The sequence below is a fragment of the Esox lucius genome, chromosome 22, assembly GCF_011004845.1.
Source record: "Esox lucius isolate fEsoLuc1 chromosome 22, fEsoLuc1.pri, whole genome shotgun sequence".
NCBI classification, from domain to species: domain Eukaryota; kingdom Metazoa; phylum Chordata; class Actinopteri; order Esociformes; family Esocidae; genus Esox; species Esox lucius.
In genome coordinates, this window is record NC_047590.1 from 19,472,159 (window position 1) to 19,594,500 (window position 122,342).

General features: G+C 42.7%; 1 protein-coding gene across 4 annotated transcripts; it reads right to left on the reverse strand.

The window, feature by feature from the left end:
• Nucleotides 1-31,715: 31,715 nt before the first annotated feature.
• On the reverse strand, nt 31,716-99,835 carry LOC105005782 (neuropilin-2). 4 transcript variants are annotated; one of them, XM_010863950.3, is made up of 17 exons: nt 99,151-99,835; nt 91,193-91,370; nt 82,927-83,108; nt 76,704-76,934; nt 75,136-75,291; nt 74,298-74,467; nt 73,237-73,392; nt 65,433-65,577; nt 63,964-64,313; nt 63,604-63,748; nt 56,870-56,938; nt 56,561-56,716; nt 50,102-50,367; nt 49,734-49,830; nt 47,706-47,738; nt 34,404-34,463; nt 31,716-34,224 (listed from the first exon to the last, which is right to left on the reverse strand). In XM_010863950.3, the coding sequence occupies exons 1-17, from the start codon at nt 99,221-99,223 to the stop codon at nt 33,908-33,910; spliced, it is 2,784 nt and encodes a 927-aa protein (XP_010862252.1). In that variant the 5' UTR covers nt 99,224-99,835; the 3' UTR covers nt 31,716-33,907. The 4 variants fall into 4 exon arrangements, with proteins under 4 accessions (XP_010862252.1, XP_028972316.2, XP_028972315.2 ...); XM_029116483.2 differs by lacking the exons at nt 31,716-34,224; nt 34,404-34,463 and adding an exon at nt 37,418-39,086 and having other exon boundaries at nt 56,561-56,713; XM_029116482.2 differs by lacking the exons at nt 31,716-34,224; nt 34,404-34,463 and adding an exon at nt 37,418-39,086.
• Nucleotides 99,836-122,342: the final 22,507 nt, after the last annotated feature.

Sequence of the window (122,342 nt, forward strand, 5' to 3'; positions counted from 1 at the left end):
GCTCATGATCTCCCAAACACCCACAGAAATGAAAAACCCTTTGCAAAACATTCTGTCTGATCGAAACAATGCCTGAGGAGGGGAATGTAACCAATACATTTACCTTGGAGGGATGGAAATAATGTGGCCTCCAATGCAATCACAATCCAGCTAACATTGGCACTAACAATGTTAGAATGAGCAAGGTTGCGCAAAGTGAATCTAGGTGGTGTTCATCATAACAATCGTACTAAAATAAAGCCCTCTTCCTTTTCCGTCATAACCCAAAAAGGCTGTAATAATTACCTGCACTTTCAATGGGACTACTTGTTAAAACCCTTCCTTCAAAGGCAATTCACAGTCAATTAATTAACACCAATCATAAAGTGGATGTGATTGAGCTGTGTGAAACCTTGCTTAAGCCTGGTGATTTGACTGCCCTAAATCAGTCCTTTCCTCATGGTTACAATAGTGACCATATCTTCTTTGCCTCCCGCAAAGGGGAGATGTTGCTAATAGTTACAAAACCAAATAGCAATTTTTACTCAAATTATGTTTCTGTCTTTAGTGGTTTTGGTCATGAAAGTTATTTAGGCTCTATTTACAGGCCCACTGGGTAACAGCTTTCCTCAATGAGTTCCCAGAATTGTTATTGGACCTTTCAGTAATGGCAGATACACTTACGTCCGGAAATATTTGGACACTTACGCAATTTTCATAATTTTGTCTCTGTAAACCACCATAATGGATTTTAAATGAAACAATCAAGATGCAATTGAAGCAAGTGAAATGCATGCTCGATCGGGTTGAGATCAGGTGATTGACTCAGCCATTGCAGAATATTCCACTTCTTTGCCTTATAAAACTCAAAAAACTCAACTGGGTTGCTTTCGCAGTATTTTTTGGATCACTGTCCATCTGTAAAGTGAAGTGCTGTCCAATCAACTTAGCTGAATTTGGCTGAATCTGAGCAGACAATATATCCCTATACACTTCAGAATTAATCTGTCTGCTTCTGTCATATCATCAATAAAAACGAGTGACCCAGTGCCCCTTGAAGCCATGCATGACCATGCCATCACACTGCCTCCATCGTGTTTTACAGATGATGTGGTATGCTTCGGATCATGAGCAGTTTCAAGCCTTCTCCATACTTTTTTTGAATCTGGTACAGGTTGATCTTAGTTTCATCTGTCCAAAGAATGCTGTTTCAGAACTGGGCTGGATTTTATAGATGTTTTTTGGCAAAGTTTAATCTGGCCTTTCTGTTCTTGAGGCTTATGAAGGGTTTGCACATGTGGTCAACCCTCTGTATTTGCTCTCGTGAAGTCTCCTCTTCATGGTAGACTTGGATAATGATATGCCTACCTCCTGTTCTTCCCTTGACTGGATGTTGTGAAAGGTTTTTTCTTTACTATGGAAAGGATCCTATGATCATTCACCACTGTTGTCTTCCGTGGACATCCAGGCCAGTGGACATCCAGGCCAGTGGACATCCAGGCCAGTGGACATCCAGGCCATAGCCCCGGATCTATTAATCTATAATGTCGCTAGCGTGTACATTGGAATTTTACGAATGTACATTCAAAACCCTGTACTTTCTGTCCCGGGTGGGGCAGGTGGGTGGGCTAAGCCCCGATTGTATTGTGATCCTAGCGACGCCTCTGATCTAGGCCTTTTTGTGTTGCAGAGTTCACCAGTGCATTATTGTTTTCTCAGAATGTACCAAACTGTTGATTTGGCCACTCCTAATGTTCCTGCTGTCTCTCCAATGCATGTGTTTTTGCAGCCTAAGGATGGCCTGTGTCACTTGCATTGAGAGCTCCTTTGACTGCATGTTGTGGGTTCACAGCAGCAGCTTCTAAATGTGAATGCCACACCTAGAATCAACTCCAGACCTTTTACCTGCTTAATTGATGAAGAAATATCAAAGAAATAGCCCACACCTGCCCATGAAACAGCCTTTGAGTCAACTGTCCAATTACTTTTGGTCCCTTGAAAAAGAGGGGGCTACATATAATTGAGCTGTAGTTCCTAAACCCTCCCTCCCATTTGGATGTGAATACCTCAAATTAAAGCTGTGAGACTGCACTTTAAGCCCATATTCATTATTTAGCTGTATCTTGAATATATTTTGGTAAACAGACAAAATAACAGAACTTGTGTCACTAGACACATTTTTCTTTACCTTATTGTACATTTAAATTTCTGGCAACTTCAGTATTCACATGGACAAGTTCAATGACGCTCTCAAAAAGGTTTTTAGAGTCATAATTGACTCAGTGGGTTTTGCCCAACATGTTTCAGGATCTAGGCAAGACCACAATCAATTGGAATGGATATGTAAGCAGGAGTACAGTCATAATCCCCCCCAAAATTGGAGGGATCTCTGCGTTACCATCAACCCTGATCTCTATTCTGATTAACTTATAAAATATATTTTAAAAAAGTTTTTTTCAAACACCCAACTGTAAATTGAAATTGACAAAATTGGTTTAAGGACTATATCATAGTGGACTAGTAGTGCCAGTTTGATTCAGCTTTTATCAAAGTCAATAGCAAACAGCTGTGTCAGTTTCCTCTGAGCACCGAAGCCTGGCTTTCAGAATGGATGACATGGAATATGGGGAGCCGTTTGTACAATGTTGCATGTTCTATAATCCTGCTCAGTTTTTACACATTTAACATTGCCAAATGTAAAAAAATGCCTTACAATTTTCAACTGTCACTTTTTTCAAACATTTAGAGGGAAATTCATGTACATTCATGTAATAACTTTTCCAAGAGTGTTCTGCAGTAATGCAAAATTATAAAATAATATCTTAAATGTAAATGTTAAGTGTAAATGGTAAATCGAATGTAAATGTTAATTGTAAATGTTAAATGTAAATGTAAATGAGACTACTCAGGCCTGTTCAATGAAAAACAAACATCAGAAGTGGATATGCTCTCAGAATGTCAGCTAGAATGAAATTGCAGGCCTTTATTATATCCTTTAATATATTACATCATGTTTAGCTTTGGCCTTCAAATATTTCTCTCCATTTAAGATGTGTGGGTATCAGTTATCCCAATTAGGAGAAATGTGATTTGACTAAAGCAAGGTGAATTGTTTAAATTGTCATGCATTTACCATGAAATACAGTATGCCCTTATTAAGGATGAAAGATTGTTTCTCTTTTTTTAACAAAAAAGCTGAAAACGGAGTCAGAACAACACTCCTTCCCACTAGGCCTGTAATGTGATTTTCAGCTTAAAGAGGGCACTTTCAGTTTAACAGTTTCTGCCTGATTGTTTTTAGAGCACTGGAGAAACATGAGCATAATCCAGTTCCTCATCACTCAATTGTACAAGCTTTGTTCTTGAGATGTTGTGCTCACTCATGAGTTTGTATAGAGTTAGTCTGGAAATGCAGAGGAGGGAAGCCGCTTCTTTAGAAATGTAGTTCTGGTGTCCATCCTAGAATAATACAATTGAGAGATTTTATTTACAAGGTTACATTAATCTAATACAGTGGACACTTAGGACACAATACAAATTTGACTTGTGGCTGTAATAGTTACAGATGATTGTGCATTCTAAAGTTTTTCAGATCTGGGTAACCAATCTATTGCCCAGCATTATTTAAGAACTTAGCGATCTGTGATAGAAGACTTCAATTTCATGTTTGACTCACATTATGATCAAGACCCCCACCCCTATTCCAAAATAGGACTACTAACATGTCTTTAGTTTAGGTATTAGCTAGACAATGGTAGCTAAAACTGCACATGATATTAGCTACAAATTAGCCATTGTTAATTAAAATATTAAACTCATAATTTCAGAACTTACAGAGGGCAGTGGTGTAGTGGCTGTTTCGTCATTGTGCCTTGTGTAGTTCAATCCTGAAGATTGTTTATCTTGGTCTCATCAGACCACAGGACATAGTTCCAGTAATCCATGTCCTTAGTCTGCTTGTCTTCAGAAAACAGTTTGGGGGCTTTCTTGTGCATAATTTTTAGAAGAGGCTTCCTTCTGGGACTACAGCCATGCAGACCAATTTGAATCAGTGTGCAGTGTATGGTCTGAGTACTGACAGGCTGACCCCCCACCCCTTCAACCTCTGCAGCAATGCTGGCTGCACTCATACGTCTATTTCCCAAAGACAACCTCTGGATATGACGATGAGAACGTGCACTCAACTTATTTGGTCGACCATGGCGAGGCCTGTTCTGAGTTGAACCTGTCCTGTTAAACCACTGTGTGGTCTTGGCCACAATGCTGCAGCTCAGTTTCAGGGTCTTGGCAATCTACGTATAGCCTAGGCCATCTTTATGTAGAGCAACAATTCATTTTTTCAGATCCTCTTTGCCATGAGGTGCCGTGTTGACCTTCCAGTGACCAGTATAAGGGAGTGTGAGAACGATAACACCAAATTTAACACACCTGCTCCCCATTCACACCTGATACCTTGTAACAGTAACGAGTCACATGACTCGGGGAGGGAAAATGGCTAATTGCGCCCAATTTGGACATTTTCACTTAGGGGTATACTCAATTTTGTTGCCAGCGGTTTAGACATTAATGGCTGTGTGTTGAATTATTTTGAGGGACAGCAAATTTACACTGTTAAACAAGCTGTACACTCACTACTTTACATTGTAGCAAAGTGTCATTTCTTCAGTGTTGTCACATGAAAAGATATACTCAAATATTTACAAAAATATAAGGGGTGTACTCACTTTTGTGAGATACTGTAACAATGGCCAATGGAAACCAAAATCACCACCTGATTGAGGGCTGGATTCACACACCGTAAATCAAAGTCAACAATTGAAATCACAGGCTGTTCCAGCTTGCGTGAATTTTCTCACGACAACTCATAATGTGACTCAGTAGTGTGTATGACCCCCACGTGCCTGTTTGCACAACAGAAAAAATCGAGGCATGCTCCTTATGAGACGGTGGACGGTGTCCTGGGGGATCTCCTCTCAGACCTGGATCAGGGCATCATTGAGCTCCTGGACAGACTGTGGCGCTACTTGGCGGCATCTGATGCTGCGTTACATAACGTCCCAGAGGTTCTCAGTTGAATTCAGGTCTGGGGAACGTGAGGGCCAGTCAATGGCATCAATGCCTTCATTTTTCTAGGAACTGCCTACACACACTGGCCACAGACGATGGGTCTGAGGATTTCATCCCGATACATAACAGCAACCAGGGTAGCATGTTGGCTAGCACATGGAGGTCTGTGTGACCCTACAAGGATAATCCTTCCCCTCACTGACCCACTACCAAACCGGTCATGCTGGATGATGTTGCAGGCAGCACAACCTTCACCATGGCGACTCCAGACTCCTTCACATCTGTCCCATGTGCTCAGTGAGCATCCTGATCCTCCTCGCACAAAAGAGCAGATACCGGTCCTGCTACTGGTTTGATGCCCTTCAACGGGCCTGTCCAGTTCTCCTTGTGTTACGGCCCGTCTCCTGATATATCCTCAGTGCTCTTGAGACTACACTGAGAGACTAAGGAAACCTTCTTGCGACGACATATATGGATGTGCCATCCTAGAGGAGCTGGATTACTTGTGCGACCTGAATGGGCTGCAGGTACCGCCTCATGCTACCAGTAGTGACAAGGACACTAGCAAAACGCAAAACTAGAGAAGAATCACTCAGTAAGGATAAGGAGATAGCAATTGTCTCTGGTCACCACCTGCAAAACCATTCCCTTTTGGGGATTGTCTTGCTGTTGCCTCTCCAGTGCACCTGTTATCGCTTTCATTTGAACCAACACAGATGACATTGATTCACAATCCCCTAAGCTTCCTAACTGGACAGATTGATATCCCTGAGGTTTTCATTGACTTGACTTGGTGTTATATTGTGATGATTATGTTCCCTTAATTCTTTTGAGCAGTGTAGTGGCATCTCTCTATGTTGTTGGTTGTAATGTAGTTTAGTTGTGTCTCCCTTTGTGGTTGGTTGTAATGTATCTTTGTTTCTACTGTGCTGTTGTCATGTGTCTTATGTCTGTTGTCTTTCTCTTTTTATTCATTCCTGATACCCATTCCCTACAGGAGGATTGGGTATCACCGTTTTAGCTACCGCTGTGTGGTGTTTAAATATATACAAAAAGTTTTAAATTGTCTTTACAATGTAACATGTTCCATCTGAATGTTAGATGTGTAACCTTACATGGAGCAACTTGAATGGCAATATTAACATTTTAGGCAACGTCATCTCTTGTAATAATTGTTTTGACTTAAATTGACTTGCATATATTAAAAGACTAAGATGTTGTTTTAATTTAAACTTCCGTGTTGATCTGTCTTTTTATTGGTCTAGACAACCAGCCACATTTGATGTTGCATGATGGTTCAGCAAGTTATTTCAATTTAGATTTTCTGTTTGGTTTTTCCTATGAATTGGTTCCTAGTTCACACCTAAACAACCAGGTGAGGGTAGGAACTAACCAATTAGTAACCTAATTAGTCAATGAAGTACAAGGAGAGAGTGAAAGCCTGCAGACACACAGCCCTCCGTGGATTAGTTTGGACAAATGCCCGTGGTAACGACAGAGTAGTAACGACTGCAAATCCGAAGTAGTCAACAACTACAACGACATAAACTTACAGGAAATGCAATAACAAATGCACATTGTAACGACAAAACAGACGACAATGCAGACGACATGCAAACCTACATCGACCATTTGAACAAAAACATAGACATAACAGTGGACATATTTTTGTGTTAACCTCATATATTTTATACATCTATGGATTGCACCAGGTGCTATTGCAACATCTGGCCAATAGATGGCAATATCTGTGTGGTATTTAAATATTTTTTCTGAATTAAAACTCAAATATATATACTAACAGTTTTAAATTGTCTTTACAATGTTACATGTTCCAGCTGAATGTTAGATGTGTAACCTTACACTGAGCAACTTGAATGACAATATTAACATTTTAGGCAACGTCATTTCTTGTAATAATTGTTTTGACTTAAATTGACTTGCATATATTAAAAGACTGACATGTTGTTGTAATTGAAACTTCAGTGTTGATCTGTCTTTTTATTGGTCTAGTTAACCAGCCACATTTGATGTTGCATGATGGTTCAGCAGGTTATTTCAATTAATCATTGCCAACTAAAACATGTTTTTTGGAGTTATAGAATTTTAGCAAACCTGACTAAATTTTTTTAGACTACAGAATTAGAGAACTTTATAAATGGTGATTTTTCAATGTAGGATGCTTTTTCTAGGTTTAGAATACTTATGGAGTGGGAAGGGGGTGTGTACAGCTTTTATCCATGACAATATGTCTTAATTAAAAACTACCTTTAAAATGTGTTTTCTAGTTGATGTTAAATTTGTGTGGGATGGGGGTCATTTCACAGGCACCAGGGTTGTGTATGTTTGATTGTGTGTGTGTGTGTGTGTGTGTGTGTCTGTCTGTGTGTGTGTGTGTGTAATGATCATTAATGCAAAGAGACTAAACTAATTAAGTTTAGCTCTATGACACATACTAGTAGAAATAGAGTAGAATCAACAAAAGTTAAGAACATACTGTAACAAATCTTTTAAATTGTTAAAAAAAAACGCGTTCAGTAAATCCAAAGATGTGTAGCACATTTCACGTGATCAAAAAGTGAATGTGGTCGGCTGATGGACTATTTAGGAGTCGACAATGATTTAAACCAGGGGTGTCCAAACCATTCCATGGAGGGCCGTGTGTCTGCGGGTGTTTGGTTTTTCCTATGAATTGGTTCCCAGTTCACACCTACACAACCAGGTGAGGGTAGAAACTAACCAATTAGTAACCTAATTAATCAATCAAGTACAAGGAGAGAGTGAAAACCTGCAGACACACAGCCCTCCGTGGAATTGTTTGGACAAATGCCCGTGGTAACGACAGAGTAGTAACAACCGCAAATCCGAAGTAGTCAACAATTACAACGACATAAACTTACAGGAAATGCAATAACAAATGCACATTGTAACGACAAAACAGACGACAATGCAGACGACATGCAAACCTACATCGACCATTTGAACAAAAACATAGACATAACAGTGGAAATATTTTTGGCTTAACCTCATATATTTTATACACCAGGTGCTATTGCAACATCTGGTCAATAGATGGCAATATGTACAAAGAAATTACTTTGAGTCCAAATAAGTAGTCCGTTGCTCTATGAACATGTTTTCTACATATAAAGGATTTATTTTCTCGTTTTCTGTCATTCCTATCAAATTGAATGATAGGAACTTCAATGTATTTAAATTATAATCTCACAACCGATGTGGTCTAAAAATCCACACCTGTCCAGCAGAGGCTTTTTATAAAAATATGCGTAGAATAATGTGTTGAGATTGTAATAACTTCCCTAACACTTGAACTAACACAGCTGGTAAAACTAAGCAACCTTGCAATAATTTGCTTCTCAAATGTAATGAATTGCCTGAAAGCAACAACAGTATTTGAATAGGAAACCTAGACCAATATTTCCTCTCTTCATGATCTTATTGACTGTAATAAAAATAACATTATTCGGCAAATAGGTCCAGAAATATTCTAGTATTTATATTCTCATTACAATAGTGGCAATGATATGAAACTGGCTGACATTATTGCTGCGTCATTTCGGCCAGATGTTTGAATCCTGGCTGTAGCATACCAACACCTGGGGGTTAAGCATAGCATGATTCCTTATGTTAGGACGGAAACCTGGAATCTCAATCATCATTGTGAAGCTGGGGAAATGTTTAACTCTCAAGCACCGTGTACCAGTTGAGCCCTAAACCTGGTTGAGAAGAGTGTGAGAAGAATCAGAACGGCTTGGTGAAACACGCTTGAAGGGAACATGTCTCCATCTTCAACAATCCCATACCTATTGTGGTACGACAAGGCAAGGCACTGTAAATTAGGAAATTTGGAGGGGGAAAAACTGGGGATAAAACGCCCTAATGTGAACATGAAACCATTGTTTTCCTCCTGACTAATATTTATACATATTTACTCACAAAATATTTACATTCAACAGGTTATAGGCAGTAGTAAGCAGAAACGTTTACCACGGACAACCTTTTTTTAGTTATGTTAACTAACCCAATTATTCAAAAGCTGCCAAAATCTTGTGAGGTATTATTTTCAAGAATCTGGGTTTATATACATCACCAGTGTAACGGTCCCTGCCTGAGGGGACCGTTCCACTTCGTGTTTTCTGTTTGTCCTTGTCCTTGTATGGTCTTTCCTGTTCTTGTTTCAGTTAATCGATATATTCATTTCACCTGTGTTTAGCCCCCACCTGTTTCTGTTCTCCTCGTTTGTCTCTGTATTTAGTTCAGCCATTTTCTCCCTGTCGCTGTTGGTCATTGTGCTTGTGTGCCACTCCTGAACGTTATTAAAAGGAAACGCAAACTTCTGCGCCTGCCTCCGTCTCCATTTATGAAGCATGACAACCAGTCAAATTTTTAAAAGAATGAAATTACATTTCCTACTGTAAATTTGTCCTCCAGTTTCATTAGGTGTGTCTTGTTAAAAGTTATTTGGTGGAATTTCTTTCTGTCCTAATGCATTAGGGTGGGTATACAGATGGTGACAAGTTAGGGTGGGTATACAGAAGACTATCATCATGTCTGTACTGAAGTGGTACATATTATGGCAAGAACAGCTTAAAAAAGCATTGATTGTGCCAAGAAACAATCAAAATGGAGGAGGTGTGATGGTGTTGGGGTGCTTTGCTGGAGACACTGTGATATATTTCGAATTGAATGCGAACTAAAACAGCACGGCTACCTAGAATTTGGCAGTTTGTCCAACCAGCCTCACAACCACAGACCACTTGTTACCACAACAACCTAGGACCTCATCCGTTTTCTTCACTGAATAGTTTCTGCACAAACTGTCAGAAACAGTCACAGGGAAGCTCATCCATGTGCTTGTAGTCTTCACCAGGGTCTTGACCTTACTGCAGTTTGTTTTGCAACATCAACTTCAGTGGGTGACCTTTAGCACGCTGGCACGCGGGACAAGTGTACTAATCATGGATGAACCCAGTTTTCTGAGCAGATGGCAGACAGCATGTTTGACGTCATGTAGAGAAATGATTTTCTTAGGTAAACATTATGTACAGATTCTCCCATGTTGACGGTACAGTTACATTATGGGTAGGCAATGAACACAATTGCATTTTATTCACAACAGTTTGAATGCACAGAAATACATTGTCAAGATCCTGCCATTCAACGCTGCTACAAACAGATGTTTCACCAAGACACTGCACAGCCCCATGATGCAAGGATCTGTACACAACTCCTGGAAACTGAAGTCCCAGTTCTTCCATGGCTTGCATGCTTACCAGACGTGGCTCCCATTATGCATGTTTGGAATGATTTGAATCAACATACACGTCTGTGTGTTTCAGTTCATGCAAATATCCAGAGACCTCCGACTCACTGAAGAGGTGTAGGAAAACAATCCACAGGCCACAATCAAAACAGCCTGATTAATTCTTTAAGAAGTAGATTGTATCTGGTGTGTCCACCTTTTGCCTCGCAGCATGAGGCAAATGATGGACCCAACAGATATTGACAGGGCCCTAAGGTCTTTGGTCTTTGTATTCCCAGTCTTTATTTTAATTGACTGATTGGTAACACTAAATTATCCACTCAGTAATATTTTATGTAACCATCTACTAACCCTAAACTTAACCTTTATCCTAACCTTAACTCTTACCCTAAACCATATTCTAAACCTAAAACGAACAATATCCTTAGCAAGCACTTGCATTTAAACTGTTTGTTTGTTGAAAGATTGTTGATAATATTACTAGCAAAAGAACACTTACAGATGGAAATTGGAACCCACAAAATAAAGTGTAAGTGACTGATTTGATGTAATTCAGTAACATCTTTAAAATAGTTGAATATTGGCTTTATATTTCTATTCAGTCTATATATACACTGCTCAAAAAAATTAAGAGAACAGTTAAATCACTAACAAAATATATTAAAGATCAAAATCTTTACATTGTGTAATTCGTTGAGAAAAAAATGACGTAACAACGGTCAATGGAAACCAAAATCACCAACCGATTGAGGGCTGGATTCAAACTTACACAGAAAACCTAAGTAAACAATGCAAACCACAGACTGTTCCAACATGAATTTCATCAAGACAACTCATAATGGGACTCAGTAGTGTGTATGACCCCAACGTGCCTGTATGCACTCCTGACAACGTCTGGGCATGCTCCTGATGAGATAGTGGATGGTGTCCTGGGGGATCTCCTCTCAGACCTGGATCAGGGCATCATTGAGCTCCTGGATAGTCTGTGGCGCTACTTGGTGGCATCGAATGCACCAATATCTAATGTCCCAGAGGTTCTCAATTGGATTCAGGTTTGAGGAACGTGAGGGCCATTCAATGGCATCAATGCCTTCATCATCCAGGAAGTGCCTACACACTCTGCCTACACACTCATCATCCAGGAAGTGCCTACATACTCTGCCTACACACTCATCAACTAGGAAGTGCTTACACAATCTGCCTACACACTCATCATGCAGGAAATGCCTACACACTCTGCCTACACACTCATCATCCAGGAAGTGCCTACACACTCTGCCTACACACTCATCATCCAGGAAGTGCCTACACACTCTGCCTACACACTCATCATCCAGGAAGTGCCTACACACTCATCATCCAGGAAGTGCCTACACATCCAGGAAGTGCCTACACACATGAGGCCGGGCATTGTCCTGCACCAGGAGGAACCCAGGGCTCACTGCACCAGCGTAAGGTCTGACGATGGGTCTGAGGATTTAATCCCAGCAGTGTACAGTCACTGTACTGTTGGCTAGCACGTGGAGGTCTGTGCGACTCCACCACCTGCAAAACCGTTCCCTTTTTGGGGGTTGTCTTGCTGTTGCCTCTCCAGTGCACCTGTTGTCACTTTCATATGCACCAAAACAGGTGACATTGATTCACAATTGTTTATGCTTCCTAACCTTACCGTTCTCCTGTGTGCGTGTAGAGAGGGCCAGAGGGATGTAAGGTTTGTCCTGCATTTATTCTGCAATCAAAATTGTCAGGTATTTTTTATTCTGTATTAATCTATATGTATTTCAAATAACATTGTCACCCTGGCAGTACTTCTGTCAGACATCAGAGGTGTATGTGATGAGACAGAGATAATGTGAACCACGTCTCTGATGATAACTATTTGACTAGGGGCAGAACAGCCAACAATTTGATGTTCTTGATGGGGGTTCCTTCTCACATTGATTAACTCCATAATGGTTGAGTTCACTGATGAAAATAGTGGCAAGGCAGTTGCTGACAATTCCCAGTGTATGATAGGACATCTACTTTACTCTATGTCAGGATTCTGTGGGAAACTGGTCTGTTGTCTTCTTTTAGTCTTCCCCAACCGCAAATGCTTCTCCGCTTCTGATTTGACAACCAAACAAGAATCCTTTTCCACAATCTTGTAAAATGCTTCATTTTTACCATCTGCTCCAATTTCACAGATGCTTTTGACAGCATGGATGATTCCAATCAGAAGAGCTGGTGGAATGTTCAGCTTTGACAGAAACCATTCCACATGCTGTCTTAGCGTAGGTGCTGTGACAAACCACTGGCCTAAATTAGATTTCATCTCAGTTATCTTATGCCTCAACGTGGTAATACTGGGGACCCTGAAATATTAAAACCAATAACTTATGTGTTTCTCTGCAATGCTTGGAGCCTGGTGTCAGCAATGAGAGAGCAGAGTGCAGTGGTAAAAGGGGGATGAAATATCTCAAATTGCAAAGTTGAAACTATTGCATCAAGTCTGTTTCCACTGTTTAATGTATAATATGATGTTCAAATCGGAGGCAGAGAGCTGATTAAAAAATAATCAAAAATAATGCTTGACTTGACTGCCAATGTCAGTGTTTTCGGGGAGAGGGGTGTAGGTATTATCAGGTATGGGCACGCTAACACAGTTACAACCATCCATGTGTTATTTAAAAGGTTGTATCAAGCATTTTCTCACAGGTTTACTTAAGTAGGGACTATAATCAATATCAAAGATACGCTGTTCTACACAGAAGACTTATATAGCGACATATAAAAAGCTGGCAAGGGAGAGTGGGATGGGCAGACAGTAAAATCTCTGGCTAGAATGTGTTTTCTTGCAATACATGCAGAGTAAGTTCCCCAAAGGTAGACAGTAACGTATTAGATTAGGCTAATAATCCCCAACTCCAGTCCTTCAGGACCATCAACAGAAGGGCATTAAGCCAAATTATTAAAATATACTCTGGCCACTTCATTAGGTACACCTGCTTGTTACCACAAACAGCTGACCTCCCGGGGTTTTCCCCACAGTTCAGTCTCTGCAGTTTGTAGACTCTGGGGCGATAAACATAAAACATCCTCGAGGCAGCAGTTCTACTGGCGAAATGACTTGTTAATAAGAGAGGTATGAAGACAATGGCCAGACAAGCTGAAAGAAATGACACATCTCTGAAGGCACAACGTGTTGCACCTTACAGCATATGGTCTACAGCAGAGGTGTCAAACCGGTTCCACGGAGGGCCGAGTGTTTTCACTCCCAGCTTGTACTTGATTGATTAATTAGGTCACTAACTGGTTAGTTTCTACCCTCACCTGGTTGTTTACATCTGAACTGGGAACCAATTTATAGGAAATCCCAAAACCTGCAGACACCCGGCCCTCCATGGAACCCTTTTGACACCCCTGGTCTACGGGCAACAGTCTGCTAAGAACAGGAAGATGTTATGGAGGCTTAAATCCCTAACACTGACTGGATTTATGCAGAAAAATAAACGTATTGTTCTGATAGGTAGGCAATGGCTGGCTAGTAACTAATCGTTTTTGTTTCAAAGTATTCAGAGAACCTGTCAGAATGATGTTCATCCCCCTGGGTCTGCTGGCGGCCTGTCCTGCATATACCCCCTATGGCTACACCTCTGCTGTTTTTCCGGTGATAATAGCTTTGTGCCTGCGCACCTGCTTCAACACCACATTTGGTAAAGAACCTGCCGTTTCATGCTCTCTTCTTAGGTAGGGTAATGTTTTTGCAAGGCTTTTATTGCCAGTGAGAATCAGAGGAAGACACGGAGGTGAAAGGTGGAGATGGGGATTGAACCCCGGTCTTCCGGCGGGGCGCCGGGTGAACCACCACAGCTTGACACGATTCATGCCTCTTTGTAATCCCCATGGGGACATCCAAGCGCAGAGCGCACGCGTGCCGTCGAAAACGTCCCGGTCAACCGAGTAATGTGGTAAGAATTTGAACAGCTTGGCCAGATGGGCATCAGAGGACACACCTCTTTCTTTGACCGTCCTGTATGCGTTGTGGGAGTGTCGTGACAAGGTAAGTCCACAATCGTGAATTGGACAGTTCGATCGATGTGTCATTATGTCCAGCTGGTTTCTGTTTATCTTAGCTACCTGCTTCCAGTGTGTGCTGGCATCTATTAGCGTGAGCCAGCTATCATTCTTGTCGGCAATGGACAATCTAATGTCGAATTGACACATCTAGTTAACTAGTAAGGCAACCATGGCAACTATGTTATTGGGATGATGTGTATCATTTCAGTAGCCTTTCATAGATGTTTCGTTACTTCTGGATTTTGAGGCGAGAGTTTTGGATGAGGATTACTCGGAAAGGCAGTTGTAGAAACTAGGCAAGGGTTTTCTGTGTCAATAGGCAAGGACAGGAGGTGGGCAGGCAAGGTTCAGTACACATAAATAGCAATAGCAGTAGACATACAAGGAATGGGCAGAGTTCAGGTCAAGGCACACAGAGGTTGGTGCACTGAATAGCAAGGACTGATTGGGACATGATAAATACTGCCAGGCAAGAACAGAGAATCCATAAGACAAACTGACAACCAGAACAGACAATGGATACAGGTTATAAAGGGACAGGTGATTGGTTATAAAGGGACAGGTGGTGGGTTATAAAGGACAGGTGTTGGGTTAATGGGAGACACCTGTTGGGGTGGAACACAGTGCAATACAGGTGTATGGAATAACAGGGGAGGAAGGTAATCAGGGCGGGACATTTTTACATATTGAAAAAAGAAAATAGGCTTAATATTTTAGAGAATGGAGGAGGCCTTATCCCGAAGAGGACGTCAGAAAATATTGACATTTTCAGGAAGAGGGCCACGCTTAAAGCACTATTGCCCATCACCAGGATCCCACTTTCAATTCAGCTTTGAATTGAGGGACAAAGAAGACTGGAGTTGAAATCAAAAGGCAGCTGTCACATCCGAGCTTCTTAAAAAGAACCCGAATAAAGGAAAGAAAAAGGGAGACTAGTGCTGTCCATCGCTGAGCGCGCGTAAGTAGGAATCGAAAAGGGAAATCTTATCATTTGGCCTACTCACAATGGGTCTGGAGAGTTGCTAATCGGCTTCATCTCCCCGGTCTTTTGTGCAAGTGGAAATGGACCCTCTGTCAGGCAGCTGCCTCTCACACGTCCCTTTGTTCTCATTCACTAAGATGGCTGCTATGGCCTGTCTGTCACTGGCTGCTCTCCAAATGGCACACTATGCCCTAGTATAGTGCCCTTCTCAGCAACCCGGGTAACAATAACGCACCAAACAGAGAAAAGGTTACTGTTTAGGACGCGCACGCAAACACACACAGCTCATCTCTCCCGCTCATTGTGGGGCCTCACTAAATTTCGCTGCTGCACTTTAGGATTATAAGGTCTTGTAAAATAGCTTTTTTAGCCACATCTTTTATATTCTTTCATTCCTTTCCCTTTTCTCCTCCATTCCTTTGTTGTGTGTCAAGTCTGAAGCAGGTCAACTGACTGACCTTTAGCGCTTGCCTTATACAGTGGGTGTAGATGCTCCGCCCCATGACGTCAATGAAAAGGTAAATAAGGAATGGGGTCAAATTTTAGGATCTCAGAAATAGCATGGGTTAGGAACCACATCTGCGGCAAGCTTTTATAAATCGACCCAGTTTGGAAATAATATACGTTTGTTTTCCACTTCTTACATTTGTTTTCCGTTTCTCTCTTTCAATAAATTGAGTACGTCTCTGTCATGTCTTTTCTGATCTGTGTTGTGCTCCGGCGAAGAGACAAGCCACTCTGCCAATGTCAGCTCAGTTTCATCATATTGAACAAGAGTTTCTTGTCAAACCCGCTTTGATCATGTCAGTCACTACTGTTAGGTCAGTGTAGTATCTCGCTTTTACCACAACATCCTGTCTAAAAATAGGCTGCAATTGTTTGTCATTTTATTAGACAGGAGAGAAAGTGCAGGAATAAGAAGACTAAAGTGTACCGTTGGCAGGGTGTCGGAATGGGAATCACAGACACTGGTGTGTGTTCTGTGTTGCGGACACTTTACTCTTCGACCAATGTGTTACTCATGTCCACTTGCTGAGGAGGCAAAGGCTACAGGGATGAGATCTTAGAAAAACGAGTACTGGATGGGGTGAAGTAGAGAGAGGTGAACACGGGAAGACAAAGGACTACAGGGGAATAAGATCTTTCAGTCAGTCAGGCTGTCACTAACAATGATAGGCACTCTGTCACCACCAAACCATTCCCCAACTCCTCAGGAAGAAGAGGATAAAAGGGATGGGTGTAGATGTAGAAATAGAAGAGAGTTAGAAAAGGAGATTTAACTAAACAGAGGAGAGAAAGCAAAAGGTGGTACAGTACAGCTTATGTTGATGAGGTATGCTTACCGGAGATTAGAGTACCTCAAGGCTGGTGATGAAGACAGCCAAGCACATCACTGGGGCCCTGCCCCAGACCATTTATATGAAACAATGTAAAACAAAAACATGCAGCATAATCAAGAAGCTCTCACCCCAGCCACACCCAGTTCATTTGCCTACTGTAGGTTAAACGGGACCAGTAAATGTATTTCTTCAATAATTAAGCAGTCGCTGTTATCCACAATGACTTACCAGTCTCTGCAATCTGGGCACCATGCTCTACGTTCTGAGCTATACCGAATTATAGGCTCTCCTATTATTCCATGCAGAATTTTTGATGGGAAGCGTCAGTGAACCATTGTCTTCCTTTTCCGTTCGGATTCCAGACTGAGCTGAGCCACTTCAATTGAGTTGAGCTTAAGCCTATTTAAATGTAGGGCTCAACCAGAGTCTAAGGTTATTTGGGGTCTGAATCAGGTTCTCATCTAGGATTTGTCTTGATTTTACTCCACTCTTGGTTTTGTCTATCCCTACAATTCCATGCCCTGCTGCTGAAAAACATCCCATTACATGATGGCTCAAGGTCAGGATGATGTCGGCAGGGTCAAGGTGAGGATGATGTCGGCAGGGTCAAGGTGAGGATGATGACATTTATTCTAAAACTAAGTTATAGTAAATCTATAACTTAGTGGGCACAAGTCCAACCATACTTTTGATGAACTAATGTCAGTTCTACCTGCTACTTCAGAAAACAGACAGAAAAGTGTGAACACTGCCACTGCCTTTTGCAAACTGGATGGTCTGGTAGTCAGAGGCTTAGATACACCAGTCTTTCACTTGCGCTGTCTGCCATTGCTTGTTTGAGTAGCCAGAATCTTGTTCACCCAAATTCGCGGAAAGTCTGGTGAACGGCCTGGGGATGAGGTTAGTGAGAGATTATTGCACGACATAATGAAACCCATTGAGAGGGAGGACGCTTCTTTTCCATTTCCCCACAGATGCTGGTGCGCCATCTGCTGGAAAATAAAAATTCTGCATTTAAGGAAGCACTTTTGTATATAGCGAAAACATTTATTGTGAGGAAATGTTGTGGAACGCTAATATTCCAATATTACTGCAGATATACTATGGAATTTTTATTACATTACTCTGTAAAACATTTTACAAAATGCCCCTTTAAAGCCCTTTCTAATATGAACCATAGAGGTCAAAGTTCATTCAGAGAATGTGTGCTAGATAGCTATGAATTTTAACTTTCCACTGATATATGGTTAAAGAGCTGTAAAGCTTTTATAAAAATAACATTATTTGTCGTATATGATAAAATTCCAATGGTAAAAGGATTGGGATGGAGGAATGAACTGTGAAAAGAAAGCGGCCGTTGATACACATTTTCATGAGACGTTTGGCCAACCCCCTTGACTCAAGGGCCAATAGTAAATGTGCAATAAAGGTATAGATGTATGGTGAGTTCCTTGGAACTCATGGCTTGATTTATTTGCTCTGATGTCACTGTGTGACCTTAAAGACGTGTGTACCTTTCTAAATAACGTCTGATCAATTGAATCTGTGAATTCCAATCAACTTTAAGAGAACATCTCAAGGATTTTAAAAGGACAACGGACACATCTGAGCATAATATGGAGTGTCATGGCAAAGGGTCTGAATACTCATGCGCACGTGATTTATTATTATTTATTTTTTCAATTCATTGGCACAAATGTTTTAAAAACATGCTTTTCACTTTTTTGTTATGTGTCCTGGGTGTAGATTGATGGCAAAACATGTAGTTAATTATAAAGTCAATAACACAACAAAATGTGGAGAAATTGAAGTAGACTGCATTTTCTGAAGGCATTGCATGCAGCCTGGAACAATGTACTGTATATAGAATTGGAGCAACACTAAATTTGGTGTTGCAGGGGGCCACAATGACAAAAAAAATTGTATATTTAGCTTGCAGCCAATGTCTTATCCTTCAGATACAACTGGAACGCTGGTATCATCTCATAATCCACCTGGATGCAAACTGCAAGATAAAAACCAAAGTGACCACAAGGGGTCACAATAGGAAATATAAGTAACATTTCCAGAATATGTTTACATTTAAGGAATTCAAGCATTTGCATCCAGAGTGACTTACAGTAGTACTTTCAGTTTTCAGTAATTTAATATAGATTCTAATACATTATTTTTCTCTTAAAATGGCTCGGACACTGACTTTGGCTTGATGTGCCTATTACTTTAATTTCAATCATTAAGTGCTCCTATCTTTTTATAGATACGCCCTACACAATCTTGTAACAGTTTGGAATACAGCCCAATGCTTTTATCCAAAGCAATTTATAGTAGTCCGTTAAATGACAGTAGACTGTTAATAGATTTTCGTATGGTTGACGCCAGGGGGAACTGAACCTGCGCATTGCAAGCCCCGACACTCCACCAACTGAGCCACACAATTCACAGTCCTCAAAGCGAACCTTGGCGCTCCTAAATGTTCTACGCATTTATAGCCTCGATCATGGTGACTACAAATGATGAACTACTACAAGGACCTCGGGATCTGTTAAATGGAGTTGAAGAGGTTGAGATCTGGCACCCAGGGAGAGCTCGTAGGAGGGTTATGAGAGCGGGTTTTACTACCTGGCCTGGGAGGCAGCTGGAGAAAACGGCCTAATATTGAAAAGAGCCACGATTACCCTCAAGACAGGCTGCGATGGATAAGGTGTTTGTGCGTTACTGAGAGGGGATAGCCATCCATCATGTCTGTGTGTGATTGTACGTAGGTAATGCAATCCTCCTCTGGGTGTCTGTCTTCAGGTTTGGTGGTGATGGGGAGGCCTTTGGTAGTGCAGATGGATACAGAACAGACAGGCAGGCATATGTGTGTTTGGCAAGGCTTGTGCAAGTGTTTGGCAAGGGGCAGTGTGTGTGTGTGTGTGTGTCTGTATTCATTTGGCAGGAGGTAGCATGTGGGTGTGCGTAGGCAAAAACGCCAGGTCAGATCATCGGGAGACGAAGGGCTCTTAGATTGCTTGTTGTTTATTCAGGACGTTCGGGAAACCTCTCCTATTTGTTGATACCAGATGAGTCCAGCTGCTGGCATATTCTGCTAGTGGAGATGTTTCACGTTACGGTACCACACAAATATACATGGAATCATATGAATACAGATCAAGTTAGTGCTCATATTTTGTCCGGGGGGGGGGGGGTTATATTGTTGAAGTTAAAAGTGAAAGATGTCTGCGGGTGAAGTGAACACTCATAAAAGGTTAGGTTTAGGCCTTGGGGTTAGGTACTCAGTGTATCAACACATGCAGAAAAAGGCAGCAAATACATTCTAAAAATAAAACCATCCATTCATCATCCACAGTGCTCTAACAAACCGGCAGTCTGTTTAAGTCTAATAACATTTAGCATTGTCCCTAGCGATAAACAGATACTTTCCCCACCTAAACCTGACCTTAAATTAAGCCAAAACGTAAAAAGTCAACACAATGGAAGAGGCTCTTGTGTTTCCATTTCATTCATATAAATTTCTTCAACACTAAAAATGACCTCTCTATGCCTTCTTGGATCCTACCTTGCAGGTATCGTTGTCCCTAAGATCAGCGAACTCAACTCCTGACCTGCATACGCCCTTCCCACACGGAGGTCAGGTATGTTCTGTCTCATTCCCAAACTCCTCGAACAGTGAAGCCAGGACCTGCTTTATATGGTGCAGAGAGATAGAATCTCCCCCACAGGTACCATTGGTTGTGTGTTTAGACTCTAGAGTATAGTTCAAGTGTACCTACAATGCTATTTGCAATCATAAGTATACTTAATTAGGAAACAATTGGATATGTCTAATCACACTGAAGTGTACTTCTTTATATACTTCAATACTATTAAATCCTTAATATTTTAACACCCTTTAGTGTACTAAAGTACAAAATACGAACAAAATAATACATTTTAAGTACTTCAAAAACAAAAGCATGAGGACGTATCACCATGTTTCATGTAGATTTAAGTGAGTTTCGGTACTGATAAGATACACACACCAATCATATCTGCCCAGAAACCCTTTTTTTCCCAAACCCCCCAAAAAAGCATATTTCATATGATTCGTATTCGTATAGATACTTTTTTTAATGCTAAATACTTCCTTGCCCAGACTCAGCCCAGCAGGAGAGCAGAGTGTACAGTAAAGTGGTTTGCTTCCTAGTCTGGCGTACAGTGGGGAATTAACTGTTGTTTCCACTTCAATATAAAAATCACCTTGAAAAGTTCAAAGACCCATTGATGTTTCAAAACAATATGCAGATATTTAACTGTAGGAACATCTGGAAAAAGAATCTTTTGAAGAGTTAGTACATTCTGGGCACACATAGTTTCAATGTGATTCCAATGGTTATGCCTGAGGCACCAATGACTTCTATTCTTATCTTCAATTTTTACATTGTCATGCCAACAGTTGTTGTTCTCATTGCAAGTGAATGTTCTGACCAATATCCAAATAACAGTAATAGTAATCTGTCTAGCCAAAGTCTAAAATAAGCCCTTACTGCAACCCATTTCCAGTTCCAGATCATGGCTTTGCCTCAACGCAGCAACCCGTTGGTTGATTCAGAAGAGGCAAAGATGCCCTCCCAGAACGTCTCGTCAAGCTGTTCTGTTTTTTTTTCACACTGCCAGCTCAACTCGGAAGTATTCCCCAGCAAATACACTATTGGAGCAGCGATTGGGTCTTTCAGCCAACTGACCTACAACAAACAGTTGGTAGAGCTCGATGAGAAAAGCCATCCACTGTATAGATGTGGGTGAAAACACTGACAACATTGCAGTTTCTTCAAATATTTCATAATTGTCTGTAAAAGTTTTGGGTATCCACAACTCTTTATTTCAATGTTAATACTCCCAAACCTTTATTTTTGATTCAGAACCTAATATACATACCTGCGTGAAGTTGGCCCCCCCACCAACGCAAAACGTCGTCAAACTATGCTCGTTCGTTTATGCTCCGTTTGTGCTGGTTTGTGCTGTAAAAAGTTTTGTTTGTGCTGCTTCCGTTTTTTAGATATTAACATAATATTTTTAGGTCAATCTGAGGTCAACCAGCCCCCCCACATTCTCCAAATTCACCCAAAATAGTCTCAATCGTTTGTGCTTCGTTTGTGCTGGTTTGTGCCGGTAAAAGTTTTGTTTGTGCCGCGTTGAGTTTTAAAATATCAGAAATGTAATCAAATTAATATTTAGGCCTATAGGCTACAAACAATTAAGGCTCACTGAATAAAATAGATAAATCAATGGTCACAAGATCAAAAATAGTCAGACAGCTCTGTATTTTGGTTTGTAGTTAGTCAGTAGCCTATAGCCTATGAGCATTTTATTTCGGTTTTGTCTATTCAATCTCTAAAATGTTAGATGCTTATAAAGATGATTTAATAGAACATCATGCAATTTCTTATCAGGTTTTTTGTAGTCCTGTAGTGTTTAATAAAAACGTAATGTTTTTCTTTTATTAGGCCTATGTCACTCTTATCTTCTGCTACTCTGTGAGCAAAATGGATTTGTGCGCGTGTGCCATCAAGTCGTAGTTTAAATGTAACTTCAGCATTTTTGGGCAAGAAAACAGCTAAACTATCCTCGAGGTGAGCACACTTTTAAAATAGAATTGACGAAGACGTTCTGTCATCACATAATTTGTTCAATAAACAATTATCCTCACTTCAGTGTCTTGTGATTGTATTTTATTTTTACGAGTCTCATCTGCTACACTCCACTGGGCAAGTGACTCTTCCATTCAAGAATGCTCTTGTATAAAATTGTGTAGAGTTAGTGGAGAAAAGGTCGATATAAATAAACTACAAAAGTCATTACTAATCCAAATTTCTGAACAATGTAAGTATACCTTGTTTTAAAACTGTCTGTTACAATACTAGTAGCTGCAAGAATATTGTACAACATTCAAGAGAGCTAACCTTGTTATTGAACAGAAACCTCAATAATAACACTTCTATTACTAATTTAGCTATGAAATGCTATTTACAGTTGCACAACGTTTCATTTTAGTATTAAAAAACAACCATGGGTGCAACTGTATTTAACATTTCATAGCTAAATTAGTGATAGTGTTAGCAATGAATTTTCAGTTCAATAAAAAATGACAATCTAGGGGTGAACATTACCATATTGGTCCTAATATAAGATATATTATCCATCTACATTATCCTTACTATATTATATGATATTTATATTGAGACCAATACAGTAATATATTAAAACAAAGTTATGCTGTACATGATATTTTTTGTAATCAGAATAATTGAGGGTAATTATGTTTTGCTTATGCCAGATGCCCAAGAAACCAGCAGTCGACAGGGATTCCATTTTCACTGTCTTGTGTTCATCAAAAGAGGCACAAACCAGCACAAACGAAGCACAAACGAACGAGATTATTTTGGGTGAATTTGGAGAATGTGGGGGGGCTGGTGACATCATCGTCTATAATTCAATGTCTAATATTTTAAAACCCAAAGCAGCACAAACGAAACTTTTACAGGCACAAACCAGCACAAACGAAGCACAAACGATCGAGACTATTTTGGGTGAATTTGGAGAATGTGGGGGGGCTGGTTGACCTCAGATTGACCTAAAAATATTATTGTAATATCTAAAATACCGAAGCAGCACAAACTAAACTTTTTACAGCACAAACCAGCACAAACGTAGCACAAACGAACAAGACTATTTTGGGTGAATTTGGAGCTGGTGACGTCATCGTCTATAATTCAATGTTGAATATTTTTAAACCCAACGCAGCACAAACGAAACTTTTACCGGCACAAACCAGCACAAACGTAGCACAAACGATCGAGACTATTTTGGGTGAATTTGGAGAATGTGGGGGGGCTGGTTGACCTCAGATTGACCTAAAAATATTATGTTAATATCTAAAAAACAGAAGCAGCACAAACGAAACTTTTTACAGCACAAACCAGCACAAACGGAGCACAAACAAACGAGCATAGTTTCAACGTTTTGCGTTGGTGGGGGGGCCAACTTCACGTAGGTAATATACTGTATCCTTTTAATTCAGAATATAAACAGAAATGGCATTGACATGGCATTATTGACACCCTAGGCTTATAATTTGATAGCGCTGTCTTTGGTCAACATAACTCTAATAAAGCATTTCCTATATTCTTGGATGAGCTTCATGTACCTCTACTAGCAGTTTGGCCCACTCGCCTTGCGCACTGCTTCAGTTTACCTAGATTTGAAAGGTGCCTTTTTTAAATTGATGTTTTTAAATCTCTACACAGGTTTTCAATGACACTTAGGTATGGACTAATTGCTGGCCACTAAAGAACTGTTCAGTATTTGGTCTTTTACTGTTCCTGGGTGTTCTTAGTGTAATTGGGGTCATTTGCCCTCATTCATGAAGCCTTCTCGGAAAAGATCTCAGATCCGAACGTTGGAACGACTTCTCTAAGTGTGACTCACGAAACTGTCGCACCAGGTCGAAATGAGCATAGATGTCATCGCAGATTGATAAATCGGATAAAGCCGTGGACGCGAGAATGAGCTGCACCTGTCCTTGTTTACATATGACACACCCTTAATTTATGCAGGTGTGGCGATCAGCAATCTATGAATTGACAGCTTTCAACATAAATTATTGCCTGAAACAGCTAATTAACCATTTGTCATTCTCCATGACAAAATCAGTGCAGTTACAGAACACTTTCACGTCTCTGGCCAGAGCCGAAGTCCTTTAAAGGAGCAAGCACTGCCATCATTCAGGTAACTGCTTGACCCAGAACCACTTGTTTAGTGTTTAGATATATTATCCATCTACTAAACAAGTGGTTCGACCATTACTATTCTATGAATAGTAATGGGACAGCACTTTGGACATTATCACATTACCTTGACGACGCTGAAACATGTTGCACACTATTGTGGCTTTTGGACTTTTATACTTTCTTTGCGGCCAAGGCACTTAAAAGACTTACTGCCGGACTTAGATGTCTTGCAGGCTCTTGCCCTACAGAGTGGACGAGAGATAATTCAATAACAATCTATGTTTGTCAATAATGTACTATTTTTGGTAAAACAGCATTGTTAAACAAAAACTAAAAGAAATAGTTGAATAAACTATGTGTGTAATAAGGTGATTTCAGTCCTCGGATTTCCTGTGTTCTATGTGCCATCTTAAATCCTTGTTCATGTAGTGTAGTTTACTGTTCTTCTTTCTTCTAAGGCGGGTTTGCTGGGATTTTCCTCTCGCTTCCGGGCTTCCCCTGGTAACCCGTGTGTCTCACGTCACAACGCTATGAACAGGGCTCAAAATATCTGCGAGAGAGCCCTTGCGCTCTTGACGATTTGTCAGGGGGACAGCCCTAAGCCCTCACAGACTTAGCGAGAACGTGCTTCAAAGTCTGTGAGTGTGGACTTCGAGATTGGGCCATGATTGACGAATACCAGCTCTGTCAGTGAAATGATCATACGGTCATTTTAAGATAACATTTGATCTCACGCACGTTTCATGAATAAGTACCATCGTCTTGCTGGAAGACCCATGACCTTCAGCAGAGACCCATCTTTCTGACACTGGGTTCGACATTGGGCTCCTGATTTAATGATTGTATTCTCCTGGATTCATGATGCCTGCATATGTTTAAAGCACCTAGTGCCAGATGAGGCTAAGCAAACCTAAAAAAGAAAATCACTGAAACTCATCTGGGGAAGGTGTTCTTTTCACTGAAGGCTTATTTTTGTTTTCTATGAACAGAGTGTGCTTTACCAACAAGCTCTAATTTGGTCTCATCTGTGCACAGAAGATTCTCCCAAATGGATTGTGGTCTGCTCAGGTATGTTATGGCAAATTGCAGTCAGGTGTTCCCTCAGCAGTTATCTCAGCATATCTCTCGCTCAGCAGTGGTAGAAGACCCTCCTCCTGGGTCTTCTACCATACAACCCTCTTTAATTGAATTGGCAACAGATGGTGTTACATTAAAAACTCTCATACATCATGTCTGAAGGTCAGCGTGAACCTGTGTGGCAGTTGACTGCGGTGCTTTCTCCACCATTCAAACAATCTTTTGCTTGGATCTCCCATCAGATTTTCTCTTGTCGCCACATCCATGGAGGTTGGCTGGAATGCCGTGGGCCTTAAACGTCTTGATAACATTACATACGGTGGAAACAGGAACATCAGGGTCTCTGGAGACGGACCTGTAGCCTTGAGATCCTTGTCTATGCCTTGTTCAACAGCAAACTAAATAAATACATGAGGTGGATACCACATAATTTGGCCATGACTGTACGTACCCACCTCCCCTGACAGCTCTGAGATAATCGAAACTCCCCTCTACAGGATCCAATGGAAGCGTCTGAACTGCTGTCTGCAATGAAGTAGCTTTACCGGGAGGTAGAGACTTAAACCACTGTGCCACCAGGGAGCCCCCTAACCTTACATAGCAGGCGTGGAAGAAACGCATTGAACTACATCCCACACATACGAGTCCTGATGTTGACAAGAAAAATAAACTATGCAGGTTTGGGTTGCTAACTTCCAGAAGTGGAGGTTGCGTTGCGGCCTCTCTGTAATTTCCCCACAAAAACTGGAGCATGCGCCTTTTGGAGACCCTGCGGAGAGAACCATAACCGTAACCATATTTTTAATAATTCAAAGGTTAGATATTTATCTGGTTACTTGTTGGCATTCCGAGTCTTTTTGGTGAGACAGCTCTTGTGAGTTTGTTCACCTGGAAGAACCCGCTCATTTGGGTCCCGATTGGTTCTTAGTTTGAGATGCTAAAATAAATTGCCCCAGAACAATGATCAAAGTGCAAAACAAGTAGGTTAGAAGAGTGTGAAATTGACATTTAAAAAGTTTACATTTTCCCTGTCCTAATGATTATATTGCCAAATATTTGTACTTTACTGAACAATACCACTATTGGAAAATGTATGCGCTATCCCCATTACTTATTCTTTTGGCAGAGATACGCAATCTTTAGTAAAAAACTTGGTAAAAAACATGTCACAAATTGTTGTTTTTGCTAAAAAAGGTAAATCATGGAGCCAAATGAACGTCTCCTTTCACCGATGCGATTCGGTTCCCAAAGTTCACCAATAGATCTTTTGAAAAGGAGCTGTTCGCAAACAACCCATCACTAACCTTTATAGTCTTCCCCCAGTAGCAAGTACTGGTAGAATATCTACCCATCCAAAATACAAGATAGTGCAAATGCACGTGAATGCACGTGGGCACACATATACACAAAGAATGCCCTGAGACAACCTCTCTCACACACACACACACACACACACACACACACACACGCCTGACGTCTGTGTTTCCTCTTCAAGTTTGTTTGCAATACAGGGCAGGTGGCGGTGAGCTCAGTGGGTTCCTCCCCCGGGGATTCACCAAAATAAGCCCAGGATAAAGCCTTTTTAAACAGTTTTCAATAAGAAAGACCGGATATTGTCGAATTACATGATATTTGGAGAGATATATTCTGAGGCGTTTGTTGTTTCAGTGTATTCATGGGAAGTGTAGGGCTGTCTCTTTGTGAGCGGCCGGGTTATGAGAGGAAAGCGTTTTTTGTCTGGCTTGATTATTCTAAAGAGAACTGTTTACGGCTAGTGTCCTCCTGTCCCACGGCTGCTTTGTCTAAGTCCCAAATGGCACTGTAATGCACAATCTTTCCCCTGGCCCAGATGGCAGGGAGCCACTGGGGATTGAGGTATTGGTTCAATTCAATCAAACCTCCATTGCATTACTTAGAGTAGCAATATTTCCCTTGGTTAAATAGACCGCCAGACTGGTCTTGGGTACTATACAATAACCTACGACTAAAAACAGATGTTGGACTAGACCTTTGCTATGTTTTCTACTCTTTTCCATCTACCTTAGTCAAATCTTTAGTTCTTCCTCACAATGTCTTCTACCTATCCTAAACCCCAGTTCTCGCTGGATGTGAGTGTGTGCCAAGGTCATGGGTCTTACCACACTGCGCCTCGAGATTCCTGTCTTCTCTATCTGAGCATCATCGTGCTAAAACAATACCACGCAGGAATATTCCTGGAATTTGCTAAGCTAAATTAACATTCCAACCACCTTCCATAACATTCACACAAACACTTCCTCATGGAACGTTTGACATTAAGACCTCCTTCAGCAGTGATGGAAATATGTTTTGATTTAATTGTGTGTGAGTGAGAGACAGTTTCTCACAGCGTGTACATGCCTGTATGTGTTTATGTGAAGCTCCATTTGAGCACATGTGTGTTACAGGCAGTCCCCAAGCCGCTGAGAGGGGTTGTAGTAAATCCTCTCTCTCCTGGGTGACGTTACCTAGAGCAGTAACCGCACAGAACTATCAGTCAACAGAAAGGGGTGAGAGTGGAGAGGGATATCATCGCAGTCATTAGGTACAACACACACACTGTCAAGCTCTGTGAACATACTGCCTAAAAGGCATGGGAAATGGCACCTACCGTCAGCCAAACCCCTGCCCACTGAAGGGAGTAAAAATTAACAAAACAAACCACAGGTCAACAAGATTCATACATTAATGGGGAAAATACAATACCCAACCCACAGCAGCACCTTCCATGAAGAATATATGCTATACTTAAATACAATGTACCTTTTGAGTACTTCATTAAAATGTGTCCCGTTATCAGTGGATGTATGACAGGATTCTGTAAATAATTTAGATTGGGTAAATAATTTGTGGAAGAAAAGGGCAAATTCAGATTATTTATGGGCAGACTTGGGAGGCTCAAAGGTTGTTTTCAGAACAAAATTGACAATTATTCTGAAACAGATGGGCCTTGAAGTGCTATTGAATTTGATTATCTCTTCAGTGGAGTCTGTAATGAAAGAGGAATGATTTGAGAAGGGAATTATGTGAAGGCCATTTGAATTATTATTCACAAAACAAAAGACAGAAATCTGTGCTGCCACATAAGAGAAACAAAAGAAAGCTCTTGAGAACAATCGGGCTGAATGATGGTCTCTGTTCCGTTCAGCGCATTTAGTTGCTTAGCCTGAGTCATTTTATTAAGGGGTAAAGGATTTCATTGTTACATAATTGGTTCCTGCTTCTCAATATGAAATATGTCACTTTGTTTTTGATTCATATTGACACAGTCCCTTGTAAATGCTTAGATTATAATTTGGTCAAATTGCTGTGGTCTAATGTGTTAGTCTTATTAAGTATTGTGTGTGGTGAGGCCTAAGAAAGGTTTGACAACTGTTTTGATGCATTGAACCGTTTTTCTTCCCAAAATGGTTCCCACAACGGCTGTCAAGACAGACCATTGGTTCGGTTAACACTTCTGTGATTATAAACTCTCTGTTCAATCCCAAAATGATCTATTGCAACCACAGCCGTCTGATAACATGCGCTGTACATCAGTTTTACAACCTGATTGTGTAATGGGCTGGTGTGAAGTATTTTCTGTGGTTTCAGTAGGACTGAGAACAGAAACACATTGAGCTGGTTAAACTTTGTTCAAAGGCGAATGATTGTAATCCATATTCTAAGCTGTAGTTTGTTTAAAGTGGGTCCAATGCTTGACTACCTTGAGAAATTACCATTTATTTTCTGTTTACCATTATTTTGCTCGGTAAATTAAACTAGAACACATTATCATTTACCGCACTGGCCTGGGAGCAATTAGGTTTAACTGCCTTGGCAGCTAAGAGGTTCGAACAATACTTCAATTGTTGAAGATGCCTATTTTGAGTACTCTTAAACATATCTATTTGTTACTATTTGGTTGTGTCCTAAAAAGAATAACTACACTAAAACATGGAACAAGTATAAACTAACTCCCTCCAGGTTCTTGAAGGGCGAATTATTCTCACAAAGTTTGTGTATACCAAGTTAATTTCCTTCATGGTGACCTTGGTGACAAGGGATCAAAGCCAAGTCATATGTCCATAATGGCACCCTATGTCCCTATATAGTGCCCTACCTTCAACATTAGCCCACATGATTATGGCCAGAAGTAAGGCACGACTGAGGGAATTGATTTGGAACACTTCCGCCTTGAGACTTAGTTTTACATCACAGAGATATTTTCAAATTCTGATATTTCCTCCATTTGTTTGCACTGTTGAACTGTTGGCAGGATGGCACAGGAGAGACAGGGATGTGACTGTGCCCACTTCCCAGGGTGCCTTGTGGGCCGGGGTGTAGCTCACTGGCAAGAAGAGGTTGTGTGTCTGTGGATGCTGTATGATGTGGAATCATATCTACTGGTTTTTTTTGTGCTTCTCTGTGGTCCGCTCCTCCTTATCTCTGATGGCGAGATGGGACTTGAGTTCCAATCCAGCTTTCTCAGACTGACAATATAGGTTATCTGATTGATTCAGTCAATCCCAGAGAAAATCAATTTAACCGTTTACCCATTCCAACAAACACAGCCCAAGCCAGCCGCAACACACTGGAAAATCTTAATTATCCTAATACACCAACAGCCACCAAAACAAGCCCACAGATGACACGGCTTTCCTCTCTTTCCTCTCTTTCCTCAATCAATATACAACTAATTGATTGGACCCAGCTCTTACACCGACATACTGATTACAGAATGAAGGACGAGCTTCATGTTCACTACTGGGCGCTATCTTTATCTCAGTGGCGTCACAGTGGAGATTAATTAGCAGCGTGTTGGATACATTTCCTGTTGCGATCCTCAAACGGGGCCTCTCTCACTCTGGCCATATCGGTTTACAGAGACGCCAGTCCAATGCTTTGAAGGGCGGTCTGGCCAGGGATAACGTTAGACGCCCCTCTGATGTCAGGAAAGAAAAAATACCCTGTGGAGTATTCTATTTACAACTGATAAAGAGGAAGAACAACATTCGGCTAACAAAAAGTTGTGGAATCATTCGAGTTGTAAAAATACTGCTCCCCGCACGGAACAATGACAATCTGGCTCCTTTGGTAATTTCCTGTTGACGGTTCGGTCATGGTTTGTGTCTGGCACACTTGCTTGTTTCTGTTGGGATCAATCAAAGCACTTACCTAGGTAGCATATGGCGGTGCGCTCCTCTGTTGGTTCGCGTGTTGTGTTTTTGGAATGTAATTGGGTCGTTATCTCGCACCACGGAGCGTGCTTACAGTGGCGCACCCACTTTGACTGGGTAACATGTGTAGCAGCTCCGATTCACTGGTTGTAGAGCAGTTAATGTTCCACCGAAAGTAGCATACTCAAAGACGAGCCACGCTTCCCAAAGGTATAGCTAACTAATTAATTAAATGCCAAGGTACGTTTTAATTGTTGTAATTTTAGCACACCCAGCAAACATTACGTTCCAGCTACTTCATTAGTCTCATTTCTGCATGCTGGGTTATAGCAGTTAATTGACTTCGACCTTTTTGGTGTGTAGCCTTTCAAGGTATTTCTTTGCAAAGTATGCAATTATACTGAACAGTTCCTTTAAATTCAATACGGCCGTTTTATTTAGTGTGACCTCGTCCACCAAAGAAATCCCTTAGTTTCTGTTAGCGTTTAGGAACGATGGCTGACATGGCCAAACCAAACCCTGTGTAGATGTCGAGCCATGTAAACAGAGGAAGCAGAGTAAAGTGTGTGTGTGTGTGTGTGTGTGTGTGTGAGAAAGAGAGTGTGGGCACTTCAAAGCTTTGATGTCGGGAGCTCCTAAACGAGGGCGACTAGAGGTCCAGGCTAATGGGACGCCATGGAGAGATGAGAGAGAAACTGTCTGGCTGATAGTGTGTGTGTGTGTGTGTGTGTGTGTGAGAGAGTAGGCCTGTATTAGTTTTCATGTTTGTTTTTGAAAACCAGTGTGACCTACCACTAGTTTGTGTGAATACATCTGCTGGCTGCTTGTTAGAGTATGTTAGTGTGTGCATGGCTTGGGATATACAATGCACTGAATGTGCATGTGTTTGAAAAAGCCCAAGTTACCTCATTAGCCTGATTCTAACCACCCCATTATCTTATACCGATTCACACACACAAAAAAAACAATGGGTGATGACCAATACTCTCTGTATGGTATAAATGCTTTATTAAATAATCATAATAACAATCAGAACAATCATAAAAAGAACATTTCTGTACAAAGCCCCCAAGCAACAATTAGGTCCAACCAATGTCACTGTAGTTTGCTCCTCATGAGCTTTAGCCCCTCTCTTGCCTAAAGGGGGGTATTCAGACCTCTGGCCCAGGTCAAACCGGGTCACTGTTTTGTATCTGTGATTTGATATGGACTCCAAAGGCAAGCAGGATTGCGAAAGCTCCAAGGCACTTGGAAACGAGCCAATGGGGTCCAGTGATGGGAGCCTCTGGGAAGGGAGTGGGAAAGTGAAGGGGAGATTTGGAACCCCCCTCCCCCAGCGACCTGGGCCTTTGGGCCAGCACTCGTCCGGGTCCAGTCCGGTGTGCACAGCCCCACACGTGCTCAGCGTCGCATCAGAATGAGCGGGATTCACTGTCCTGTGTGTGTTAGTGTGCACGTGCATGCTCTGTATGTGATGGTGTGACTGGTGCGTTTGTGAGTAAATCTGACACACTGCGGAAATATTTTAGAGTTCCCCTTCCATAACCTCATAAGGACAGTATTGTGTGTGTGTGTGTGTGTGTGAGTGTAAATCCTTCAGTTTTACCTCTCCCAAAAAACCTGGGTCCTGTTAAAACTCCAGATTCGGTGTGATAATGCAAAATGGAGTCATTGTGAATCAAAGAGCAGAAAATGTCAAATGAGGAGAGAATGACTGAAGAATCATGACACATCGAGACCAGAGTGGTCTCTACTTGCGAGGAAATGATGTTCTTTCATTGGTGTTTCCTCCACCAATCAGTAACTTAAGGCTCAGATGTGTATCTATTGTCCAGTCAATGGTCCAAAATTGATTTGGAAAAAAAGGAAATTCTCCCAATGGGTGGATATAGAATGTAGTGCTCGGTTGATTCATTTTTCGTTAATCCTCTTCTCTCAGTTCTCATTTTTAAATGTCTATTCAGTCTCTGCCTGCATTTCCCAGCAATCCATAGGTTGCACTGTCCAAAACAGTCTTTCCTGTAACCTTTTACTTCACCTAGACATAGTTTACAGCAAACATGACCTTTGACCTTCTCTTTGATACAACCTACTAGCAACAGTTCTCTGCAACTAATTCTAAAAACTCTTCATGTATAAAACAGAACATTTTCGGAACCCCCCTCTTTCCCCTGGTTCCGTGTTATTTTCTTTATTAGCATTTGCATGCTGGCAACGGGCCGAAACAAGAAAGAAAACAGAAAGATTTAAACAAGAAAAGGACAGACTCCAAAGACGGCGCAGTGTCTAAAAATACCACAGACTTGTCAGAAAACGGGGTGGAGGACTGAGCCTGATGTGTCACAGAGATGCAGGAGTCTAACTGAGCAAAAACGCTTGGTAAAAGAATTCACTCTGCTAGGATCTAGGCCACCATGTCCACGTGACAGTGAAACACACTTCCTAAGCATTCCACGATCATCTGCCTAATGCGTTGTCTTTATCAGTGAGTTTAGTTTACCATCTCCTCTGTTTGAAAACTAGACCTTTAGAAAACTATGATGCATTCATTTGAGTTCTTTACTGTTTTGGGGAATAAGCAGGTATTTGCAACTTGATATGTGTTGATATTTGATTTAAACCCCCTTGGCAATAGAACAGTTCGCTATAGGGAAACCCCAAGTTCTTTGCTCACTAATTCTGCTCCAGACGACCCCACCCTGGAAAGAATCACAGAGTGATAAGGTAAAAAACTGTCACATGATCACCACATCCACACTGTTTTTAAAGTAATCAGACCTTATCTAACAGTGACCTCACCCTGTTTCAGACCTACCATCACCAATCACAATCCCAAACAAAATAAGGTTCAGGTGAGCAGCAGTTGGGTAGGAGATGCAATGGTCGCTCTGTTTCAATAGGCTAGAAGCGGTTGTCACTCTTGTTCTTTTTTGTAAACCAATGACTGGTTTGCAGGGTGGGACTTTTCAGCTGGAAGAGGTCAGATGGATGATCATGTGACTGAAATTCCCCTAAAAAATTGGCCATCCCTCCAAAAATCCTTCTATCTGGCAGGTGTAATCCTTCAGCTCAGAAAGAAAGTTCCTGGTATGAGCAAACCAAAGAAAACAAAGGAGATGATAATCTCCTCAAAATGGCCGCCTCTCTCCTTTCCTCTTCCCCTCTCCTCTTTCTCCTCATGCCTCGGTGCAGCAGCGCTGCTGGTTGAGCTTCACCTTGTGCTTAAGGCCGTCGTACAGCTCAAAGTTGTAGTTCTCCAGCGTGGTGGAGCTACGTGATGACAGGCCGCTGTAGGAGCACGTGCAGTAGAGCAGGAGTCCGGCGCACACGGCGCCCAGGACCACCCCGAGGGAGGACATGACGATGATGGTGACCAGGATGGGGTCCAGCGTATACAGCCACGAGTTGTCTTTCTCAGCCGAAGAGGAGACACGTGTCACAGGCGGCCCAGTGGTGGGGGCGACTGTGCTCCACTCATCGGGGAAAACCCAACCTGGTCGAAAAAGGTGGAGAGGATGAGGGAGAGACAGACGTACAGGACAAAAAGAGGAACAAAGACAGATGTACGGGACAACAAGGAAAGAAAAGCATGATTATAGATAAATGTCTTAAATCAAGTCACATTTTGACATTGAGATTGTAGCTGTAAGGCTCTGGATGGAACCAACTTACCTTCATCTAACTGGCCCCTGCCATTGAAAAGTCTCCCTTCTCCAAGTTTTCTTCTAATATCTACGAGAGAGAAAAATAAAGTTTATAAAATAAGGTGTTAGCTTATCATTGCTCTATAAAAAAAATTATCTCCAAAACAGAACATAAAAAAAGGGTTTACATTAAAAATGAACACATTTTAGGATTAAAATGGAATTTGTCCTTTTTCCATAGTTTCCTGGAGCAATAAAAGTCTCTGACTCCATTAAGGGCAGTTACTGCTTTCAATAAATGGAAAAAAGTAAAAATTGGCAAACACTGAGGTACAAGGTTCTCACCAGACAGTGACTTTATGCAATATCTTAAGTGGTCTGTGGTATGTCCATTCTCATTGCAATTACCTTAACAGGTTTGGATCTGCAAGTCTAATGGAACATATATACATACATAACGATAGCATTCTGTACAGACACACACGACAATGTAGAAAAATATCACTTTATTATCACAGATCATACTATATCGATTACGTTCATGTGACTATTTAAAACACACTGTCACCATAGCATATAAAGAGGTGCAAAGTATCAGCAAACATCAACACCACCATTATCATCGAAATACAGATTATATGTCAAGCTCAGAACACACAAGAAAATAATCAAACCGTTCCCTTCAGGCTATATTTTAGAGCCTAGATACTGATTAGATGAGTAGAGTTCCAAGACATGCTGGATTAACCATTGCAGACGTGTACGCATAACAGCTCCATCTGCAAACTATCAATGCTTGCATCATATTCACTCTGCTGTCAGGATTAATGTTTACACAATGCACATTATTTCTCCTTGTTTCTAGGTGAGGATTTAGTTAGGTAGGCTACTGCAGAGGTTAGTTTAAGCCTGACCTCGGGAAGGTTAGTTTTACTGTAGAAATGGCATGTCTCCGGGCTGTATTTTTTAAATGTATTTAACCAGGTTAGCCCCACTGAGATAAAAGATCTCTTCTAAGAGGAACCCTGGACATGTATGCTACAATAAGTGAACGCTGCACAGTGTGTGGATGATATTAGACTTTTTTTCAGAGCCAGGCAAAAATCACGTATCAAAGTTAATATCATCATGGATACAAACAGTAAATGCTAATAGAAGAACAGCTCAGCAAACAAAAATGCTGCTAGTCCATGTCATGCCTGTTTGTTGTTTGATGTAACTGAGTTGACTCAGTTAGCCAGCCTGCATGGCAACCACAGACAACCGCTCTATTTACAAAGAAACAGTTTGCATTCAAACCAAGTTTACCCTGCTTTCCACTCGCACTACTGCTTTATTTTCCTTTTTGGTCCAACAGCTTCAAACAGCTGTAAAAACTATATTTATGTCAATATATTTCACTGCAATTCAGACACAATGATTCCCTATTCTGCCTTTCCCCCCCCACATGAACAGAAATTCTGGGAACTGTTCAAATTTTGGCAACCAGGAAAAATGTTTCTATTCTAATCAGTGGCAACATGAAAAAACTCCAACAGCTTTCTTTCCAGAATGAAGCTTCTAGGTGAATACTGTATGCATTTACTTATCAAAATTTAAAATATACAATGAAACTGTATTTTAAATGTATTAAACATAACACGAAAGCAATATGGCACGCAAGCCAGTGCTGTATCACTGTTAAATTGTATATACACCCGCAGCTAATTTACTGCATTCATGACATTTCCTGCTTCCCTTATTGCATCATTATACACCAGTTCCATACGTGTCAGCACTACGACGAGTGATGAAAAGGGCCTAGGCCTTCCGAAACCCAACCCAATGTTGTTTCTGAAACTTCAGTTGTGTGTGCAACACTTGGCATTTGTAGGGAGGTGGGAGCAAGTGCTTGACCAGAACACCACCTTAACTGGAGCCATCAACGAGACAAGAAGCATTAATATCTCCCAAGGCAGGTGCTGTTAGCTGCTGGTGTGGGTGTGTGCGTTAGACAGTGCCTGTGTGTTTCTGTGTGTGTGTGTCAAGAGAGAAAAGTGCTTACCCCAGCCTTAATAAATGTTATCCCTCCATTACCTAATTAGAGTTATTAAGAGCTTGAAGTGGAGCTACATTGAGGTGGACAGAGTGGAGGGGCCCAACCCCCAGTTGATTTGAAAGCACATTGCGACAGGGTGCCAAAAAACTGCATCCCTCACGGAAAAGTACAGCTGGAGTGGCTGATGCACATACGCACTCATCCCACTCAATGGATGACTTCGCGGCACTCTTCAAGGCCCCCATACAGTGGCTTCCATAGAAATGTTCTATTTAATTCAGCAGAGGCATCGCTCTAACCTGTAGACAAGAGTTTGTCCTACTTAAAGGGACATTTTGAGAGGCAGCTAGATCCCTCAGAGTGATGTGGACGTCCAGGTTGGTCACTTGAACGTCATCGCTAGGGGGTGCCCTCGAGATGGATGTTTAGCAGGACGGACGCAGGACCCCTGTCATAATCAAATTATGACAGGGGCTATAATCCAATGACAAAACTTATCTTTTCTATGATTGTTCTAGAATTCAGGCTAGGCTGCACTATTTTCTACGAATAGGGGAAGTGTTTTTATATTTTGTTTTAGGCCAAAATAACACTGAGGTATTAAGATTTGTTACGTATGATGCTGTGTTTTTATTATTGCTGTCAAACTATTAAAATAATAGGCTAATTAGACTAGAATAAATAGGCTAAAATGTGGCTAGAATGTGGTTCATGTGAGGGCCTGGAAACAATTAGCTTTTCTAATAGGTGTTTAGCCACAACCAAATACCTATATGTTCATTAAATGATTCCTCAATTCAACCAAAAGCAATAAGGGAGGTTACTTAAATAGGCATAAGGGAGGCAAGGTAGACAGAGATGTTTATCCACAAAGATTAAAGAGGAGATATCTGTAATTAATGCACGGCAGGAAAGCTGTTGATTCTGCTATTATATTTTTGTGGAAATGTGACAACATTAATGTTTAGACTAGCAACATAAAATAAGCATAACGTACCATGCTAAATGTTCTTGTAGCATCTTTATTTTTTGTTAAATCGCATGCGTTAATGCTTTAACAGCCCTAGTTTCTATATTATACACATAGTACAATAAAACCCCAGCAGAGGTGGGTGAAAATATGTGAGGTATGGGCTCTTTCATTTTACTTTGTAACTATCACTTGAAGCTCTAAACTTTGTTACTATACAGGGAAAACACATGAATTGAAATATAAACTGTTTGTCAAGCCTCTTTATATTTAATTATTTCCCACTGTTGTTATATCAAAATAATTAATAGTAATATTTCTACTTCAAAATACGAGTCTCACAAAAATATTTAGATGTTTAAAATAAAAATTAGAAATTCTACCAAAACAATAATGGCATTGTAAGTAATACAAATGAATAGAAAATAATTGTAAACAAATAAATGTACATTTTTTGTTTTCATTCAATGTATATTTTGAAGTCCATTTAAATGTAGTCTGCTGTACAGGGTCGTTTTTAGGTTTTGAAGAGACAGGGGGCTTAGCCCAGACCAAGACAACCCAGAACAGCTAAAAGCAGTACTGACAAATGTCATTATTTGGAAAAACACTTTATTTCATTTCAGCAACAACTCATGTATCTACCCTTTTTGTTGTCTGTCTTTGTGTCTTTCCTGGTGTTTCCATTATATTTAACTATTTGTTGTCTGTCTCCATCATATTTTACTATTTGTTATGTCTGTCTTTGTGCCTTCCCTGGTGTCATATGTCTGTCTCTCCCGTTGTCTCCATCATATTTTACTCTTTCTTATAGTCTGTCTAGTTGTGTCTCTCCTGGTGTCTCCATACATTACTATTTGTTATGTCTGTCTTTGTTTCTTTCCTGGAGTCCTATGTCTCTCTGTATTTCCTCCAAGTCTCCAACATATTTTACTCTTTGTTATGTCTATTAGTGTCTCTCCCGGTGTCTTCATTATATTGCATATTTTACTATTTGTTATGTCTGTCTTTGTGTATTTCCTGGTGGCTCTATCATATTTTATTATTTGTTATGTCTATTTGTTTCGTTCCTGGTGTCTCCATCATATCCTACTTTTGCTGTCTGTCTATTTGTGTCGTTCCTGGTGTCTCCATCATAGCCTACTGTTGCTGTCTGTCTTGTTTCTGAGTTGCCTCTTTTGGAGGGGCCCTGCGGGGTTGCCTATTTTTTTCATTACTGGTGTCTTCATCATATCCTACTTTTGCTGTCTGTATATACGTGTCGTTCCTGGTGTCTCCTTCATATCCTACTTCTGCTGTCTGTATATACGTGTCGTTCCTGGTGTCTCCTTCATATCCTACTTTTGCTGTCTGTATATACGTGTCGTTCCTGGTGTCTCCTTCATATCCTACTTCTGCTGTCTGTATATATGTGTCGTTCCTGGTGTCTCCATCATATCCTACTTCTGCTGTCTGTATATACGTGTCGTTCCTGGTGTCTCCATCATATCCTACTTCTGCTGTCTGTATATATGTGTCGTTCCTGGTGTCTCCATCATATCCTACTTTTGCTGTCTGTATATTTGTGTCATTCCTGGTGTCTCCATCATAGCCTACTGTTGCTGTCTGTCTTGTTTCTGAGTTGCCTCTTTTTGAGGGGCCCTGCGGAGTTGCCTCTTTTGTATCAGCCTTGCTGTTTTCGTCTTTAGTTATTCCTGGCTTATCTGCAAGGTAGAAAATTAGAGTTGCAACATGTCAGTAGGTACCATATACGGATAAAAGCAGTTATTCTGGAGCTTCTTATTTGAATTTAAGTTCATATACACATGATAAAGCTATATGCAGAGACCAGGGAACAAAGTAAAATGTTTATGACTTTGCATATTATGAAATATTAAGCAGGTTTAAGCAAGTGACAGCTCATTGCAGCTCTATGAACACATTTTTGTTACTAAAAGGACACTATTACAACAAAACTTTCTAATCATGTGCAATGTATACACACTAACCAAGCAGTAGCATATTCTAGTTCTAGCTAGGTCATTTATAATTTCAGTTATTAAGTTGTTAACTTTGTGTTCAACAATCTCCTGTACAGATTGCAAAAAAATGCTTACTTTTTTGTAAACGCCAACACTGCGGGGTTGATAGATGTTATAAACTAAGCTTCAGGTCACAATGGGGTACTGCCACAAAAACGCTTAGTCATAGCCAGGTTAGCAAAGGTTTGTTATCTAACTTGCTATAGAAATTAAACTCATCAAATAGACTCAATGAAAGAAAACATTTGTTTGCTCATCCATTTTCTTCATATATTGCTGAACTGCTAACTAATCCTTAACACTCAACAGTTTAATAACAATATTGTTGGCCTCTAAAGATATTTGTTATGCTGAAACCTAAGGTTAGCTTGAAGCTTTTAACCACCAACCACTTCACAAACCTGTGGCAGCTAACCCCGTTTCTATTGGCACTGTACACTTTGAGTTTCTGGCATCGTCTTTAACTCATCCACTGCTACTGCTTCCTGTTCTAAATGCTTGCATGAACCTTCTTACTTTCTAAAGAAGTTACAAATATAAATTTCTTTACCTGCTTCGTACTATGCTGCTACTACTCTGACTGACAAACTCTGACTGACACTTGATGGATGTTAGGCTACTGAGCGAAAATGAGACATTCACGAGCCAGTCTGGCAGGTGCTTTGGAGGTGAGGAATAGGATGAGGGAGAATCGTGCGAAATAAGCAGTCCATTCACAGCATCATAAGGCAAGCAAGCAGACGCCTGTTAAATATTGCGCAGTTCAGCTGGCCCGCGATTAGATAAATGTTGTTGCCTTTACTGGATTCAAACCTGGGTCTCCCACGGGAAAGGCGGTGTATTTAACCATCACTCCAGACATTATGCCAAATGTCGGTATAGCGTCTCGACATTAGATGATTTTGTCAAGCATTAACATCACGCCAAGTTTGAATATTTAAATATCAATATAGGTGATGATAACTGTCTTTTTTGTCAGAAAACCCTCCTCTTTTACTGCGCAAGGGGTTGTGATGTACTGTTTATTACCCCAAAAAGCATGCATGGATGCGTACTTTGAAAACCCACCAGAAATAGTCGGATTATAACCGTAAGTCAGCCAGTCACTCACTCACTCAGTAAGAGACATTTGCTGTTTTTGGCCCATCTCCGCTTACGCGGTTTGATAAAAACAACAGACAATTATTTTCTAATTAGGAAGACAACGACATGCAGTGCGTCTAGCCGTATATTCAGATTCAGAATACTTTATTAATCCCAAAGGGAATAGTTTAGTTCAAAAATGTAAATTGTCATTGTGATAGTGTGCTTTGTGTGCAGTCGTGGAGTAGCGGATTCGCTGCTCCAAACTTATCCACATAAAACACTTTAATGAAAAACTAAAGGAATTAAAAAACAGCAGTGGTGGTTTTATCAAGTTTTACCTGGGGTGGCAGAAGGGTGGCATGAGGTTCCAACTAGGGGGATAGAAGTTATATCCCTCAAACAAATTATAATTGTATTTAAACTTCTTTTCCTGCATTCTAGGGATTGTTTTATGCATTTGAATCACATAATAACTACCTAGTCCTATTTATTTCAAAAAGACGTTTAAGCAACTATTAAAGCTAATATTTATATATTTTTTCACACATGCTATAAAAACTCAACATTTACAGCATTTAGTTTTGTTTGCCAGAACACTTTTATTTAGGCTTACTTAGCCTACATGATTGATGAGATAAGCAAGCAGGCTATGAGCTGTAGCTAGGCTATAGGCTAGCTATGAACAATCAACCATTGCTGATGAAGATTTCTATTTAATACACACGATTTTGTCATTTAACATTTACGATTTGTTGTGACCATTAAGTTATTGACTTGATTAACGTTAGCTAGCTATCGAGTTTAGCTACTTAGCATCATCCTTACCAGTTACCACAGAGCGGGAAACGACCACATATGCGAGATATACAGTATGGTCGTAGTTATCATGAATGGCAGTAATATCCTTTACTTTCCACTGCTTCAGGGACAATGACCCATAAGTAGGCTAGGCTAACGTTACTTTGTGTTTGTAGGAGTTGAACTTGTTAATGTAGCTAGTACTCATTTGAAAACACCTTACCTGTCAGTAGCAGCACAGCAGCATCAGTGGACTACGCAAGGACTGAGATGAAATAGCAGCGACATCGATTTTTTTTCTTTAATCCAGAGGGCATGGGGAATTCTAAACTGGTGAGTAAAGAAATTTAGACCAACTATGGAGATACATCATGAACATGTAACACCAATTTCTTTAAATATTAATTGCCTTCAAATAGGGTGGCAACTGAGGGGGGCAAGGCCTTTTTTGTGGGCCCCTTGCCACCCCTTGCTGCTGCACTTGAAAGACAGAAGCTGATAACCAAATGGTTATCAAAGGTGTCATAACAGGGTGTTATTTTATCTTTTCACAAGTGTTTATTATCAATTGATAAGGCACTCTGTTTGTCCAATATATTAACGTAGTTACTCGTTTAAATAGATACTGTCATGGGGTTTTATTGTACTTTTATGTATAAAAAAACATAATGTGTGACAAATCTTACAGCTTAAAATAGGAAATGCAGACTTCTTTAGTTAGCCAAAAGATTGCTCTCCGTCCTGATGGTACCCACCGCCAGCAACACAACATCACCCATCGCCCACACATCCTGCGCAACATCAGCAATTGCAAATCCGTCCTGCTCAACGTCCCGTGCAACACCACCCATTGCCCATTCCTCCTGCTTAACAACCCGCTCAACATCACTCGTCCATCCAGCTCAACATCCCGTTCAACATCACTCATCACCCATCAATCCTGCTCAACATCCACTGGAGTGCTCCCCGTAGTGAGGACGTCCAAGTGACTGTACTGGATGTCCACGTCATGCTGAGTTATATAACCCCTACTGGACATTTTACTGCAGACTTTAATGTTCAGATGGGCTCAGTCTTGGGAATAGGTCTTATGGTGAAATTAGTTCACCTCACAGGCCATCTGTTGTGATTGGAAAAGGTAAGCACCATCATTTACTGATATTATTTGGTGCTTATTTTTTCCATTAATCTGTGGCTGAGGCATCTCATGCTGATATTAGTCTACTTTTGATGCTAGAAAATAAAAAATGTCAGACATAATTTATGGTTAAAGGGGCAGGTATTACGTTGAACTACAACTGGAGGTAAAACATCACTCACATTACCCCTTTAAGAGTCATCCGAATCTCAGAGCAGTACAAAACAACTTAAATACCTTGGACCACAATTTATATGTGCTACCTTGGACCACAATTTCAGGCAGTTTTCCACTTCTCTTAGCAGTTGCTCTTTACATGCTTTGTAGGTTTGTTTTTGCACTGAATGTTCTAATAAGGAATGAGTCCTGGCATCCATCTAAAGGCATTAAGAAGCCTGGTTTATTGTCTGTAAGTGGTTTTCATAAAGTTTTGGATTGTTTTCAACTAAGAGCACACGGAAAGAAGAGAAACAAAATAATTGCTTCAGGCTGTTTTGAATGTGGCATAGAGTTGGATAGTAACCTCACTTGCCACAAAGCCTGTTTTGGCATGGATGACGCCATTTGTGAGATCTCATATGGATTCAGGTCAGATCACAGATTTCCATCGAGGTCAGCAGGAAGGATACACCAACAAATTGTTGTCTTATAACACTGACGACAATCAGATGTGCAATAATAATTCATATCACAGTTGAGGTGTTTTTCAGGATAAGCTGTTTACGTGCATTTAATATCCCACTCATGAGTTTCCCTGAAGAGAATTTCTATTTCAAAATCATAGGTTAAACAAAACTGTGACAGTGACTGTACAGTAGTAGGCACCTCTCACTACACCCAGCTTTGCCTCCTCAATTGGTTCAAAAAAGTCAAAAAGTCAGAAAGCAAAGCCATTCTGCTTATTCCATTTTTTGTTTCTTTACTTTTTTTCTCCTCAATTTTGTGATATTCAACTTGTGATTATGACAGCAACCCCCAGTAGACTCGATACAGTCAATGTCGATGCTTGTGTCCAAGTTCCAATGCCGGCCTGGTTCTTATCACGCTGGTTGCTCAACCACGAAGCCTACATCGGAATCTTTATGCAACCTGGCTGTCAAACTTGATTGAGGAATTGCTAAAGTGTGATGAGTGATGGTAACCATATTCTATTTATTTTTTTATATATATATATCTTTCTGGCATGGTGTTATGGTATTATGTGACAGCAAAGTGAGGAAAGATAGATGAAAGAGTTATACTGAAACCCAGTGATTGTGTTCCATATCACATGACCACCCTGGGCAAGGCTGGGCAAATTTGTGCCATTCTAAGCTAAACACCCAGGCACTATAGGTTTGCTGTGACCAAGATTTGAAGGCCTGGCCACAATGGGGCAGTTGTACTGCGAGGCAGTGAAATATCTAGAATCATAATGGGATACTGGCAGAGATGGGCAGTGTTTGTGTATTTGAAATATGTTTTTTATATACTTTTAAGAGGGCTTTAAATTCTCCAGACTTTAACTACAGTGATGTGTTTTACAGGATACTCTAGATAGCTAGATTACGAAATATTTTACAACATTCCTGATTATAATGTGATCTTGTTTTAGCGGTGGAACTCATTAGAATAATATAACCCAGCATGCATTGCAAATATTTATTTTTACATTTTGGTGTTTTTGTATTCAGAGGAATTCACATTCAATGCAGTAAACTAAACTAGATTATCTCCCATATTTGACAAGATAACTGTTAGCAAGAATGTTGTTGAGGTTAAGATGATTCTTGCACATTTATATTCATGTTAAAAATATAAAATACTGTTATTTTAATGAAACATAAAACTTTCTAAATTAAATGTTGATACATACATAGGTTTTTGGGGTATTCTGCAATTGTATTGCAATTTAATATTTTACTCTGTGCCCATCTCTGGATATTGGTGTGCACGTAAACATGGAACATGTGGCTTTTACTTGGTTCTTTTTTTTTTTTCAGTTTGACAACAAGGAACGAGAGACATTGGTGGCAGGTGTTGATTGAAAGGGAGTGAATCTCTGTCGTCAATCTAACCAACGAAATGAAACCATGTGGGAATGAGCATTAATTGTGATTGTGCTGACATTTTAGGGAGTTAGGGAAAGGGCTCGTATTGCATTAAAAGCATAATGTTGGGTTTCTGGCATGGAACTACTAAAATATTATTATTGTACTGTGTGAAGGAGATCGATTCCGCACATGAACAAGCATGACAAAAAAACATCTACTTTACATTAGAACATGCTTTTTTGCATGGCAAGAACAATAATCTTTGTCTTATTCTGGAAATCACCTGGCCCACTGACAATACCAATACAATAAAAAAAAAAAAAACTTCTTTACAGTGTCTTTAACATTTGCAACACAGACATGTTAGCAGCTTATCCTGAAGCACTATCTTTATAATGAAATGACTGCCAAGGAGGATGTGGCTCTGTCTCATTTTCCGTCTTGAGTTTTTCCGGAAGAGCTTTTAGTAGGACTGCCTCTCTCTTGGGTCTTTTTCTGTTTGTGGTCAGGCAATGCTGATTCACATGGCTGAACCGATACACCCACACCGGCCTGGAAGGTTAGCTTAGACAGAGTATGTCCACGCTGGGGTGATTCAAAGAGGCCGAGCGGGAACTGGAACTAGCTGTCCTGTAAGGCTGGAGGGTGGTTTGGAAACAGTTGGAAACAATCCCCTAGCATAGTTCACTAGCTCTCTCTATCTGACTCATCTCAAAGTGGGCAAAGCCAACCACCGACTCCCTCATAAAAATGGCGTCCGAAACTGCACCCATGGTCAGTAAACTGGAAAAGTCATAGATCATTTGCCCCCGAACTTCCACTGCTGATAAAAGCAGGACCGGAAAAGAAAATATCACTCTTTGGAACCCTCCTGATCCTTGTTTCCTGCTGCAGGGTTACCACCCATTGTGACATCAAAAAGAGGAGTGGTTCGGCATCAACCCCTTCCTCTTCCTTTCAGCAGAGGGCATGTGATTGGTGGCCGTAGTTGTTGAGCCTCACAGTGAGCACGGGCTCCGTCCCAGGAGCGGCCGATACTGGGTTACTGTCCGAGCACTGGGAGTAATGAAAGTACTGGGATTGGCTGTGGTAGGCGACTGAGAGTTGACTCTTCTTCACCGCCAGCCGCCGCCTACGGCAACAGAGAACCTGGACCAAGATGGCTGCTGCCAGAAGAAGAAGAGCACCCGCGGCCGCCACCAGGTAGTACCAGTGGGTGGGTATGGGTGGCAGCGCCAACGTGTCTACAGTGGGCTCACTCCCTTCAGGAACACCTCCCCCTGGTGGAGAAATAAGGAATAGTTTGGCTCTGTGGGGGGGGGGGGGGGGGGGTAAGGGGGGGTAGCAGGGGTGAGGGAGAGAAGGCAAGCAAGGCACATCCAACGGGCAGGAATTCTTTTAGTGCATATTTTTTTCTTCACGTGTCATTCTTCTCCCCTGTGGTTTTTCATCACATCAACAGCAGGCGTAAGAGATCATAGGCATGCAGAAGCATGCTGGCTCAAAACCAAATAACGTCTTCATCACAGGTAATGGCCAAAACAAATCAAATGCATCCTTTTTGGGGGGATCTTATGATTGAAGCTCGGATTTCAGTCGATGGTGAGCGAGGTGATTTTCACACCAAGAGTGGAAATAGCACGGTTAGGGATTTGCGATTAGTCGGTGAAGTTGAACTGATCCTACACTCCAAATGAAGCTCTCATTTAATAACTTGGTGTGAAAAAAAGGGTGGGATAATTAGCTTGGCACACACGCACGCCTCACACACACAAGCGCACACAATCAGAGGGCCGAGACGTCTGAACAATGTTCAGTACTGATCAACTTAACAACGATATGTTAAGCTTGAATGCAGTAGAACCGAAAGATGTTTCGAGCCCTCTGGTATACTTCTGATTGAAATGGGTTTGGTCAAGATACAAGGTGTGAAAATAGTTGGCTTGTTGTGTATCTGATTAAAAAAAAGTATGTTATTGTAATGTTATGTATTTAAGGTCGAGTGGGTAAAAATGTGGATAACAACAAGTGTTCGCCCATTGAGGAGCCAATACTCCCTGTTGGTACAGGATGTTCCAAAATCATAAGACTTCACAGAGCCTACATGAGAATGTTCCCGGATCGTTCTCTCATTAATTTGGAGATGGCACTGGAATTTTGGTTTTGGCAGGTTCTTGAGTCGACACACGTTGCCCTGTTCTGTCCTAATCTCTGTTTCGGTTGCTTCCTTGGCCAGTTCTTTCCTCTTCAAACTCCAAAAAATTCTCAGTAGTGAGCCCCAAAACAGTTCCTCTAATCCTCTGAACCTCTGAAACATTTTGGGCAGAACTACCTTCCAAGACATGTGCTCTCCAATTTATACAAGTCTGGTATGTGAAACTAAACCCAATATAAGCACTCAAAACCACTGACATAACAGCGGTTAGCTGAGAAGCTAAGAACTGTAGCTAAGCTAAGACAAATTTACCAAAATCAGCAGCTCAAAGGCCAGAAAAAGAGATATAGGCACAGGGAATTAGAAGGAGATAGATATAGACAGAGAGAATTGGAGAGACACAGAGAGAGCTGAGAACCACTCTTGAGTACTTGACCATGTCACATAATTACTGAGTGAAATGGTGCATTCACCTGCCACTCCTCTGTGCACACGCTCATTAGAAAGACCTGAGAGTAGGAGAGTGACACGAGCGATGCAGCCCAGTCACTCTATCTGATTACTTTTTGCTGAACAGAGTGTTGTGTGTGTGTGTGTGTGTGTGTGTGAGTCACGGTGGAGGAAAAAAGTGCATACACATCACACAAATTCCCAAGCTCTTATCTTATTGGAACCAGCAGCCAGAAACACTATATCAAGCAATAACATCAATCCCCTATAGCTCGCCCAATATTTTTCCAGGAGGCAGTTATTTAAAACCATGGATGTCAAAGCAATAGGCAGAATTTCTCTGCAATAAACCGGGTTTGGCTGGAATCGTTGGGCTCGGGTGTCAGTTGATGGTTTTTGGGTGCTTATGATGCCTTCGGGAATCGTTTGTCAACACGGCAGCATTGATCAAGCAGCGAACGCGGCTCTCGCACACCCACAGGCCATTTTTTACTGGCAAAACTGGGCCGGCCACATAGGTGCCATCAAGCAAAGCTCCCATGAGCCAAAGCTGTATTGCAGAGCAGCGAGCAGGAAGCAGAAAAACATTCAAGTAGCATGTGACGTCATTGCACTAATTGTCTGAAAAGTGGCAAACTCACCTGTTATGTCGGTAGGCATGGCAACAAAGGGTTCTGTCAGGGGAACAAGAGCAAAAGACCACAGCTTAAAATATAAACAACTGTATGTATATTGAGTGCATTCATTACACATGGGTCGTGCCAGGAATCGATCCTGGCATTGCAATGACTATGTACGCTTTTCCTACTTAGCTACATATTTAATATATTTAATATGGTGGTTTGAACCCTGAATGCTGATTGGCTGTAAGCCATTATATATCAGACTGCACACCTTGTGTATGACAAAACATTATTTTCTAATTGCTTTGGTAAAAGGTTTATAATAGCAAGAAGGCGCTGAGGGTTTTGTGGTACATCGCGGCTAAGGATTGTATCAAGGCAGTTGTGTTGCACTGTGCAAAAAAACAACCCTTAGTGTCTAAAAACAACTTGTAACTATATTAGCCATAGACCACACCTCCTTTTGCCTTACTGATACATTTGAACTTACATTAGCTTAGAAATACACTTCTATTTCTATAACTACATAATCATTCTATTATAACCTGAAAAGTCTGCTAGGAAAGCAAAAATGTCAGTTTGAACTGACTGAATAACATTTCTGATGACACCAAAGTCACCACAAAGCCAGCTGACGATTTTCTTAGTAATGTAATTGAAAAGAAACAGAATAAATAGGCATGGGGGTATGTATGTCATCAAGTATGCTCTTGTGGTAGAATGCAATGTCAAAGAGTGTGTTATTTTCAGTCGGGCGACTGGGGATAGTGACTGTGTGAAGTTCGAGTCATTGAAAGTTGTTTATCGGTGGAGTCCAGTTGAGCTGGGGAAGCTTGCTGCCTGGCTGACTGACTCCACACACACAACGTTCAGTCTGATTGAGTTGGAATGGCAACAAAAAGAACAGGGCCCGCAGAGAGGGGTGACTTGGGAAGCTGGGCTTTTTTGGCGCTAACACCAATGTGCCGTGAACAAACTCGACTGCGCTGGTTGATAAGAGTACTCCCAGCATGCCTTGGGAATGAGGAAGATGGAAGGGGGGGTGGGCACCTTCGCGTTAGTTGACGGGGTGGGGGGGGGGGGGTTCATCTTTCGTCTCAGAACCACAGTACTGCACTCACAATCACTGCCCAACGCTAGGGCCCGATGTTCAGACTTGGAAGTCAAACTCTATGACGGCAGGTTTTTGGCATGGAACCGGCGGGCTGTGATCTGTCGAAGACCTACTCCTAAATCCCCCTGCTCTGGCTAGATTAAGAAGCCGAGCTCCCTCCCTCTCGCTCTCACACACACACACACCCACACACCCACACACACACACACACACACACACACACACACAGGCACACACAGACACGCGCCTGAGCTATTTCTTGGGAAACTGTCTGCCTAGTAATTCCCTTTGACGGCTCTGGAAAGCTCTGTTTACAAATACGAGAGGAAGAGAAGAAGAAGGAATCTAATGAAACATAGATTAGTATCGCCGGGGCCCACAAGGCCTTTATGGCCTACTTTCTATTCTTCCTTTCTTCCTTCCTTTCTTATTTTCTTTTCATTGGTGCAGGGAGTACACTCGTTTTCTCCTTTCATCTTGTCACTGCGGCTTTGAGAAGTCGGCCGGTCCCCAAGACTCTGCTGAGGGAACTGTGGGTGTGTGTGGGTGTGTGTGTTCGGTGATGGGGGGTGTTTAGAGCATGACCGGAGTGACAGTTTGGGGACCCCAGGGGTAGAGAAGGGAAGGAGACTATAGAAAAGGAATGGATGGTGGAAAGAGATAGAAAGAGGAAGAAAGAGGTGGAAAGACATACGGGGGGGGGGGGTGTTGGGAGATATATATATATATATATATACACACTATACAGAGTGAGTCAGGAAGGGGGGTTGTTGAGTGGAGTGGTGGCTGACAGAGTACGATACCTGGGGAGCTTGGGTTGGGTGTGTGTGTGTCTGTGCACGTTTGTATATGAGAACATGCTAGTGCACGTGTGTGAGTGACTACATGCTTTCGCTTGTGCGCGCACGTGTTCCCACGGTCGGCAGACTTACGTGTGCATTCCTCCAGAGGCGTGCCCGTACTCATGTGGATGTTGTCGATCCTGATGTGGCCCTTGGTGCCGTGGTCAAAGAAGCCTTCGATAACCACCTGACAATTGAGAGGAGGAGGAAGAGGGGGAAAAGGTAGACGCAAATTAACTAGATGCAAAGTCTTACACACAGAATCACAGTTCTCTAGGGCACATATTTTCCTTGTTTTTCACCTTGTGTGCTCGGGATTTGAACCCGTGTCCTTTCGGGGACGTGTCCTATGTTCTAACCAAAAATCGACCATAACTATTACTGTCACCACACTGCAACTCTTTTCAGGCTTTTCTAAGCAAAGGAAGCGTGAAGGAGGCGTGCCTACGCCGGAATACCTGATACTCCTTGGGTGATCGGGGCAGGATGGTGCGGCCCTCCTTCCAGACAGAGTCCTGGTCCCCGCGGAGCGCCCAGAGTAGGGTCTCTTCACGGTGGGCGTCGCGGAGCAGGACCCTCAGTGTGCCCCGGGCCTCTCCCCACAGCTGGTAGGAGAAGAGCAGGCAGAGAGGACCGGTGTCGGACACCACCGCTGGGCTCAGGATCCTGGCCGGCTGCTGCTCCGTCTTGGCGTTGGCCTCGATGTACAGGTAGCTGTTTGGGTCTACGTTTGGGAAGGGAAATGATTGGTGGGGAAAGAGGGGAAGGGTTAAGGCGCATATGTGCATGTACCTATGTATAAACGCATGGCCCCCGGATGACATCACATACATGTTTACACACACGCTCATGTTCACTCGCACGAGAAATAAAAAAACAACTACAAGGTCATACTTACATAAGCAGAGGGATGACACATATGAAAATATTTTCAACAACAGAACAAGGTCAGGTACGTTAAGGCCAACCGCTAAGGGAAGGTCACTAATTAAGAGCCAGCCTGAGGCAGCCATTCCCATTGGTATTCAGGTGGGCCACTTACACAATAGCAATTGTTTCAGACACACACACACACACACACACTCCTGAGGTTGTCCATGGAAGAGGATGTTTAGTTACTGAATTGGACCGGGTACACTCTGTGGTGTTGGACCTGTCGGGGAGGATGCCGTTTTGTGGCCTGCATTCTTCTGAGATAAGTGGATCCTATTGTCCAGGGCCAACACTCTGCTGATAAGATCATCTGTGCTTTTTTGCTGTGTGTTACAGTGTTTAAGTGAGGTGTGTGTATGTTGTATATGCCATCTATGCTCCCTTTGCTTAAGAAACAATACTTCCAAACTAACACCCATCATCGTAAGCAATTAACGCCAATTGCGAAAGAATCAGTCAGATCCTTTAATTTGTTTGGTGTTGAGTTTTTCTTTTTATTTCATAAAAAAATCCTGCCAAATGTATTCTTCTCCTTGTACTTATTCACAGAATGAGGTTCTGGGATAAGACTGTTCTGACTGAATATAATATAATTTTTTCATAAACCATAAAATCTACATGAAAACCATGGATTTCATGGTTTTAAATACTATACTATTATTAGCATATACTCTGTAACCAGGCAACGGTGTAAACTGTAAACAGTGCAGTTGTTTAGTAATGAAAAGCACTATATCAGATGTATACATTATTAATGTCTGATTAAACAATCAATCGTCAAAAGACGATTAAAACTGTAACCTAAAAAAAAATTATTATTCGTAAAATCTCCAAGATCTGAGCCTGTTTGGTCCTCTCCACCTCTCTGCTCTGGATAGGTTACCTGCAATGTGTTGAAGATAGTTCCCATATTGGCATTTATGACTGATTGGAAACTGAGTTATCATTCTTTTCATTCATTCATCAGGTAACAGTACAAAATAATCAGTTATTGTTGTTGACAGAACTCAATATTTTCTTTAGTTATATTAAAGCGTAACTCTACCCTTAGAAGGAGAGCAATAAAAAAAAAATCACAATATGTCCCTTGTAATATTTCTTTTTCACTAAAAGTGTAACTAACTTGAAAACTTCAAATGTTAATTTGTGTTTGATGTAAAATGCTTTTAGTACACTAACTTTCAAAGGATTGGGGGTCAGTTTGAAATGTCCTTGTTTTTGAAAGAACATTTTTATTTTGGTGTCATGTCATCAAAGAGCCCTGGTCAAAAGTAGTGTACACTAAAGGGAAACAGTATTTTATAACTTCAATCATTTCAAGACACTTCAACAATGTACCTGTCACAATACTTCCAATTACTTTTCTTCATTAGCTGTACCACATTTCAGATAATAATCGACTCTCTCCATTATCTGAGCCAGTTTGGACCCCTCCACCTGATTCCTCTAGAACAGTTCACCTTCAATGTGTTGAGTAGTGTTCCCAAGGATGTTCTGTGTTCATGGCTGACCAGTCAGATGAATGGAGGACCTAACACATCTGGAGTGGATCCCTCCCAGAACCAGGTTTGTTTGGCCTAACTGTTAATGTTTAGTCTGAAATGGCAACGTAGATGCTATAGAGTGTGCAACGGGATACTTTGATTTAGAAGGGGATTATAATTTCTTTATTTATTTACAGGGACAATGGCAAAATGTACTTTGGAGTACACCTCCCTCTGCATGACAGAACCAGCCCAACACAGCTCCAGCCACCATCCAGACAAACTCATGCTATGGACAAGATGACTTCATGGACTGGACAGAGGGCCCCCAGAAGGATAATAACAAAATCAGCAGGTACGACCAAGACAACCGTCTGGCTCCGGCCATCAAAAGCTGCTACTTTATCAGAATAATGTTAAATGTTGGCCATCTAGCCAGAATCCAGGCAACCATGAACCAGACACCAATGTCCAACAGCCAAACAGCAACATCCACTGAGACAAATGTTGGCAACTTGAGGAAAAGAAGACTTCACCAGCACTACATCCCAAAGAGGAGGAGGATGTAGATTTCTTTCCTCCAAATGTAGGGACTGTCAAAATACCTTGTCCAACACACAGATCGATCTGTAGGACACAGCAAAAGCTGTGGAAGTAAAACTATTACTATTCCAAATAGATAAATATTGGCCTCCTTATTGGCATGTATCTTTGTTTGGAGTTCAGAATTCTTTTGTATTCTTCATGTGGTTACTATACAACCTTAGCACTTTGAGATTCATTCTGTAATGAAAAACTACAAAATGTAAATTAATTATTATTAATAATAATATTATATTTTGTTGTGAAGGGAACTCAATTGTTATTTTATTTATATTAAAGGTTAAGGCTACCTGTATGTGGACAGCAGTTAGCACCCATAATATAGATTCAGATAACTCCCTTGTAATTCTATTTGTCAATGTCTGGAAATTATAATTAACTTTAATCTAGAAAACAACTAGAAATGAGAGTTTGTGTGTGTCAGTGAGAATATGCTTTTTGTACATTTAAAAGTGCGTATTATATTGGGCTGTGTTTGTGTGTGGCCCCTTTAACAGCCTGTCTAACAGATCACACAGTAGAATATCTGTAGGGGAAGAGGGCTTCCAAGATGACAACCATCTTTTGCTCTTCATAAACCCTGACTAGTGTGTGTCACATCAGCGTGTGACAGGGTCTCCCTTGGCCCTATCCAACACTGTGTGTATCTGTGTATATCTTATCTATATTTGACGGTGGTTACATTTTCACATCACCATCCCTTACTTTTATAACAAACTATGAAGGTTCAGAATTAAGTAATAGACTATTTTGGCTTTTTAGTTGAAGCTAGTCTATAACATGGAGTCACAGACATCAATTATGATGCTGATGTCATTTCATCAGAGCCCTGGATATAAGTAGTGTACGCTAAAGGGAAGCAGTATTTTATAACTTCAATCATTTCAAGACACTTCAACAATGTACCTGTCACAATACTTCCAATTACTTTTCTTCATTAGCTGTACCACATTTCAGAAAATAATCGACTCTCTCCATTATCTGAGCCAGTTTGGACCCCTCCACCTGATTCCTCTAGACCAGTTCACCTTCAATGTGTTGAGTAGCATTCCCAAGGATGTTCTGTGTTCATGGCTGACCAGTCAGATGAATGGAGGACCTCCCACATCTGGACTGGATCCCTCCCAGAACCAGGTTTGTTTGGCCTAACTGTTAATGTGTAGTCTGAAATGGCAACGTAGATGCTATAGAGTAGACAACAGGATTTGATTTAGAAGGGTATTATAATTTCTTTCTTTATTTACAGGGACAATGGCAAAATGTACTTTGGAGTACACCTCCCTCTGCATGACAGAACCAGCCCAACACAGCTCCAGCCACCATCCAGACAAACTCATGCTATGGACAAGATCAGGACGACTTCATGGACTGGACAGAGGGCCCCCAGAAGGATAACAACAACAACATCGGTCTACGGCAGAATAAATACCCCTGTCATCAGGATGAGCAACCTATGGATATTGATGTTGTGGACAACAATCAATCAACATTAACTAGCAAAAACACAAGTCCGGCCAAGCCAATCAGCAGGTACGACCAAGACAACCGTCTGGCTCCGGCCATCAAAAGCTGCTACTTGTTTATCAGAATAAAGTAAAATGTTGGCCATCCAGCCAGAATCCAGGCAACCACGAACCAGACACCAATGTCCAACAGCCCAACAGCAACATCCACTTACACAAGTGTTGGCAACTTGAGGAAAAGAAGACTTCACCAGCACTACATCCCAAAGAGGAGGAGGATGTAGATTTCTTTCCTCCAAATGTAGGGACTGTCAAAATACCTTGTCCAACACACAGATCGATCTGTAGGACACAGCAAAAGCTGTCGCAGTAAAACTATTACTATTCCAAATAGATAAATATTGGCCTCCTTATTGGCATGTATCTTTGATTGGAATGAGTTCAGAATTCTTTTGTATTCTTCATGTGGTTACTATGCAACCTTACTTTATTATGATATTTTGTTGTGAAAGGAACTCAATTGATATTTAATTTATATGAAAGGTTAAGGCTACATGTATGTGGACAGCAGTTAGCACCCATAATATAGATTCAGATAACTCCCTTGTAATTCCATTTGTCAATGAATTTGTCTGGAAATTATAACCAACTTTTATCGAGAAAACAACTAGAAATAAGAATTTGTGTTTGTGAGGGAGAGAGGATGCTTTTTGTACATTTAGAAGTGTGATTTATATTGGGCTGTGTTTATGTGTGGCCCCTTTAACAACCTGTCTAACAGATCACACAGTAGAATATCTGTAGGGGAAGAGGGCTTCTTCCAAGATGACAGCGACCCTCTGCTCTTAAGCCCTGACTGTGTGTGTCACATCAGACAGCGTGTGACAGGGTCTCCCTCGGCCCTTTCCAACACTGTATGCGTGTGTGTGTGTACATCAAATGGCACTGTCTATGTGTGTGCACGTGCGCGTGCGCATCTTCGTTCGACTAAAAACATTCCCACTTTATCAAACCAACCTTATTAATGTGTTAACCCCCCCCACACACACACACCTCGGGTGAACGCAGTGTCTCTGAACGCTACCCCATCGTTCTGCAGCTTATTCTGCAGACAGCCCATAATTGTGAACCCCCCCCCCCCGCCCCGTTACAATGCAACTGCGGTATTAATCCATTCTCTCAGCAGGCTCCTGCAGCGAGCGACGACAACGAGTGCTCGGTCTACAAACACGGGCCTTGTTACCGATGACAACCGCCACAGGTTGCTAACGCGCTGGATCGACCGCCGTCGCATCTTCACGTTTCAGTGAGAGAGAGATCAAAAGGTTAGTGGGTTCGGGTTTTCTAGGTCACGAGACGCTGAGAGAGAGGGGGAGAGGGGGGTGGGAGGAGTCAGGAGATGAGAGGCTAACAGGACGATTCGATTGGACGTTTTGGCTACGACTGCAACCCACAACCCAGGCATTACCCAACCGAAAGCCCAGGTGACATCAGAGATTCCAAAGCACAAGAGACCAAAACCTCCCCCCTTAAATTCCTCACAGCTGCAGCAGCAACTTGTTAAATCTTTCCCATTTGGAATATTTCAGAACCAATGAATTTTAAAACAAGGCTTGAATAACCATCCATTTAACCCTCCGTGGCAGATTTCCGATTGGTGCCCTGTTCCCTTTTTCATAGTGCACTACTTCTGAACAGGGCCCATACAACCAGCTCACAGCCCTGGTCATAAGTAGTTCACGATAAAGGCAGTAGGGTGCCATTCATACCACAATCAGAGTAAAGAAATCCTCAAAGAAAAATTCTAAACCGCTCAAATCTTTTATTAATATGCCAAAAGCTTCACTCTTTTTTTGATCCGGGGTTATGTATAAAGGGAAATGAATTATTGTTTCTTCAAGGAGGCTCTAAGTAAATGGAAGTTTATTTAAGGGGCCAAAGATTTGCCTGCAAGGTAATCGTGGGGGTGGGGGGGGCACAACTGGGAAAATGTTTTGTCTTGTTTTTTTCCTGAAATCTTCTCCTGCTGTAGTTGATTAGTTCAACTGGGTTTGAACTTTTACTGCCCAGTGTGCTGACAGAACGTTCTGTTAGCTTCACAGCATTGTAGTGCAGTCACGTGAAGCTGAGCGGTAGAGTTCAGAGGATGTTAAATTGGCCACACATTATTAGTGTATACGTGTGTGTGTGTGTGTGTGTGTGTAAGACTTTTCCAATGTGTTTGCACACCAAGTCACAAAATGGGGCTGGAGCTCAAATCGACAATCCAGATGTGTACAAACACCAGACAAAAGTGCAACCGTCAACTGAGCAAAAGAACATCTCTTAAGCTCAAGTGGCTAGCTAACCTCTTTCTTTCACCACTGTCTCCACCATTTCCTGTGCTAATAATGGGGTGGGGAGCCCTAGCCGTGCTATGTCCTGGGAGACTCACCGGCAGGAGGCAGAGAGAGGTCCACGCTGGGGTTCTGGGCCGGAGCTCTGGAATTGCTGTGGAGGAACCAGTGCAGTGGGGCGCTGGGGTCGTGGGTCCAGCCACACAAACCTTGCTCAAAATCACAGACACTGCCCCCAGAAGATGAGCTGGCTACTAAAGGCAAGGGCAGGGATAGGGCGAGAAGGAGAGAAGGAGAAGAGGAAAAACTTTCAAAAATCAAGAAACACATACAAATAAAAAACTACCGGGCAGACTTTCCCTAGCTACGACAGATTCAAAGAATGCCTATGGGTTACAAACAGTCACCTGTTGCTGGCCTCTGGGCGGTGCTACTCTCCATTGGAGGCGTGGTCGTGACGGCCAGCGTGCTGGTTTCTATGGAGACACATACAGACTGTCACTTATATCCAACATGTTATATACTGTAGAGGTCACGGAAGAAATCTCTGTCCGATCAGTTGGTTTAACAGTGGACACTAATGGGAAAAGGATGGCTGAAGATATAGGTAAGTTTTTGGTTGTTTTCAGATTTTTTGATCAATGGTGAAGGTTTGCGCCGTGATGGATAAAGCAATCATTAAAAATAACAGTAGTTCAGAAGGACATTCCCAGTTATGCGGTATCTGAAGGATAGGTCATCAATTCAACGATTACTGTAACGCTGAAGGATGGAAGCAGGACACAAGCGCATGGAGAATGGAGGATTTTCAATAACAAAACCAAAACATGATGAAACAAACTAAAATACAGGACAGGAACAAACAGAACGATGTTACATATGGGTAAACCAAAGCAAAGACTGACAGGATACAATGGGGAAGCAGTTTATTTTGAGAGTCCAAATTTCCATCTGTTCTATAGATAGTAATGATAGTAATGATAGTAACACTATCATCAAGCTTTCAACCAACTTAAAAAAAACTGTTGATAAACAACTGCTTGCTTAGGTTAAGGTTAGGTTAGGTTTAGAATAAAGGTTAGGGTAAGGGGTAAGGTTAGGGATAGAATAAAGGTTAGGATATAGGTAAAGGTTAGGGTTAGTAGATAATTATAGATAGTCAGAAGAGAATCTGTAGAGCATCTACAGGCAGACTTTTGGAACTCTCAAAATATTATGTTACCAATTCAACTTCACTGCTAAGTAAATGAACGTTTCTGACTTAATCTCAATAGCTTCCAATCTCTGCTTCCCGAAAACGAATGCTAACGAGCACCTAAAATAGAGTTGAATTGCAGTAATGATGTGAGATAACCTCCCCTCTCTCCCACCATCCCTCCCTCCTTCTCATCCTCTCTACATGAAGAGGTGACGAGCCGAGCCAGGCGGTGATGGCACCGGACGTGCAGTAATGTTATGTCTTTTAACCCAGGCGCCTCCCACCCTCTCTGGGTCTCTCAAGCCAGACGTCCTGCCTCCCTCTCTGGACCTGCACTGTCTCCACCTCCATAAACAGCTCCGTCAGACCAGTGGCCAGGGCCAAAGCAAGGAGCAGACATCACTGGCTCCATGTGATGGATGAGCCTAGCTAGTCCCCCTCCCTACACTTAGGAATGGACTCTATCTCATACACACACACACACACACACACACACACACACACACAGCTGTGACACAGACCTAACAGCAGCACACGGGCCAGAAACTGCATAAGGAATGTTATCAAATCAGAATGGCTGCGTTATTGGGACCAGATGGGACAACCCCTGTTTTGCTATGCAACGACTCAGAGAAAGGTCTGGATCATGTCTGCTTTCTAACCACATCTAACCAGGACACTAATTATATTATCAAACACCCCTGGCTGCCTGTTTCTCATCTTGGGACAATTTTTTCAGTCGCAACGTCCCCACATATTTGTACAATCAATATATAAGGATGAATACACGCACTGGAAGTAATCACTTTAGTAGGTTAAGTGGGGGATATTGTTTAACATTGCTAACACGTAGTGACGTAGTCACTAAACGGAAGAAACTGTGAAGCAGAATTGTAAGTCACAAAATTGGGAGGGGAGAGCAAAAATGTGTAAACCACGTAAAACATTTACAGAGATTTTGGGATTTTTCTCACAGTGTATGAAGGATGCCACTACAGACACATTTTTCTCCAAACATTCTTAATTTCTCTAAGACATAATTTATAGGTGGTATGGCATGTTTAGAGAAACACAGCAGACACACCCAAACATCTGAATATCAAAACCAGTCCAGCATCAGACACACCCAAACATCTGAATATCAAGACCGCCAGTCCAGAATCAGACACACCCAAACATCTGAATATCAAGACCAGTCCAGCATCAGACACACCCAAACATCTGAATATCAAGACCAGTCCAGGATTAGACACACCCAAACATCTGAATATCAAGACCAGTCCAGCATCAGACACACCCAAACATCTGAATATCAAGACCAGTCCAGCGTTTGGTCCATCTGTAGTCGAACAGCAAAGCTGGTATCTATGATACATACAGTTAGGTCCAGAAATAACTGGACACTGACACAAAATATATTCAAGTTACAGTTAAACAAAGAACATTGTATTAAAGTGCAGTCTCCCAGCTTTAATTTGAGGATATTCACATCCAAATTAATGGAAGGATTTAGGAATAACAGCTCTTAATATGTAGCACCCTCTTTTTCAAGGGACCTAAATTAATTGGACAATTGACTCAAAAGCTGTTCCATGGACAGGCGTAGGCTATTCCTTCATTATTTCTTCATCAATGAAGCAGGTAAAAGGTCTAGTTGATTTCAGGTGTGGCATTCGAATTTGGAGGCAGTTGCTGTGAACCCACAACATGCGGTCAAAGGAGCTCTCAATGCAAGTGAAACAGGCCATCCTTAGGCTGCAAAAAAAAATATAAAAATTATTTTTACATTAGGAGTGGCCAAATCAAGAGTTTGGTTCATTCTGAGAACAAAAGAACGCACAAAAAGGCCTGGACGCCCAAAGACGACAACAGCGGTGGATGATCGTAGGATCCTTTCCATGGTAAAGAAGAAGTGAAGAACACTCTCCAGGAGGTAGGCATATAATTATTCAAGTGTACCATCAAGAGAAGACTTCATGAGAGCAAATACAGAAAGTTCACCACAAGGTGCAAACCATTCATAAGCCCAGATTAGACTTTGCCAAAAAACTTCTAAAAAAGCCAGCCCAGTTCTGAAACAAATTTTTTTGGACAGATGAGACTAAGATCAACCTGTCCTAAAATGATGGTCAGAAAAAAGGAGAAGGCTAGGAACGGCTCATGATGTTAAGTATACCACATAATCTGTAAAACAAGGTGGAGGCAGTGTGATGGCATGGGCATGCATGGCTTCCAATGGCACTGGGTAACTAGTGTTTATTGATGAAGTGACAGAAGCAGCCGGATTAATCAGATTCAGCTAAATTCTGCAAAGATGATTGGACGGCGCTTCACGTTATGGATGGACAATGACCCAAAACACACTACAAAATCAAAACAAAAACTTATTTTAAGGCAAATAAGTGGAATATTCTGCAATGGTCGAGTCAACCCGATCTCAAACCGATCGAGCATGCATTTCACTTTCTGAAGACAAAACGTAAGGCAGAAAGACCCAGGAACAAACAACAACTGAAGACAGCTGCAGTAAAGGCCTGGCAAAGCATCACAAAGGAGGAAACCCAGTGTTTGGTGATGTCCATGCATTCCAGACTTCAAGCAGTCATTGCCTGCAAAGTATTCTCGACAAAGTATTAAAAATAAATATTTTATTTATGATAGTGTTAATTTGTCCAATTACATTTAAGCCCCTGAAATAAGGTTCCTGTGTATGAAAACGGTTGCAATTCCTAAACGTTTTGTACAACATTTTTGTTTAATCCCATGAATTAAAGCTGAAAGTCTGCACTTCAATTGCATCTCGGTTGTTTCATTTCAAATCCATTATGGTGGCGTACAGAGCCATAATTATGAAAATTGTGTCAGTGTCCAAATATTTCTGGACCTAACTGTAGTTGCAATGTAGCAATGCAATGAAGCTTCTTGGACATGGCTAGCGCTGTTAGCGACACTGAAGAAAATAAACATTTCAGGAAGTAACTCATAGTAACTTAGTAACATAGTAACTCACAAGCAGGAAGATGGAAATGAATCCTGCTGTGATTAAAACAATTCCCTCTGAGACCATGGTTGTCCAAATATGGACCCGATGGTCGATTGATCGTTTACATCTAGCAGTGTGACAACCTCCTGTGAGGAGACAAATGAAATGGATGAAACAAACACAGCCGGATGTCTGGAGATGTGGAGGAACACCCCTATACGCTTCTACATAAAAGGACAGCACTCAGCTTGTGGTCTCTGACATTAGCGCAATGCTAATCTGACATTAGCCTGATGCTAATCTGACATTAGACTCCGTAACAAATTTCACATCCAAGCCCTTTCTTTTATCCTCTTTTCTTCCCACTCTCTCGGTTCTGTGTGTGTTCTGTTATTTCATCCCTGTAGTTCAACCTTTCTTCTTCTAGACTCGCTAGTGCGAGACTGTCCTAATTACGGATGGCCAACAGATGCCTCACACACAGGAACGTGTGGACAAGCACAGCCATACACAATATTCCACCAAAGATTCCTCTAGAACACTGGATCTACGCGCTTTCAAAGGTCAGGCCTTGTCACGGTGTAAACTGCTATACCCTTTGTGGGGTTTGACAATGGTGTGTGTATGTGTGAGATAGAGGTGTCAGGGTGTAACGCGAGAGGCAAGTAGCCGTGACCTGCCAGCCTCTCCCTGAGTCCTCTACCTGAGTCCTCTCCCTGAGTTCTCTCCCTGAGTTCTCTCCCTGAGTCCTCTACCTGAGTCCTCTACCTGAGTCCTCTCCCTGAGTCCTCTACCTAAGTCCTCTCCCTGAGTGCAAAGCTGCAGAGCCTCTCCGAGAGGCCTCCGTTATACAGTGTCAATGTGACTTCCTGCAGGTGTGGGAGGCCTCCTGGTGCAGGAGGGCATCCTGCTGGAGCAAAGATCTGACCGAGGCTTTCTCATTCAGGGAATCGGTTCCCTCATGCAGGGACAGCCTCCATCGACATGAAGGATCTAGGACCAGGTCCATTTTATTCATTTAATTATATTACATTTGGATCTCATAGTTCTCCCCCTTCTGGACAACAGCCATCACTCTCTCCAAACAATCTGACTCAGCAAAATATGAGAAGGAAGAAAAAAGACTTCAATTATGTAAAGAGCCTTTCTGTAATTCTCTGCCTGGCAGCAAACACAAACAGACACACGCACAGACGCATACACAGACACACACACAAACAGACCGCACACTCCTCAGGATGCCAGAGTGCATGCTGGGAAAACATGTTTCCCCACCCAAGTGAAGACTGGCCAAATGACCCCACTTTGCCAGATTTACCATAGATTAAACACACACTCATGGACGTGGTTCTATGTGTATCAGAGGTTTCGTGTGTGAGACACTGAGGTGTGTGCGTGAGGGCATGAGCAAGTGTGCACGCTTGCTCGTGTATTCGCATCCGCGTGAGAGTGTTTGTGTGTGTTTGTTCCAAAGTGCCAGGAACGGACAGTGGAGCACACAGAGGGGGAGTGAGAGATGATAAGAAACAGAAGAGGAGCAAAGAACAAAAACATTGACAGACCCACGCAATAAGCTTGGGAAACAGAGAGAGAAGAAAAGACAGGACCATGTGTGGGACTTAATAGAAGGGGGGGGGGGGAGCAGGCCAGAGAAAGAGAGTTACGGGAAACATTTGAGGTAGAGAGAGGGGGGAGAGAGAAGGAAAGAGACGGAGGGGAGGAGAGGGGAAGAATTAAAAGTGAGGAAAAAAGGGGTACACAAGATGTCCTGTCCTCACAGCTCTGTTACCAGGCAGCACCCTCCAATCTTACGGGAACTACAATGTTGTGTTATACCACTTCAGTCTTTCTGGGATCTCCTGCACGGCCAATTCAGAGAAACCTGTGACACAATGCGTGGGGACAGGGCTCTTTGTCCTGTTCTCAATGCCTTTTACACACTGCAGGGTAAACACCGGGGGGCTTGCTGGAGCTTTGAGGCAATAGAGGCTGCGGAAGGACTGCGGGTTTAAATCCCTATCCTACCAGGAGAATCGTTTCTTTTTAAGTGTGTAGTGGCCACAAGGGGCAGCAGAGGAAATGGTTGGGCTGACAGGGCGATGTAGGAGGGGTTGCACCACCTAACTCAATCTACTGGTTTAGGATGGTGTGTGGTTATGTGTGTTGAGACTTCAGCTTAGATATCCTGTATAGTCCCACTAAGAGTCAAAGCAGAGTGTTTGTTTGTACAATAAGGGTTTTTGAGTGTTTGGGCCTGCGTGTGACAGGTGGAGCTGACGTGAGTATGTGTAGGTGTTTAGCGCAGCCGTCCTCTGGGAGCAGCGAGACCAGTGTATCCAGATGCTCTGACTACCACGCACACATCTGGACAGCAGACCACCCCAGCAAAGGTTGGGTGTGCAAGTGCATGTGTGGGTGTGCACACTCATGAACGCTGTGTTTCCCTCGGGACAGATTCCTCAAAAGCCCTTTCTCCTGTCCATCTCTAAATGAACCTTCCCATACCCCTCATTTTTCAACTCCCACATTCTCATCCAGTGGACACGCCCACCACTGACTGTAAAAAAATAAAAAGAATGAAAGAAAGGGACAACGCTAACGGTGACATCACCCAATGGTTTCCAGTGGCAAGCCTTACTGATTTGAGGAGCAGGAAGTGTCATCTTGCGGGCTAGTTTATTGTTGGCTATCACTGTAACTGGAGCAAGAAGTTGCTGAACAGCCAATAGATGTAGTTTGTTGACAGTATGACTGATTGATAGAGAATCAATATCGGGACAGCCAACATAAAGTGCCACCGTCAAATTATTGAGACAGTTAAGAATTGACCAAGCTGATGTTGCTTGAAGGGGAAAAACTATTTCTATAGGTCTGATAGGGGTTCAAACAGCAGCCTTTGGCAGGAGAGAGTATACAAAAACAGATGGTGTCGTTCCACAGACCTGGCGTTGCGATCTTACCTGGCAGGTCACAGCCGAGTATTTCGGCTCTCATCCCGATCCCGGCAGGAGACCACCTCTCTGGGTAGATCCTGATGAACTGGGCCGTGGTCTCCTCAAAACGGCGTAGCTCCGGGGTATCGTAGTGAGTGTTCCCCTCAAATATCTGCAGCATACAGAAAACATGAGCAAATCTTATTGAGCGACACCGTCTTGATCAGAACTTTGGTACTAAAAGGTGCTGTGGTAACAAAAATATGAATACACAGTGGAGACGGATTTGAACACAGTAGGCCGGCTGGCGTGGAAACAGACTGGCGTGGAAACTTGACACTAACGGTCCCCCATCCATCAGCTTTATTCCCTCCCCCTGACACCCACCTTGGGTAGGCTGGTCTTGGGGTCCATGATGAACCCCCAGTCCTTCCCGTCCAGGCTGTGAGCCACACGGTACTTCCGCACAAAAGCCCTGTTGTCCGTGTTGCTTGTCCCCTCCCCGCCCCTCGCCCCCTGGGTAATGACCCCCCGGACCGTCTTGGTGACCCCCAGGTCCACTTGGAGCCACTCCTCGCCTGCCAGGGGCTGAGGGGGGCCGGGGAACCAGCCTGAGCGGCTTGCCACCAGGCGGGCGTTCCCGGGCGACCACAGCATGTCCCGGGCCGATGACGCAGAGATCTGGGCGTCCGGGAGGAGGCCCGAAAGGAGGCCCTGCATCTCAGAACAAGGAGCGTCTGAAGAGGAGGAGAGATGAGGGGGAGATTTACAATGTAAAATGCCCCTTTATTGGGATGATATTACACAAAAAAACATTACAAACCCCCATTTTACCCCACAACATATAAATAATAGTATTTGATGGGGAGACAAAACAGGAGGCAGAGAAGATTCATACCTAGTTATCTAATGATGAACTTACTCAGAGGCAGATATGTCAACATGTATGGGTGGAGTTACAGGACATGATAGACGAGGAGACGTGGGAGAAAGAGAGATGCAACTAGGAGAGGGCGGAAGGAAACAGGGAGACACGGAATGAAGGGGGGAAATGAATGAGACATAAAGAGGAGAGAGAAGGAACAGAGCTTCAGTAGAGTTGACGCTTTATGAAAGTTTCATGCTGTTATGTCACAGCGCAAGCTAAAGAGTTCAATTATGGATAAATGGCGATGGGAAAGCGCGTGTGTGTGTGTGTGTGTATGTGTGTGTGTGGCGGTGGGGGTTTGACGCGAGGTCATCAGCTTTGTCTTCACGACTGCATTGTGCGTACCTGAACTGTGCCAGTCAACCTAACATTCAGCCTGGGAGTACCAGGTAACTAGTGGCACTGTGTTTCTCTCTCTCTCTCTCTCTCTCCATCTCTCTCTCCTCATCTCTCTCTTTCTCTCCATTCGTCTTTTCTCTCCGAATCACAGTTCAAGACAAGTGAACAAGCGTATAATAAATGATTGATTGGGACATTTTCTCTTGACATCTTCCTCAGAGAGGTGGTTGAGGTTAAAAGCAGAAAGGACTTGATATCCTGACGTGAGGGGAAGATGCCATGACGGAGAACGGAGAAGATAAAGAGAGAAGAATTCGGAGGCTGACAGAGAGGGAGAGAGAAAGGGGGAGAGAATGAGAGAAAAAAAGGAGACTGAGGGTTAAAAAGCCAGAACAGAGAATATAATTAGAGCCAGGGACTGGTATGAGGGAGAGTAGCAGGAAAGGCCGAAAGCAAGGAGGGAGAAGCGAGTGATTACAGAAGCGCTAACTGAGAAACTTTTATTAGGCTAACGCTCTGGTTGCTTTGTGTGTTGCTAGTCCGTGTCGGGTTAATTGTGTAACGTAAAGGATCAACCCCACGCACATACCTGTGATCTGGCAGCCATAGAGTTCAAAACGCAGGGCGATGCCGTTCTTCCATGTCTGAGGTCGGATCCGCACGAAGCGGGCCAGGACAGGCTGGGGCACGCGGTTCAGCACCACCTCGGAGGGGTCCGTGTTAGCATGGAAAATCTGGAGAACGCAGGGAGAGTGACATAGATGGACAACCGGTTAGCCACACACAAACTGAATGGAGCGATTCGTCTTCAACTCATTGCTTATATTTGGTAAATCATGGCGCTTGCAAACTCTGGATAGTGTGTTTCATTTCAATAATCACCTGTTTTATTAATGTACACATGCATGACTGTAAGTCTTTTTAGATAAGAGCATGTTGAAGTGTGTGGAACCAGGACAGTTAAAAACAGGGGACGTCGTCTGCCCATAGGAATGTCAATCTTCCGACTGCGTTGAAATACTATTTTTACTGTGCAGTGGAGCAAGTTAGAGGAAATGTTTCTTCTGGTATATTTTAAGCTTGCACTCTTCCCCATCTCTCTTTCTCAAACACAACACACACACATCGATCATCCGCAGCGAGAGTACCGCTTCGCTTCACACATACAGAGACCCGGCTAAGCACAGACAACCCAAACACAGATCCAATGACAACCGCGCAGCTGTCTGCCTGTGTCTGTGGGGCAGAAGGTGAGGGCTGGTAGGGGTTTGACGGGTAGTTACACAAACACACACACACACACACACAATGCCCACACACACACACACACACACACACACTACCTGTCTAGAGAGTCAAAACAGCGAATATAGCTCTGTGAGACTTGGCATGGCAAGGTCAGACAGGATTGAGTGTTCTGTAGGAGTAACAGAAGGTCACGACAGGGGAATGCTTCCCGTGGCACCCGCCCCCACACATCCGTCCCCATCCCCATCCTGACACCTCCCTTTCATTCTTGACCCCTCGGGGAGTGAGGCTAGAGGTCAGAGGGAAAAATTACTATAAGACAGGAGCCCCATCTGCTTAAGGAAAAGACACAGACAGACAGACACAGACCTGATAGACAGTTACAGACTAGACAGATAGACACAGACAGACAGAGAATGACCAAACAGACAGACAAAGACCAGATAGACAGATCAACAAACAAAGAACAAACACACAAAGAAACAGGAAGAGAACAATCCAAGACAAAACGGACTGACAAATAGACAGACAGAAACCTCCAAAGCCAGTTGGGAGGAACCAGCGTTGAGAGACATCTCACCTCATCGTCTATCAAGTTATCCGGTCTGAGGGACTTCCTCCACCCAAACCCGGTAAACCACACCTCAATAACATCCCTCTCTCTGTCTCTCTAAACTCCCTCTCCCCTCTCTGTCCCTCACCACTTCTTCCTCTGAAGAGAGGCTTACAGGCAGTCAGAAACAGGACATGATAACACACACACCCCGAGAGACAAACAAGCTTCCTTAAACACACTCCAAATGACAGTTAGAATGGTGAATTTATGGTTGTAGAATAGAAGAGAGACTGAGAGGAAGGAAGAGCCTTGAGCACTGTGGTCGGTCCAAACAGCGCCCTAACACCTAGGTAGCACACTACTGATGACATGGACCCATTGGGGTGCAGAGAGTTCCGCTGAGGATTCAGACCCTGTAGAAACAGATCGTGTCCTGAGATGCACCACACTGTCAGTCCGACCACAGACGCTGCCGAAGCTGGACGTTTTAACTGACCGATTTTATTGGCCGTCTAGCGATACAGTACATCCGGTTCTTGTTAAAAGAAATGTTCCTACTCGTTAGTCCTCTAAGTCAGTGTTTCCCAATCCCGGTCCTGGGGAACACAAGCGGAGCACGTTTTTGTCCTAGCACGTACCTGATTCAAATGAAAGACTTGATGATAGGCTGATTACATCCATTAAGTGTGTAGCAGGTAGGGCAAGAATAGAAACGCGCACCGCTTGGGGTCCCCAGGACCGGGATTGGGATGTAGGCGTATAATGAAGTCCTTCGGATGCAGATTTCTCGCTTTTCTCGTCTCTTTTGTATCTGGGTCTATGGGTCTTTCCTCCGCGCTCCGTGTGTGTGTGTGTTTATTTAACCTCCATGGTCCAATGCCACAGAACTGTCTACAGTGTCAACATAGGGGCTTGACAGATGTCTCTGTCAGATCAATAGAGAGATAATGTAACTGGCTTTTAACGTCCCAAAACACCATTTACCATGAACTTTAAACCACAATACATTTTACAACAAATTACTTTTTCCAAGGAAAGTCATTACGATGAAATGTTGTTATGTGATTATGATGTTTTTTTTCTTTATAGGTGGAATCTCTACATTAGTATTTATGTGTCTTGACAAATTCTAAATACATTTTTGCCAACACCCAAAAATACTTTTTGAAGGTCCAATTCACACACTTATCAAGAAAACATCCCTGGTGGTCCCCACTACCTCTGACCTAGTGGACTCAACAAACATGAGACATTCCTAGTAAATTATGTCTCACTGTTGGAGTATGCCTCTTGCTATCAACACATTCAATTAAAGAAACAACTTGATATTATTTTAAATGGTACAACAATTGGATTTAATGTAGCACATTTAAAACAAATACTTTCAGACGTCTACTAGAGTAGATTTTTACCGGTTTTACTTGAGTCAATTTCAGTGAAGGTATCTTTTACTTGTACTCAAGTACTTTTACTTGAAAGAAGTGAGAGATGATTGTAGACAGAGTGAGATAAAGAATAGAAAGCTCAGTTTCATCATCCTTCCCCTTGTCACATCCTGACCCCTGACCTCCCAAACATCCCTCTCAGTAGAGCCAAAGTTAAGATACCTGGACATCTAAGTTTTAACTGTGTTTGCTCTTGTCTGTTTATGTCAATGAATGTATATGCTCTAGTGTTTCTGTATGTGAGGACACGGGTCGGATCACCGTTGCCGTGGCAGGCCGTGGGTGTCAATCAGCCAGTCCCCTGGCCGACTCCTCTAATCTGCCTGACGACGGGGGTGACCGGTCAAACTCCGCCCCCTACTCAGCACCCTGGGCGAAGAGGGCTAAATAATTTACGGCGTCGTGTTGTGTCTGCTCATGTGGCGGGTCATGAAATTATAACGATCTCCACCCCCCAAAAACAGACCCCCTAACCCAGTCCTCCATCCCTCCTGCTTTCACTTGACGGTCAGATGCCTGGAGGGGAAGGACACCGGCGGGACACCGGCACGGTGTGTATTTAACTATTGATGCCCCCCCACGTCACCACTAAAGAGACTGTGTGTGCGTGTGGGGAGGTGGTGTCAGACTGGACTTTTAAAGTAAGCCCCCCCTGACAACCCCCCGCCTCAGAAACTTAACTGACAACAAGGTGGACAGGATACAGCGAATAACAAATGGAATACTCTAAGCTAACGTGGGAATTCGTTCGGGCTACTAGAGTCAAGAGAACATCTCCTTTAGAGAGAGAGATTGAGAGATATTGGGAGAGACAGAAAGAGAGGCAAAGCAAAAGAGTAAGCACTTAATTTCCAAAGTAAGCTTTGTCAATAATGGACATTGTTAAGTCATGCTAATAAGGAAATTTGATTTGAATTATGAGATGGAGAGACAGAGCTCTACTCAGCCAGAGATAATCCATTTACTCACTCTCCCCCACTCTTTTCCTCTATCCATCCATCTCCTCCCCAGTCTTTCCTTCTCTCCTCCATCTCTCTCCCTCTTTCCCCCCTCTCTCTTGGTCTTCCCCTCCAAATCCATCTTCTCTCCCTCTCTTTCGTTCTATCTGTTCATTTGGCAGTTTTGGCTGGGTTTCCCCTTGAAGCTGATGGCACCACAGGGAGAAGTGGCCAGGCTCTGCCAATACATTATTCTCTCTGTCTGTCTGTCTGTCTCTCTCTCTCCATCCATCCCCTCCTCATTCCTTCCCCTCCCTCGCTTGCTCCATATGAAGATGTTGACAGTAGGAACTGGTTCCAACTGGCTGCCCTCCACTAGTGGCTTGAAGAGGGGGCCTTTGGGGCTGTGGTAAGAGTGTGAGTGTGTGTGTGTGTGTGTGGGGGGGGGATGCTGTACAGCACTCATTTCAAATGGTCTCCCACCCCCTCACTCTGTTGTTTTTGTCAATGTCTTCCATTCCGCCCCACTTCCTTCATTCTCTCTCTTCTCAAACCGTACCAGTTGGTGTGTGCGCGCGTCGGAGTGAGACACGTCCGATTGCTGTGCGTATGTTTTGCATGTGCGTCTCGGCGTGCATGTGTGTGAGTCTGACACTGCTACTGTGTCTGACTGAGAGGCCGTAACCGCGTGGTTGGTTTTCCTCCCGGTTAGAGTGACAGATTTAGCTCACTAAGACAATGCATTTCCGCGGCACACGTCTGTTCATTATGTGGGCTAATGTGATTCCACCCATTCTGGCATAATGTGAGTGAGAGACAGAGAACGCATGCATGTGCGCGTATGTCTTTCCGTCTGAGAGTGTGTGTGTGTGTGTGTTTGTTCTACGCGCGTATATGTTTTGTGCGTGAACGCGACAGAGCCTTGTAAATTAACGAGGCGCGTGCGTGTTTGAGTGGCGTGATGCCGATGTAACGGGTCACACACACGGACGAAGAAAACAACGGGCACAGATGGAAATATTTTCTCTAGTGCCATTTCTGCCATATTCACAGGCAGGGTGTAGTCACTGGAAAGGTGGAGGCAGAGAGGCGTAAAACTGAATTTGCCCAATGAGAAAGGCTCATTTTGCTAAACACTTTGCTACAGCTAGCGCTAATGAATGTTCCCTGGCGTGACACCTCAGATCCGCTCTCCGAAAGCTGCTGATGTTTCCAGCCTTCTGTCGCCGTTACGGAACAATGACTTAAGAACCCCCGCTGCTGTCTCTGAGTCTAGGCACCCTGCCCACGCAAGCACACACACACACACACACTCACACAACAGACAGTTAGGAAGCCAATCCCTGCAATTACGGTCAGCTCATACCTGACAAGACAGAAAGTGCCTGTGTGGTGTCCACTCCACCCCATTCTGCTGGAAACTCTCAAATGACAATCGGTAGGGTAAATCCCTCCCCTTTCATTGCCATTCCCCCCTATCGTGTTCCCTGGTTTAAATGCTTTCATTATCTCTCCGGGCTTAGGTTCTCAAAGCCAGGCTAAATCTTCTGCTGTCTGTCTGTCTGTCTACACGCCACCTTAGTTGGATTAAAAGGTCTAAGCCCTTAATTGTTTTTAAGATTGGTCACACAATGGATCATTTAGAAACTCGATTTTTTATTATCAAGGATGTACAAGGTGTACAAGACTCGGATGGCCATAGCCAATTGCGCGGCCCTTCAATGGACCCCTGGTTCTTAGATGGGGCTTGTGATGTTTTTATTTATGTTCTGACCCCTTTTGGCCTGAGCGGCCCCCAAATTCCCTTGTGCCACAACGAACGCATTTAGCTAACCTTCAGATGGATTTTGAAGCTTGTGTGGGTCAGAGCAAAACCACCACTGACACTTGGCCGTTCCCTCACTAAATGTTAGTTTATAACTTTTACTGTGTTGGTGGCAAGACAACTTTAGGAAAAACTTGCATAAATAAATTCAATGTCGTACTGCCTGTGAAAGTCAAAGCTGAAAAACAAACACGCTTGTAACAGACTAGCTTTTAGCTCAAACGGATGGGTTAAGCAAAGGATTTGTCTTCATGGGTTCCTCTTACCCAGTTTAAACACAGCATTTCCCAAGCCGCATGCAATTCAGGACATGAATGGCTAAGAAGAGCCTGATGGGAAGTCTAAAAACAGAAACAGTACAATGGACAATATGAAGACCATCTTTGATATCTTGTCATGTATGAGGTTTAAGAACAAGTGTTACGTTTGTCATTTTCACTTAAAAATGTCAGACTTGATTTGCCCTGAGGAGAACTATTTATAATCTGCATAGTAACATCTGCATGTCTTGGTGCTGCTAGATTATTTTCCTGATGTAGCAAACTGTCTTTTGGATGCTAAATGTAGATTGTATGCATCCAAATGAGGTCAACTGAGAGTACATTTAAAGAGCTGGTTAGAAATAACAAAATAAACACGGGGATGTTTTCACAACGTACTAACCCTGTCTTCATGAGGGTTGGGGTTTGTCTTTGTGTGTACCTGACCTAAGTTGTAATTTTTCCCCAACAAATGTTGGGAGACTCCATATATGTATTCTTTTAGCAAGGCTTTTATTGACAGTGAGAATTGTAGGAAACTTGGTGGTGAAGGGCAGAGACGGGAACTGAACCCAGGTCTCTGATGAGGAGCTGTATATGTCCATGGAGCTGGGAATGCTACTCTAGGATCACAGCTTTGCAACAGTCATTTCAAAAAGTGTTCTCTGGAACCCTGCCAATCTTAGATTTTTTTTTAAATAAATGTTTGAGACGTTTAGCAGCTGTTACAGTAGTCACTTCAAACATTTTTATACTTTATTTAATACTGGCCCCATGTGAAAATTGACACCCACAACTCGTGGGCGCCACAAACTAACAAATGAGCAACGCAGGAAAACAGACCTCATTTTGAACTCTGTTAGGGCCCTGGTCTGGCATATGCGTGTGTCGGTATGTACCCATATGTTCCAGAGATTATCAGACAGACCTACGCATGTCCCCTTCTTAATAAAACACGTCTCCCATTCGCAACGGACCTCCAGTCCGGTGCCTCGAGGTCAGGGATCGTGGGTGTGTTGTTGGCGGGGAGAATACAGCTGTTGAGATTCCAAATATCATTCTAAACCCATTTCCCCATCGTTTCCTTAAAATAATCACTTTACAGACAGAGTATGGCCCCCGCCATCACCACCCAAAGCAATCAGTACACCAGACAGGCAGGGGCCATTTATGTAGGAGGGGGTTTAAAAAAGCAGATTAATCTTCTCTTTTTTACAGTCTACTGGGGCATTAACATATATATGTAGGTCGGAGGTCACGCTTACATAGAGAATGTGTATTACGTTCACTGGCATTTCTTTTACTGTATGGCTTCTGAACGGGATATAACTCTTGCACCTATTGATGTCCATTGAGGGGTTAAAGCAACCATAAACCCACACACATGTACGCACACACACCCTGATAGACACACACCTCTTCCCCATATTAGGTGTGTTTACAACCTCAGGTGTGTGTGTGAAGAGGATGATGAATAGGGGAGATAGATAAGGGCACACAGAGGACTCTATTGTTCATGTTTGACAGGTTTCTACCTCCATTTTCATCCCTCCCTCTGTCCCTCCTTCCTCACTTTATCAGGAAGACACTTCCTTGGCTAGGGTCATGACTCATGTCAATACGCATTCCCAACAAGAATCGCAGAGGAATTCCTAGTTTTTCCCAGTCATTTGCAGTGAATCATCAACATATAATTGACAGGGAATTTGGACATTGGCCTTGATAGCTTAGATATAGTTAGAAAATTAGCAATGCTTTTGTTATCTACATTAGATATATCTTTAAGAAAAAAGGTCAACCAAACACAGTGTACTCACAGTGGTTTGTTATTCATTCATTAAATCCAACATGACCTATGTGGAAATTACATCTACATTTTGGTCAATTAAATGCGTAGAAAGAGATGCGCTTATTCAGAGGAAATAAAAAATGTCATCGCAACCAAATTCACTTCATGTTGTTTTCTCAAGCAGTTACACTGGCTAGTTTTGTGGCAAGAGAACCAATCCACAACTAACAAAAGATTTTCAGCTCCGCGTCAGGGTTGAACGTTAGGGGTCTATGTTTCGGGTTCCACACCTGGGTTCTAGGTTTCAGTTTATAAGTCGGTTTCTCAATTACCTTGTGGTTCTTGCCATAGCGATAGGTCATCCAGTCCTCTCCATTGGTGCTGACCTCCAGCTTGAAGGTGTTCACATAGTAGGACTTCTGGGTTTCCTTGGAAACGGCCCCCTGGGTGGAGATACCTGTCAGGACTTTAAGGAAGTGGAGGTCCACCTGGGAGGGATGAGTAGGTTGGGGGGAGAGAGACAGAAAGACGAGACGGGGGAGCAATTGATTACAAACAACTAATTAGATGCATTTTACAATGACAAAACATACATTTCTTTTTAACCAAGAAGCACACACACAAAACAACTATAATTAATCTACAGAGCACAACTCAATTCAATTGTAATCTTTTCCTTTTCATTCTCCACTCTAATGCACTCCTATCCCTCACACACACCAAACATTTGTAAAGTGGAGCCATTGGTACGACAGGGCTGGGAAACGACTACTCTGCTCCTGCTCTTCTTGGAGTCATAAACTCTCATAAATAGAGCCAGACACCCCAGTCAGGTTTAGAGCTTGGTCTATCTGTCACAGCGGCAGCGGGGAGTGCTCCCAGGCGGCCCCCCGGGCCTGTTGCTGAGATAGGGGGATTATCAAAGGAGAGGGGGATGGCGGAAGAATGAATCAATGGCACACTCTTCCACTGTTAACAGAGCATTCCAGCAGAGAACCACCCTCATCTATCAAGTGATATGATAGTTGGCATCACGTAAAAGTTCCCTCTATGTGAGTGTGTGTGTTGTGTTGTGTGTCTGTCTTTCTCCCTCGCCCTCTGTCTCTCTCACCGTGTTGCTCTGTCTGAATCTCTCTCTCTTTTACCCACTCACTCGCTCCCTCTCTCTCCCGTGCTTGCCGTCTGTTACCCTCACTCTCGCAGTCATTTAACTGAAGGGCTTTATTGGCATGGGAAACATTTGTTTACATTCCCCAAGCAAGTGGAAATCAGAAAGGAATAGACAAAAGTAAAAAAAAAAAAAAAAAAAGGAATGTTGAACTATTCGACATGTTTCATAAGGATGAAGCCATTTCCCCCTCTCTGTCTCTGGGACTGTGTTTCTCCGTCTGACCTGGATGTATTCTTTGTTGCTGTCCTCGCTGGGAGTCCAGGCGTTGTCTTCGTTGTTCAGCCTGGCCTGGTGAGGGGACCAGCGGCCATCGTAGAAGGAGGACGAGGCCGAGATCTGGTCGTCTGAGATCTTTCCGGACTCCAGACCAAACGCTGTACTGCAGTGGAATGCTGGAGAGGAGGGATCATTTAGGGGAACGAAGGATGATTTGGAGGAGGGGGGGATCATTTAGGGGAAGGGAGGATGATTTAGAGGAGGGGGGATCATTTAGGGAAAGGAAGGATGATTTGGAGGAGGGGGGATCATTTAGGGGAAGGAAGGATGATTTGGAGGAGGGGGGATCATTTAGGGGAAGGAAGGATGATTTGGAGGAAGGGGGGATCATTTAGGAGAAGGAAGGATGATTTGGAGGAGGGAGGATGATTTGGAGGAGGTGGAGATTGGGGGGAAACGAGGGAGAGGTTGGGGCAGAGAGGGGGAAAGAGAAAGATAGAGAACAAGAGGGGGAGAGAGAAAGAGACCGAAAGAAAGATAGTAACAGACAGAAAACAAGGGGCGTGTGAGAAAGAGAAAGGAAAAAAGACAATAGAACATATTGAGACTGGCAAGGATGCAGGAGCAAATCACATAGAGATCCCTGCAACCGACTAAATCTGACAGACAGAATGCAGCACGGAGCATGTCAATAAAGCACACGATGAGGGATGTGAAGAAGGAAATTAAGAAAGAGAAGGGAATGAACAGATAAAAAGGAAAACTGGAATATGAAATGTGGGTTACAGGGTGAGAGTAAGACAAAAGAGAGAGACAGAGGGCGAGATATGAGCGGGCTACTCACTATCGCTGATCTCCTTGTGGGTCATGTTATAGCGGGCGGAGAAGCCATCCTTGGCCACCGCCATGTCCGTGTGGAAAGACAGAGAGAGGAGGCCAGACGATGACTTGATCTCAGGAGGAATCTTAGTTCCACAGTACCGGCCAATCAGAGGGCCCACTGGAAACGAAAACACACATTATGGGGTTTTCGGTCTTTAATATAACATACCATTTACATTTTTTATAGCATGTTCAGACAGATTTATTACACATGTTTAAGAACATGAAATGCATAACCAGCATCAGGAAATTCTACGGAAAATGAGAAAACGTCCATCATGAGGGCTCTTTCCATATCTAGGAGTTCTATGGAAGCAATCAATTGGAAAAAAACTGAAGGTCTTTGTCTCAGCGCAAGTCACTCCACCTTGAGATGTTAAGGATTTAGACCCACTGCGGAGAAGATTTAAGATTACACATAGCTCTCACAACATCTTCTCAATCCCACCCAACCCCCAAGGATTACACAAGCACACACGCTGTTCCTACAGATTTCCCAAAATCAGCTTTCCATTTCCTTTGTTCAGGATCTCAGGACTTTTTACGGTTTCTACTGTCCTTGACGGCATTTGACAGAGTTCCATTTCAATTCAGTCCAACACAGGGTTCGCATTCGTGTTCAGAGCAATTCTCCCACCGCATAAAACATCTTCTTTCATTTGAATTTTTTATGAATCTACTCTAATCTCTGGTCACAGAGCATTAACAGAACTGACTGTGACCATTTGAAATTTAAAACGCTGAAACCAAGTGAGAGTAAAAAATCCTCCCCCACACTAATCTACCAACATCTCAATCCTCGCCCCTGCGGCTGATATCAAACTCTTTGATAACGTTCTTGGAAGCTTTCTCCAGCTTGTGTAGTCTTTCCCCTCATTTTCCTGATCTCTGCTGATAGCGCCACTAGTGCCAAGCTATACGCGCCGCCAAGACAACCAATGCCCATTACGCCCTGCATTCTCACTATCCGCCCTGCTATACAGATCTGGGATCAGCTTCTCTTCCCCCCAAATCCTAACCATAACCATTAAAAAGGGAAATAGAAAACAGACTTAGGATCAGTGTCTATGAGCAACCAAATTGCAAATTCGCAAACAGGAAGGAAGTGCTTTGGGATAAGGTCAGAGTGAAGCGAGGGGGAAGTGGGGGCAATGTGGGCCTGATGAAGGGTGTTTCGACCGAATGGGGAACGGGTCATGGGAAAGTCCTAGTTCATAGTTAAGTCACAACATAACAACCCCAGCTGATGAAAGACTAGTCACCGGGCTAGTTCCTGGATTGTCATGAGGACAAAGCCAGCCGGAAAAGCTCCATTAAGGTAATGTAGACGCAGTGTTTGGGTTGTAATTCACGCAAGTTCCTGACAGCGGCAGAAGACCAACATCAAAGCCAGGACCTACCACTCCCAGGACCTTACATTTATTTTGATTTTGTATTTGATGAATCTTGGAGATTCTGTTTGTAATGAAAGCGCTATATAGAAAAAAACATGATCAGGATGAAATATTATTACACAGCGTTTGGACTCACCCTGGGGAAGTCCGTCCCAAACGTCCAACCAATCGTACTTGCAATCACCCTCTCCTGACAGCAGCGGGTCATTCTCCAGGTCAAATGTCAGGAAAGTCAGGGTTACGTCCATGTGGGCCGGAGTTATGATGATGTAGGAACATTCAAGGTTGTGGGGGTACTTGTCAGGGAAGCCAGGGGACTCGATCACTCCGGAAGGACTGGTGAAATTCCGGAAACAGAATTCCGATCCTTTGGGAACACATAAGGGACACAGACATGTGAAATGGGAAAACTGAAAAGCTGTACTTGCTTTACCACTATAATTGCAATAGAAAAGAATTGACGGCAAGGCAGTATAACTGAATCCTTTTGCAGTTCATGATGCAATAAACATTAATAAACACATGTGCTGCACACATTTACAGAGCCACACACACACACAATCAAATCCACAAAAATAAATGTGTCACCGTTAGTCCCCACCTGGCACAACACTGAATTCACATACCGGCTTCAGAAAAAGAAAAGCAACAAACAGGAGCAAACCCGCTATGCGGTGCATTGTGTGGGCAGGCCATTGGCTATGCAGATGGATGCGGCCTGGGCGGCTAACCTTGAGCTCTCGACAGATGTGACACCCATATAAACTTCCCATCAACCACAGCTCTCTACTGGGTCGGGGGGCCTGAGTCACCGGTGTTTATAGAAGTGCGCATGAATGATTTGTGTCGTACACGTCGCTCTCTTCCTCTCTTGTTGTATTCGGAGCCCCGGTCATAAATCTGTGTGCTTTACAGTATACTGAATTCACCGACACATGCTCGCACTCGTAAAGTGTGCCCTCGGAAAGAGAGCTCGACACAAAGCTCGGCCCTGACCCGTCTTTGAGGTGTAGTCAATGAGGAGCGTTCAGAGAACACTCTAGAACAGCCAGAGGAGCATTCAGAAGGATGAAATCATCCATCGCTCGATACACATGGTTCAAGAAAAAGTCCACTCACTATCTGGAAGAGTGTCCGTTACCTGATTGAATGGAAATGCACTAGATAAACGTAGCATTCCTCACACAGCTTCTGAAGGTCCCTCGAGATAGGACCACCCGGGGTGTGACGTAACCTGGTACGACCGTACTTCGACCGCATGTGGTAGACCCTAACCGGCGTCACAGGAGTGGCGTGTTTTTCACGCTGTTCCTGTGTGTTTTCCCCATGTGTGTCTCCCCGACAGGTATTTGCGTGTGCGTGCGTGCGTGCGTGCGTGCGTGCGTGTTTGAGACTGACAGTGTATATCCTGTGCCACCAGTGTGTCTCAGCAGGTGAGCGGGGGCCTCTCAGGGGTCAGTCAGCCCCTCTCAGCAAACGAGTTGACAGTAACAGCGTGATGGCCGTCCAAACTAGTCGCTAGGCCTGTCTTTTACAGACGTCCCGGGGGCGGGACCGCCTCCGACCGCAGGAAGAGATTAAAACCTGCTCGCCACCGCACACACAGCCCAGACAGTCTGATAAACAGACAGACACAGATAAACAGACAGGTACAGAAACACAGGATGGACAGGTCCGACCGAATTACGGGTGTTTGTTTGTCAGAGGGTGAGCGAATGACAGTTCGTATGAGAGCGCGTGACAATTCGTGCAGAAGAACACAGCATCCCCACGTCCGTTTGGTTTGTGAATGAAAGTGGGCTTCCGTGCGTGCACGTGTGTGTGTGTGCGTGTGTTATGCGAAATGTGAGAGTGTGTGTTCAACGTGGGACATGCTGGCCCCCTGGCTTGGTTTTTCTTTACTCAATACTGGGTCAGGGTTCTCCGGGCTCCCATCCAGGCTAAATAGAGAGGGCTTCAATCACACAATGCATTTTAACAATAATCCATTACGAGTGTGTGTCTGTGTGTGTTCCCACCCGTCTGGCATGCAAGTTCACACCGGCATGCGCCAAATACGCGTATTTGTGCCGTGTGTTGTGTGAGAGGCCGGGCGTATGCATGAGTAGCCGCACTTTTGTTAGCGCTCATTACTTCAAGTGTGTGAGCATGCCAAAAACAAGCCCTCCCTCTCCGCACACTCTCCTTCCCGCTCGTGCGTACATGCGCGGCCGACCCCGGCAGCCACTCGACTACCGCACGCATTTCACCACGAGCGGCCATTTGGCGAGAGCTGTCAACCGAAAGGGGAGTTGAGGAGACGGGTGAGAGAGGGAGGGGCCGGGTTGCTGGGTAGAAATGCGCTGGTGCTTTCCGCTCGAGTGCCTGACGGAGTAGTCTCGGCACGTGTTGTGTCGGGGAATCCTCCCCCCACCCCCCGCCCGCTCACCCTCCACCCCCAGACGCGACGCGTACAGTCTGTTAAATTCACCCTCCTCCTCCTCGTCTTCTGTCTCCCTTTACTGAGGTGGCTCACGCTGTGGCACTTCACCTCCACGTTTGTGCAGGTCTGCTGCACACCCCGACCTCTTTGACTCTTTCTCACTTGAACTCCCTCTCACCCTCTCTTTTACTCTCTCTTTCACTCTGTTTTGTAGCCTAACCTCGCTAGAGATTTGTCTAAACACCCTTGTAGCGTCTGGAGGGCCAGAGAAGCACAGTGGACTCGGATAAATACAACAACACAATAACGACATAATCAACAACAGGAACAACCAAGAGATGGAAAAACCCCATTGCGAGCGTGCCACAGCCCGGTCCGTTTAGACAAAGCCTTCTCTCAAATCAGAGCACAAGACTAAAGCTGGGCTGTATCAGTTACAGCTCTGAGCATAAACTTCCTCCGCGCATAATCAGAAATGTGCTGTGCCTTTTGCTCTACACTGTGGTTCAGATGAGTCTGAGTAAAAGCTGTGCTGCGTGGGTTTTTGCCTGTGTTTCTTTATGTCTGTGTGTCCTGGTTGATAGTTGGTGTTTTACTGAGGTTAAGTGGTTCTTTTGTGGTGTTGTTGGTGTTGTGGACAGGTTGAACGTGATTTTTGGGGTGTGGATTAAACCAGCATGTTAAGGGTTTTTATTTCAATTTGAATACATGTGTACATCTACTTACTTTAGATGGGTCAAAGACTTAAGGTCAACTGTAAAGAAAAAATCTCCTTGAACGGGGAGGCGGTAGAGGTGAAAGGTCAATTTCTGGAATGGGGTGACCTCCAAGCCAGTAAATCTGGTTAAGCCAGGCTACATTCCATCACATTCTGATGGTGACCCCGTAGATTGGCTCAATGAAGGATCGGCCGGACGACCACCACAAAAGCTCCCGACCCCAGAGGGTACCGGGGAAAGACCAATCCCAATTGGCTCTCGCCGCCCCCCGCTGCCCCCACCTCCAGTGGCAGAGGCCAGAGGGGACGGCTTGGCGGGAAATCTTCCAGCAGTAGCCACGGTAACAGCATCATGGTAATAGAGTCACGTGACTGTGGCGGGGTTGCTATGAGGGGTTAGCTCGCCAGCGTGTGAGGAAAGTAGGACACAACAATACGAGGAGTGGGCGAGGGTGGTAGCCACTATGTGGTTAGCCTCGGGGCTAGTGGGGGGGGGGGGGGTTGTTTTAGGGGCACATGCTCACTTGGGGGATATGATGAGGCATCACAGCAGAAAGGGATTAGGGAATACAGTTAAGGGTGAAAGGTCAAATATCTCATTTGTGTTCAGTATTGCCGTCCCAATACCTGTAGTGGAGGAAGGGTTAGGACCTACATCTACATCTATATATATATACATATATTTGGTGGTTATGTGAAGATTAGAATTAGGATTATGTGTTACACCTTAACACATAATCCTAATTCTAACCTTCACATAACCAGCATTCAATAACAAACAGTCCAGTGTCCCTGGACCTGCCCAATACAAAACTACCTTTAAAACGTTTTTCTGTTGTTTACCACAATGAACACCATCGGGAACCCTAGCCAAAGCAGGATGGAAAAGCCAGGCTCTGATGGAGGACAAGCCCGCGCCAGACCTCCAAGCTGTGTGTTGACCTAAGATCCCATCTCTGGAGGAGCAAACCCCTTCAACACACACAGTGATAAACAAGCACACACACAACGCACGTGTAGCAATCGAAAATGACACACTCCTACACATCCCTCCTGCACAAACAACTGTAAGTAAACAACAGCTCTCACACTGTGGGTGGGTGGGGGGGGGGGCATGTTTGTGCCAGGCAGTATCCCTGGGTTCCCTGAGAACTCGTAAACGACCGCGGCCTGTGGAAATGTTTGTCTCAGGCTTGACACATTCAAACAAACAACGAGGATTCGAGAGGACGCGAGAATAAAAGACGAAACATATGCTCACTCACACAGGAACACACGCACACACTTACTTCCTACCCATACATACATAAGAATCATAACCACACTGTAACCGCCCACAAACACATCTTATATAAGTACATGGGTGCACACCTACACACACATTCAATTGTATTTGCACCCCAAATGCATAGCAGGCTCTTGTTAAAACCATGGCAACAGGATATCCTTCCATTTCATTACTGTGTTTTTGAGAGAGAGAGAGTGGGTGAGTAAAATAACATATACTGTATAATATTAGCCTTATGATCTCACAATAATATCATCAGGGGTAGTGCTGGTGGCCTTGGTAACAGAGCTAAATGGTAAAAAAAAAAAAAAAAAAGATTTGACATGAGAAAGCGAAAACTTAATAAGAAAACTTTTTTTCCTTCACTACTTTGCCTGGACCAGGTCAGTTGCACCCAATCTCTGTGTACGGAATCAAAATGGCATAGCTCACTAACGAGCCATAGAGATGGATAGAAAACGAACCATTAACGTCTTTCAACATAAAGATGGATAGAGAACTCAACATTAATGCTTTCATCAAAAAAGATGGATAGAAACCCCAACATTAATGCTTTAATCATAGAGGTGAATAGAAAACTCAACAGTAATGCTTTCATCATAGAGGTGGATAGAAAACTTAACATAAACGTCTTTCATCATAGCTATTTAGCACTCTGTGAGACTTCCAACACGTTAAAAGTTAAGGAATGATCACACCACAGGATTTACCAGGGACTTCTGCTTGTGATGTATAAAAGAAAAATTTGGCCACAGCGAGACAGACACAGAGGCACCTGTCTGAGTCTATGGTATCATATCGCTCAGCACCGCAAAATAGCGCACTGCTGCAATCTAGAATGCTAACCCTTCAGCTACTCCGTATGCGTTGCGTTGTGTCGCCATTCAGCGTTGTGTCGCCATTCAGCGTTGTGTGAATGTGATGTACTACCTGTTACACCAGAAACCAACCAAAAGCTACTTTTCTTCACATAATCTCAATTCATAATTCGACAATCGAACATTGCCCATTCTAGAGCTTGGGAGCAGACAGTATAGCAGTTTTAATTGATTACAAAGGAAGTGTTCCCTCGCTGGCAGATGGCGCAGCGTGACGCCAATTGCCATGGCGCAGCTCAGATCTGTTGCTCGAATGCACCGCCCCCACAATCACCGTTATACTTAAATCCCAGGCCATCCTCATCAAGCACCCTACCTTCTCAATAATCACCTCCTGAGTGCCTCCTGGGACGCCTCCCTCTCACCCCGCCTCCCCCAACAAACCCCTTCCTCCTTCTGTTGCGAACGGATCCCAGGCCAATTTAGGATGCATTCCTGAGATGCTGTTCTGGCAGGATGAAAAGAGTTAAGGGCCTTTTCCCTTTTCCTGTAAAAAAAAAATGTTTATTTTCCTTCCAAGTCTCTCTTGAAGTTAATTGGTCTGGGAGTGTCGGGTGTGAGCGAGGTTGTGAGGTGAGATTGTGTGTGCGCGCGTACACGATTGACGTTAAGGTGAAGGTCAACATACAGGTCGTTTGCCCCGAAGCATCCATAACTAAAACTCAGTCAACCATTCGTGTTTCACTAGGCTCGTTAGCCAGCTTGGGGAATGACTGTCGAGAGCCACTGGAGAGACTTTGGCCATTGTGGTTTTAACCCCCAAAAATCATTACCATGTCCTTAGATCACATTACATTGTTTGATGGCAGCCATACCAGTGCTTCATTAGCAATACTGACCAATGTTGTTCATTTTAGTCCAAATACTTATTTGCATTCAATCTTAAGACTGCTCAACATGTCTCTACATACATGTCCATCCAAACCTATTAGAAACCAGTCAAGCATTAACGTCTTCGCTCGCAGCCACTATGACAACCCCCGTTTCTCCAACAACTAATCAAATCTCTCCAAACAGATTTCCCAAGGCAGAATTGTTCGAATAGTTGCTCACCTGTTTTGAAGATTTCATAGCGCAGAGAGAAGCCGGCCCCCTGGTGGGCGTAGTCCGATACAAATTTGATGTAGAGGGCGGGGCCAGAAGATATGATGGCTGGAGGAGCGATGTTACTGCAGTGTTTCCCCAGCAGTTCAGCTGACTCCGAACCTCCATCGCGGATCTCAACAAAGTCATACCTAAGAATGAAAGACAGAGGGAGAATTTTAGAAAAATCCTAGAAATGTTTTCAAGTGCGGTGTCCATATTTGGACTGCTTCAAGCCTAAGCAGGTGATTGCTCAGTCTCTGGAAGAGTTGTTTTAATCTCGTCAAAGCTACGGCTAAACAGTGTGGCAAGGTATTTACTTTAGCACATTCTGAACAAGTTAGAATAGGCTCATCTTAACATTTTAGTCATCAAGCAGATGCTTTTATCAATTAGGGTTAAGCGCCTTTTTGTGATTTTTCTACTTGTCAGCTCAGGAATTCGATTGTGGCCTAACGCGCTAACCGCTAGGCTACCTGGCACTTTAAGAATGATGCATTGATTTTCAATAGAATGCTTGGATGGAGGATGAAAGCTTGAATGGTAAAAACAGCAAAAACCAGGGAAACAAAGGGGGGATGAGAGAACAGAATGGCTTTGACCAAACGGCTCAATGTGCTTGAAATCTATTCAATGTCACATTTGACCCAAGAAGTGCTGACCTCCCTGAACTAACCAAAATCCTTCACTTTCAGTCCTCTGACCCCCAAAAAAGGGTGCTTTGATGTTCAGACAAATCCCACCTACCTTTCCTGAACCTTTCCAGATTCATATTTATTTCCACATCTTTCAATGGTTGACTTAATTTTAAGGCAAAATTACAATTCAACTAATGTGGCAAATGCTTATTGTGCTTATCTTCAAATTGTTTTGATATCCTCTTTGAGACTGAAAGTTAAACTACAGTAACACATTTTGTGTGAAACACACACTTTGCTTGGGAATATTTTTTACTTACTACCAAGATGACATTACCATTTTTTCTGGCTGTCATTCAACACACAGCACACACACAGACACACACACGCACATCCTCTGACAACCAGACACAGCCAGAGTCTTGCTGTGTCTTAATCAATGTGACAGTCACATCTAATTACAAAGAAAAAACTGTCCACAGAATTCACAATACCCGATCACTGCTGTTAGATCAGTTGGAGGACACACAGACAAATTAGCTAAATAGCTAAAAAACTTTTGGCATTTGAAATGAGGGAACAATGTAAACAAGGTTCAGTTTTTTCTAAATGGTTCATCTGATTTGAATGAAAATACCCCACTAAATTAAAGGTTACATTCTGAACTGTAACCATTGTCATTATATTATCTCAAATGCAAAGTGCAGGAATACATAGCCATAAACAATGTGTCACAATCCAAATATTCATGGGCTTCACTGTATGTGATTGGCGGTTTGCTGACGAGCAGAGTGAAATGTGTTAGTGCTGGACTAGAATAAAACCCTGCAAAGGCCCAGGATCAAATTTGACTAATGAGAGGACCTTGATCCATTTCACACGCATTCCTTCCATACGTAACGCTATACATCAGAGCAGGGATGGTAGCTAGAGGCTTACTAGCAAGATCCCTTGGTGAGGCTTAGACCGCTAACTATCAGCATGTGTGTGTGCGTACAAACTGTGTGTGTTTTAGGGCTGTAACTGACACATGCTAAGGAAAAACAGACACACACAAACGCACACACCACGGTGTGTACGGGAAGGATAAAAGGCATGTGAAGGAGCTGAGAGCCTAATTAGGTTTTAATTGATTTGGGAGTGGGCTCTCTCGGCTGTCATGGATTAGGGACGATGACTGAGTGTTTCTCAGATGTGATTATTGACCTGAGCTCCCTGTCTCCCCAGGCCCTGATAAATACATGCATGAAGCCCGGCTGAGCAGGAGAAAAGTGGGGAGCCCACGCACACACACCCCGGCATATGGGCAGAAGACAACGAGTGAATGTACACAAACACACACACACACACAGTTCTCACCTTCACATTTCTCACCCTCAGAATACAATTTCACTTATTTGCTGTCTATTATTGGGATATTTTATTGCAGCCCATTAAGGCTCATCTGTACAGTTGAGTGAGTTTCTCCAGGGCTTTATGGGTTGCTATAATCTATCCCGATAATATCAATCAAGTAAGTGATAATAGTAGGATAATTTATAATTGATTAAATATTCATTATTTGTTTATTTTTGTTATCAGGCACACACCTGTCTATATAAGGGCCTCCACTTATAAAAACAAAATTGCCAGAGCATTTGAAGCTACCACTTTCTATAGCTGAATGACCATGTCTGCAGCACACCATCAATCTGGCTTTTATGCTAGAGTGGAAGCTACTCCTCAGTAAAAGGCACATGACATGTCATGTAACGGACTGAGAGTATGAGGGAAAATATTCTCTTGTCAGATGAGACCAAAATCAAACTATTAGGTGAAAACAAGGTACTGCGCATCCACTGGCTACTAGTATCTCTTCTGTGTAGCATGGTGGTGGGAGCATCATGCTATGGGGACGCTTCTCACCAGCAAGGATTGAGAGACTAGTCAGGATTGGGATAAAAATACAGAGAGGTCATTTAAGAAAATCTCATCAGAGCACATTGGGTTGACGATTAATTTTTCAGTATCACGACTGAAAGCGCACAGCCAAGACAATGCTACAGTGGCTTCTGGATAGGTCTCTGAATGTCCTTGAGTGGTTCAGTCAAAGCCGGGACATGAACCCTATTGAATTGTGAGCAGACCTGAAGATCGCAGCTCACTGATATTTCCCATCCAATATGACAGAACTTGAGAGGATCTACAAGGATGAAATGGAGAGAATGCCCAAACCTAGGTGTGCAAACCTGATAGGGGGAGGCCCTTCTACAAAGTAGTGAATAAATGGTCTGAATAATTATGTACATGAGATATCAGGGGTACTCTTTTCAATAAATACATTTATTTTTTTCATATTGGCAGAAGGGGTGAGTAGTGGAAACAAAAGTCCCCAAGCGCTGTTGTTCAGTACCAGTTCGAACATGCCATCTCTGCACTCCTTCCCTCAACTGGCCCTGCTAATTGCCTTTCTCACCTTCCTTGTTTTTCGGGGACTTTTCTCCACCTCTGTGCATTCCCTACAGGCGCCAAGTCTGCGACGCCCCCACGGACAACCTGCCTTGTCTGGGAGTGAGAGACACAGCAGCCAACGATCATAGAAACATGGTGAGAAACGTCATGCCTGACCCCTCCCCCATGGTGCAGTCCTGACCCCTTGAATGCCTGTCAATCATTCTCATAGCCAGCTGTAATGAGCAGTCATCACTGCTCCTTTTAATTACCGGAATGACATATGTAATCTACACATGACAAGCTGTATTATTTCCATTGATAAAATCAAATTTGCAAAGTAACACTGGTTGACAAGCAGATCTTCGTTGCAACTGTGCATGTTTGTGCGTCCGGATGTGCATGTCAGTGTGTGCTGCATCGATTCCAGAAAATATACAACAAGCATATATCTTCACAATCACTATTAAATCATACTGGTTCAAACCAAAAGATACAGTATACTGGCTGCTAGTGGTCAGCCATGAGGCTGGGGCCCAGACGCTAATTAGTAGAAAAACCCTTTTATGATATATTTTCAGGCATTTCCCAGATACTAAAATTAAGTATGACTTCTCAGTCCGCCTGCATGGAGCTCCCTCACTCACACCACACCCCCCAAACCCCAGGGGTACGCCTAATAAGGGGTAAGTGCCTCTGAAATATTAAGTAGACGCTGGGAGATAAATCCCAACAGATTCACTGCCTGCCATCTTCAATCTGGCCTTAGAACAAACAGCTCGAATAGCACTCTGGATGCTGTATAGTTATTTACAGTTACAGATGACCAGGGATGCGGTCTAAATGTCTCCCTGTTCTCTATGTAGTTCACTTGTATTGACCAGGGCCTATGTAGGGAATAGGGTGTCACTTGGGCCGTGGGCAGGGGCTAAACCGCTAACGGCTAGCCACGAGGAAAGTGTTTGGCCTACGGCTCTGGCCCGAGGCTTTTTGAAACGGGCATCACCATCGATCCCGCCGTCTGGTTTGTGTGAGCAAAGACTGCTGGGATGCCCTGCTTGACCTTATAACTGTCTGTCTGAAGAAAAACAGCATATTTTTACCCTCTATCTGTGTTCCTGTCTGTCTGCCCAGGTTCATCTGCCTGTCTGTCCTTGTCTGTCTCTCTGTTGCTGTTTGTTTTTCTTGTCCTGTCTGTCTGACAGGAATAAATAATTATCTGAAGAGGACTCTTGGAGCGATGGGTATGTTGACCGTTAATGGCTATCGGTGTGGTCAAGTACGCTGGAGCGGAATGGGAACGGAACCTATCGATGGCCGTGTGTTACGAACCCCGTGGCTCTAGCAGTCTAGGGTGGATGGTACTAAGTGATGTTTGAATGAACAAAGTGTGTGTCTATCAAAAAAAATGAGTGTCTATGTCCATGTGGGGTAAAGCAAAAGAGTCTCTCTGGGGGAACCAACTGACTGTGTTTTTAAACCAGGGGTGTGTGATGTGACTGGGTACAGGAAAAAGGAACAGGTGGTGCAATAAGGAGGAGTGTCCACTGATTGGTCCACCTCAGCAGTCAGGCGATGCACTCATGTCTGCCAGGTGGGAAACCCAACAAGCACATCAGGAACATAAAGGACACCTGGGGAAATGGCAGGAGGGGAAAAACACAAACGCACATACAGGGTACCTGCATGCGTAACACCGTGACATGTGACTCTGCCCTGGGAAAATCAGACGCAGGGCAACGTACCTCACGCCATCCAGCCACGACTTCAAACACACATACACACACACACACACACACTAACCCGGCCAAAGGTCTGTTGGTCCCTCATTACAAGCAGAAAAACTGTCATTGATCTGATCCCACGCTGCCCCCCCTCCCCCTCCCCCCCAGGGGACTGAGAGGATGATATCATGTTCACACGTAGAAACTCTCCATTGTAACGCCCCGATGACACTTCCCCTGTGAGGAGGGCGAGTCCACGTCCCAAATGCCATTCTACTCCCTGTATGGGACCTAGTCAAAGGAAGGGCGCTGCATAGGGAAGAGGTTGACATTGTGGACGGCACTTTAGTACGAGTCATCATTTGTAAACAGTTGGATGATCAATTTTACAGGGGGCATTACTGAACACTATGGTAATCAAAGCTCTACTAAATTGTCAGCCTTGTTGCTGAGAACCTCCTTCAATTGGTTTAATCCTACTGGGCAAAATAACACACTTCCACCCCAGGGAAGAGTTACAGAGAGATATAAACCAAATAGCTAGTTGAGAACAGAGAAAAAGAGACAAAAATGAATGACTTGAATGAACAACTTGAATGAACAACCAAAAAGGGAGAGAAAAATGAAAGTGCGAGTGAAGGAAAAAGTAGGAGAAAGAAAGCAAGAGAGTGCAGCCTGAAACCAAACAGGGGGTAGAGATAGAGACAAGTATGAAAAATCAAGTGAAGGAGGGAGTGGGGAAGCCTCTAGCCCTCCTCCTCACCTCTCAGCTCTGTATCACGATCATCCTCCTATTCCAGGTCTCCAGCCAATTGCAGATTGCATTACAGATATAAGACCTAATAATTAATCTCAGCCTTTATTGCATTTTGTTCACATCAATCTACTCTGGCCTTGGAGATAAAAAAAAAACAAAAAAACATTCAGCACCCTGCCACAATCTGAGGTTCAGTAAGTGGCACCTCAGACACCCAGAGTCTGCATAACACTGGAGATTTGATTGCTGCAGCAGGGATGGCCTGCTCGGTTCAAGCTTCCTGAGCCTTTGCCTATTTCAACCTAGGGAAAGTGCTGGTTGGCCTGTGGAGTGGGGTTTTCCTTTATCAGTGTGTGTGGGCTATAAGCATAGGCTGACCTCTGTCACGCTGCCCGAACACTGTCACTGAGTTAACTGGCTCAGGGTCCCTGAGTTGTCTGAGGGTCTTTCTCTGTGTGTTTGTGTAGGAAGTGATGAGACATAAAAAAAGAATAGAATGGTTAAAGAGCTGTAATTGTCCATAGATTTAAACCCTTTACAACTACACCAACTATCTAACTATCAGTACTTTCAGAGTATTTTTTTTTCCCCTCAAAGATTTCAGTTTGTTTTTCAATTTAATTGTTCACATTATAGGTCACATTAAAAGTGGAAAAGGTTCTGACATGATTTATCTTTGTCTCATTCTTTTACATCAGAAAAACCTGGTATTTTAACAGGGGTGTGTAGACTTTTTATATCCACTGTAAATGGTAGGTGCCTAAAACTCCTGCCCTCCAGGTGTTAATTAACTAGGAACCAAACACACCTGTATTGCATTGAATTCATCCAATATGAAATGCATTTTTTGTCATTTAGCAGTTGCTCTTAACCACAACAACTTACAGCTGCGAACTGATTTAGGTGTTCAGCTCAAGGGCAAAACAACCAATTTGTCTATCTTCTCAGTCCAGTAATTCGAACTGGCGACATTAAGGTTATTGGCCAATGCCGGTAACCCCCAGGCTAGCTGCCTCCACTGTGAAACACAGCCCAGCGTTACCAATCCCTCACCTCAAATCAAGGTACACGCATAGTTAACTGGATGAAAAATCCAGAGGTCCCTCCCCGTTGACCTTCTCGTCCAATGGGCTCGGAGGAGTGTGTATTTGAGATCTTCCCGGTGTCTCCTCCCTAAGAGCTACTGCGTCGCTTAATCACTCAGGAAGAAGAAAACAAGCCACAGCTGCACTACAAAGCCTGGGAGCTATTTGACTGGAAACTATTCAAGCCCAGACTAACGCAAAAATTCTGGGATGGGGGGGTTGCACTTTTGCTTCCTCTTATTTTCGCTGCCGTCTTGGCCCACGTCTTCCGAACCTGGCTGCGTCCAAAACAGCACCCTATTCGTTAGAGGCCGGTCTGGCATGCGCTATTCAAAAGTTGCGCGCGCTCTACCGGGGACGTGGTCCCGTTTTGGACGCGGCGCGCGTAAAAGGTCCACTTTCATTAGTGTGAAAAGGGATTTATAGATCCGGTGAGTGTTTATGAATAAATAACATTGTTGACGTGCATCTTCTTTCGCCAATGCCACAGTGAAGCGGTGGCCTTTATTCTCAGCCGATGGGGAAGATGATGAAGAACAGACAGAGTGGTTGCAATATGTTTCCCGCGCCGATCACGCGCACTCACGCAAAATGTGTGTATGCATGAAGAAACAGCACATTCACCCACCCACACACACACACACATACACTTGTGTGAGAGGACAAAGCTTGAGCTCCCCTCAGGCTAATGTAAACTCCATCCGAATAAAAGCGGAATGTCCCTGGCGACGCGAGGAGGCTTTTCAATGTTCACTCTCTCACTATCTCTCTCCCTCTTCCCCATTCTCTCTGTTTTCCCCTCATTGCTATTTCCTCCCCCTCTCCCTCAGACCCATTCTCTCCCTCCCATCTCTCTCTCCCCCTTCCCTCCCCTCACTCTTTTTCTCTACATTTTTGGCCTTTTACATCATAACTAATAGGATTCTATGGACAGAGATCCTAGATCAGCACTCGTACTCTGAAACACTTTATATAGACAGACAAAGATATTAAAGTTACTGACTGCCCCTTTAAAAGAGCAGTAAGTTCTGGAGGCCCCCTTAAGAGTAGTAGGAGGCAGGGGTTAAAGCCAGGGCAGAGCATAATGCAGGCCCCATGAGGCCAGAGACAATAGAAAGTCATATGATTCATATTATACATCTCCATGAAAGAGGAAACTGACCAAGCCTGAAACAGCTGCCCTGCATTCTCTCTCTCTGTCTATCTCTATCATATGTTTTCCTGTAAATGTCAATAGAGTACATTATCACTTTTCTTCATCTTTCTTTTATTTTCAGTTCCTTCCTTTTTCCTGTCTGTCTTTCGCTCTCACCCGTTCTGTCTTCTAACTGTACCCCCCCATCCACTAAAGTTGATTAGTTCTCATCACATATTAACCTGCTCTACTGGCTAAATCTTCATGTACTAAACCATTCTGTAATGTCCACTTTGTTACAAACTGTTTTGTTATCTCTATAACATCTCTATTTTAAGGCAGATCCAAAGGTTCGGAAAATAAATGTAAGAAATGTAAGAAGAAACGCCACCTCCTGTCACTCACCCCCTCCGACCGCCCCCTGCTCCCCAACCCACAGTGTCCCGGCTTACAGCCCTGTTTCTAACCTGCAGTCCAGTCTCTCCAGTTCGAAGTGGGGGTTAAAGTTCAGGACGATGCGCTGGGAGGGCTCCGGGGCTGTGAGGACCCACTGGCAGTTGAGGTGGGGCGGGTACTCAAGAGGATACCCTGGAGACGTGATGTAACTCGCATCGCTGGCATCCATTGTCCCCCCGCACGTCACACCTGAAAGGAGGCAGAGAAAGACAGAGATGGACAATTCATTAATGTTCAATAACACTAGTTGACCACCTGTCATCGTCCTTTTATCAGTGTTTGGATCTGTGATACGGCACTGCCTGATTATGAAAAACAATACTGTCTAAAAATCTGTTTAAATGTAGCTAACACTGTTAATTCGATTCATACAGTTCTCCTTTTCCAGTGTCCTCAGGTTTATTTTAGGTGTCTTGTACTGTAGAAACAAAACTGACCTCTACACACACACACACTACACCTCACCTCCACCACTACCTCAATGTACAACACTTAACCTTAACTTGTAATGTTAGTCTAACCACTAACCTCAGTGTAACCCCAACCCTAACCTTTCCCCAACACTAAAATAGCCTAATTACTTTTCCTAAGTGAGGACCGGCAAAAGGTCCTTGCTTTGCCAGATGTGCAATTGGTTACAATAATTGCGAGGACTTCTGGCCCTCACAATTATAGTAATACACGTACACACACACACTCACACACACACACACAAACCCTGGTCTTCATCTTCTCCTTGCCCTCTGGGACCATTCTCTAACTGTAATTGTTGCTCTGGCAAGGCAATCTGCCCACATTAGGACACATTCCCTGATCCTATCGACTCTCTCACAGGAACAATCGACTGCCAATAGCAACGCCTGGCTGGCCCAGACAGGAAGTGACAGCAGACTGCACGTCTGGGGGTACAAGGGGTCACCCCAATTCTGTAACGAGAAGCCAGAGCAACAGAGCCTCTATTACCGACCTAAGTCCGTGCCTCGTTCAACTCTTGCTATTTCACACATACATGGAAAAAAAAAAAAACACAAGCGGCAAACATCACAATAAGACAGGGGCCCTCATCAGTCAATTCAGTGGAGTTCATGATTCTTCAGTCATTATTATTCCAAATGGAAGGTGAGATTAGGAAGACAAAAATTTCTCTACAATTCTCACCACAACAATACGGGAAGGAGTTAACTCATTCCCTGCCAGACTGAGGCTGAATGGAACCCTTCATAAGTTCTTCCCTCCCCGTGATGCATTAAAAAGGTTCGCTGCATGCGTGGCTGGAGGGTCTGACCACTACGACACCCGTCATTTCCATGAGAAGCGAACAAGTATAGGCCCACACTTGGAAGCGGGTGTACTGAATTTGAAAACTGCCAGACTCCAAAACAGAAAATGAACATTGACCAGAAATAATAAGACGCATAAAGACATTTCTGTCCAATTTCCATTGAAACCGATAGTCACTCCATATTCTGTTTCATCCACTTGTTACAAGTTAAGCGAACAAGCCAACGGTGGAGTAAAGATCAGGAAGGTTGAAATATAATAGACTGTTCAAGTGTTGACATTTCCCAGGCTATTGTGTTTTAAGAAAGGCACACTTGGGATCCGGTGACATTTCATATAATAGCAAAACCCCACCATCATTACTTGACAACACGCGCCCATGAGCGCACACGCACACCGCGGAAACACACGCCAGTCCAGCCTGTCATTCAAAGCCAAGGACGTGGAATGTGAATGAAAGAGGGTATAAAGGCACGAAAAAGAAAAAGAGCATTGCTCGCTTTCTCCGTCTCCCCAAAGGATTCCGACATGGGGGCCTCTGAATTCTGACTGTGGCTTCATCTTCTTCCACTCCAGTGTCTCCCGGCACGCATCCTAAACAGCAGCCTGACGTTTTCGCAGTTTAGTGTGCTACTTTTGACCAGTTCTCACCTGGAATCCCTAGTGCTCTGGGCAAAAGGGACACACTATGTAGGGAATAGTAGAACTGTCTTTTTGGACGCAACCGTTTTTCCTATTGTGATCTTCGAAACGGTGAGTGGGGCTATCAATGCTGCTGCTGAGGGAAGATTAAGCCGTTTGGGAGAATCCTGCACACACCCCCCCCCCATCCCACCCCACCCCTAGGCTGAGCTGTGCAGACCATTCATGTGCCTCTAAGGAGGGGAGGGGGAGGGAGACGGTAGGGAGAAAGCGAGAGCGAAGAGTGTGGGGCCAGCTGGGAGACAGGCACGTAGAGAGGAATGGATGAGAGGGGAGGATTAGGGGGAGGCGAGGAAGAGAGACGGAGGGAGCGGGGGCTAAGAAAAAGGAGCTGGGTTGGGAATTGGGGGGTCCGAAGGAATGGAGAGGGGGACTAAGAAAGGGTGTGAGATAGGACAGAAACAGAGAATGGAGAGACAGGGGAGAGAGAGGGAGAGGGGAGTGAAAGCCTGACGAGGCTCATTAGGACAAGACCATCCCTGAGGGGACTGACCCAGGAGGATCTGATGAGGTTGTCAATGGAATATACAGCGCACAGGGCAAGGGAGCAGAGTGTGTGTGTGTCTCTATACACTCTTTATTATGAGGAAGACAATGTGTGGACACTATGTGTGTGTGTGATTCTACAATTGATACTTTCATAAGTACACTAAGGGTGTGCGCGTGCTTGGGCACACAGTGTGTGTCTTTCAGGTCCTGTCGCATGGTGGGCAATGGGAACGCATGCGTCTTTACAACGTGTGTGCGTTTAGGTGTCTTTTAGGTGTGCGTTTTTATATGTGTGTGGTTCTGTTTGTGTGGTAAGGACATGGAGGAAGGCGCTTTGGGTAGAGAGGTAGCCTCATGAATTATTGTGTCTGTGCTGGCTCAGGATTTCATCCATCTCCACACGCTCACACACACACACGGACACACACACACACACCAGTACAACACAACCAAATGTGCCACAAGGACACCAACAAACACCATTCCTGTAGCTGTGTATCCTGTCTGTAACCAGACTGTGTGTATGCCAAAGAATGTTAACATAAAGGTGTGTTGAGTACCAGTCTCCGCCAAATCTACCAATCCTGCATGGGGCTCAATATCTGTCTGTGTGTTAGTGTGTGCTCGTGCAAGCCCACCAATTTCTATTAGCGGTATTTATCAATGCGCCGTGGCGTCGAGCTCTTAGGATAGGCTCTGCTAGTCAGTGGAAAAGCCATGATAAATCTCTCCATCACTCTCACTCGCTATTCCCCTCCCTCTTTCTCTCTCAATCTCCTTCCCACCTTAATTAAAAAGTGCTATCGCTCCGAGTGAGGAGGAGGAGAGGTAGTAGTCATTCATCCATTCATCCCTACACAGGGGCTGTCGCCATTTTTTTAATTTAACTGCTGCACACAAGAATGTCTGTCTGCAGGGAGGTGAACCAAATGTTGCCTTTCAAGACTCTACTTTAACCATAGGTCAGATGCCATGGGGCACTACCTAGCTTAGTGTCCAATATGGCTCTGTTGGTAAAGAACATCAGTTGTACAGTCAGTACTGTACACTCAAATCCCTTTTTCTAATATTTGTATTAGATAAAAACAACCCACTAAAAAGTTAATTACTTCATTATCCATCCTTGGGAGGATGCAGTACACAATGACATATCCTTGGTTAACCTGTCAACATGTATTGCTTGTTTGTTTTTTTGCTACTTAAATGCTTTGAGGTTGAACGAAAAGCAATACAGAAGTATATTATTATTATGAGAAACATTATATTATTTTAAATTAACATTCAAATGTTCATATAGGGGTCCTATGTATCTCACATTATAAGTGTGTGGCACTTGCAGGGCCAAGGTTGCAAGTTCAATTCCCGAGGAGGAGCCAATATGAAAATTAGGAAAGGTATGCCTCCACTAGAGTGATTGCTAAATGACAAGAGTCTTAGTTAAATGACTTATATGTTTATACTTCAATTTCAATGGCATCTACCCAAAATGATGGTACCCCGACTAACCAAAAGTAATGTGGACGAACTCTTCCTCTCTCCCTGCGATCACACGTATCCTTCTAAAGGAATAAGTGGTGTTGGCTAATCATCTAAATGGATTGGGGCGGGTGTAGCGATCAATGAATCAATGGATCAATTGACCGTGAGCTGATTAGTTTTTCTGGGGTTTGCTTTGCTGAGCTACAGCTGATCATATAAATAGCCTCTGTGGTAGTTTTCTTCAATCTAGGCTATCCAACAGACCTTGAGATGTTGCTGACCGGTCTTTCTGATGGTTAGCTGGTGCCGATATATAGGCGAGTCAGTTTCGAGGTGCTAGTTATCATCAGTGCCATCCTCAAAGGAAGACGACCATTCATTCTCTTCAGATCCGTGACTACAAAGGAATTGAGAGAAACTGAGACGGCAAAAAAGGATTTTACCCATTTCCTGTCGAAACAGAGCACTTCACTCTTCTTTGACCCCTCTCTCTCCACTCTCCCTCACTCTCCCCTCTCCCTCTCTATCACTCTCCCTCTCTCTCCCCTCTCCCTCTCTATCACTCTCCCTCCTCTCCATTCAGTTCAATAGGCGCTTTATTGGCGTGAAGGGATGGTTGCCACAATTCCCAAAGCAAACATGTTAAAGCAACAATGATACAGTATAGACCCGGCCCCTCCTTAGAAAGGAATCGACACGGGAAATTATACACAACAATGAAAACCAATGGGCAAAATAAATGAATAAAACAGATATGGGCGCTCATTTCCCTCTTACCCATACAATCAGAAAACTCCTCACTGACCTCTCTCTACCCCTCTCTCTTACCTACATTTCCACTCTTCATCTGTTATTTTAATAGCGCCTTTTGCATGACTTTCTTTTAACTGTTATTTTACCAGATAAGTTTGCTGAGAACACATTTTTATTCACAGCAACGACCTGGCAGCACCTAGGGTTTGGATGTCTTCCTCAGAGGGAGAAGCACAGGGTCATTTTCACCTTGTTGGCTAGAGGGATTACAACCGGCAATGTTTCTTTTACTCGCCCAGTGCTCTTGTCCACGAGGCTACACTGCCACTGCGTCACTCATGGAGGTGCGAGGCGAAGTCTCCTTAAACACTGACCCACGCCTCGTAAATACCTCCCGTTCCAAACATCTGAAACATTACTAAGCCAGAGGAGGGGGCGCCGGCAAGCCAATAGGTGTATTATTTATGGCTGCCTTGTTTTTAATTTCACCCTGGCTGCCCGATTCCAGGGGGTCGTTGTGGCCCCCCCCCCCCCCCCCCCTCCCAATTCCACTACAGGCCAAAGTATTGAACCACAGCCCCTTTGTTTTCCTGCTCTTGAATGGTAATATATGGTCCTGACCTTGTTTTCTCACTGCTGGAGTGTAGTAGGAGTCTGAGGTAGATTAAAAGACAGAGAACCAGAGAGAAAGCGATGTAGACGGGAGAAGGGAGGGAGTGATGGGGGAGGGAATGATCGCAGGGTGGGTTTGAAAAAGGTAGAGATAGAGAGAGATAAAAGAGGAAGAGGTAAAGGAGGAACAGAAAGGGAAAGAGCCCGTGAGAGAGAGAGAGCGGGCAGGAAGGAGAAAGCGAGCGAGGAAAAGGCGAGCCTCTCATGAATCTACATTTAAAAAGATGTCATGGAAAACAAAACGGAGACAGCCACGACACACACTGGTCGATTGGCAATATGCTTATGTCCACAAGTTAATTACTAGCTAGTGATTATGGGGGACTTAATTATACCAACATCTTCGTGAGTCACACTGTGTTTTCACTAGAGCGTGTAGGCTGCGCCACCCCCAAAAGACAACCCATTTCCAACACATCCTATAGCCAGAATCCATCTGATTCCCATACTTCAGCACTTCAGTAGCCCAAGTTTCCGTATCTCCAATATCATCCGTTCCGTTCCTTTCCCTGCCCTCAGCTGTTGACACTGTGAGTCTTTCCCACTCCAGAGCTCCTCTCCTTGTCACTGATGAACTCTTCCATTTCTTTCTCCATCTGTTTATCGCTTCTGTTTCTCTCCTCTCCGTTTTTCTTCCTCTCTTTCTTTGTTTCTCTTTCCCCCTCATCCTGAAAAACAGGCTCTCGTTCCGCACAAGACCATACATTATCTCTCCCTCAGTCTCTCTCTCTCACAACCTTCCAGATCCCTTGCTTTTTCTTCCTGCTGGTTGCTGCGGTGTCTGTTCATTGCTGCTGTGTGTGTGTGTGACAAGCTGTGCTGTTCTGAAGAGCAGCGGACGGCAGAGGTTGGAACAGTGAGTGCTTTGGCAGGCTGCATGAGGTATCTGAGCTAGCTGGGGGAGAGCTGCCAAGGGCCCACATCTGTCTGTGATCAACGGGCACACAGGCAGCCAGCATTGCAAACAGCTCATACTGAATCCCACAAAACAGCCAATACGAACCCATTCACACACAGACACACACACACACACACACACACACACACACATATATATATATATATATAGTTATATATGTATATATGAAGCCATATAAATACAAAATGCCCACACACAAGTATGTGTAGGTCCAGAGGGAGGGAGACCCACATACACACCAGTTATGTTGGCAGAACCAAGCCAAAAGATTACTTGTCCACCTGAGCATATACTCTCAGGGTAAACCATTGGAATAGCTTTACACCAGCTACTGACAGGACATAAGGCACCGAGACAGAGTTGAACAGTAGTAAAAAAATAAAAATAAAATAAAAACGATTGTTCAAAGCTCTGGAGAGTCAGTACTTGGACTAGATTCCAAAACAACAACGCCCCACAAACACTGTTTTAGCTATTCATTGTGGACGGAACTACTGCAACTAGAAACAAGCACACTACCGTAAAAATAACATCCAGAATGGAATGGAAGGTGACATCGTGGTCCATTTTGACACGTCAAAATATATCTGGTCTTTAACGTTACAAGGGCGCGAAGAGATCTGATTGTGTGGTGCCGTCTCGAGCTGCCAAGACATCAACGCCAACGAGCGAGGCATAAGTAACCCTCTACATAATCATTGCAAATTTGCGAAGCTACAGTTAATGAGCATGTTGTTGTTGATAATAATGCTGTTGACTATTTTGGTTAGTATAAATCATTATTATCAATATCCACTAATGGCAAAATAAAACTTCGTATTTTGATATGCATGAGGCTGTTTTTCGGCCTAGAATTTAACCCCCAAAAACACCACCAGTAAATGACAATAGTTATCTCGATTTATTTAAATATTTACAGCCTACGTTATTACAGCCTATAAAAAATAAATGTTTTGCCTGTCTGCAGCAGAATAACACTTATTTCGATCCGATAACCTCTAATCCATATAAATAATATGTTTAGTATCGGCATATAATTATATATTTATTAGCCCATTAGGGAGTTTCACATTCAACTAACCTCATATTTTTGGCATAACCAAATCTGATGATCAAATAAAACGATGTGTCCTACCGCGATCATTTTTTATAACTGACATTTTTTTGAAATGGGTGAAATGTTTTCAAATCACTTTTTGCGTCACGAAAAAGGTGCTCGTGAACAAACCAGAACGAGCTATGCTTTTGGAACGGTTCTTTCCCGCTGCTTGTAATAAAACGGATTCGCGATTAGCCTACGCAGCCAACCGGAGCTCACATCACACCCCACTGTTTCTTCTCCACCAGAGAGAGTTGTCTTTCAAGGCCACGTAAAAATAATAATTTTAAGGCAAACCTACACATGGTTCTTGTTATCAGGCAATGCCTGTCTGATACCATTCACTTCGTATGGGTTAAAATTCGTGATTTGAAACAGGAGCTCGCAGTACAACGTTTTGAAAAACAAGCAATTTTCCCTGTCAGACTCCAAGGACTAACGTAAAAATACAGTGTTTTATGATAATTAAATTAGTTAGATAACTCTAGAAGGAAAGAGCAGGGTGCTACATTCGAACACGTTTTTGACAGCCCATGCGTTCTTGAGAACTGGCCAACGTCTTACGATAAACTTACCCTCCTCTCCACGGACTCCAAGTGTTAGACAAATTGCAAGTAAAAATCCAATCAACGTAGATAACATATCCATCTTGGCAAAGTTCAGTGTCTTTTGTCTTTTTTATATTAACTCCCAGGACCAAATCAGTTTTATGTCAAATAATGTTTGTTCCAAGTGCACTTCATTGAATAGAAGGAAAGACAGACATTAGCGGCTTCATATGCTATTTGAACGAAACACATCAGGATGCCACCTTATAACTTTCATATTTTCGTCATGACTGAGCTATTGATAATCGTGGAGCTACGTGGATGAAATATATTCCTCTTGATTTCCAGGTTCCACATAGAGCTTGTACACTAATTTGGAACCTCCGGGCTATTTCCTCGAGGGAGAGTCAGATAAGCGGCTCTCCGTTACCTCCAAATCCGATTGAAGTGATTGCCTTTCCCCCTTCTCTCTAGCTTTCTTGCGCGCTTGCGGGGATTCTGGTGCTGTCCTATCACCGGACAAGAAGTCTAGGTATTTCAGACCTAACTGAGAGGAAATCTGAACAACTGTCTACAACGAAAAGGAATACACTGACTTCCGAATAACCATTCAGTTAATCTGTGGAACTGCTCTTTGCGTTTTCTCCTGTACGTAGAGGAGTCTTTCTGCGCCCACCCGTCTCTGCGCTTCTGCCAGCGGCGTGTGGTGTGTGCGGTGTGTGTAATAGCCTAGTACTTTTGAGCAGAGCAGCTATCGCATTACAGTCAGCGCCTTGGCCCCGCCTTCGATCGGTCGCTATGGAGGGGGGCGCGCACACGCGTAAAACACACTATACGTGACGACAATAGATTACAGTTCCTCAGATAACGCAGTGATTCGGGCTCGTAGGCATTTCCAAAGCCTAAATTCCACCTGAAAACCGGTGGGAAAGTGAAGACGGAGATGGAGAAAGGGAGAGTTATACATGCACGCAGAAGTAGCATACAGTGTGCGTGCGTGTTACTGGTACACATTACACAGTGGCTTTTTCACCCCATCACCACAACACACATCAATCAGTGCTTCTAGGGTTTGTGGTTAAGTCCCAAATGACACCCGTTTCCCTGTTGTCTACTACTTTCGAGTATGGAATGCGTTATTGTTAGGTAGTACTTACTGCAGAATAGGCTGCCATTTGGGATATACTCATAGTCATATGGTATCGAAGCTGCCGCGTGGAGCGAACCCATCCCAGTCTCTGGCCAAAACTGCTCCTCAATCAGCATGCCTAAATATACAGCCACGCTGGCTTCATAATAACACAGTGCCTGGCTCAAAATAATCTGCTGCCTGAGAAACGCCTCTACGGTCGGGCCCAGGCGGATGCCCTTTGCTTCCCGTACATTAGCACTGGTCTACGGAGTTAGGAACATACATGCTGCAACGCCCTGCACCCAAGGTAATTAGTCTGGTCACAGGTCTTTCTTTAAAAACGGTCAGGAGGGTTGGAAAGACAGCACAATAATATCTACGACCAGGTTAATATCACATTGCGTGACATAAGAGAAATATCCAATTGCATAACGCATTGCTTTGTTCATAGGTTAGCCTACTACATTAGCAAGTGCGTTAACATTTTATTGGAGGAGTGAAAACAGCCATTTAGTACATTACTTGAACCCTCTCCATAGTGCCCTTAGTAGGTCATGTGACCTGTGTGTCATGGCTTGTCTAAAGCCTCAGGTACTAGTCATATCTCTGATTTCTAACACCCTGCCAATCACTTGGGATTCTACCAATAACCCCAGGGGATCTATGTCACATGCCAGATGTGATTGGAAATTCAGATTCCCTGGGCCTCACCACAGACAGACTGCCACCACCTTAGGTTGCTGTGGCAGAATCTGGCAGTTATATGTCAGTGTCTGCATGTTTTATGGCCTCATGTTCGGAACGTGTGCAGTCTGTGAGTGTGTGTGATAGAGAGAGAGAGAGAGAGATCATGTTCAACCATGTGGTTTTAAGTGGGTGTGTGTGTGTGTATATATCATGATGCATATTTGTGTTGTTTTTTCTGTCTGGCCGTGAATGTGTGTGCTCCATGGGTGTATGTCTTTAAAACAGAAAGGCTCTGTGCTGCTAAGCCATCAGGCCTTACTCACTCAACAACTTTCTTTCCTTAAAAGAGAGGGGGGTGGAGAAAGAAAGGGAAGATCAGCCAACACTGGGTCAGTTTCTGCTCCGTCCAAAGCTCCCAAGTGTCACCTGAACTACCTGACAGCCTGGCCGAATTCTGATTCGCCAAATTAGAACGACTCCCCTTCAACTCACAGGCTCCAGTGAGGAGGATATTAGATGACAATCAACTTTTTGGATTGCCGGCAACATTAGTTTGGCCAGTCTACAGGCAATGTACACTCGCTGCCAAGGGAGTCAAAGTGACTTCACTTTTCGTCCACAAAATTTGCAGTGCACAAATTGCGTGTGAATTCTGACACTGACTCCGCCCCCCTCCCACCACCCCCTTTCTGAGGTAGTGCGCCACATTTTCCACAGAGTCCCCTGTGGGTTTTGCAAGTTTGAAGACAACTGTCGGAACTGTATCCAGTTTCGGCGCAGTGCACACGCATATTGATGGATTTCCCCATGATTGACAGCCACAGTCCTGTGTGGTACATCTTGAACATGCCGGTGGAAATGATTAGGCAAACTAAGATTAGTCACTCTAGCGTTTTATTCTCTCTATCGCAATGTCAACAAGCCCTGAGATGCTCTCTGTCTTTCAACAACTTTACTCACTTGCTTTTTACTGTAAAGAACTCATCCGTCAACTTATCAAAAGCCCTCTGAAATGGTCATGTCAATGGTTATCTGCTAGCCCTCCCTCTGAAAGAACAACAGATGGCTTTTCATCCTTCTCAGAGCATAAGATAAGGTTGGGCTGCACTATATTTGACCCCATGTGAGGGTTGACTAAGTCCTGGGTTTTGGGAGTGAGGAGAGGTCAGCAAAACAGGGACGTTTTTGTTATTCATCATAAAATCACACCACAAAAATCGGTCTTCTATGTGAGTCCATCCTCCACAGTCACACAAACCAGACATTCCATTGCATAGCCTGCAGACCTGCAGTCCTCTATTTCAAAAATATTGCGAGAGTTTTTTTTTTCTCTCTCCACCACAATCTGCGCTAATAGGGGAATGCCAATACCCTAGTAGAATGTGCCTTTGTGTCCACGCTGTGGCCTGAGATTTTGACAAATGTATTTCCCATCTGACACATTCTGAAGTCTAATGAAGATGTTCTCTCGTTCTCCTCTCCAGGACCGTGGAGACTTAAACATCACCCAGAAGCACCCGCCTGTCTGCTTTCCAAAACTCTGCTATTCCTGGCTTCTCCTACCCAACGAATTCCAGACCACCCACTGAATGGGCCTGCCCAACCCAGGGTAATAATTATACACATACGCTATCCACTAATCTGCCCACGACCGTGTCTCCAGTAAGATATGCGCACATCTGGTCTGGAGTATAATAATATTTTATCCTCCCCAGTGTTCTCCCCATGGCACGGAAACTACCTTATTCACAAAGCTTAGAAAACTAGTGTCATCTATTTGTTGGACAGTAAGCTGTTGATACATGTAGCTTTATCAAAGTTTATACTAAAATCACTACCAGACCAACAGTGTTTGAGAAAGCTATTTTGTAGATATTCAACAAACCCAAACGTGATAACAAGTATGGGCACCAATCGGGGTCATTTTCAGTGCAGTACACGCTTAGGCCACTTGAGGGGGGACTTTCGCTAACAGCTCAGTAAGAATCTGGCTAATCAAGAGACAATTCATGGTTGTTTCTAAACACATACAAACGAGATTACAATTCTTTATTAACAGATTTTTACCATTGCTGTTATTATTTTACAAGATGGCCGCCAAGAAATAGCTGGCACATTGTTTCTTGTTTAATTTTTCAAAATTACCCCATGCGTGTCAAAAGCAGAGGAGCTTTATTTTTGTGCCTACTCTCTCTTGTTTTCCACTGTTTCCTCCAGTACCTGAAGCTTTTGAGTGTCTTTAAATGCATGCCCACAAAACAAAACAGACATAACAGATTTTCCTCCCACAATCTTAACTGTAGCTTGTATTGAGAAAATATAAAACCGACAGAAGATTGGTATTTATGGTGACCAATAATCCTTTGCTCTATAAATTCCTAGGCCAGGGAAAGTCTGTGTTCTTTTTTTTTAATCAACCAATATTTGTGCTCAACATGCAATGATTAGTCCTTATATTTATATTTTATATTGTCTAACTTAAGACTGAAAAGGAGGGAAACATTTATAATTGTCTTAAGAGTGTGTGTTGTTAATTTGTTCTTGCTCGTGTTTCTGTATATTTGTGTATGTGTGGGTGTTTCATTTTGTGTCACACCACCTTGCATTGGCCATTGCCTTCAAATGGCAATTCAATTAGTTCAACCAAGAGGAGGCCAATCTCAGACTTCCAGTGTCTCTGCAGAATATCCCACTCCTTGTTTGCACTGTGGGGATTATATCACTTGGCCTCTGTGTGCGGCGGCAGCCCTCAACAAACTGGGTGAAGATGACAGTGGAGCCCACAAGTGGATGTTAATGATCAGCAGTCTATTCAAGTGGTTGAATCACCGCGCTGTATTGTTCTACTGAGCAGGCTAGAATTGCCCTACCACATCCTGTGAGGGAGAGAGTGAGAGAGAGAGAAAGAGAGAAAGCTTGAAAGATAAATGTAGAGAGGGAGAAAAAGAAAGAGAGAAGGAGAGAGGTAGGAAATGAGTGGAGGATCATCAGTTTCTTTCCTCCTGCTGTTTAAGGTGATTTATTGCAGAAATTCCACAGCGTTTACAGTCTGATTCGACAGAGTCAATACAAAAGCCAGGTTATTATGCATATTAAATATTTTGTAATGACGTACGTCGTATTTCTTAGATTAACTCCCGTCACAAGACCTCTTTATTGCTTCTCAGTCACTTGTCATGTGTGACTGGAAGCTTGAACGTTATATTGATTGGGCTATGTCAGTTGAGGTGATTGTAGGGTTCTACATTCCTGTTTTTAACAAGACTGGCTTAAAAGTCTTGTACAATCCATGTCATTATAGAAGTCTTGTGAAAAACGAATGAAAAGTGTGTCTCTGTGTGTGTGTGTCTCTCATGTGTCTGTGCAAGGCCTTGGTGTGTTGGTGCGCCTGTGTACTTGCTTGTGTGTTTGTGTGTGTGTGTTGAAGCTGGCGAGGAAACTGGAGATATGAGAAATGAAGAGTGAGCGCATCTCAGATTTGATTTATCAGTAGTGGCGTGTTGTGGAATGGAGACAGCTAGCTGCCCGTCCAGACAAACCTAATCGACCTAAAGCCTCTGTCTGAACACCGAGGTAAAGTCTGTGTCAGTCATATAGCACCTTTCCCATCACATGCACTTTTCCTATCAAATACAAGAATTACACATAACACATACATTAAGAATGTCTGCTGGCAGTCAAATAGGTATTTGCCACTTCTGACATTATTGTGGTTTCTCAATTTCTTTTACCACCAGCCAAATCATATTTACACTGACAGTCGGAGAAAAAGATGTAAGAGAAAAGGGAAACCAGTGAAGCACAACCAAGATTGTAAACACAACCAATATGTATGTGTTTATTTTCTTTTGCCCTTTATACTTCTTGCACATTTATACAATAGTGGAATGCCTTTGTCCTTTTGAAATGTCTGTCTGTGATGTTTGCTCAGAACTTCTGATAGTTCATTTCACTGGTTCATTATTTTCATTACATTTTTCCAATTTCCCACTTTGTCAATGTTTCCCTGCCAATGAAGCCTCTTTGAATATAATACAAATTTAAGTTAGAAAGCGAGGCGTATAGAAATAGAAATTAAGAAAGAGAGGGAAGAGGAGAGAGAGGAAGAGCGAGAGGGTGGGACGAAGAGGGAGAGCAACAGGGAGAAAGAGAGAGAGAGGGAGACAGCAAGTGACATGACAGGCATGCATCATTACGGACCCAGGATATTGAATATCAACCATACGATACGATACTCGCCAATCAGCATTCTATTATTGAGACCGGCTCTAATAGAATAATATGATGAGGTTGAGACGAAAAGACGGGATCCGCTCCAATCGGGCCGCCACTCAATCTATCCGCGTGGTAATTCGATAAGGCCCCCGGTCTCCCCTACAGCCAATCAATTGCAGTCGGCGGAGAAACAAATAAACATTGCCGCTCCAATAACAATCAGTCATAAAAATACCTCAGGTCAAACGACAGTGTTTGTCAAAGCTCAGTAGGGGTGTCCCAAATGGCACCTCATACACAGTGCACTACCCCCATAAGACATTGTGCACTGGGTAGGGAATAGGATGAGATTTAGAATCAACGCTCTCCAATTTCAGTACATGGGTCAATGGGAAGGACAGAGGTGGACGTGTTGATCGTGGCATGTTGGATATGCGCTCCAACTGCCTGAGGCGTTTAGCATCCAAGATACCGATGATAACCAAGAGAGGACCTGGAGATAGCAGTCATCGTCCGCTAAGCGTGAACCCCGGTTCCAGCTCAAGCAAAACAGATCGGTAAGATTGAGGCAGGCACGTAAGCAAAAAACAAACATGTTTGTTGAGGAACATGTTCTCTAGGCCTCGCGGCCGTGTCGCGTGAACGCGCCTGCGCACACGCGGACAAGCATTGTGAGGGTTAACAGTTTAAGCTCCTTGGCGGTCACATGGCCAACCACTTGTCGTCTACAATAGACTTCTGTACCATCCAGAGAGTCTTGACTGGCTGCGTCACGGCCTGGCTCAACTACTGGTCTGCACGAGGCCACAAGGCCCTACAGCAGGGAAGTGCCACTCCAGGGCCAACCTCCCACCCATTCAGGACAGCTATCTGAAGCGTTAGCAACGACCACACACACTGCAGCCGTGGGCTATTCCTCCGTTTACCATCAGACACACGGGCGTCTGTTTCGGAGCGTGAGATCCCTTGCCAACAGCTTCTGTTTGCAAAGACATTAGACTGGTCAACGCTTGAACTGGATTGACTGTGCACACATTCACACCCACACACACACACACATGCACTTTTGGCACAAGAACACTTCACAAATGTTTCCATTAAAATCCTTCTGACTATTTATTAATGCTCAGAATCTGTTACTGTTTATTACTGGACATCTTAATTATCCCCACTTCCCTAGCATATACCCATGTAGTACATACCTCAAATGCTGTCCTCACCACTTTGATTGCACCTTTGTCTTTCTTCGTGTTGCTATCTTGGTTAGTACTTTACAAAATACCAAACATAGTTTGTAAACTGAATAATAATCAGTATTGATATTGTCCAGAATAATCATGATTCTTCCACCAACCACTTAGCAGTACATAACAGGCAATATATTCTGACATCCTCTCTCTCTTTCTCTCTAAATCTCACAAACACAAACAACCCCCCCCCCCCCCCCCCCAACCACCACACACTTGCACCTCCATCCCCAAACAGCAGCTCATATAATGCTACTTAAAACCTTTCTCTATTTCTTCCTCTTTTGAAAGGAGCCACAATGGCTACATTAACTGGGCAATAGCCCTTTGATGTGGGCTTGGGTGAGACTAAGCTGCATTGAATGGCCTTCTGAACAATCACTCAGATGTGTAAACCACCAAGGGGGAGGGGAGGAGGGGAGCGAGGCGGAGGGGAAGCTCAATGGAAACTGTCATGGCATACTGTTAATAGGGTGCTTCCTTGATTGGAGTTGCCATGGCGATAAGCTTGTTTTTGCGTGTGTGTGGTTTTTAAATGTATTTTTAACCCGGATACCTTTCACGTTTTTGTATTAACAAATGTTCTAAATGGAAACTTGGGGGATGCTGTTTCATTTGTATTTTCTTCTTTCACTTATTTTTTTTTTACTGTACTGGTGACTGATGGACTCAGGATGCCGGGGTGAGGTGACATCAGCGTAACCTCAGGAGCTAGAAACACTGTTAATCTCCTGGCTGAACTCAAGCCATCAAATGCACTTTCTGTTCTATGCAAATGCAATCTTCTATCCACGAGCTGCCACCCACCCTATTCCTCCGAAGAAATACGGATTCCAAAACCATGTTGGCATGACGACTGTGTTGATGGGATGCATGCGGTTGCACACGCTGCGTGCGGCATGCGGTGTGTGTGTGTGATGGCGTCTGTGTTGGTCGTCCTCGGAGACATCATTGTTGGCACAGTGTAGATCTTCCACTTCCGCTAATGACATTCTGAGGCACATAAACAGTTGGAATGAAATGAAAGGTGTGTGTGTGTGTGTGTGTCTGCGTGGGTGGATATGGTGGGGAGCTGGTCGTCATCGCACAATTAGGTTGACAATGTATTTAATGTTGTCGCGGACGGCTTATTTCAATATCGAACAAGCATCAGTCGTCTTCCATGCTGGTGAACCCATTTAAGAAGGTGTTTAGAAAACACACTAAAGCATACTTGGTCCAATGCGCATAGGCACACAAACACACACAGGCAGTAAATGTGTCTTAATTGATGCACTACATCTTGTTTTTCCATTATTTGAGTTTAGCTTATTATCCTGCCATTCCCAGCTGTAACTAAGTACTGTACAGTACTGCTTCTTTAGAATAAACAAATACAACGAGAGTCTCTCAGAATGGCAAATAGGGCCACTTTATCATGTTGGAGACAAAATGAAAAAAGAATAAGAGAGAGAAACAGATAGAGAGAGGGGGTGTTTGCGTGTGCACACGTACTGTATGTAGATGTGCATGTGCGTTGTGAGTGTGTGGGTACGTGTGGGTGTAACCACACGAAAACTTCTGTCCAAAATATAGAAACCATCTTTCTGCAGACAGTATGTATATTTGTGAATGCATCTGTTCGTATACCAATGGCATGAATTCATAGGAGAGGGATACACCCCCCCAAAAATAAGGGTGAGAAATGTATGTTGTTTTTTTGGTATGTATACATTTTTCCTCTTCATGTCCCTTGAAGGGCTTCTGTTCTGTTTTCATGGTTCTCTGTCAATTCACAAATGGCCCTGTTGTTTCGATATGTCTGATAAAGTCTATACAACAGTATGTTTATGCAGGCTGTAACATATGATTGATTGACACCAGTAAGCCTTTGGACAACCTTTGTAAAATATCTCTTTACCAAGTGTGTTGTGACGCAGAGGAGTGAGGCTAGGCTAACTGCCAGTGGAGGAAGCTAAATTGTTAAAGTGCCCATATTATGAAAAAAAACACTTTTTCTGGGTTTTGGGGTGTTCTTTTGTGTCTCTGGTGCTTCCACACGCATACAAACTTTGGAAAAAAAACATCCATGCTCTTTTGAGTGAGATATGGGTTTCTGAGTGTCCTCTGTCTTCAGTCTCTGAGTGAGCTGTTAGAAAACTCCTCGGACTGTGACGTCACAGTCCGAAAAATTTGAATATTCCCACCCTCCACCCCCTCCCAACAGACCATACCTAATGTCTCCACCGACTATAGGCTCCACCCACCAGGTACAGCAGTAACTTCTCTGATATCCTCCATGTTGTTTCTGATTCAGAAACACCATGTCGAAGCACCACTTAAACTGTGCTGTTGTTGGCTGTAAAGAGGAGCACAAAACACTCCATCACATCCCAGCCGCAGAGGACAGAAGAGCGGCATGGCTTGAATTCATTTTTGAAGGCAATGTTCCTGCTACAGTTGTCAAAAAATTGTCGGTTTGTGCTAACCACTTTGAGACGGGCTGTTTCTCCAACTTCGGTCAGTACAAGGCAGGATTAGCCAAGAAACTTTTGCTAAAAGAGTGCGCAATTCCAACTCATCTGCGTGGAATACCTGCAGATGAGGGACATAGTAAGTAGTTCTATACAATTAGCTGTCTTTATTTTGCAATTCTACACAAACTAACCAAGAAGTGTTTTGGCAAACTACTACGCTCTCCCCGCTACCATGGTAACAGTTAGAGTGGGCGTGGGCAAAGGAGCAGCAGCTAATGAATATGCAATGAGCAGCAGAAAACAGAAAACTTTGAAAGGGACTGAAACAGAGCGTAATAGAGGGAGGTAAGAATCTTTTCCTACAAGCTATTTCCAGCAAACAACTTCAGAAACATGTTTAATGGAACTTATAGACCTATTTTAACTTGTTGAAAAGCAGTCATAATAGCACATTGATATTGGATTGATAAGCTCAACTTGAGCTTATTTGTGGGCTCTAGGTTTATGCAATAAAATGCAAATGAATTATTTAAAAATCATACAATGTGATTTTCTGGATTTTTTTCTGTCACTCACAGTTGAAGTGTACCTATGATAAAAATGACAGACCTCTACATGCTTTGTAAGTGGGAAAACCTGCAAAATCGGCAGTGTATCAAATACTTGTTCTCCCCACTGTGTGTATATATTTATATATATATATATATATATATATATATACACACACACAGAGTCTATTAGCATGGCTCTGGCTGGGCTATTCCAAAATGTTAATATTTTTCTGGTGAAGCCATGCTTTTGTGGATTTGGATGTGTGCTTCGGGTCATTGTCGTGCTGAAAGGTGAACTTCCTCTTCATCTTCAGTTTTCTAACGGACGCCTGAAGGTTTTGTGCCAAAATTGCCTGGTATTTGGAACTGTTCATAATTCCCTCCACCCTGACTAAGGCGGAAAAAAAACAACCCCAAAGCATGATGCTGCCACCACCATGCTTCACTATGAGTATGGTGTTCTTTGGGTGATGTGCAGTGTTTTTTGCGCCAAACATACCTTTTGGAATCACAGCCAAAAAGTTTCATCAGACCATAACACATTTTCCCATGTGCTTTTGGGGGATTTGATGTTTGTTTTTGCAAACTTCAGTCAGGCTTGGATGTTTTTCTTTGTAAGAAAAGGCTTCTGTCTTGCCACCCTATCCCATAGCCCATTCATATGAAGAATATGGGAGATTGTTGTCACATGTATCACACAGCCAGTACTTGCCAGAAATTCCTGCAGTTCCTTTAATGTTGATGTAGGCCTCTTGGAAGCCTCCCTGACCAGTTTTCTTCTCGTCTTTTCATAAATTTTGGAGGGATGTCCAGTTCTTTGTAATGTCTCTGTTGTGCCATATTTTCTCCACTTGATGATGACTGTCTTCACTTTGTTCCATGGTATATCTAATGCTTTGGAAATTCTTTTGTAGCCTTCTCCTGACTGATATCTTTCAACAATGAGATCCCTCTGATGCTTTGGAAGCTTTCTGCGGACCATGGCTTTTACTCTGAGATGCCACTAAGAAAATGTCAGGAAAATCCTATTAAAACAGCTGAACTTATTTGTGGTTAATCAGAGTCACTTTAAATGATTGCAGGTGTGTAATGACTTCTATTTAACATGAGTTTGAATGTGATTAGTTAATTCTGAACACAGCCACATCCCCAGTTATAAAAGGGTGTGCACACTTATGTAACCAGGTTATTGTAAGCTTTACATTTTTTATTTCCCCCCCTCGAAGATTTCAGTTTGTTTTTCAATTGAATTGTTCACATTATAGGTCACATTAAAAGTGGAAAAAGATCTGACATGATTTATCTTTGTCTCATTCTTTTACATCACAAAAACCTGGCATTTTAACAGGGGTGTGTAGACTTTTTATATCCACTATATACAGTATCTCACAAAAGTGAGTACCCCCCTCACATTTGTTTAAATATTTGAGTATATCTTTTCATGTGACACTGAAGAAATGACACTTTGCTACAATGTAAAGTAGTGAGTGTACAGCTTGTATAACAGTGTACATTTTCTGTCCCTTCAAAAATAACACAACACACAGCCATTAATGTCTAAACCGCTAGTGACAAAAGTGAGTACACCCACCCCATGTTTTCACATGAAAAGATATACTCAAATATTTACATAAATGTGAGCGGTGTACTCACTTATATGAGATACTGTATATATACACATTGTTTATATGTGTGTGTGTGTATATATATATATATATATATATATATACACACACACACACACACATATATATACACACACACATATATATATATATATATATATATATATATATATATATATATATATATATATATATATATATACATTGAATAAATGGTCCTGGAATAGCAGAGGCTGCTTTTTTGCTTACTATGCAACATTTAAAAACTACTAGAACTAATCTTTTAATAATCCGAAAATCGGATGCATTAACTAGCCTAGGTGATGTTTGTTACATGCTTCATGGACTTCACATGTGGTTTAATTTCTTCAACCGCTGAGCAGATGTTGTTTTGTTGTCTTGGCTGAATAAAGCCGAGTTCATAGTGAATTTAGGGGAAACGGTTTTGCTTCCCCTGTGAGTTTACCCACAATTCCTGGCACTAGAGCATACGAAACATGAACTCTAGTAGATTTTTCTAGTGCAGATTAATGCACTGTGAGCAGTGAGCAAAAACTAAGGCCAGGTTTAGAGTCCACATTGTCCTGACATTCCAACATGCTGCTCTTTAATTGACTCGTTAGTCCCTGTCACTCAGGGGCAGGTTCACCTGTTCAGCTCACGTCCAGAGCCAATGACTGACAAGCTGTGCCCTTATGTCCCAGCTATTCATTTTTCATTGACCCACTGGGTCAATGACCAGTCTTGCTTTCTCTCTCTCTCTTTCCATGTCTCGCTATATTTTTCTTCCTCTATCAGCTTTTGCTTTTTCTTTCTTTATCAACCTCTATCTCTTCTCACTGCTTCCATCTCTCTTCTATCAACCTCTTCCTGCTTTCTCTATCTCTTTTTCCTCTCTGTGTGAATGCAATGATGACAGCATTAGATAGTCATGTCCTCTCAATCTCCCCAGTCTCCCCTTCCCTCTCCCTCCATCTCTCACTTTCCCCCACGACCCAAGCAGTCGTGTCTATCTCACACCAGTTTGAAGGTTCAGTTACGGGGGCTCCAAGTTTCCACAGTCACCCTATTGGCGTTGCCATTTCATCGCGTTGCAGCCTTTGGCCGTTGTCCAGCTGTCTAACTCCATTAGGTTTTTGGCCATATGTTATCCCCCAGTGATTGGAAGGTTTGGATCGCACCACGGGAGCATTATCTATTTAAGGTAGTCGTATTATCTGGATCAAATTGGGATCCAGCTTCTTAATGGCTATTTTGGCAGTGCACCCAGCAATTACATCTCCCGCCCCCTCCACGTATCACTATACAGGCTCTCACGCTACGATACTTATAATGTAGTAACACATGCACACAGGCGCACACACTTTTAGACGTGCACACACACACACACTCACACATACTCTCTCTCCCATGTCTCTCTCTCGTCATCTCTCTAACTGTGATGCACACATGGCTTGTTCGCCGGAGACGATCATCTTTGTTAGGAAAAGTACGCAAACACATTAGCGAAGGAATGATTTTGAGCATGAACAAGCCAATTCTCCACGAACTCTTCCCTCCCATTGGGTTTTTTATTTGACGGAGGACTGATTAAGCACAGCACTGGCACTGCCCCACCTAATGAAAGAGCCACTCTCAAAGTCAACACAACAAGGGGAAGAAAATGTGAATGCCGTGGTTTAACTGAACACTGCTTCTCACAGCAGCACAAAAATCTTGCGTCAACAGGACAAGATTATTATTGTGGAATAAAATTAAGAAATGCTTTTTGTTGACATACATTTAACATTCAGAACTGGATATTACAAACTTTAGAAATCTTGAATACACTGAACATTCTAATTTCCTTTGTTTCTTATCAAAATGTCTGTAACAACAGGATGTTTTTTGACTTAAAAAAATGCATTACATGAAATGCCTTTTGAGCCTGGCATAGTGCTGTCTATACATTTCAGGTGGGTATTCAGATGTTCGCAAAAAAGTGGAAGGGATTCTTATGTCAACGGTAATAACGCATTCTCCTACGTTGACTCAGTGATGGGAGAGGACCTAACTCTCACTAATGCCCTGGGGGCTGTGTGTGCCAGTGTGACTGTGTGTGTCCAGAAGGAATATTCAATGACTAACTCATTTCTGTCTGGCTTTTGTGTGGCGACATTATTTTCACACTGTCTCTGTTTTTGTGGCCTTCTGTATGCTCAGTCTGGGTCTCTATGAAAAAAGAGTGGGACCTCCCAACCTATGGGGCTGTGTGTGTGATTGTGGTTTGAGACATGACTTGCTACAGTATAACGACTTGCTCTCTAGTAGGTCAGAAAGAAAGATCCAAATGTATTTAGGATGTGGTTGGGTTTTGGAAGGTGGAAGTGGGTTTGTTTTCTGTACTGAAATTGGATGTTGCGTACTGAATCATTATTTATGATTCAGTCAGGGTCACCCTTAAAATCACAGCAGCATCTACATTAATGGGGAAACTTTCCGAAAAATGTTAAGTTCTTATTTAGTTCTTATTTCTTATTTAGTCTTATTTAGTGACTGACAATTGCACCTTATTTACCATTAATTTCCAGTGAGGACAATGTCATTTGTAAAAAAAATGCCTCAACCAACTTTGTGCAGTTACTAGCTGTATGCGATTCAGTCAGTGTGTTCCGGACATAAGGGACCAAATAACAAACACTGACTGATACAAATATCCTTAAATATCCACTTATCCAGTGGAGTTTCAGGTGGAATGTCTACATGTTCAGTCCATAAAGGATGTTAGAACTACACTGCTCAAAAACACAAAGGGAACGAGTAATCATCACAGTATAACACCAAGTCAATCAAACATGTATAGCCTTCCCCAGACCAATATGCTCTCACTATCATTTTCCTGATGTCCTCTGAGCACTCCTTTTCTCTTGTCATGTAGTGTTTTGCATTCGGTATAGGTAAAACCCAACTGACCACAGGCCTGAACTACAAAAGGAGTTCAGCCTACTCAGATTTAACTCGGGGTTAGGAAGGAAAGTCAGGTTTGACAAACTCTGATTGCCTAAATTGATGTTAAATGGTACTACGACGGTGATTAAGATTTACATTAGTTATCTCTGTGTTAACTTAATTGGAGTTGGTTTGCGTTCGCCCAAAAGGGGCGTGTTCGGCAACGCAGGCTGTATTTTTGCACAATGGCTCGTGCTCCGTATTCTTCCCTGGAAGAATGCATATTTATGTCAGAATATGAGGAGTTTAAAGAATGGTTAATGGCTTAATCTAACACCGTGGTGGCCAATAATGGTAGGGAGGCTTGTTGGCAGCGCATTGGGAACGGAGTGAATTACTAAGAGCAGTGTTCTTGTCATATTCTCCATTTTGTCTTACAGACTCTTCTTTAATTTGTACTATGATAGAAATGTAAGTTAGTGATAGAAATGTAAGTTAAATTGTTTATCTAAATATGTGAAATCAACTGAGATAATTCATTTATGGCCTACACATCTCTGAAATTGACCCATTACTCACTGTTAATGATTTAAGATCTAGCCTACTCCATAAAGCACCAAGGTTGTAGGGCTACCTGTATGAATTTAATGATGAAATACCTGAACATTAATGCTGTGAAATGACTTCCTTATGTTCTCCCAGGGGCGCTTTAATGGGGAATGCATACAGTCAATTGCACCAATCACCCTTGGGATTCCTAAGGGGAAAAAAAATCTGTATATAGCCTATGCATATTAAAAATAGTATTTTTTGCGAATTACTTGCGATCGCATAAAAAGCATACTTGATCTTTAGAACGCTTCATTTTAAATGGCCAGGGAACACAACAAATGCATCAAGCAGTTTAGTGAGAGCAAGTACCTTGCACGGCGTACAGTATTCTTGCGCAGATGCACAGCATCATTAAATACATGAACTGCCAAAATGTCTGTTCAACACTGAGGGCATTATTTCGGCGAGTGGCATTGGATACGTCTGGCCCTGGAAGCCGGCAAAGATACGGAATTCCCTCAGATGCAATTCGATATCTTTACTAGAGTACATCATCAGGGCGAACTAGAGTTAAACGATCTCTTAGCACCCTCGCCCAGCGGAGCGAGCCTCTCACAATCCGTGTGACAATGTCGATTGAGTCTTCCAAACATGCCGGCCCTTTTGTGGGCGGAAGGGCGGTGCTTACGTTGGGTAACATCGACCCTTCAGGTTTCTTCTTTATCACTATTTATTGAGTCCCGTCCAAAATCTTTCCTAAAGATCCCGCCTTTGATTGGTTCATTTGATACCCAATTGTTTACCCACTTGATCCTATTTACCTACCTGATTTAACCAATGCAACTTGGGGTTTACTTATTTTTCCACCCGCACTTATTCTTTTTTCAGTTTAGTCTTTTACCGCACGCAAGATTTCTGCTAAACCGTCATATGGAATTGGTAACTATAAACCTGTTGTGTCATACTAAGAATTGTTCTGATTCAATATTTATTTCATGGTGAACATTAAAACGATATATTATTGCACTAGGGGATTTGCAAATGTTTGATGAGTTACCTATATTGGTAATTGTAATTATTGTGTATTTTAAATTAAAGATGTTTTTATTTATATATTTTATTACAGGGCACAACTGTAGAAGAGACATAGGTCTCTGCTTGATTTCCCAGTATAGAAAAAGGAAAATGAACAAAAATTAATTTAAATATGTATACTTTTTATTTAACAACAGAAAAGAACATTACATACTATTTTGTCCTCTTTTGTGCCAAATGTTTTCTATCTGCCCTTACTCGTGTACTGTATGTATTTCAGATTCCGTGTGTGTGTGCATGGCTAGCTCAGGGACTCATGTCGGCCTTATAAGGCTGTTGGTAACCAGAGATGAGAGCAGGCAGGAAGGAGAAAGGGATGGAAACTTGGCAGGAGAGGAGCTAGAAATGCTCGAATTAGGTTACACCAGTGCAGTGCCATGAAATGTGAAGGATTGTCAGGCAGGTTAGTGGACTGTAATGTCTTGGAGATCTGGGAATTGATAGAATACAACAAAATGACCTGACCTTAAAGAGATGTGTGTGTGTGTGTGTGAGAGAGAGAGAATGACTGTATTATCTTACCTAAGTACCATTATGCTTACTCTACATACTTTCACAATCGAAATAAATTCGATAGAGGTCACATATTTCAACACGTCTGCAAGCATATATATTTTCAGTTTCCTGTGAGTCTCTAAGTCTTTGTGGAAAAAACCCAAGATCAAACAAACTCTGAAACGTAAATATTTTCCCACACCCTGGTTCCCAAGAGCCATACTCCACCAAAAACAACCCAAATGTGAAATTCAGTTCTGCGACTTGGTCAAGACTTCGACACATGGGCAGGGAAAATGGGTAACATTACCTGTCTCAGTCTGTTTTCACTCAATTAGCAACTAATGGCTTGGTGGGTTTAGAGGGTGGGACTGCCAAGAGGCAGTGTTTGTGTGTGCAATTGTGTGTCTGTACTGTATGTGTTTGAATGTCAGTGGTACATGCATGATATTGGTCCATTTAGAGTCCTCTGTAAGGAATGTTTCTCTGGATTACAGTGATGTTTTTCCAGAGCAAGGATCCAGTTTGTTCCTTATGATGTTGGTGTATTGATTATTTATATTCTATGTCTACTGTAAATCAATATAATGACTCCCCAAAATGTCCAGAGGAATCCAGAATCATCTCCAAGACCGCTCCAACTACAAAATGTGAACAGCAGCTAGCTATGTTGTCAAATGGAATAAATATGTTTTTAATTTGTTGTCATTGCAGTGGTAATGGAGAGAAAAGTTTTGACCGATTGCACAATGAGATTGCAGGTTGAGGTTTTGTGATTTCAAATAGCAGTTACTGATTATGATTTTTGGCCTTGGTATCTGGATGAACAAGGATACAAATAGGGACAGCGTTTTTAAACTCACCACTCCACTAACCACAGCCACAAAGTAAAAATATACCATCAGAATATATGAAAAGAATTACTACTTTTCTTGCCATGTGACAGATATATTTTCTTCCTTCCATCACTCAATGGTAATTGCAGTATTCCCTAGGAAGTAAAAATGGAAATTGCAGAGTTTTGAAAAATTATTATTCTGGGTTATCAAGGGTATTGTCTCAAATTCCAACAACACCGGGTGGACTGAAGTAAAAGTGACCAACTCAAAGTGGTACCCAATCAATCAATGAAATGTTTTTATAAAGCCCTTTTTGCATCAGCAGTTGTCACAAAGTGCTTTTACTGTTAACCAGCCCGAAACCCCAAAGAGCAAGCAACAACTGAATTCATGCACAGTGGCTTGGAAAAACTCCCTAAAAGAGCAGATACTTAAGAAACCTAGAGAGGAATCAGGCTCTGAGAAGTAGCCAGTCCTCTTCTGGCAGTGCTGGGTAAAGATTTTTAAGAGTACAAATTGTAATTATTAATAAATACATGTGGGCTGTGTCCAGAGTCTGTAAAACATAATCCAAGTCAGAAACATGACCAGATGGACGGGGACAATCAGCGGAAAGGCAGCCGAAATCGCCAGGTATCGTCTGCTGCTTGATCTGGAACACAACCAGCAGGATTTTGGACAGGGACGGCTACAAGACATTTGGGCTTGGTAGTCCTGAGGTGTGGTCCAAGGGCTCATTTCTTCCTAAATATAAACAGAGTAGGACACAAGGAACATTTAGAGAGTGCATTCCTAAGATTTACAAAGGAGGAGAACTGACCCTACTCCCCTGGCACAATAATATAGCAGTGTAAAACCTTGGGGCTAAGATGGGATAATCCTGGACAGGGCCCATCAGTAAGGAAGTAACTCCACCCTCTTTGTCAAGTTTCATCCACAGGGACACCAACCAACCACCACCACCCTGAAAGATTGGGAAGTCTATAGACATTTGAAAAATTTGAGCAAGACTAATACTCGAAATGCTAAATCAAATTATTATAAAGAATGTCTTTCTTTTCATTATAAAAATCCTAAACAATTCTGGAATAAAATTAAAGACACTATTAATACATCAAATAAACATTCAGTTAATCAAAATAGAGTTGCTAATAATACAATACTTCATGACTCTTTATCTATTGCGCAAGAATTTAATCAGCATTTTTCTTCAGTTCGGTCTACTTTAGTATCTGCCTCTTACTTGAATAATGATATTTGTAATGAGAGTGTATCATGTAATAGTTCATTTTCATTTGATGTTCAGAGTGCTATTGATCAATTAAAAGTAACTAGTGGTGAAGGATTAGATGGAATTGAAAATAGGTATCTTAAATTAACTTCACACATTCTTATGTATCCACTAGCTGATTTATTTAATCTTTCTTTGTCTACATGTGAGTTGCCGGTGATCTGGAAATGTGCATGCATTACTCCACTTTATAAGGGAGGTGATGTACTCGATCTCAATAACTATAGACCAATATCTAATATATGTTCTATATCTAAAGTTTTAGAAAAATTGATTTATAAACAACTTTCAAATTATTTATGTATTAATAATATTCTATCATCATCTCAATCTGGTTTTAGGTCTAATCATTCCACAACTACGGCATTACTTAAGTTTACAAATGATGTGTTTTCAGCTTCAGATAATGGCAAGCTCACTGGTGCTATTTTTCTTGATTTGACTAAAGCTTTTGATATGAGGTGTGCCTCAAGGTTCAGTTTTGGGACCACTACCTTTTTCTATTTATGTAAATAATCTACCATTACTTCTTAAAAACTGTCAGGTTCAACTTTACGCGGCTGATACTGTTATATATACATCTTATCCTGACCCTTTACAAATTCAATTATCTCTTCAATCGAATTTTAGCTTTTGGCTAATAAATTAGTACTTAATAAAACCAAGTCATATACTATGATGTTTGGTTCTAAATATAAACTTAATTCCAAAACCTGTTCTTGTGTTATATCATGTAAAGACAGTACTCCTCTTCATAGAGTTGATACTATTAAATATCTTGGTGTATGGCTTGATTTTAAACTTTCCTTTAAACCACACATTAATCATGTTCTTCGAAAAGTCAATGTTGGAATGAGTATTCTACATCGATCTCAAAATTGTTTCTCGTATAGTGTTCGTAAGAAACTAGTTATTCAATTAATATTTCCATTTTTTGATTACTGTGATGTGGTTTATCTGACTGCACTAAAATATGATCTTGCCTCACTTAATTTGGCCTATAATAGAATTTGCAGATTTGTTTTAGGATGTTCTTTTTCTACTCACCACTGTACAATGTATGATGCACTTCAGTGGCCATCTTTAAATCTGAGAAGGCAATATATATTTAAATGCATTTACTTTGATTATTCTAGTTATCTCAAACAATATTTTGTTCTCTATTCTTCAAACCACCAAGTTAGGCATTCTGTACAGACTTACTTTTTCGTTCCTCGTGTTAAAAAAACAGTTGGTAAGAGAGCATTTATGTTTAAAGCCCTATTAGATTGGAATAATTTGCCAGTAGATATTAGATCCATTACTTCATTTAGGTTGTTTAAACAATCTATATTATTTTATTTTAAAGTAGATTGCACATGCTATCATTGAAACTTTAGTTTTTTTATTTTTATTTTGTTTTGTTGTTTCTCTGTTTGTGATGTATTGTTAATTGTTATCTTATATTTTTTAAGTTGTAATTGTGTTTCATTGTAAGGACCCCCTCGAAAACGAGATGATACATCTCAAGGGGTTAATCCTAATAAATTCTAATAAAGAGTGCTGAGTATCACCCACAGAGTTCAGTCCCATCGCAAGAAGACCGCAATGAAGAAACAAAAGGAAGCCAGTGTCTCTGCCCCTGAATGGCAGTGGAGAGAGGACATCCCTGTGGAGATGAGAACCCGCCTGGCAAAGACAGCAAGGGTGGATTGGATCCTAACCTTTCTGTTCAGCTTTACACCCCTGGGCCAGACTGCACTTAATCATAGACCTTGCTGAGGAGATTAGTCTTTAGGCGACACTTGAAGGTTTGCATTCAGTCTGCGTCTCTAATCTTAATCAGCAGATCAAGTCTACTGTCGGAAGTACAGTAGGTGTACAGGAATATAAATCTAGGCATGATAAGGTACCAATTTAGCTACACATTTAGACAGACACTAAAAATCACATATTTGAAATTTAACCTTGATCCAACCTGGGCATAGTATACTACACCCTTGACCAATGCCATGGCCTGTGTATGTTTATTTTACCAGGTACATATGACTGAGGACACACACGTTTTCAGCAACCCAATGGGAGCAATTTGGCTTTGAATAGTTTGGTCAAGGATAAGAACGGAGATGGGCAAACTAAAACGAGTCGGCCAAGTACGGCCTGCTTGACGATTTAATCTGTCTGGCAGTGGTCTTGAGAAAAAATTATTACAAAAATTATATATATATATAAAGGTGCTGGTCATATAATTAGAATATCATCAACAAGTTAATTTATTTCATTAATTCCATTCAAAAAGTGAAACTTGTATAATGTATACATTCATTCCACACAGACAGATATATTTCAAGTGTTCATTTCTTTTAATTGTGATGATTATATCTGACAATTAATGAAAACCCCAAATTCAGTATCTCAGAAAATTAGAATATTGTGAAAAGGTTCAATATTGAAGACACCTGGTGCCACACTCTAATCAGCTGATTAACTCAAAACACCTGCAAAGGCCTTTAAATGGTCTCTCAGTCTAGTTCTGTAGGCTACAGAATCATGGGGAAGACTGCTGACTTGACAGCTGTCCGAAAGACGACCATTAACACCTTGCACAAGGAAGGCAAGACACAAAAGGCCATAGCTAAAAAGGCTGGCTGTTCACAGAGCTCTGTGTCCAAGCACATTAATAGAGAGGCGAAGAGAAGGAAAAGATGTGGTAGAAAAAAGTATACAAGCAATAGGAATAACCGAACCCTGGAGAGGATTGTGAAACAAAACCCATTCAAAAATGTGGGGGAGATTCACAAAGAGTGGACTGCAGCTGGAGTCAGTGCTTCAAGAACCACCACGCACAGACATATGCAAGACATGGGTTTCAGCTGTCGCATTCCTTGTGTCAAGCCACTCTTGAACAAGACACAGTGTCAGAAGTGTCTCGCCTGGGCTAAAGACAAAAAGGACTGGACTGCTGCTGAGTGGTCTAAAGTTAGGTTCTCTGATGAAAGTATATTTTGCATTTCCTTTGGAAATCAATGTCTCAGAGTCTGGAGGAAGAGAGGAGAGGCACATAATCCACATTGCTTGAAGTCCAGTGTAAAGTTTCCACAGTCAGTGATGGTTTGGGATGCCATGTCATCTGCTGGTGTTGGTCCACTGTGTTTTCTGAGGTCCAAGGTCAACGCAGCCGTCTACCAGGAAGTTTTAGAGGACTTCATGCTTCCTGCTGCTGACCAACTTCATGGAGATGCAGATTTCATTTTCCAACAGGACTTGCCACCTGCACACAGTGCCAAAGCTACCAGTACCTGGTTTAAGGACCATGGTATCCCTGTTCTTAATTGGCCAGCAAACTCGCCTGACCTTAACCCTATAGAAAATCTATGGGGTATTGTGAAGAAGAAGATGCGTTACGCCAGACCCAACAATGCAGAAGAGCTGAAGGCCACTATCAGAGCAACCTGGGCTCTGATAACACCTGAGCAGTGCCACAGACTGATCGACTCCATGCCACACCGCATTGCTGCAGTAATTCAGGCAAAAGGGACCCCCAACTAAGTATTGAGTGCTGTACAAGCTCATACTTTTCATGTTCATACTTTTCAATTGGCCAACATTTCTAAAAATCTTTTTTTTGTATTGGTCTTGAGTAATATATATATATATATATATATATATATATATATATATATATATACACACACACAGTGGATATAAATGTCTACACACCCCAGTTAAAATGCCAGGGTTTTTTGATGTTAAAGAATGAGACAAAGATAAATCATGTCAGAACTTTTTCCACTTTTAATGTGACCTATAATGTGAACAATTCAATTGAAAAACAAACTGAAATCTTCGAGGGGGGAAAATTAAAAATGTTAAGCTTACAATGACCTGGTTACATAAGTGTGCACACCCTTTTATAACTGGGGATATGGCTGTGTTCAGAATTAACTAATCACATTTAAACTCATGTTAAATAGAAGTCATTACACACCTGCCATCATTTAAAGTGACTCTGATTAACCACAAATAAGTTCAGCTGTTTTAATAGGATTTTCCTGACATTTTCTTAGTGGCATCTCAGAGTAAAAGCCATGGTCCGCAGAAAGCTTCCAAAGCATCACAGGGATCTC

Excerpts from the sequence above, each read along its gene's own strand:
- LOC105005782 (XM_029116482.2), bottom strand. The coding sequence starts at position 99,223 with ATGGATATGTTATCTACGTTGATTGGATTTTTACTTGCAATTTGTCTA. Across the intron at positions 91,371-99,150 it reads TGGAGTCCGTGGAGAGGAGG|GTGTGACGTGCGGGGGGACA; the intron begins GTAAGTTTATCG and ends GCCTCCTTTCAG. Across the intron at positions 76,935-82,926 it reads CTATGAAATCTTCAAAACAG|GATCGGAATTCTGTTTCCGG; the intron begins GTGAGCAACTAT and ends GTGTTCCCAAAG.